General features: G+C 43.6%; 1 protein-coding gene across 4 annotated transcripts; it reads right to left on the reverse strand.

Moving 5' to 3' along the window:
- Window positions 1–1,846: 1,846 nt before the first annotated feature.
- MTR (5-methyltetrahydrofolate-homocysteine methyltransferase) lies at window positions 1,847–112,039 on the reverse strand. Of its 4 annotated transcripts, none has more exons than XM_059397370.1 (34): window positions 111,530–112,039; window positions 107,888–108,099; window positions 103,382–103,471; window positions 101,027–101,096; window positions 99,195–99,287; window positions 97,708–97,814; window positions 96,203–96,262; window positions 95,383–95,477; window positions 85,916–86,016; window positions 84,746–84,807; window positions 82,634–82,701; window positions 80,347–80,426; window positions 76,987–77,099; window positions 67,385–67,525; window positions 64,771–64,956; window positions 52,763–52,942; window positions 50,680–50,796; window positions 50,252–50,392; window positions 44,663–44,752; window positions 43,240–43,392; window positions 41,344–41,451; window positions 40,112–40,212; window positions 33,520–33,587; window positions 32,812–32,932; window positions 25,794–25,875; window positions 22,779–22,877; window positions 21,613–21,688; window positions 18,500–18,655; window positions 17,061–17,257; window positions 14,161–14,361; window positions 12,964–13,156; window positions 11,794–11,906; window positions 11,256–11,338; window positions 1,847–4,296 (listed from the first exon to the last, which is right to left on the reverse strand). In XM_059397370.1, exons 1-34 carry the CDS (start codon window positions 111,561–111,563, stop codon window positions 4,290–4,292), a joined length of 3,798 nt encoding a protein of 1,265 aa, XP_059253353.1. In that variant the 5' UTR covers window positions 111,564–112,039; the 3' UTR covers window positions 1,847–4,289. The 4 variants fall into 4 exon arrangements, with proteins under 4 accessions (XP_059253353.1, XP_059253351.1, XP_059253354.1 ...); XM_059397368.1 differs by having other exon boundaries at window positions 107,888–108,102; XM_059397371.1 differs by lacking the exon at window positions 18,500–18,655 and having other exon boundaries at window positions 107,888–108,102.
- Window positions 112,040–132,299: the final 20,260 nt, after the last annotated feature.

Raw genomic sequence — 132,299 nt, forward strand, 5'->3', positions numbered from 1 at the left:
GTACCAACCAAATCTACAAAATAATAGAAGTTTTTCAGATTTTTATCTGAAAGGAGTAAGAGAAATTACTATATTCATAATACCAAAACAACTGGCAACAACACACCCACCTACATTTTTTCCCTAAGAAAGGCAGGCTTTATCCCTCGAATGCTGGAAGGAAAATATTTGGGTAAATTCCCTTCTGCCCCCTCCCAATGACGCCCACAAGTATTTGCTACTTTTATTCCCAGACCCTTTGAAAAATTTACCCTCACTCCCCACCTTCTAGAAATCTCAACTTTCCACATCCCCTTGGACCTCACACAGTTTGTGCGTAAAAATTTAAAGGCGGCATCCAAACCCTATAAATTCCTTATGAAACAAAATCCAATAATTAGTCTGCTTTCTAAAGTCAGATACTGCTGCTAATCAGATAGGACCATCCAAAATTAGCATCTTCCTTCCCCCTCAGTGCTAACGGCTCTCAATGACTCACCCCCTCCCCCAAGGGTATGCGCTGACATCCTTATCGGGACACACTCCTTCATTCTCTAACTGCATTTTTTCTGCATCTTTACCCTGATGGACCCCCTGCCCTTCGGCACCCCTCTGTCTGGTTTACACACCGTCTGTAAGGCTGGGCTCTTTGGCCACAAGTGATAACGGCAGAAGATACTCTGGTATCTGTCATCATGGTGGAAGGAAGAATTCTTCTTAGTCTCTGTTCTGGTTAAGGGAGAGGGATCACGCTTCTCGTACTTGGGTGGCCAACCTTCAAATATAGTAATTCGCACAGGAAAATGTACTTCATGCTGGAGTTATACTAAATTTTAACATCTTTGATGATTCAGAAGGCACTGCGGGAATACTACAATACTTGTGACTCAACCTTCTGAATATCAGTGATCACGGAGTAGTAGGATTCGGAAAGGCCACTGACAGATGCATCAGACTTGTTTTGGCTCAATTATTTCTTTGCATTGAACAGATGCAGCAAATCTCCAAATGTGCCTGGAAACGCTCTAGGGAGTCCTAGCTGTTTTTGTTATTATTATGGAAATATAACTGACATGTAACACTGTATAAGCTTAAGACCCACAATGTGTTGTTTGATACATTTATATATTACAATGTGATTATTAAGCTGAGCTTGCACCTTTACCCAGTCACATATCATTTCTTTTTTACTTTGAGAACAGTTACAAGATAGTCTCTTACCAACTTAGAAGTTTCTAATACAGTGTTATTGACTATAATCACTATGCCGTGTTTTCAATCTCTGAAACTTGTCTACTAGCTGTAAACTTATATCCTAAACAGCATCTCCCCAGTACACCCCAACCCCGAGCCCCAGTTCATTCTACTGTTTTTACAAGTTCAGGCTTTTTTAGATTCTACATACAAGTGAGATCATACAGTATTTGTCTTTCTCTGACTTATCTCCCTTCCTAGCTGGTTTCTTGGTGCTCAAGCCTCTGGTATGAGCTCATCCATCGAACAAATAAAGTTCCCCCTATGCACCGGACATGATTTCTAAACTTTTGGTTCTGGTGTTAACTACTGCAAATGTTCTCCTTCCTTGAGTACTTCATCAAGTAGGAGAGGTATCTCCAGCTTTCTGGTGAAGGCAGGTTTGCTTTTGCCCATTTTCTTCATGATGGTCAATTATGGGAGACAGAGAAGTTTTGTAAGGCTCTTCTCTTGGCTACTCCGGTCTGACTAGTAAACAGGTGCAGAGCATGAAACATGAACAGGTTTTTAAATTATTTTCAGTTTATTGACCATTTTTCTTTTCTTTTCTTTTTTTTAAGAAAGATTATTTATTTATTTATTTGAGAGAGAGAGAGAGAGAGAGAGAGCATGAGCAGGGCGAGGGGCAGAGAGGGAGGGAGAAGCAGGCTCCCCGCTGGGTGGGGAGCCCGATGTGGACTCGATCCCAGGACGCTGGGATCTTGACCTGAGCTGAAGGCAGATGCTTAACCAATGGAGCCACCCACGTGTCCCCATTTTTCTAATCATAAAAGAGAACTGTACCCAAACTCATCCCTATGTCAAGATGAGATGTGCTCAAACACTTATTAACTTTATCAATCTCCTTCCTTTTATTATAACTCACCAGTTTTGGGTGGGGAGTGGTGAGGAATATATTCACTCACTGGTATTTGATGCCTAGCTTTATTCAAAATTTAATTAATTTGAAGGCACACTGGAGGGAAACAGGATTCTGCAATCCAGGATTCAATACTGGTTCTGCTAATGCTGAAGCTCTCACTAGGCTTTTCTGTATTTCAACTTCCTGAACAGTGTTAAAGCAGGTACATTATAACCTGCCCGGAGCAATTCAAGGAGCAAGCAGACAGCTGAACAGAAGGCTTTCTATACAACAAGCCACTGAAAAAGGGCTCGGAGTTGACTGCTGCCTTTTCTCAAAAGAGTTGCTGTATTTAAAAAATAACCAAGCCACTTGTGACACTCAGATGCTTTTCACTGAAATTCTTCACATTTTATTGATGTGCTCATTTTAACAGAATTAAAAAGCAATCTATCATATCAGGTAAGAATATTTTTAATTAGTGACATTAAGCACTATCCACCAGGACGGCTAGATTTCACCTGTTTTTACTGAAGACATGCATGAAATAAATGGATCCTCTTTCCTATAATAGGATAAACAATGCTGCATGACTGAACACAGGTAAGCACTGAAATCCGTCAGATAATTTGGGAGGAAATGTCACTTTTCTCTCTGAGTTTCTGTCTGGGTAAAAGAACAAACAGGATTGTAGAAAGTTCAAAGCTCCTTTCTCAGAGGCCATGAGCTTCACACACTCAGGCTGCCGTACGTGTCCCATTATAGAAGGCAGAGACTGTGATAAACATCATTCCTCAGTCTGTCTGGTTTTTGTTTCTTCCATTCCACACGATATCTAATCTTAAGGTTCTCAAAAATCATTTAACTCAATCCTTTTCTAGGCAACAATTACCGAAATCACTTGTTTTGTCTCGCCAAAAGGCTGTAATAATACTTAAAAGCAAAGGACAAGGCAAAAAATAGCCTTGAAAATCACATTCGAAGAAGAGAGAATGTAAGTGAAATTAGATATTCCATGTGTTGAGAAATGGGACCAAGTTTGGGGCTTAATTGATTTAAATCCTAACTTTTCACTCAGATTATTCAAAATAGCATCTATTTCAAGCTGAGTTTGTTGCCAAGCTAATCTATTTTTTTTTTTTTTTAAAGTACAGCAATAGATTGTTGTAGAACTCTGAAGCAGTGCAGAATGAGCCATGTCCCCACCACAAGTCCCTCGCCTCTGGGACCCAGTCCCATTGCCCAGCAGTAACCGCTTAAGAATTTCCTGTGTACCCTTCCAGACATTTTTACTGCATATACTAGTGTTTTTCACATACACATATGGAATTAACATATACTCTGTGTCCTCGGGACATCTGGGTGGTTCAGTCAGTTAAGCGCCTGCCTTCAGCTCAGGTCATGATCCCAGGGTCCTGGGATCAAGTCCCTCACTGGGCTCCCTGCTCAGTGGGGAGCCTGCTTCTCCCCCTGCCCCCACTCCAGCTCATGCTCTCTCTCTCATAAATAAATAAAATCTTAAAAAAAAATACTCTGTGTCCTGTAATCTCACCATCCATCCAGCTGATCTGTATCAAGGAAGCTATGAAGTGAGGCTTTTCTGCAGGGCTGTCAATATGCTGTCTTCACGGGGCAGTATAGAAAGTAGGGACGGGGTTGTTCCTTCCAATATGAAATCCTGAAGATGGATGTTCAGGGTGCTAGGGCTTATTCAAGTCCCAGTCTTCTGAGCAAGAAAAAATCATCATGGCTCTGTCCCCACTCACTTAGAAAATACTTTATGCAGTGAACTACATGGCAGGTACCGACCTAGGCTCTGGGGGTTCTGAGCCCCATCAGCGAGACTGTGCCCTGCCCTCGTAGAGCTTCACAGAATGTTCTCCCTACAAACCACTGTCCCATGAGAGAATCTGCTCATCAACTCAAGCCAACATTTACTGAGCAGGTATCAGGAACCGAGTTCTTATTTTAAACATGTCAATACAAAGATGAACAAGGTTTCAAACCTGTCCTGAAGAATCACAGTCTGATGGGGAAATAGCTTCTTCTTCCACCATGACAGCAGTGGGAGATCTGCATGGTTCTAACGCCTAGCAGGAAGAGGGATCACATAGCTTTTCAGGGACTGGAGGGTTGGAAAGGTTTCCTGAGGCCTGGGTGGAGCTGGGGGCCAGGTTACATCAGGCGGCGGAGACAAGGTGAGCAGAAACCTCCTTCAGGGCCTGCAGAGAGAGAAGGTGGAAGGATAGCTTTGCAAGTGTGTAAGCACTTTGGACAAATCCTAGGCAAGCTGGGTATTACTGGTCTGGAGAGCAGGGTAGGGGCGAGTGCGAAGGTTCAGAGAGCTCTCTGGTTACAGCTACAGCAGCCAGGAAACCCACCCCGGGGACCGAGACCAGAGAAGAAATGAGACTCTAAGCCTGGGCAGGGTAGAAGACAGGAACTGAAGAGGTATTTAGTGCATAAAACAGTCACAGTATGGCCACCAACTGGACATGACATTCCAGAAAGAGGGAGGGTAGGGACAACTCTCAGGTTTAAAATGTGGGGGACTGGTAGATGGAAGTCCAGTCTCTCTGGACTTAGGTGAAAACATATGTTTTTTGTTTTGTTTTGTTTTGTTTTGTTTACTTTTGCACTATCTGTAACCCTCTTAATTATATTTCTTCCTGGCATAAAAATCCTTTTCTATCTTAAAATACTCTCTCCTTTCTACCTACCACTCCAACGTTTTGTTTCAATTTTTTATTTAGATTCTAGTTAACATATAGTGCAGTATTAATTTCAGGAGCAAAACATAGTAATTCACCACTTAAATTCAATACCCAGTGATCATTGCAAGTGCCCTCCTGAATATCCATCACCCGTTTAACCCATCCCCCCACCCATCTCTCCTCCAGCAACCTTCAGTTTGTTCTCTATAATGAAGTCTGTTTCTTGGTTTGCCTCTCCTCCCCCATACATGTTTACCTGTTTCTTCTTAAATTCCACACGAGTGAAATCATGTTATTCATCTTTCTTTGGCTTATTTTGCTTAGTGTACAACACTCTAGCTCTATCCACATCATTGCAAATGGTTAAGATTTCATTCTTTTTGATGGCTGAGTAATATTCCGGTGTCTCTGTGTGTGTGTACGTACACACACATACATTTTCTTCACTCACCTGTCAATAGACATCTGGATTCTTTCTGTAGTTTGGCTCTTGTTAACAATGCTGCTACAAACATTGGTGTACAAGTGCCCCTTTAAATAAGTATTTTTGTAACCTTTGGGTAAATACCCAGTAGTGTAATTGCTGGGTTGTAGGGTAGTTCTACTTTTAACTTTCTGAGGAACCTCCATACTGTTTTCCAGAGTGGCTGCACCAGCTTACATTCCCACCAACTGTGTAAAAGGGTTCCCTTTCTGTGCATCCTCACCAACATCTGCTGTTTCCTGTGTTAATTTTAGCCATTGTGACAGGTGTGAGGTGGTATCTCACTGTGGTTTTGATTTACATTTCCCTGAGGATGAGTGATGTTGAACATCTTTTCACGTGTCTGTTGGCCATCTGGATGTCTTCTTTGGAAAAACATCTACTCATATCTTCTTCCCATTTCTTGATTGGATTATTTGTTTTTTGGGTGTTGAGTTTCAACAAATGGTGTTGGAAAACTGGAGAGCAACATGCAAAAGAATGAAACTGGATGACTTTATCACACCACATGCAAAGATAAATTAAAAATGGGTGAAAGACCTAAATGTGAGACAGGAATCCATCAAAATCCTAGAGAAGAACACACGCAGTAACCTCTTTGACATCTGTCATTGCAACTTCTTACTAAGGATTCTCTCTCCTGAGGTAAGGAAAACAAAAGCAAAAACAAACTTTTGGGACTACAGCAAAATAAAAAGCTTCCACAGAGCCAAGTAAACAATCAACAAAACTAAAAGGCAATCTTCGGAATGGGAGAAGATACTTGCAAATAACATATCTGATAAAGGTTTAGTATCCAAAATCTGTAACAGACTAATCAAACTCAACACCCAATGTTCTTTAAGTAACAGACAATTTCTTCACCACCCATTCAACCTTCAACCCACCACTGTCCGCCAATGGTCCCCACATCCCCCAACGATGCTGCAGCAACGCCCCCTCTCCTGGACCTCCGGATGTGGACTCTCCCAGAGAGCTGCCCACCCCACCCCATTCCTGGAATCCAGCTCTGTCCTGGGCTCCCTCCTCCTCACACTCTCTACAAGCTGTCCTGTCCACCCTTGTAACCTGACCTCCATCTGACCTCCCTGATCCTAAGGCCAGTCTTCTAAAATTCCAAAGTCACTTTTCTGACTGTCCATATTCAGTCTCATCAAACCTGTCCCAAAGTCATCTATTCTTCCCTCCTACATCCTGTGCCATAGCAAGCAGTACTGCGTGCACTCATTCACCAAAGCCTGACAGGCAGGAACCACGCTGGCCCTCAGCCCGGGGCACCATGGCCCCCGCCCATAGCACCCTTCTGCCCCCACCTCTGCACTGTTCACTCTGGTAGACATGGCCTTCCTTTCCAAAAAACATCTACTTAATGCATATACAACATTATATACAAAGTCATCAACTCAGATTTCCCACTTATTATTCTGTCTTTATTTAAAATACACTTAATACATGCATCAAATACATTTAACACATAAAACTCTGTTACAAGGCATACATAAACCTATCACTCAACCCAAGAACTGAGTATTACTAATAACTGCATCCACCCACGTATCCCTCTACAATCCGCTCCGCTTCCCCCCTCAGGGTCAATTATGCTGCTAAATTTTGGTTTATTGTTTTTACTTTTTTTTTTTTTAAACACAACACAGTTTTACTGTTTACATATGGTTAGACAGTATATTCTTTGGTTTTGCTTGTTTGGGGGCTCCATAAAAATAGCATCATAACATGTGGTCTTCTGGAATCTGCTTTGGTTGCTTATTTTCTGAGATTCACTCTTATTGTCCCATACAGCTGCGGTTCATTCATTCCCACCACTGAATTTAATACCCCTCAGCGTGAATATACCTCGCTTATGTATCCACCTCCCTAGAGACAGATGGACATTTTGGGTTTTTCAGTTCTTGATTCTTATGAAGATGTTACCATGAACGTTCTCGCCCACACCTCCGGGTGCAGGTGTGCAAATCTGTTAGATCCCCAAGAGGGAGTCTGAGTTGGAAGCCAGATCCTAAGGCACTGCACGAGTTCCACTCTGGCGGGGGAGCGTAGTTTTCTAAGGCACAGGTGCCTGGTCACTGGCCGCAACTGTTTCGGCATCCCAGATCATCAGGCTCCTGAACTTCCTCAAACCTCATGGGTGTAAAATGAGATCTCATTGTTGTGTTCATTCGTATTTCTGATCTCCGATGCTGTGCAACATGTTTTTGTAAGCCACGTGTATTTCCTCTTCTGGGAAATGCCTTTTCTGGTCTAATTCTGCCCAGTTTCTTTTTTTCTTAAATAGGAACCCTCTATCTATTCTGCTTACTAATCCTTTGTCAGTTTAAGTGTAATACAAACATCTCAAGTCATGGCTTGTCTTTTTGCTCCTTTCCATTGTTTATTACCTTAACATCAGTCTTTAAAAAAAAAAAAAAGGTTGATGTAACCATCTTTTCCTTTTGTGGTTAGTGCTTTATGTCTCGAGGGATTCTTTCCTGCCCTAAGGCTTGTTCATGCAAACACTGAAACATACATATTTTTTTATTTAAGACCTTAATATATTTGGAATTGATGGCTGGATAACTTGTGTGGCATAAACCAGATCTCATCTTTTTCCTTCAGATAAGCATCATCACAGCACCCTGTGTGGTCACCCTGCCTGTCCTCCCGGATGTGCCAAGCCACCTCCGCCATGTCATAAAGGTCAAGACGCACATGGTTATCCTGTGGCTCCCCATTTCACAGCCCTGCTTGGAATGCCCACCTCTGCACCACACACAAAACTACTGACTCATAACCCTGTCTTCATATCTGGAAGCACTCAGCTATTCTTAATCCTTTCCTTTTCTGTAAAATTTAAGTATCTGCTTGTCACCCTGAACATAGCCTCTATTATAATTTCTGTTGGAAATGGCACTGAACCTACTGATCAATTTGGGGAGACCGGATACCTTTACAATCCTTCATATCCCTGCTCGTGAACAGAGACAGCTCTTCTTTTGTTCCTACCTTGCTTTATCTTTATTCTTCAAGTCCCAAGTCGGCCTTCATCTAAGCATTGCCTTCCCAAAGTGCCTCAACTGCTGTCCCGACTAAAGTAGGCTAAGTGTGTGTTTCCCATGCTCACTTTCCAAATCCCTGGAACAGTCCAAGCCAAAGGTGATACAGGCTGTGAGGTTTGGTCCTGGAGTGGTAGCACCATTCTTCACGACTGAATTTTATAATTGCAGAGGAATGAGACAAGACACATGGGGTTTGAGGTGTCCATCTGTCCGGGGCTGTTGGATATATGCTGTGCTCTTCAGGATGGAGCTCAGATGGGAATACTGAGTCCATGAGATCGCCCAGTGAAACTACACGTGCTAAGGAGGTCACCAATGACAGGCCCTAGAGCACACCAGGATTTAAATGGGCAGAGGAAGAAAAAAAAGTATAAAAATGGCTGAGAAATGACCAAAACACAGAAGGATAACCAGAGAGTGATGCCAAGGGGAAAAGTAGGGAAAGGTGAGTTTTGAAAAAGTGGGTCAGTATTGTCCAAGCCCAAGCAGATGACAATCACTGGGAAGGCCACTGGGTCTAACCTCTGAGGGGTCACTGATGCCAGAAGAGGCAGGTAAAAACCCAACTTCACTGGGTTCAGGAGAGAAAGAGGGAGCAGTAGATACTTAGTATCTGTTGAGGGTGTGCCAAAAAGAAACAAAAAGAGGGTGGACTGTTTTCTGCGTGAGTTTGGCTGTGAGTGCAGGGAGGACAGAGGAGAACATCTCCAAAGAGAAATGGGTTGTCCTACACCCAATCTCTCCACTACCCCACAAACCAGGCTCCTCAGTGCGGACAGCACAGCAAGCAGCAGAGAGAGGAAGATCCTGAACAAGCACCTCTTTAGAGGGAAAAATAATGTGGCATCTTTGGTGAAATGGTGACAGCAAGTGGGTTCACGGGACAGCCATTGACGGTGATGACCTGAAGAGGTTCTGAGTGGATAGGCTCCGAAACAGAAGGGACCCTGCATTCAGCACAGCCACCTACCTGCCTTCCTAGGGTGTGACATGTACAAGGGAGGGGTTTTCAATTTGCATTTTACATTCTTTCATGAATATGCTGGCGCTCAAACTTCTTGGCTGTTTTTGTCTTTGGAGAAAAAAAAAAGGCATCCCTCGTGGGATCAGATGAATGATACATTTAAGCAAGCCTTTCTGTCACATCACCAGCTGAGGGAAGAGATGGTAAATACTCAGTGCCATCAGGAGACTCTAAGCAACTCTAATTCTGACGAAATACACTCAAAATATTCGGAGGAGATCACTCTTTCTCATGGAGGAAGGTACCAAGAATAACACACCTGTTATGGACCAGAAGGTAAGTCTTCCAACTAAGTGTCCCGGGAAGCTGAGTCCCGTTCTCAGTCAGGCACAGACTAACGGTACCCACAGAAGCACACAGCTGTGTTTGCTTCAAGAGCCAGTGACGGCTGAAGGCCCGTCACACGCTAAGTCCACATGGATACAACGCAGATGCGGAGGCTTCTCCTTCTCCTAAGACATTCTCCCTTTGCCTCCAATGCACTTGAACGTACACTTGCTAGAACTGCTCTGGGAAGCAAGGCCAGCTACGAGAGCCAAGGGAGAGTGCTGTCACACCAAACTTGAGTACTCCCGGTTCACAGGACACAGAGGCAGCTGCCCTGACCCAGTCACAGTGTAAACAGGGATCTAATCTCAGGAAAGGGCACCAAGGGCAGTCAGACCGGTCATTATCAACCGCATCCCCTGGTAACGTCTTGCCTGTTAGTCTATTCCCTTGCCAGGAAGACTAACCATGTGCTTGGAGGCGCTACCCACTGAGCCCCACAGGAGCCACCATGAGTCAGAGCCCCTGCCACGTGCCCTCTGCGCATCACCTCATCTACCCGCCCCTCAGGCCCCTGACGGAGGAACTGGAATCGCTGCTCCTGCTTTAACAGATGAGAAGACAGTGCTGGAGAGTGGAGGCAATTTGCCTGCGTCGCATAGGCAGTGGCGAGGATGGAATGTGAATCCAGGTAGGTCTCCCTTCAAAGTTCATGTTCTTCGCCGTTTCCCCCGAAACAACTGATAACACTTCACTGTGCTGTTCCTACACTGCGGGAACCCGCAGCTGGGTTGGTGCAGAAACGGGGGGATTGAGTGGAGTCACGCTGCTCATCCGTCCAACTCCGCACGGGACACCCCAGCTCAGCGGAGGGCCTCTCAATTCCCGAAAACAGCCAAAAGACGCTAACCACGCCGAGCAGCCACCTCGCCCCACCTCCTTCTCCCCCGTCAGGGCAGGGAGCATGAAATCCTATGAGAACACCAGTGTTTGGCCACACTGGGGTAAACAGCCTGAGCATTTCTGAGCAGTCAACGGTGAGAGCGGGCCTTCTGTCCCATGTAATCGGGACTTCAGAAAATGAAAATGAGGTCTTCCAGAGGGAGAGCAAACTTACACCTTCTTCCCTGTCAGAGTCTACTATTGCAATCATTCAGATTAAAATGCCCCACTGCACACACAGTGATTTTGCCAGGGGTCACATTTTTTCCCTATATTTCTCTATTCAGCTAAGTCTCGGGCCTTTTTCTTCTTAAGAGCAAGAGAAAGGGGAAAAAAAAAAGATAACAAGTGGCCTCCTAGATGCAAAGTAAAAATGAAAAAAGCAAGCTGACTTGCTTTGAAATGCAAAAGACCTCTATCTCTAGCCTGTCCCGTCCAGAGGGACCAGGAAAACCCCCAGAGCTGTGCGTGCTGCTCTTGGTTCAAGGTCCCCTAGAAAGGAACCACTTGCTTTCCAAGGACACAGGGAGGTTCCATCCACCAAACAGTCTTCCAAAGCCTGAAGCAGAACGAATGTCGCCCAGGGGCAGCTGGGCTGCTGGGTCTGCTGTTGCCGTTCATTTTAAAGGCACTCTACACTACGCTTCCTTGAGGATCCTCAAGCAGAGAAAAGAATTAAAAAAAAAAAAAAAGTTACTCTGTGTCGTATCCCAAAATGGGTCCCAGCCATTTCTCAACCTCAGCCACAGACATGTTCTTCCGCAGAGCATAATCCTCAATCTGCAAAAGATTAAAAGCAGCACACTGAACCCAAATGGTTAAGGCTTTCTGAAGTGAAGCTGACACAGGACTTGCTAGAAAACGTGGAAGCCTTCCATGTCTTGTCTTATAGCAATCTACTAAGCTAGATGGAGACGGATATTTGTCTAGTCACCAAGTCTCCTTGTTCTCTGGGCACGAAACAACACACAGTAAGTCTTTGGTGCTGAGATGAGGCTGGAGTGCGTGAGCGTTGGGGGCGTTGGGGGCGTTGGGGGCGCAGGTGCGTAGATGGGAGGGGAAGGATCGGGGTCATGAGCTGATACCAAATGAAGACATTAGCTGGGGGTGAATTTTGTCACACTTTCCCTTCCTTTTTATTCTCATTCACATGTAAAATAAAATAGGTTCTTCGGTTCCATGTAAGACAAGACAGGTATCTAGGGAAGCCACACACAATGAAACAGCTAACTTACCTGATCCTTGGAAATTTTCCCCACTGAGAAGTATTTGGACTTCAAATTAGAGAAGTAAAGGCCGGATACTGCTGAAGCAGGTGCCATCGCTAGGGATTCCGTTAACTTAATGCCTGGAGAAAGCAACACAGAGGGGAAATGCTGATTTCTCCAGTGCCTAGCACAGGGCCTGGTGGTTGGCAGCACCCAATTAACCCTCGTTGAGGAAGAAGAGGTGAAGGAAAGTGAGCTCATGCCATCGAGGCGGACACATGACACAGCACGAAATTCAGGCCAGTCTCCTCTAACTCAAGGGGACAGGCCTGGAAAAGACTGTCTGTACCCTCCCACCGCCAGTCCTCCACTATCAGAGACAGAGGCCTCTTGCCCCTAAGCCTGGGCCTCTCAAAGAAGGAGCGCCAACCCTGGGAAGAAGGCACCATGTGGACCTCTTGGGATGACCAAGAGTCGGGCCCCGAGAACGAGCCCACAGCAGTACTCAGAGGGAGTCCCAGGCTGTCCCATCTAAGCCACTCATCTTACGGACGAGGAACAGAGCAGCATGAAACCTAAACACTGCCGGAGAGCACCGGGTAGCTTACAGCAGGGAAGGACTCGAATCGGTATCTTATGGCTCCAGGAGTCCACGCTATTCCTGCCAGTGTATACCCAAATGCCTCAGTCCCTCACCAGAACCCAAGTCCCCCTCACCTGATCGACACTGATGGCTTCTGATTCATTCACTGACACTGTTAACTGTGTCAATAAAGGGTAAAAGCCAGGAGAGGGAAGAGGTGAGGACAGGAGTTGTGTCCAGACACACAGTCTGTGAGAGATGTGAACTACTGACGGCTATGAAGGTCACTAATGGAGAGGTGAGAAGCAGTGACAAGCCCTGTAGCGGGGAATCACGACGGGAGATGGGTGGGCAGTATGATAAGCTCAATTCTCATCTGTTACACGTTAAGAGAAAGTAACGGAAGTCGATCAATCTGAAAGTGGGATGACTATTCAATAATGTAGACATAAAATAGTGTGATGAGCACCCAGACGTGGAAAGGGTGGGATTTCATTGTAAGCCCTTCCACGTGTTGACACGTGTGGCCCCATGTGTGCTGCTGTGACAGGAGCACACCCGTGACCCGCACAGAGCGGGAGGGCGCCCCCCCCCCCCCCGGTCCCCGCGCGCACCCGTGCACCGCTCCACGTCGGCCAGCTTCCACATGGTGAGCTTCTCACTGTGGTCAGGCTGGCTGGGGTAGCCGGGGGCTGGCCGGATGCCCTCGTAGCGCAGCCGCCGCAGGTCGGCCACGTCCAGCTGCTCACAGCGGCAGTAGGCCCACAGCTCCCTGCGGACCCGCTCATGCAGCTCCTCCGCGAAGGCCTGCAGCAGGGAACAAGGCATGCGCGGGTGAGGCAGGAGCTCCCGTCCCCCCGGCCCACCTGCCCTCAAAGCCCACCAGGGTACCCCCCTCGCCTGCACTGCAAGCGGGAGGAAGCGGGCGAGAGGGGCGGGACAGGATTCCCAGCTCGCCTGTCGCTGCCTTAGCGGCTCTCTGCCTGGGCTCTGACGTCCCCTCTTCAAGGACCTGGGGGATTCGAGGTCCCTGAACTAAAACATTTCCCTGACAGTGGCCAGGAGGAGACACAAGGACAATTCCAGCTGCCAGTACCTCCCCTGCCAGCCTTGGGAAAAAAGAGAGGGGACCCTGGGCACGCACAGAAAGATGAGGAATCTACAGTGCATCACAACAGGAGAACGAGGAGGCCTGGCACAGAAATCTGTCCTGCATTTCTCAGGCACCTCACAAGGATGTTACAACAAGCAAAGGGAGACATCACAACTGCAGGGAAGACACCGTTGTTTTAAGGACAGCTAGGAACTATGGTACTGCTGGAGGTGTCCCTTTGCCCAAAACATTATGTGTGAGAACAATTCAAGAAAAGCGGATTTAAAGTTGCATGTGACTGGGTGTGGTGCATAAACAATGAATCTTGGAACACTGAAAAAATAAAATAAATTTAAAAAACAATAATAAGGGGCACCTGAGTGGCTCAGTGGGTTAAAGCCTCTGCCTTCAGCTCAGGTCATGATTTCAGAGTCCTGGGATCAAGTCCCACATCGGGCTGTCTGCTCAGCGGGGAGCCTGCTTCCTCCTCTCTCTCTGCCTGCCTCTGCCTACTTGTGATCTCTGTCTGTCAAATAAATAAATAAAATCTTAAAAAAATAATAATAATAATAATTAAAATAAAATAAAATTGCATGGGATGCTAACGCCAGCCTCACCTGACTCAGTAAAAATGAAACAGCAGGATAAGGATGCCAAGGGCTGCCCAGCACCTGGCCCCATGGCGCTCCCCATCCCATGCCCAGTGCCACCGCTCTACCTCTGCCAGTCGGTCTCCCAGAGCCTTGACCATGATGCTGCTGTAGTCATCACACTCCTGCTCATAGGCCCTGCTCAGCTCCTCCACACCGAAGCAGGCGACGGCAAACAGGCCCAGGTAGTCGCGGACACCGGAATGCAGTGGAGCGATGAAGTCTGAGAGGCAGTGGTACGCATCCGTGCTGGCAGAGTCCTTCTCGGCCTTCAAACCCAACAGACAGACGGACTGAGCGTCAGCGCAGACGTGGGAACAATGTGCAACAGACGGCAATCTAATCTCAGCAGACAGATCTAAGCTTCACACAGGGAGGTCTGTTTTGTTCACCGTTATATCCCCAGCACTTAGAAGAGAGCCTGATGGGCGCCTGGGTGGCTCAGTGGGTTAAGCCGCTGCCTTCGGCTCAGGTCATGATCTCAGGGTCCTGGGATCGAGTCCCGCATCGGGCTCTCTGCTCCGCAGGGAGCCTGCTTCCCTCTCTCTCTCTCTGTCTGCCTCTCCATCTACTTGTAATTTCTCTGTCAAAAAAAAAAAAAAAATCTTTAAAAAAAAAAAAAAAAAAAAAAAAAAAAAAAAAAAAGAAGAGAGCCTGATATGTAGCAAGTATTCAACAAATATTTGTTGAATCAACAAGAGAGATAAGATTCTAAAAAAATACATGACATGATGTGACATGACATGTCAGTCAAGAAACCCCCGAGTTTGCTCCTTCCCACGTTTACCGTATATCTCCAGGCACTGTGCTAGCAACCGGAACCCTAAGCATTCATCTCAAATAAATTTTCCCCAAAGGTGTTTTCAATTCAAAATCAACATTAAATCTGAAAGTTACATCCAAAGGGGATCTGCTAAATGCAGAGGCCTCTAGTTCGCATCAGCAGACACAGTTCAGCAGACGTCCGGTCAGCAGCCCAGGACCCTGTGCCGCCAGCCATGGTGGTGGCTCGGGAGACCCAGAATTCAGCAGCCTCGCTTCGGGAGCCTCTCCTCCAGGCCGGGTGCCCATCTTTGCCTGTTTCTCATGCCCAAATGGTGACAGACTGCCCCCTGCCACCAAGAGGGCAGATAAAGTCATATACATATTTCACAACCAAGAAATACCTGCTGGGAAGATGAATAGTCAGTAACTAGTATGGACTGAGTGCTTATGGGAAGATGAACAGCCAGTAACTAGTGCATACTGAGTGCTTACTGTACGTCAGTACTGCAGTGAATTCGCTAATTTCATGCTGCCAACTACCATGTGAAGTAAGGAAGTGATACCATCAGGCCCATTTCAGACAGGAAACCAGAGATAGAGCTTGCCGGTGGTAGGTCAGGGGTTTGATAGCACAACCCACGCTCCTGACTACTGTATGGCATGTAAGACTGATCAATTAATCAATGAGCGGCACACCAGAGGCTCTAGAGCTATCATTTGCTTGCCGACTCTGGAAGCAAGCACAGACAAACCAACACTGGGCAGAAATGGTTACGCGGCCAGAAGGTGTTTGATCACAGCCCCCAGAAATGTCACAGAGCACAGAGACCGCTATGCAGGGAGGAGCGGCTTTCCAGCTGCACTCTGTCCATCAACCATTCTTCGCTAACAGAAGCCCAAGGGAGACAGAGCTTCCCGGCACCAAAAGGAGAGACAGGTCACAAAGCACCACAGCACTGAAGAGACAGTCACTACAGTCACAGAGACAGAAGCCTCTCAAGGCAGTAAGAAGCTGCAGCCAGAATCTTCCAGAATGCTGGGAGAAAGGTCAGTGACTTATCCGAATGTATAACATATGCACATGGAGAAGTCATTCCATTAACTGCCGTCACACGGCCTGCCACAGCTTGCCTGGTCATGACTGGTGCTGGACGTAAAAAACCTGGCCAGGGCAGAGGTTTGTGACCTGAGTTACACCTGCAGGAGCAAAGTCACCAGCTGACTAGTGAGGAGGGGCGGGAACAGAACACTACAGCCAGCGGCCTGTGTTCTGTGGTGTCGGAGCCTGGGCATAGGCAGGAGGGATGGAGCTGCCCTCCCCGACCTTATTATGGTAGCAACATCCCAAACTACAGAATCCCGTCAGATGCTGTTATAGTGAAGCCACCCGTCACTATGAATTACATGGTGCTTATGATTAAAAGCAATACTATCACTTCTGAATGACCGAAAACAGCAGTGGAACTCTGCAGGATGATTTACTGCAACCCTTTGTTAATGGCTCTGGTGAGTTCCGGCTCCAACTCTGGAGGACAACTATTTCTCCTGGCGGCCACAGGGACACGCGCACAGTATTTGCACTCTCCCGGGTGGGGAGACAGCAGAGCCAGCCGCGTTCAGAAATGCCGGTTCGCACTGAGGGAGGCCAGTGCGATGAAGGAACAGCTGCTGGGTGCAACGAGCCATGCTCCCCTCTTTGAGGCCGTGGACGTAGCACCATCTCCGCGAGCCTTCCTCCCCCACCCCTGTGGAATGGAGACGTAAAGTGTCTATGGCAAGGCGGCATGGAAGTGAAGGATGACAGTCTGGCCAGCACCCAGCTAAGCACCTGGCCCCTCACAGACATTCAGCAAACGTGTGTCCCCGCCTGTCTTCCCCTTGAGATAGGGAGCCACTGGCCTATTTTAATGATATGCATGCACGCAAACCGATGTTTTTGATTAAGGCAATGTCCATCTGTGTGTGAGCACCAAGGCAGCAACAGCGTGTCCAATCGGCCTGTCCAACACCACCTCGAACACCCCCTCCTCCTGGTGCAAGGAGCTGGCCTCTCAACCTACACTGGCTCCTTCTCACCACCATCCTCACAAATGCCTTTGAGTGGTCCTCCGGGGTGAGGCAGTACAGACCTATCATGCAGACACAGCGCAGGCTTATGTAATTGCTACTGATGGTTTTTTCAGGAGCGCATGGCTCCCCGTACCTGCTGCCTTAGCCCGTGGAAGATGGCTATGGGCTCTGCAGCCTGCGGCGTGGCGTCCTCTGCATACAGGTGGATGTCATCTTCCACGCTCTGCGCCGGCCAGAACCCCACCACGCCCCTGGCTTGGAGCTTCTTCTGATCGATCAGCACTTCCAGCATGTTCTGGGCGTCATCATAGACTTTTTTGGCCTCTTCGCCTATTAGGAGAACATGGTAAGAACTCACTTAAAAATGCCAAGGAGAGCCAGCAGAAAAGCACTTCTTTTTAAAGCCACTCCTCCTCCTCAGACATCTTCTCCCACTCTCCCTATTCCCCCCAAATATTTCACTGCTGCTTGTCCGTGGCTGGGGTTAGTGGTTCAGGCTGACTGCAGCACCCCCAATTGCCTCAGTTCAACAAAGGGCAGAGAGCCCAAACTGGAGCCCCCCAGCAAGTGAAGCCAGCCAGATCCTTCCATCACCGACCTTCCTTGCGCACCCATCACTCCAGAGACTTCGAAGTGGCCTCTGGGGCCGTGGAACAGGTGGAGGAGGGAACTGTGGGCCCAGCCCCTCAGCAGTGCTTCCAGGGCTGCACTTGGGTGCCTGTCCCATGCCAGGCCCCTCTTGGCCCTAACCTCAACCTCCTAGCAGGACACCCCTCCACCTTGCTCTCCTCTGGCTCTCTCCTAATCCTCTGAGCAGCTTGGCATGGTGACCCCATGCCTCTGGGGCTAGATTCTGGGGGTGGGGCTGGGCCAGAGAAACGGGGCCAGTGGTTTACCAGCTCACCCACGTCTCTAGCCTCTCACCCCCTCCCTCCACCTGTGCTCCAGGCACAATGGACTCCTGGCACTTCCCCCAATGGACACATGTGACTGTGCTTTCCCATCCTCTGTCTCCTCTGCCCAGGACACCCTTTTCTCCAGGGACATCTCGCATCCCTAGTCACAGTCCCTCCCACTTCATTTTCAAAAAGCACTTCACATACCACTTCCCCCAGGAAGCCTCCCCTGACCTCCCAGTCTGAGGCCTCGTTGCCTTGTGTTCACAAATGCCCTGGACTCGGCCCCTTGGCAGGAGCGTGGCAGGCCGTGCAGGAACTGCCCATTGCTGGTGGTCATACCAGCTCTAAGCCATGCACTGGAGAGCAAGGGTACTCCCATTACCTTCTATTAATTGCCAGGGCCCGACACTGCTTCGAAACTGGTATCAATAAGCATTTATCAAAGAACAGATCAACAAAATGCCCAATTATCCCATAAGCGTGGACCAAACTAGCAGTTTAAAACCACGGAAGAGCTGAACAGGGAAACAACAGCCTACATTATACGTTAGATTATAACCATAAACTATATCCGACAGAATCCAAACCCTCTGCTTGCCTCCCCTTCTCATCCTCAAAGTCCCAACACTACATCTGAACAGCAGAGCAGTAAAGGAGGGCTTCCTGAACTAACCTACAGTTTTGTCCTTAAATATCTTGGGGAAGCTTCGATTCGGGTACTTGCCCCGGAGCTGCCAGACATCAAAGAAGGGTTTCCAGTCAATGTAGGCCACCAGCTTCCGCAGGTCATAGTCTTCGAAGACCCGCGTCCCAAGAAACGTGGGCTTCACTGTAAAGAGAGGTCCTGATATCAAGGACGATGCTGGAACCTGCTGAGCGCCCAGCACACATGGCCGCCGCCTGCACGCACACCTCCCCAGCTGGCTCTTCCCTGCTCTGGGACTTCCCCATCCCCCTCCCTCCTGTCACCTGCCACCTATAGGACTTGTTTTACACACAGCGGAACTTTCAGAGATCACGGAGAAGGAGTAACTGCACAGTGAATCTTAAATCAGACCACTCTTCCTGGGGAGCTGTCTACACTGCCCTTGGAAATTCTTCCCTCAGTCCCTCAGTCCAAGAGAAGAAACCTGAGTTTCTACTTCGCTTGCACAAATGAAGACAATACTACAATGAATGCCACTGTAGAAAGTCACACGCAGTAACCCACTTAGAAAAATGTTAGAAATGTGAATCAATCCTCTCTACTGCCCACTGCTACATACGTATGCAGGCAAAATATAAGGAAACGCATGGAAACAAGGCATCAAATTCAGGATCCTGCAGGGGAGGGAGGAGCACAAGGGTGACTCCCACTACGTATGTGCTGCTTTGTTTTTGTTTTTTTTTCTTCTTTTCAATGGGTACCAGGTTATTATTTTTTTTAAGACTTTATTTATTTGACAGAGAGAGAGATCACAAGCAGGCAGAGAGGTTGGTGGGGGGGCGGGGAGCAGGCTCCCTGCTGAGCAGAGAGCCCGATGTGGGGCTCGATTCCAGGACCCTGAGATTATGACCCAAGCTGAAGGCAGAGGCTCAACCCACTGAGCCACCAAGGTGCCCCTATTTTTTTTTCTTAAAGATTTTGTCTGAGAGAGAAAGCACAAGCAGGGGGAGTGGCCCGCAGAGGGAGAAACAGACTCCCCGCTGAGCAGAAAGCCCTATGTGGGACTTGATCCCAGAACCCTGGGATCATGACCTGAGCCAAAGGCAGATGCTTAACCGACTAAGTCACCCAGGCGCCCCTACACCAGGTTATTTCTTAGGTGGCTAGTGGGTATACATGAATCTTCAACATATTGTTCTTTACGGCTCCCTGCGAGTCTAAAATAGACTGTAAGTGAATTGATGACAAAGAATTCAGAGACAGACGGCGGCATTCCTGCACCCCACCCCCCAACCCTGCAGGGGCTCGGGCCACAGTCAGATGTCACCACCACACCACCAGCTTCCTGGCCCCTGTGTCCTCAGTTCCCTGCTCTGTCAACAGGGATCGGAGAACTCCCAGTCTCCTACTCATCTCAGGTGCTCCGGGCTAACACCAGAGCCTCAAAAGAGTATTTTTGTGTCATCACATAGTCAGAGGTAGACGTGAGAGGGAGAAAAGTACAGGGAAAGTAGAGCTGCTTCTTACTTCTGCCTGGAAATCTCTATCTTCCCATACATGCTCACGGGAGCTCTTTCTCATTTGTTGCTGGTCATCTTTTTCCCATTCAGAATAATCTCTTCTTCGTAATATTCTACTGTGTTGATGTGTGGGACCATTAAGAAGAAACTACAGGTTTCCTCTGGATGAATGCTCACTCTTGCCTTGTAGTCACTGCAGGATGCTCTTCTGGAATTTTACCACCAAGGACCTTGAGAGAAGAGCCCTTCTTTCTCCCTTTATAAAGTGACTTCCTGCAACTACTAGAAGACTTGGTTGTCCTCAGAAACATTTCTGCGGGCTGTACCTCAGGGCCTCGGCCCTTCTGAAGCCGTAAGTACAGGCCCCCATAGCAGCCCGACCCTGGGACAGATGGACATTCAAAAAGTATCACCACCACTGCCTTCACAGGACTGTCTCCGTTGAATCGTGCTGGATGTTTGGGTCAAAGTGGGACTTTCCCTTGTTATGTTTTTCTAACTTCAAAGTGAAAGGTAAAGGGAAAATAACAGCTGGACTATACAGTGATTTACATTTTTCAAAAGTTGAACTTTTTTTATCCTCACAACCTTCCACAGGGAAACTCCTTTCTACATGTTAGAAACTGTGAACCACAGACATGAGACGCTCAAGGTCATTCAGTGATTCGGAGCCAGGAGCCAAACTGGGAGTGGAACCCAGACCTCCTGACTCCCGATGCAGCATTCCTCCTACTCAACCACACTAAGCTCAGCAGGACTGAAATCAGATCCAGTCTCACGTACATTTCCAATTTAACGATCTCCACTCTGCTGAGCATATGCGCAACACAGATGTTGTGAACAAGTAGACCAGGTTTGAGGTATTACCTTGGAAATACGGATTCAAGTAATACAACCCCTATTTACCGGTCTCAGTTCTGCATTTGTACCTCATGCCTCTCTGAGCGTGTCAAAACATCTTCCATCTTTTATTCCCTCATAAACACCCCCATAAGGCAAGAGACGTGGCTGGAAATAAGAAAGGGGGAAAAAAACCCCACAAAAGACATAGAAGGAAGCATTCAGAGCGAGAACAGGAGAGGGTGAACAAGAGATAGGAGCTCTTGTTTTGCTGAGATGTTCTAAAAGTCTCCTCAGAGTGAGGGAATCTTCAATCTCAGACACCCCATGTCTACACTTGGGCCTGCCCTGCAACCCAGGCCACTCAGCGACAGCACCACCCAGGCAGGTCTCTAGAACTTACATCAAGCTGTGGAGGGGCCCGCTGAGTCCCACACAGAAGAAAGAGTGTGGGTCAGAAGACAGACCAGAGAGAGAACTCCAGAAACCTTTTGGGCTCTTGACCCGAAACTCAGGGTCTTCACATGCGAGTGGGGACAACAGCACGTTCACCACAGAGTTTTGTCAAGCACCCAGAGCTGCCCAGTCTCAGGACACGGTTTGATCCACCATAAATGGTACCTATTTACTTATTTTTTCAATCATCATTGTCTTTGTCACTATTATTAGACACAATTAAGAGTCTCTAGCTGCCCATTGGATTCTGTAGCCAAGTAAATAGAAACACCTCTCCAGCTCTCATTATCACACAGCCTTTCTCTAACTGACAGCCAGACAGACCTGGAGGGGGCTCTGACAGCCAGTCAATATGGAAACCGTTTTTTCTAGCTTGACTTAAGGTTAAGTATCTTCTTTCCTATGAAAAAGAGAAAAGTTATTTTAGTCAGAGACTCTTAGCTTTTCAACTGATACTACTAAAGTGCGTCCCAAAAGCTAGTCTGGGACTTCTGTTAAAAAAAAAAAAGAAAGAAAGAAACAAAACCCACAACTTCTTTTTATTACTGAAAATTCATATCCTAAAAAGCTCTTCCTTTTACACCCAATATGGCTTCCCATTAGCACCAGAACAAGAGAGTAAAGAGTCAGTAAATATCCGTTAAATATTGATATTAGATCCCTTAACCATGCAGTAACCATACAGCAACAGAGTGGTGTCCTGCCTGTCCTTTTAGAACACCCGAGGCCAAGGCTAGAACGAACACCTGAGGCCAGGGCTAACCAGCCTGCCATTGGCCAGCCCTCGGACCAGAAGGCAGAGCCAAGAAACAGTCAACTGCAGGCAGACCTAAGGAGAGACAGAAAACCAAGCACAGTATCTTGGGCTAGTCAACACCTCAGAAACACCTGTTTTCACACGGTTTGTTGTCTCCTTCCATTCGCCTAGCCACCCCCAAAGGGCGCCCCACCACAAACAAGGTCCAACAGGCAGATAAACTGGGAAGAAATATCCTAGCCACTTCTAACAAGTGATTATGTCTGCTTTCCAATGATTCCCTGAAGCTTATCTAGAGAGGGACAGTTCTTGTAACACTGCTCTGCACAGTCTGCACTAGGCAGGAGGGAGAGAGGTGACAATGGTCCTATCTGATGTCTTCATTTTCTTTTGCTATTTCAAGAACAGGGATCCAGGAGGATCATTTCTATATAATGTTTCAGTTCCTGTTTTCCTGCTGGGTATGTTTTATTCATTCTCATAACTCTGCTATCTGGCCCAGCACCTAACAGCTACTGTGTACCCAATAAATGTTTGATGGAATGAATGAAATTACTTTTAGGATAGCCCCCAAATTACTGGGACCTTAGACACTAGAGAATTCCAATTTGAACTAGGAAACGGGGCATCTCTAAAATGATCCTAAATCTTTGCCCTCCTTAAAACAATAAAGTCACATTAAAAAATGCAGGATCATTTTAATGGCCAAACTAGCAGTGTTTTTGTCACTTACCTTGAGAGACTCGTAATGGTCCTGTCTAATATCTTCATATTCCTCCATGATCTCCTCAAAATATTCATCCTTCAGATTCTCATCTAATAGTTGTGAGCACTGAACACGCAAGATCGACGTTCAAGAACGTCGGAGCAAAAGGAGACAAAACAGGAGCAACACTGGTCAGTTCTGATGATGCCTCCTCCAGGAAGCCTTTCCTCATTCTTGTCGTTCCCTCTCCCTTTGCCAGCTTTGTTAATTCCTGCCAGGGGGTGCGCAGTTGAAGACTAGCTCAGTGGACCGAGGATGTCCAACGGTCGGTCACACATTCCAGAGAAACAGGTGGCTCTTGGTGGCTCCCGAGAGATCAGCTCGAAGCCCTGGCTATATCCTGCCTAAGACTGTTCATCCACCTGGAGCCTGGACCACATGATTTTGGGGGAGACTTGGCTCATGTTGTATCTGTCTGAATCTGGAGTAATTAACAGTCAGGTGCTTAGCATTCCATTCCTATGGGATTGACTCCCAGAAGAAGCTGCAGACACCAGGGCTTGGCTGAGCTTTCCTAGTCAGCAATGTGCTGCCTGTGGAATCCCACGTCACTTGTGGAAGGATTAAGCACTGTCCGTAGGATTCCACAAGAGCGGGGGATGGGGGGGAACACCTAGAAGCTGGTGCCTGGCCTTTCCTGGATGCTACCCTTTGTATCTTTTGCCTCTGCTGATTTTAATCTGTATCCCTTGGCAGCAATACAGTGTGACTGTGAGTAGAACGGTGTTTCTGAGTTCGGGGAGTCCTTCAAGCACATCACTGAAACTGAGGGTCTCCTGGGGACCCACACAACACCCTAGTTAGGTTCGGCTCTTCTGTGTTTCAAAGGTACTTGGTGCATCTCTCCCTCACTGCACTTCCCACAGGCTGTTAGTGTCTGTCTGCATATCCACTTGGAGGCAAGTGGACAAGCTCTTAGAGGGCAGGACTGCACCTTAACTGCCTTCGTGTCCCCAGTTTCTAGCTCTGTGCCTGGCATAGATGAGGTATCTCCTCATTAAAGGTCTGCTGAAGGAATGAGATTCATGTCCATGGTCAACCATGAGCTTCTGCTAGGAAAAGAAAGGAAACCCATCATCTGAGAAATGGGAGGCAACTCAGTCAGTTATAAAATTAGGATGAGCTAAATCCTGTCTATGACTGGGATTATCAAGGTGATGAGAGAACAGCCCCCAGCAAAGCTCAAAATACCATTGTCAAGAAAGAAGAAAAAGCTACTGGCGACCATCAGCTCAAAACCCTGCACGGCCTCATCATCTCTCAGCCTCTAGCTGGATTCTCCAACTCAAGGGCCTGGAAGGTCAGTAACATTATGTGAAACTGACCAAATTAGACTGGACGATGGCTGAGGAGCCCATTGGCTTGAAATGTCTACAATTCTACGTGAATCTTCCAAGTATCTCTCATAGCAATCCAATCCCCGAAGAGTTAGTGTAAAGCCAAAACACTTCAAGGAACCTAATCAGAGAGAAGCACTGCGACAAGCCTAACAAAAGGCTCCTGCACGGTATTCACTATTCACCCCACAAAGTACTTCCCGGGCTTCCATCCACCTTTGCTAAATGGAGTCTTCACTTAGGAAAGCCAGCAGGGCTTAATGAAGACAGGAAGGGGATGCCTACTCTTGAGCTCCCCAAAGTACACGGAACTGGTGTTTTTAAATATTATTTAAAATACTGCATTCCACTAGATTTTAGACTCTGAGAAAGCAAATCCTGATTTTCTAAACACTTGAAGGACTTTTAACAGGACTCTGACATGGCTCCCACTGGGTAGACAGAGTACACCAGTCTGCAGGCACCGTCCACACCCCCGGGGGCCCCAGCACCCAGAGCCATTGGGACAAGACCCTCCCTGCCCAGTCTGACTTGCTTGGTGGAAACAAGCTCATGCCCATTATATGGGCTGATCTTTGTGAACTTTCCACCACAAAATCAGAGCTTGTCGTGGGTTTCCAGGCTAACCATTCAGACATGTTTTATGCTTTTATTCTTTATTTTTCGTAACAATAACAACACAATGAGAGGGAAAAAGTTGAAGATATAGTTTATAATTTAGAAATAACTAAGAATTGGCACCTTGGCTTTTATTTAGAAAGAAAGAAAGCAAGGGCATCCTGAAGTCTTAAAGCTCTACATAGTTGCCATATTTCACAATCCTCCAAGTGTTCGATTCCAGACCACAGGCCTGGGCCATGCCCACTGCGGCTGGATCAAAAGACTGAGTCTGAATAATTTCAGAAGGTGGCCATCTCTCTGTATTTGAGAAGAGCTTCCCACTGTTAGCCATCCAGCTGGCCTGACCAAAGGGAGTACCGGTGCCCACACCTCATCTGGCTTCTGGTTCGGCCCTTGCTGCATTAGCAGTCTTTATAGCTGAACATAGGACTTTTTTTTTTTTTTTTTTTTAAATGCACATTGTTTTTAGCTCTGGCTTAAAGTTAAGACGGTATATATTCATGTTTGTAAGAGCATGTAAATGGCTGAAACCCCTCTCCCTCCAGGCTGGTGTCAAGGCCACAAGAGTCTTGGTTCCACATTACCCAGACCAGCATTCTGTAGTCAGCTCAGGACTCCTCGCCTGGCTGCCCCCTTCTAGCAATACAGACCCCCACAATGATATTATGACAAGCCATAGGCTTTCTTCCACATTTTTTTTAGTAGAATTGCACAAAAATAAAAGAAGATCTTGGGGGGCACCTGGGTGGCTCAGTGGGTTAAGCCTCTGCCTTCAGCTCAGGTCATGATCCCAGGTTCCTGGGATTGAGCCCCACATCGGGCTCTCTACCCAGCAGGGAGCCTGCTTCCTCCTCTCTCTTTGCCTCTCTGCCTACTTGAGATCTCTGTCAAATAAATAAATAAAATCTTTAAAAAAGAAGAAGAAGAAGAAGAAGATCATCATCATCTTGGGAAATGCCCTGAACTCTGTATCTTCTCCTCTCCTTATGAAATATCTAAAGTGGAAGCAAGGCCCTACACTTACCACCACTACGCTCTTGGACGCATCCAGGACATGGATTACAGGCGCACTGTATCTTGGAGCTATTTTAACTGCCGTGTGGGTTCTAGAAAGAGGGATTGGGAAAAAAAACACATCCATTAGGGCTGAAAGTTCCTCCACGACACTTGTTTGGAACCATTAGAGATAACGCTTTCCCAGGAAAGGCTATAAGGTACTTCAAATATTGAACTTCCCATTTCCCTTGCAAGACAAGAGGACTTCCTTCCCCACCCCGCCAAGATGGGGAGACCGAGGGAAAAGACATTACTTTGTCAGCTTGTAATACAAAAACAGTCTGTCACAAAATGTGGAAGACTGTCTTTAGCTCTCTGTGAACATGGCCGTGACTGTGACCTCGTACTCATTAGCAGCCTGTCTGAACCAAGTTGCTAACCAGCTCCGGCAATTGCACTTGGCTGCCATAAAGCTCAGGCTGCATTTCCCCCTTCAAATGGGCTGGGACAGCCTCCGGGCCCCCGGAGAAACAGACACCAGGCAGGGGATGCGTGCGCTAGGGGCTGCTCCCCATTCCCGAGGGATACCCCAAGCCCACCTTGGACTGCAGGAAGGAACCTCAGACCCTAAATAAATCTAACACGAAGTAACACAGAGAGGCCATAGTGGCAACAACGTTCAGCCCCGAACGCCTACTGCCAGACTGGGAAATGTGGGCAGCCAGGATGAAATACTCTTTAACCCTGAGGTGACTTAACTGACCAAAGTGCGCCGCCAGCTGCCCTCTGATTACTGGATCTCCTAGCACAGGCTCCCTAGCTGCTCCTTCCTTATAGAACATGGCACCCTAGTGTAAGAGGTGAAGATCCACTTGCACACCCTCCCCGACAGTGGTTACACCAGGGCCTTGAAGGTGGGACATGAATGAGCACTTTGCCACGGGTGCATTTAAAGGGCAGCCACTGGGGCTTCCTCAGGACAGCCCGTCCTTCCCAGTCTTTTCCCAGCCCATCCTCTCCCTGAAGGCCCCAGCACTCTTCCCAGGGTCAGATGCTTTCCTAGTCTTCCCCCTCCACTAACACCCACTTTCCTTTGGGAAGATGTCCAGAATATGCTACTAAGTAGAGGGGAGAAACCAAAGTAACAGAAGTCTGTTTTACAATTCTGATTTTTAAATAAACAAGTACTACCACTCTTCACCTGCCCTACCCTGCCAACCTGGTATGTAAGTTTCTGTATATTCAGAACAAAACCCGAGAGATCCACATCAGATGTGAATACTGGTTAGACGAAGGGTGGAGGCAGAATCGAAGGCAGGAAGGGAGAGATTAAATTTTACTTTCCATTCCTCTGAAGTGATTGACATGTTCTAATAACAAGCATAGATTACTGAGGTAATTTTTAAAAACCAAGGGAACACTAAAGGCACAATATATGTGTCAGTGTGTTTTTAACAGGCTCCTCAGGGATGACTAAAAGTTCATTCCCCAAGACAGACAAGACCCTGACATTTCACCTGTCCCTGCTCTACAGGTGCCTCCACACACTGACAGAAAGCAGAAGCCTACAGCCCAGAGTCACAGAACCGAGAGATACAAGAGATACACAGGCCTAAGTACTTGGCGCCAGACACTCTCCGGGCCTGGGGGGGGGGGGGGGTGAGGAGCAGCAGGGTGGGGGAGTCAGACCATGGCCCCGAAGCAGCCAACCAACTCCACTGCCTTCCAAGGATGTGCTGTTTGGTGCCCACTGTGGGCACAAAGATTTGACAGTATCTTCGGTATTCTACAAGGCGGAAGATTTTCAAACAGTGGGAATAGTTTTAAAGAAGAAACTGCTTCTGGCTTCTCAGCAGAACAAAAGTGAGACCATGCTTTCGTTCTCTTCCTCGGGTGGTCAGCTCTTCCAACACACAAATATCCCTCAATGTACATTCTGCCTGAAGTCTCTCCGGGGAACATTAAGCCTGACATGACTTGGCTGACGTTTCTCTTAAAGGGAACAAGTGCAGTTTTAAATCTTAAGTCAACACAATCAATATTTATTAAGCATCTAAAGATTCCCAGTGCAATTCTGGTCATTCTCTCATTGATGATCTTCTGGACAAGGGCACCAAGAAGAAATGGATGAATTCCACTATTTAAAAACAAAAACAACAAATAAAAGCAAAGTGCTGCTTTCGAGCGCGCAAACGTGCGCGCATGCAAACACATGCAAACACACACACACACACACACACACTGACAAAGCTAAATGAGCGCAGCCACAAATCTGAGCTGGGTCGGCCAACAAGGACACTTCTGGTTTCCTTATAAAACAATGACATTGACTCTACTTTCTTCTAAGCTTCCATTATGCAACCATCTCCAGTGGGAAGCAGACTTCTCTCTGAAGCCTGAAACGATAAAAAACACTGGACTCTCTCCTTCCCTCTGACAGACCAACAGCACAGGGCTGGGCCCTGAGGCTGAATCTCAGCTCTTTGTCTGCTGTTTCCCTCACCAGTGCCGGCCCCCCCACGGTTGCCCAACGGGCAGGACAGTGTTAACTTTAGAAGGTCTTTTTAAAAACTCTGAAAAAGAACAAGTAATCCAAGCATTTTTTTCATGCCTTATCCTTCCAGAATTAAAATGGTTTATATAAATGCAGCATGACCAAAAAAACCCCTCAGAATTTGATGAGAAAAATGAGAGTCTGGGGAAACAAAGACGGGAGGCAGTCAGCAGTGGGGTCAGACGCAGAAGTCGGGTCTGTGAAATCCTCCCCCCCCCCCCCCCACCCCGGCCCAAGTTCCAAGGTTCCCGGGAGCCAATGCAATGAGGAAAACAACGCCAGTTACGTGGTTCAGCATCTTGCCTCCTAACGATTCATTAAAAAACAGAAACAAAAACTTGGGAAATGACCTCTCTCTTCAAGGAATGGGACTTCCTTTTGAATTCTCTACTATTCACAAAAAATAACTGAAAAAGACACTCTGTTGTTACTGGCTTTGAACCATTTAAAAATTGAGTGCTAACTGCCAGACTTGTGCCTGTGAGAAGCTGTATAGATAACAGGACCAGATTTCCATGCAAGTCCTTTCTCACTTGTGATACAAAACAATATGCGTTACAGACAGGAGAACATTCAGTTCTCTATCCTCTCAGAGCTACAGGTTAAAAACAGAACTCCAGGCATGCTTCCACGCGCACACGACCCCACGGCTGTAGAGCCCTTTCAACTCGTCCCAGGATCCATCAGTCAGCCGTCAGGCTCATCGCAAGTGTCCTGGGAGTACCGTTCTAATTCCATCACGCCACCACAGGCCACTGAGATCTGGAAAAGCCATGGACATGTTACAGCCCCTCATCTTCCTTCATGACAACCTGGGAGTCTTGAGCCGTCCTCTGCTCAAATAACAGTTCACAAAGGCAAAAAAATGGAACACGCTGTTTTCTCCACAGCTCTGTGGGAGGTTAGAGCAAGAGCTCTCAGAGGGCTTCTGAGACACCCCAACTATTCCTTGCCTTCCAGCAAAACGGACTCTCCCAGAAGTAGAGGGCATTCTTAGAGAGATGCAAAAAGCACTAATCGTAAAGGAAGAGACAGATAAATCAGACTTCCTGAAAATTAAAAACTGTGATCCAAAAATACAACTAAAACAGCAGAAGGCAAGCCATAATGGAAGAATCTATTTGCCATCTAATAAAGAGCCTGCATCCAATATAAATATGAACGCATATAAATCAGCAAGAAAAAAGGCAGAATAACCAATTAAAAAAAGAAAAAAGGACTTAGAAAGCCTAACCAAATGGTCAACCTACACATGAAAAGGTAGCCAATGTCATTAGTCAGCAGAGAAACACAAATGAAAACCATTCCAAGATACTACTATATCCATACGAAAATAGATAAAATTGAAAAAGGTGTGGAGTAACTGGAACTCCCTTAATTGCTGGCGGGAGTGTAAATTAATACAATTGCTTTGGAAAACCACCCAGCAATGCTGAATGCTGATGATCGTATACACAGGACCCAGCAAGTTTGCTTTCAGGGCAGAAATACAAGCACAGCAGCATTCTGCCAAACAGCCCCAAACTGGGAAAAAGCCAGTGTCCACTAACAGCAGCCTGGATAATAAGCCACAGTGTATTATACAACAGATAGTACACATACCACAGTGGAAAAACCACCATGATAACAACCAGTTTGGGCCTCCCAGGCATAGCGGTGCACAAGACAAGCTGGACACAAAAGAACACACACAGCAGGACTCCATGTCTATGAAGCTGAAACGAAGGCAACAACAAGCTGCAGTGATGGGAGACGGCAGAGTGGCCATCTTGTCATGGATGACTCCGTGGAGGACCCAGCCCAGCGCCCTGAGCACCATAACCGTCATGTCTTTATATAGATGTACTTACGTCGGAGGTACAGTTTTATAAAAATTAATCGAGTTGTAGATTTCTGACTTGTGTACTTTTCTTTTTGACTTAGGTTTTAGGGAAAGAGTTTCCTTAAAGAAGAGGGCTTGAGGAAGATGAAATAAGGCCTCGCCCACCGTCGCTGCTTTAGAATGGAGTCAGCATGGGGGAGTTTCGAGCTGAGGTTCTTAGAGATGGCACAGGAATCTATCCTGCCAGGGCTGTTCTAGCATCACGTTGGAGAAGGGAACACATATCTGGTGACTGGCTTTTATTTTCCAATTATTTTCCCAGAAACTGCAAGAGGCATGAAGAGAACAGCAAGAGAAAAGGCGGAGCTCATACATTAACAGAGCACTGGCGAGCTGAAGGAACTTCCCGAGGTCATGGGACCCAGATTTCCACCTTCAGGGAGGATCATGTCGCCATTCCCAGACGAAGAGGACCGAAGTTTTGCAGGAGCATGGAGAGACAGTAGGTGACTTCTGACCCACTTAATTCTAACTTGCCAGTTTCTCATTATTGGGAGGCATTTGTGGCTAATTTTATGTATGGTGTATCTTAGAGGAGCTCGTTATGTTGCTTCCCAATGTTTTTTAAAATCCTCTTTAATCTCTTACTTGGTAAGAAATATGACAGAACGGACCATTTGTAATATTCCAACTTGCGTAAGAGCTATGCATGGTTTCCTGAAGTCGAATTCCTCAGTATGGTGTCCTGCCTTCTAAAACAGTTTATTTGGAAACCAGTGTCACAGGTATTCGGTTTCACAATCATGATCTTAAAACGTACTTCATCCTTACAACAGTCTGTAAATTCTCTGGTCACTCTCTGCTAGGCTGATGAATATTCACATTAAAATCATCAACTATCAAACACCCAAGACCCTGCTCACTGAAACCCCAGTTCTCAATGGGTAGTCAAACCCCTGAAGAATAATCTGCCCCATATTCTAGTGGGTAAGTCCTGGGCGGAAAAACAAACCCAGTTTTGTAAGGTGAGCAACAATGGACATATTATAGAGTCCTTCAAGGATGAAAAGCAGTTAGTGAATAAATGACCCACAACACTGTTACTACTTGTGAAAATGATCCACTCAGGTTATACATGGGATGATGGTTCATTTTATGCGTCAATTTGGCCACACCATGGGAGCTAGGTCAATATCATTCTAGATGTTTCTGTGAAGGTTATTCCTTAGATGTGATGAGCATTTGAATCAGTAGACTCTGGGTGAAGCAGACTACTCCTCCTTGGCTGGGCCTTATCCAATCAGTTGAAGATTAAGATAAAAGAAGAGGTGCGCCAATGAGGAAGGAATCCTGCCTCCAGATGGCCTTTGGAAGGAAGACTGCAACATCAACTCCTGCCTGGTCTCCAGCCTGTGGACTTTCCCTACAGATTTCAGTCTTACCAGACCCCAAAATGACATGGCCAACTCCTTAAAATAAACCTCTCTGTATATATAATATACAGTATACATTAATAATACAATACAGAGTAAACATATACAATGTACATAAAGTAAATGTATATATATCCACCCCACTGATTCTGTTTCTCTGGAAAACCCAATTAAGATGAATGGCTTATAGTGTGAAAGGAACTTTGGAATATCTTCGACTGGACTCCATTGCATTTTTGCATCAGAAAAACAATAAGCAGGCGCCTGGGTGGCTCAGTGGGTTAAGCTGCTGCCTTCGGCTCAGGTCAGGATCTCAGGGTCCTGGGATCGAGTCCCGCATGGGGCTCTCTGCTCGGCAGGGAGCCTGCTTCCCTCTCTCTCTCTCTGCCTGCCTCTCTACTTGTGATCTCTGTCTGTCAAATAAACAAATAAAAAAAAAAAAAAAGAAAAGAAAAGAAAAACAATAAGCTGCATTCTAGCAGGTGACCAAGCTCAATGTCCCACCTGGGCATTATTCCCTGCCAAAGTAAATGACATAGAGCATAAGGAACATGTCAGAAGAAGCCCAACGGTACCCATAATTAACATATTTCTCACCAAATATCACGACCCCAGGAAAAATGTGACAAACTGATTAACAGTCACGCGACCAACTTAAAACTCTCTCTTGCTTAACGGAAAGTTTCTCCAAATGTTCCCCCTTTCAAAAACAACTTCCCAAGGTGATCTTCTGGTTCACTCTTGATAGCTTGGCCTCCTGCCTCAACTATTATAAAGCTGGAGTTTTTTCAAGGGAACCTGTAATTACTCAATCAGACACCTGCCTCCAGACAGAGAGTAGGCTGCAGTTCAAGCAATGTCTTTGTGCCAAAAGACACACTTTTCTCCAGTTGGTTTGATTTCAAGAGGAGTATTTATCAGAAATCTCAGGAACAGAATGGGAGATGAGAGGATTAAGGAAAGGACAATGACAAGCCAAAGAAATAAAAAAAAAAGGCAAGGGTTGGGGAGATCACAAAGGCGTTTCTTAGACCATGCTCCAAAAGTACAGTCACTCTTGTCCAGGGGGAGACTAAACGTTCATGGGCTTATACAGAAGGAGCCAATGTGCTAAGCATAATATAAAAAACAAAACAACAACAAAACACAGGGTTTATCACTGTTTTTATCACTGTTTTTAAACACTGGCATTTAAATGAATTTAAAGGAAAGCAAAAAGTTCATTAGCATGACTTACCTTGATGTGGTTGCTCCTCCAATCAACAGTGGAATCTTTATAGCCAACCTCTCCATTTCCTTGGCAACAAAAATCATTTCATCCAGGGAAGGAGTAATGAGTCCTGATAGGCCAATTATATCTATTATTTCAAAAAAGAAAAAAGGACAGCAAGAAGGAGAATGAGAAAAAAATGTAGAAAAGTATGCAAGATTCACTTTAAAGCCTTTGTAATAAAGACCATAAGACCTCATCTGAATTCCCAATTTCTAATTGTATGACCTCTTTTCTGGGGAGTTTCCATTTATTTGTTTGGCTTTCGGTAGGAAATACGATTTGTAGTTTCAAGTTGTAATAATGGGCTTGCCACGGTTTGCAGAAGTCACACAAATAAAATATATTGTTTATGATTTCCCAGACTTGAACATGTCACAGTGTCTGAAGAAACACAGAAATGACGATACCCAGAGAAAAATCTAATGTGACCCTGTAATAAGAATCCTGTTCCCTTTTCCCATCTTCAGAGCTAGGAGGAGTTTCATGGGTACCTATTCACCAATTCAACCCCCACTACAAACGACAGTGGAAGCCCCCCACCCAGGAGCTGGCCCCTGACAGTCCAAATGCTCCAGCGGTCCCACGTGGACTGGGGCATCCTCATACGCTGACAGACACACCCCGGGGTTGAGGACATCCAGTGGAAAGCCCAGAAGCACAGGTGGACAGTACCTGCTTTGTGATCAAGAGCAGCTTTCAGGATCTTGTCACAGGGAGTCATGACTCCTAAATCAATAACTCTGAGAGACAGAAAAGAGACGTGAAGAAATTAATGAGAACCCATCAGAGACAGAGCAGAAAGGAACGTTTACTTAGCTGCCAAACACTCATCTAATGGCAACCGGAATCCCCAGGACATGCTCACGAAGCAGTGACAACCATCACAACCATAATGACCACATATGAAGTCCTTACCACATGCCAGGTGCTATGCTAAGACTTTTAAAGCAGCTTTATTGATACAGAATTCACATGGCATAAAATTCACTCATTCTAAGTATACAATTCAGTCATTTTTGGCATATGACATTTTTTTTTTAAGCTCTGGTAAAACATATAAAACTTCATCTGCCCGTTAACTGGTAAGTTAAGACTGTTCCCCTGTCATCAAGACCGAGAAAGCCCCCACCATGCCAGTCATTTTTAAAATTTAAGTTTATCATGAGTATGCACTTCATAGCATGCACTTTCACTTCTTTCACAATGTCATTAAAATAGGCAAAACAACTTTTTTTAAGGTTTTATTTATTTATTTGACAGAGATAGAGAGATCACAAGTAGGCAGAGAGGAGGCAGAGAGGCAGACAGAGAGAGGGAGAAGCAGGCTCCCTGCTGAAGAGAGAGCCCGATGTGGGGCTCGATCCCAGGACCCCAAGATCGTGACCTAAGCAAAGGCAGATGCTTTAACCCACTAAGCCACCCAGGTGCACCAAATAATTTTTAATAAAAAAAAATTAATGCTTAACAATTACTATTTGACATGGTATCATCTGGTAACAGTAGCTGCTGGGCAGGAAGGAGCTTTGCTTCTTGCTATATACGTCTTATACTGACTTGTTTGCTCCCGTATCACTTAAATTTTTTTTTTGACAAATAAATCAGCACATGCAGACTCCTCAGTAAAAACCAAGACAATTTTAGATCAAACGGTAACTACCTTCAGTATGTGACTAGTGACCTGTTAGAGGAAATGCTGCAGGTTTTAATGCTGTGGCACCAGAGGTTATAAGAAGAATCAGAACACACCATTTTCTTTTTTTTTGCACACTGAAAAACTCTGGTAATTGGATCTTTTGTGAAGCTATGACTAAGTATAGACTGTTGCATATAAAACTAAGCAAAACAGTATATTACATTTTTAAATTTAAATTCAATTAGTGTATTGCCTTTAAATCAAGACGAAAAGGCATACCTTTCAAAGCCCACTGTATTCAACATTGTATATATACTTTTAAAAATTCCATTAAAAATCATCAGTATGATAGTAAGAATCAACTTGCTCTCATTTTCTTGTTTTAAGCAATGTCTCTTTCAGGAACATCTCATGCATGCTTGCTTGGTTTGAGGACAGTGAGGAGAGCTTGTTGCTGGACAGAATGGGGGAAAGAAGGAAACGGTAGGCAGAGAGGTCAGAGGGGGAGGAGTCAGCATCTTAATGGCCACTACTAGTTCAATTTTCAGAATATTAAGTTTAAGATTTCTTTCTTTCTTTCATTCTCTCTAAGAGAGAGAGAGTAATTGGGGATGGGGAACGGGAAAGGGAGAGAGAGAATGTTAACCAAGCTCTGCGCCCAGTGTGGAGCCCAACATGGGGCTTGATCTCATGACCCTGAGATCATGACCTGAGCTGAAGTCAGGAGTCAGCCACTTAGCCAACTGAGACACCCATGGGCCCCCTATTCTTAAGCTATCCAAATGGAGCTTGAAGCACCCCAGGACGGTGATACTTGAGCTGAATTTTGAAAGAATAAGTAGGTATCAGCTAGATGAAGGAAGAAAGAAGGCAGGCCAGGAAGAGACTAGCACTAAGGGTCCAGAATGAGGACCCAGCTGGCCCTGAGGAACTCTGGCCATCCCTGCCTTCCGTGGCTGTGGCCCTGCTTCCCATTGTCCCTTGCCATTGTCCCTCACCTTCCCTGCCACGTCCTGATTCCACCACAGCTCCATTTTCTGTTCCCCTGGGCTTTCCCTTGTCTCCCTTCTTCACCTAGAGCCTGATGCCCCATGTCCACAGGCCACGTCTTACATACATCCTTATATTATGCCACATGAGAAATTAAAGAGAATAAAAATAAATGTTATGAGAAAATGCTGGTTTTAAAATCATCTTTCTAGAATGCTTATAACAGCTCTGGACACAAGCATTTAATTTGGGCTTTTATTTTTTATTTTTAAAGATTTTATTTATTTGACAGAGAGAGTTCACAAGTAGGCAGAGAGGCAGGCAGAGAGAGTGAGAGGGAAGCAGGCTCCCCGCAGAGCAGAGAGCCCGATGTGGGACTCGATCCCAGGACCCTGAGATCATGACCTAGCCGAAGGCAGCGGTTTAACCCACTGAGCCACCAAGAAGCCCCTAATTTGGGCTTTTAATTCAGAAAAAAATGTAAGCTGCCCTCGCTGTTTTAGCAAAGGCATCCAATACGATCTAAGAATATATACAATTTTAAAAATACTGTAATAAATAAAGTCCCTTTTCCTCTCTGGAAGAATTAAAAGGGAAAATCAGAGCCATGTATCCACATCCATTCCGGGTGCCTCCTGTCTGCGGTCCCTGGAAATGAACTGAACAAAGAATTTCGTTTCTGACCCTGCAATTCACAGGTGCTACCCCCAGATGGCAGTACCCTACCACTCTGCAGTCCCCATGGACCTTTTCCAATCAGCTTAAGCGGAACTAACAGTCTGTTTCCATTTCTCCTTAAAGGGCACCTGGGTGGCTCAGTGGGTTAAGCCTCTGCCTCCAGCTCAGGTCATGATCTCAGGGTCCTGGGATCGAGCCCCACATCGGGCACTCTCTTCAGCAGGGAGCCTGCTTCTCCCTCTCTTTCTGCCTACTTGTGATCTCTCTGTCATATAAGTAAATAAAATCTTTTAATTAATTAATTAATTCTGGAAAGTCTCCCTTTGAAAAGTAGTAAGTTGGGCAGAGAAACTGGATAGCTATTTTTTCCAAAGGAGACATAAGAGACCAACCTGTATATGAGAAGATGCTCAGCATCACTAAGGAGCAGGGAAATGCCAATCAAACTCATAATGGGGTATCACCTTAAATCTGTTTGAAGGGCTCTTATCAAAAAGATAAGCAGTAGGGATGCCTGGGTGGCTCAGTTGGTTAAGCGGCTGCCTTCGGCTCAGGTCATGATCCCGGCATCCTGGGATCAAGTCCCACATCGGGTTCCTGGCACAGCAGGAAGCCTGCTTCTCCCTCTGCCTCTGCCTACCACTCTGTCTGCCTGTGTTCACTCTCTCTCTGACAAATAAATAAAATCTTAAAAAAAAAAAAAAAAGGTAAGTGGTAACATGGGTTAGCCAAGAGGTGGAGAAAACGTTCTCACCACAAGAAAGAATTAATTATGTGAAGCTGGTGGTCATCATATGGTGGTCATCATCATCATATGGTGGTCATCAAATTGCAACATGGTATAGCAAGTCAGTATCTTACACTTACACAGTGTTACAGGTCAGTTACATCTCAGTAAAGCTGAAAAACCAGAAAACACACAGGCCCATACACACCTCCCACCCCCACAGACCCCAGGATGAAAGCCTATGAATAATCATCAAGTGAGCATGTGTGGTGGACAGGAGACTGGATTAGTGTGCCCCTGACTTAGTACAGCTAAATGTGCTAACGTGATTCCATTCACTCACAGCTATACGCTGCTTAATTTTCACTCATACTCTACATGTACATTAACAACCACTTATTAAAATATAAACAGGCCTCTGTTATTGTTTCACCAGATCCATATTTTTAAAGTACTAGATACAGGATATCCAATTTTAAAATTACTTTCGACATATCCCAGTTTTTCGTGGGGAAAAAAAAATCCACATTTTCTATGTAATAATTAGTGAGGAGTATATTTAAAATCCATTCTCATGTACGATTTGATCAGAAAGCATTTTTGAATATTTTAAATTATGTAAGAGGAATGTTAACTGGAATATCAACATTAAACAGTACAGTTAAAGTTGTTGAACTTTTGAACTAGAATCAATACCTTAAGATAAACGGACAGAGCAGAGTCCTGACTTTTGGAGTCAGAAGCCCTGAGCACATTATGGTCTGCCCCTTGTTGGCTGTGTGACCATGAAGCAAACACTTAACTTCTCGACACCTCAGTTTCCTCGTCTGTAAAGTGAGAAAGACAGTAACTGAAGCAAGCAGAGCAGGATTAAGACCATAAAATGGAAGGAAGGATGAAAGAAAAGAAAGGAAAAGAAAAACACCAGGAAAAGAAGACAGAAAAAAAAAAACCAAAACAATGCTATGAAAGCACTGTCTAATTTGTGCAGTGGTAAACAAATGTTAGGTGTTGCTAGACTCTCAGTGGATCCGTCCCTGAGGTCTATTCAAATTCTCAAATTTATACACGCTACTGTAACACAGAATCTAATGCGTCATCTCCACAAAAACGTCCTCTGTCTAGACAGAACGATCATCTTGAGTTCTCTTTACTCTTTTTTCCTTCACAAAGAAGAAAGTTCTTACATTTTATGAAATTTAGTGCATCAATGGCAAAGAGCCAGGAACTAGAAAGTTGCACGAGGATTTGATACTGGATCGTTTGCTAGACTCACTCACTAGCTGGGTAGTTCATCCCAGATCCAGAACCACACACTCCACCCCAGATCCATCTAGAACCCTGATGCTCAGCAAAAGCATACAATTAACTACATAAGGGAGATTATCCGGGCACTTTTCTGCTAGCTGACGCCATAAAATTAAACTGACCAGGAGGCCACATGTTAGGAGACACAAGACCCCAAAGGTGTCTGACAGGATAGAAAACAACTGCACATTCACTTGTGTTTTTATATGAGGAATAACTACAGTTTCACCAGAAGATACTTCTCCAGTTGGACTTATGAGCGAAGATAAGCAGACTTCCAATGCACAAGACAGAGGACTGGATGTGCTGGAGGAAAGCCTCGGGTTTAATAAGCAGGCTTTCACGAATGCTGACATTCTATACTCAGAGCACCCTGGAGAAACGCCACAGTTTTCCCTGGCCTCTTATGATGTCTCTACTGGAGGAAAACACATTCCTAGTGTGACTCTCCTAGCTACTTACCCATTTTTCAAAATAAAAAATTACAAATACAAAAAAAAATTTATAAATTGCTTTAGAAGGTTTACCTACAAACTACTTTTTTGAACAGCTGCTGTCCCATGATCACAGCTGACTATGTACTTGGCTATTTAGCCTTATAAACAGCAAATTCCTTGAATTCTTGAGAAAAGTCAACTAAACCATTTTGGTGTCACTAGTACAATGTGTGGTGTGTAGGAGACGATCTACAGACGTTCGCGAGCTGAATTCAATTTTAACTAACTGCAATGAATGCAAACCAAAGCCAACGACATGGGATTTGAAACCGTGAGACAAGAGTGGAGGTGTCTTGTAGATTTCAGGAAGCAAACACCTTATCCAAATGCCTGTTTTATGGGTGAAATCTCATTACAACCACCTCCCTGGTATCTCCAATACATTTATCATTGAAAAAATAATACATTCCAAGAACAATATTCCTAGAATAGGAATAGAGAAGATAGTGCTAAGTGTTCTGACAGCGGGCAGGCAGCTAAGGGAAACACCTGTGAAGACAGAGGCCAAAAGGTGTGATCCTGACCCAGCGCCTCCAACCCCAGCCTTCCAGAGTGCCTGGATGCATTCAATTGGCCTGGAAAGCAGAGGTGGTTAACCAAGTTGAGAGGAGGGAAGGGCCCAATGGGGACTTGTTACAAGACAGCAGGGGACGCCTATGAAGGGCACAGATGCCCTGCAGTCACGGCTCCCTGCTTCAGAGATAAAATAGCACATCGGAAAGAAGTCCATTGGATTCAAAGGAACTGGTGGCCGGACATGGACCAGAGAAGGTGTTAGTTCTATTAGGTTTCTGTTCACAAAGAATATGCTAAAATCTGGGCAAAACATACACTTATAATAGGTCATCAGCTCTCACACAGAAGTAACTGAGGGCTGACTATTCACTACAATGAGATATATCACCCAGAGGCTTTTCTTCTATACAACATTTCAAAATCTAGCTTCATCATTTCCAAGAGGGATGCATGGTCCTGCTCTAAGCAGAGGGAAGAGAGAATTGTACAGTCAAAGCCTTCTTATAAACCCCACCGAGCCGAAGTCTTGTAGGATCTCGGCTCTAAAACATGGCAGTTTATTGAGAAGAAAAACAGAATATGCTCCATGCCACTGGCTATGGGCAGGAGCCCGATGTTCATTAGAGTCTTAGCCCAAGGTCAATCCTCAAGAAGCTCTTGGTTGTTCTGACCCTGCTGGAATAGCTTTTACTGTCCTTTTTGTACTTACCACACAGATCACAGATTAATTACTACCTTCTTTCATCTGAAAAGGCGGTTCAACACAGAAAATGTAAAAAACAGGAAACAGAAATTAAAAATCACCTACAATATCCACGGCCATACCCTACCCTTTCTGACCAACAAAGAATCAGCCTGTTAATGCTTTTATTTTTAAATATGAAAGGGGTTTGAAAGAGGTCAGTGTTAACTCACCTGAAGTTATTGCAGCCAAGGACCACACCGACTATGTTCTTGCCTATGTCATGCACATCGCCTTTCACGGTAGCCAACACGATGGTGCCCTGATAAGGGTCCTAGGGAGAAAGCCACACAGCTGAGCATCGCCACGCTCACCTTATAGCAGATCCCCTAATTTCCTGCAGCCAGACAGGTGTTGGCACGAAAAGCCCTGTCGTACAAGCGAGACAACCTCAAAAACAGACCTAGAACCTAGGTCATGTGCTCTGTCAGTAGAAAGCTGCTGGCCCTAGCTGTTTGAAGGAGGCCTGCCTCGCTGGTTAGCCCAGGGAGCGTCAACCGGGGCTTCCATCACCTCAAGGAACAGGTTATGTCAACTACAAAACAGTCCTATAGCTGAAGAACATAATCCTTAACTGCAAAAACGCTGTCTGACAAGTATTTAGGTGAGCAGTAAGGGGAGACGGAGGGAACAGAGGGAGAAGCTGGTGAGTACACAGGTCCCATCAGAACCCAAACCACCATCTCAACAGCCCAGGGCAGGGGCATTTTATCATAGTTTATTTTTTCAATACCATTGTGCTATGCACTGTGGGCATCCCTTCCCTCAAATAAATAAATGAATGAAAGAATAAATCATTTTTTTCAAAAGAAAAAAAAAGAAAAGAAAAAGCACACAAGGCAAGTGGGATTCCATGTTGGAGCCATTCACAAGCTCACATCAATATGAGAATTCAGAATCCTACAGGCCAAAGCTGGCTGAGCCTCACAGGCAGCTAAACAAGGTCAAAGCTTAATGATTTACTTTGGTGGTACAGCCAACAGGAATTAAGTTGGATCCAGAGGCAGTGCCAAGGACATTACCAGTATGCAGAGACAAATCAGGGAAGAGGTTTTCCAAAGCCAAATATCACTCAATTACCTCAAGGGTAGGGGCCTGGCTCTGTAGCTATAGTATGGAGCACAGTGCCCAGCACATAGCAGGAGTTCTGTAAATGGTGAGGAGAGGAATGAACGAACTTGATTTGAAATCATGGGCTCTGTCTGAAAAACTATGTTCATATTAAAAACTCATAAAGCCACACTCAAAGGAAAATCCCAGGATATTCTGATTCTTGGTCAAACAGATCATTGCTCGATTTCACCTTCAATGACAAGCATAGCCAAGACCGTGGTCCCTATCTCACCCCCTAAGTCTCTGAGATCAATTTCTCACAGGGCCCAGCAGCCTGGACAAAATGACTTGCCTCTTCTTCTTCTGTGCCAGCATGCATTCTATTTTCTTCTCTTTCTTTTTCCATGAAGGGAATAAGGTGGCCAACAGCCTTCTTCATGACTCGAGCTGACTTTATAACCTAGGAAAAACACATGGAGTCAGGCATCTTTACCTGACCCTGAATGGTTGTTAATGCCCGCTTGTGAATTTCAGCATCAATCAAGAATGCAAGTTTTGACCACTGAAGTCCACTTTTGACAGCAGATGAGATAAGGAACAAGTTCCTTGTGGAGAAAGACAATGAACAGGGTATAGCAGAAGGAAAATAAGACTAGGAACTGCACACTGTGATTTCTGTCTTCTTAATTTTGTCTTTCTGTCTTTCTTACTTATTTTTTCTCAGCCTTGAAGGCTGTCTATCATTTCTCCAAGTTCTAGGTATTCTTGTCTACCATGAGTCCTTTTTCAGCCTTCTCTTCTCGATCCCTAGTATTATAATCCACTTATAATTAAGGTTCCTGCTTAAGCAAGAATAGGGCCTTTTACAAAATTCATCAATGTATGCTAAAATTCACAGGTGGAAGTATGATGGGAAACAGGATATTTGCACAGTCTCCCAAGTTTCTCTCTACAAGTAAATTCAGAGCGCAGGAAACCTAGCAGACACTGTTAACCAAATGAGCAGAGTTCATATAACCAGTAATGAGACACAGCAACATTCTGGAACTCCTGATATGATCCATGGAGAAGGGCACAGGATCACTTTTATTCTTGCCAAAAAATGAGCAAACATCAGACAAACTCAATCTCAGGGACAGTGTCCATAATAACTGTACTGTACTGAGGAAGGCAGGATAAAAAAGCATCATGGGATCTTGGAATACAAAGAAAACAGTAGTGGGAAAACCGGTGAAGTCCAAATGAAGTCCTTCTCTAACAGCATTACATCCATGTCAACTTCCAAGGGCTGCTAACTACACGAGGCTCCAGTAAAAATGCTCAGGTGAGGGGTAGAGGTTGGGGGAGGGATTCAAGACATTTTTCAAACCACATTTGCAAACTGTCTCTATGCCTGATGTTAACTCAAAAACACCAAGTGAAAAATAAGTCAACACCATCAAGAACTAAGACTGAGGAATTGCCATGGGCTGGAGGAAATTACGAGGGCGTGACAACGAAACGTTCCTATCTCGAGTGTGGGGAGGATTTCACTGGTGCATGCATGTTAAAACTCATCAAGCTGTATCCTCTACATATGTGAACTTTGTCATATGCTTATTATAAAACAATAAAGCTGTTTTAAAAAGGGGGTGAATGTTATGAAGGAAACAGGCAATTAACTAAGTATAGAATGAGTAATTAAAACAAACAGAAACCAAACTAGGGCCTTCACGTTTTGTGTTTGCCTCACAGTCCTAACCCTGACGACTCAAGAGAAGCTTGTTCACCGATATGGCCAGTTGCTCCTATAAATCAAAATGAGAGTTCTGGCTTTCTCGAAAGATAAGACGTAATGTATATCACTATTTCAAATGGTGATGATTTGTTCAAAATACGTATCCTTAAAGATGATACTAGCTGGTGAATCAAAAGTGAATGCTATGAACTTCACACACATCTTGGGTTTTACTGTAACTTGAGGGAAGAGCAGATGGGTGTTGGGACTTAGGAGATGGGACACAGATCTATCATGCAGATCAGAATGCTAACAGTTTCTAGATGACCTAGAGCCAGCACTCACCCTCAAGACGGACCTTCCAGACACTCCTCCTGACACATTTAGAGAAAGAATGACCTGATCTCAAATGTCCACGAGCTCTTATCAAAATCAAAACTTGAGAAATACACCCGAACTTACTATTAAAAGACAAAGTCTTCTTTTTTAGGTTGTAAAAACTACCCCTCCCCTTCCCCATCTTTTGCCAACCTGAGGTAGAAACATTTTTCCAGCTCCAAAAAGGTCACCAACAACTTTCATGCCATTCATCAGAGGCCCTTCGATTATATTCAGAGGCCGGGGATATTTTTCCTGGTTTAATCTGGCTTCCTCAGTGTCTTCAATAATGTGTTTTTCGATACCCTATTAAAAAAAAAAAGTTAGAAAAAAAATCACATTAAAAATCGGCTTACATCCAAATAGCCAATCAAGAATGAATCATGGAAATGTTTAAGAGTACAGGTTTTGGAATCAGACTGCATGGGTTCAAATCCTGGTTCCTATCAGTAATCTAAGCAATTAATCAAGCCTCAGTTTCCTAAATTAAAATGTCACATATTTCCTGCCTCAGGTGGTTATTTTGAGGATTAAATGAAATGCCCTATGTAAAATGCTTAGCCAGGGGAACGATAAAACGTTAAGTACTCAGTAAAAATGAGTTATCTGAGAGAGAAGGAATACCAGTAAGTAAAGTTCAAATTCATCATAAAATACACTTTTTGCATCTTAGTGGTTTAGCAGAGTATACGTTATTAAAGATCTCCGGTGACATCAGCACGTTTTGTCACTATGAAGCTCCAAGGCGGCAGTGGGGGTGGGGGCGGGTGGGAGGATGACAATGGCCAGGACTCTGACATGAAGTTCAAACCCATGAAGCCTCTGCGGACTTCTCCAGCCTTTAGTGATCAAGCCCTAATCCCCCGTGTCCCCAGTTCAAGGACCCCTGGATGTGGCTGACATTGCACAACTTCAAATATGTGAATCTCAAAAGTTTCAAGAAGTTAAAAGTTAAATTTGAGAGCCAAAAAAAGAGAAGTCTGAAATTTTCCAGACCACAAATAAGGACACTGAAGCTAAGAGATTATGTTGTCTAAAATCCCAATTATCAGGGTGCCTGGGTGGCTAAGTCAGTGAAGCACCTGTGGCTCAGGTCATGATCTCAGGTTCCTGGGATCGAGTTCCGTGTCCGGCTCCCTGCTCAGTGGGAAGTGTGCTTCTCCCTCTCCTTCTTCCCCTCCCCCACTTGTGCTTGCTCTCTCACTCTGACAAATAAATAAAATCTTAAAAAAAAAAAATCCCAATTATCAGCAGAAGAGCCAGGACTTGCCTGTTGATCAAAAGACAGCAACTTGGTCCAGGAGAGCGTTTTTCAACTTCGGCACTAAGGACATTGTGAGCTGAACAACTGTCATGTGGGGCCTCTCCCATACGCTATGGGATGCCACAGCATCCCCAGCCACTGGATGCCAGGAACACCTCCCACCCCTTACTGTGACAACCAAAAATATCTCCAGACTTGGCCCACGGTGCCTTGGGGCTGCTCGAGTGACTGCCCCCTCCAGCCACCACACGAGGCAAGCACGAGGTGCCTCCAGCCGTCACTTCACACTCCCTCAGCGCTCCCACAACTCACCTTTACAAGGGCATACTCCAGGCGTTCTTCGATGGGGCCATTCCTCCACTCATCAGTCTGGACAACTTTCTTCCCTCCTTTGCCATGTGTCTGAGTTGAAATTAGGACAGACGGGTATTAACAGGCCCTCATTGAACTATGTAGCAGCAAAATCCTATGCCTCATTCTTCTCCTATACGGCCAGCGCATAGCTGAGCATCCAGCATGAATTAAGGTCTCAATAAATGTTTGCGGGAAGCAGAGACAAGGAGAGGTATTTCAGGATTTGACCTTGTAGTAGAAGGACACAGCAAGACCCTGTTCTTCTTTCCCATAAGTTAACAACATCAAACAAAGGATTTCAAGGGCAGTAAGAGAAGCTCTTCCCCCCATGAGAAGGACCTCGAGGGCCCACCACACACGGCATCATCACCCAGAAATACACACAGAGAGCTGGTGGCCGGAGTCAGACGGCATGGGAGGGTGGGCATCCAAGAGTTGCAGGACACGCCTACGCCCTCAAGTACTTGGCACTTCCTGGGGGAGGTGGAGGGGCTAGACACCAGAGAAGGCACATGCCAGGGGCCGAATGAGCAGACACCACAGACTATACTGCGTGATCCAAACTGGACCCGGAACCTTGAGCACGAGTCATCATCACAAACCAGGGTGGAGAGACGTGGAAGAAGTTGATGGACTCAGCAAAGGGACAGAAAGTGCCATGACCACGGCCTACCAAGTGAACCACATGACCTCATCTGTTCTCTCCACGTCAACTGGTGGCATCACTCGCCCCAACTGAAAATCTACAGAGCATTCTTTAATACCCCGTCATTCCTCTCGTACAGCCACTCACCGAGTCCTAACCGACTACATCTCCTCTAAACTCCTCCCTGCCCTGTTTCCACGTTTACATGGTCCAAGCCACTAGCTGCTCTCAGTCCCATCCACTCCTCAACGGCAGTGTATCTTCTGTACTATAAACTAAACTAGAAACCAGAGGGGCAAATCTCATCACTCGACCCCCATGTGACAAGAGTCACTGGAAGGGTCCTGTTTCTCCTAGGATAGGTAACTTTTCCATGCCATAGACTCCTTTCCAAGGCTGCTCTCTGCCATGCGATGCCCCAACCTGGCTTTCTCTGATTGCTTCATCTTCTGCTATACCCAGCAAACTCAGCCACCACGAACACTTCCATTCCCCACACTGTCACCCCTTTCACCTCTGGGCTTCCACCTTCATTCATGTGACACATGTTTAATACAGCACCTCCTTCCATGCTGTCCCTGGCTAGATGCAAATGCCCCTGGCCCGGCAGGACCACCAGCTCTGCACTCCGACATCAGAGCCCAGCCTGGCTAAGTCCCACCTAGCTTTCACATCTCCCCTGACCCGCACCCCTCCTGGGAAGGCTGCCCCCAACCAACTCTACCTTTGTGTTCAGTGGCCCTCCTATGTCTTCTCACAGCATCGTGCACTCGCCCTACCCCAGTACCAACCACACTGGGTTACAACTGCCTCTAGCATTTTCATACACCTCACTCAACTGTAGACCCTGGAGGGGCCCATCTCTCTTACTGGTTCAATCCTCTATGCTTGGTGAAGTGAACAACACAGAACAAGACTTCAGGAAATACTAGCTGAGTGGTTTAATGCTGAACAAAACGATTTTCTAGAGCCATGTTGATGCAGGATAGTGGAGGCCAAGTCACAGAGCACCAGAAATCCATGCTATCGAATTTGGATTTAACCTTCCAGGCATTTGGGGGGGCAGAGCATGGAGTGCAGGACCAAATGCAAAATTCTGAAGCTGCAGAATGACAAAGCAGTATTTTTAAGAGCACCCCAAAAAGGGAGGAGATTTTAGTAATTGGTGATCAAGGCCTGGGCCACAGCGGTGGTGACAGGAAGGAAAGAAGACGACAAGCATAAGGACATTAAGTAATGGACAATGTGTTAGAACAGAAAGGAGGATGGATCCGGGGAGAGCCTCCAGAACCGCAGGGCTGGGGTGCTACCAGCAAGACTGATGGCACAAGGGTTCCTCCCCTACCAGCAAAACTAAAGCTGGTGACCTTAGAAGAATGAGTGGCGGCATTACTGCCCACAGCCGGGCAAAGGAAGCAACCTGAACATGCATGGGCGACGAGCAGATTCAGGAAATGCAGTAGCGACACATACAAGGTAATGCTATCTGGCCATAAAGAAGGACAAAGTCCAATCAGAGCCACATGGCATTGCGAAAAGAAAACCAAGAAGAGAGGAGGAAAAAAAGCCCTTCTAGCCCTTCCGAAGCTCATGATGCTCTGACTCCACATGTGCGACGAGCCGTGTGCCCTATTAGCCCACGCGCCCAGTAGCTCCTGCGGGCCCGATGGGGTCTGAGGATGAAAACATTGGACAGGCTTCCAAACACTCTTGGAGGAAGGATCTGGCGAGTTCATGGGAAGCTCCCCAGCCCACCCTGGGGTGGGGAGTGGTCAGGACCTACGTGAGGACGAACAGTGGTCACTGGGGATCTGGGGAAGGCCACCAAAGGTTTCGCCCAAATGTTGGTGGCTGCTACCAATGCAAACTTCCCCACCTGATGAGCGTGCTTCAGAAAATCAAGACTTAAAAGGCACATTTGAAAGCTGCTATTTCAGGAGTACCCTGCTTTCCAACTAGTTATCTGCGAGAAGGCTCTCCACGATTGAACTGCAAACTCTGCCCAGGGTGGGGGGTGGGGACCCTGGGTGCTCGTCAGACCCAAGGCTACGGAGCAAACCCACCAACAGTCATGTCCATCTGGCTGTCCTTGTCTCTGTCACGACTGCTTGAGACCAGATTCCTTGTCAGAGAGTCCCCGTGGGGCTCTGTGCTTTGTTTCTGACACACAGAAAAGCTGGACAGGCACCAAGGGGAGTAAACTACTCGAGAGAAAGACAAAGAAGAACATGAGGAAGATGAAGGCCAAAAAGGATCCAATAACTTTTCTCCCACAGAAGTATCAAGAATAGTCTCACAACTCAAGGTCATTCAGGAGTCACTGTATTCGGAGCAGAGATCCTTCCAGGCCAAAAGGGTCATGACCTCTATTAGGGTAATGCTTAATAAAGGAACTCCATGAGGAGAAAAAGAAAAAGAAAAAAAGTTCCATTTCCATGGAACTCCATGGAAATTATACAGTACCATAACACCTGGAACTTTTTATTACCAAAAATAATCTACTTATCACAGGTCAGCCTGCGCCAAATTTAAAATAATTATTTTTTAATAAAGCCATTAACTCCCCCAAAGTGGGATTAGAGAGTTTAGTAAGATCAGAGACAAGATTCTTTCTACCTTTCAAGATTTTATTTATTTGAGAGAGAGCAAGGGAAGCAACAGAGGGAGAGGGAGAAGCAGATTCCCCGTGGAGCAGGGAGCCCGATGCAGGACTCAATCCCACCACAGTGGGATCATGACCTGAGCTAAAGGCAGATACTTGACTGACGGAGCCAGGTGCGCCTCCACTTTTTCAATATGGATCACACAGGAAACTTGGGTGCAGACTTCAGCATTTACTAACAAAAAGAGATAATCATTCTCTTACAAAGAAAAAAAAAATCCTCACCCCGTATTTGTCTCTTAATTTCACTTCTTTTTATGTTCCATTTGCCCTTGGAATATCCTGAGAAACTGCTACTGAGGTGACCCCTCCTGGGGCTTACGGAAGTATGCCTGTTTGGGTTACTAATTCCCTAAATGGTGACAGAAGTCACTATGAATGTGGATAGCCTACTGATGGAGGGGTCAATGGTTTGTAATAAGTCCTTGTGGTTACATTAAGAGGGAGGAACCTCCCATATGATGGATTATTAAGCTCTCGATATCACTATTAAGATTTCCCTCAGTTTGGCTGTGTCCATCCTGGGGGCAAAATCTTTTGACAGCTCAGCAAGACAAAAACAAAAACTTGTAAAAAAAAATGCTAACAGCGAAAAGACCCAAGAGAATGACTAACATAAAATACAAAGTCAGCAACACCTTAAATGAGAACAGTCTTCCAATGAAGGAGTCCAATTTTTTCCTACGTGAGGGAGTGGAGAGAAAACTGAAACCATGCTCTGCTGTGCGGGTTAAGAACTCTCTAGTAAGACTTCATGTTTATAAAAGCTGTGATGCCCTTCAGGCCTTCAAGAGAACCCCGCCTGAGTTATTATTCCACTGGGTGGAAGACAGGCGAAGAAGAAAATGGGGTAGTGTTCCACACTCAGGGGCTAAGTACTTTGTCATGAGCAGAAACAGCCCTGGAAAGAGGGGGAAAAATTCTAGAGACAGCTCTTATGCAATGAGCCAAGAAGCAGAATGTGATTATATCTGCAATAATCAAGGCCTGAGACATTCTGTCCTGGGTCCATGAGAGAAGTCAGGAAAGTTTTTAAGGAACTGGGAGGAGGGTCCTGTGCTCACACGCATGGTCTGATCCCCATCAGCCTTGCTGAGCCTATGGCAATTTCAGAAATTTAGATCTGGTCACCCATAAAGCTGATAAATCATTGATGTGGTTAATCGTAAACTGTCCTAGCCTTCTTCCAGAACACTCTAGCACTCACTCTGCGATGGAAGAGGACAAGTGAACATCTCTGCCAGTTATATTCAGATTTTAGCATGGAAAACATTAACAAAGGGGACAACATCCATGAAAGTGCTCTACCATTTTTCCCATGTGCTTCGGAAGACAAATGTCTTCATTTGCCATCGCTTTCTGAAATAAATTAAGAAGTTCTTTTCAGGTATAAATTTCATCTCTCCTGAAAGAGAATTCCAGGAAGCAGTCCCATGACAGGTGCTTGATGCACCTGTAACTACGGACACACAGTAAAGGGGGAGACAAGAAACCGATTTTTTGAATTAACTATCATATTCTGGTTTCTATAGATCAAATGTGCATAGACCCCAAGCCTTGACCTACAGAACCCTGCCATGGATGGACCAGATCCCGACATAAACAAATGCAAGCACACTGCAATGGGTACCAGGAAATAACACAGCCACACAAGGAAATGCAAAACAATTCTTTTAAATTATGAGGTAGAAAAATATCTCATGAAATGAAAAGATGTTCCAGTACAGAGTTACCAAAAAGCATCTAGAATAGAGGTCTGTTTTTGTAAATGTGTATCTGAGCATGAGTGTGTATGTAAGCATGGGTACAAACAGCTGTGAGGACACAATCATTCTGAAAATAAACCAAAACCATGACTAGAAGGTCATAACAAAATCTCAACAGTGGTTAACTTTTGGTGGCAGGATTCTGAGTGACTTTTATTTCCTTTTTTAACTTACCTATATTTTGTAAATTTTCTAGAATTACTATGTGTTACTTCAGTATGGGACAAAATTAATTTTACAATTTCAGATACATTAAAAAAAATTGACATTAGGATCCTGAGGCAGGCTCGTATGCCTCTGCTTCTGCTCCCTCACCCTTAACTAAAATGCCTTCTCTGGGCTCTCTTCAGAAATCTTCAGGGACCCGACAACAGAACTGGATGCCTGCTCCTGCTCTACAACAGAGGTCGGGTAACTACCGGGGTAAAGTTCAAAGGCAGGTCAAGCACTCTTCAGAACACTTTCCTCTCTACCTGAGCATAGCGCAGGAGCTTCTCCGTGGCCTCAGGGTCTTTATTCCAGATGAGGTCTTCACAGAGTTGGAGAAGCTCCTTGTGGATATCATCATACACAGGCAGGTTTCCAGCATTCACTATCCCCATGTCCATACCAAACTAAGGGCAAGAAAGAGGGAAAAAATGAGAATTTCCAGGTATATGCTACATCAGAGGTCAGCAAACATTTTCTGTAGAAAATATTTTGGGCCATGGTCTCTGTCCCAGCTACTCGGCTCTCCAGCTGTCCCAGAAAAGCCACGAAGAACAACATACAAAGCATGAATAAGATGTTACCCACAGAGACTGGCAGCAGGCCAGACTTAGTTTGCAGGACAAAGTGAGCAAACCCCTCCCTGCCTTAAGTGAAAGTTGCTTTCAAAGGGCACACAGGTGTTCTACTGTACCTTGATTGCGTGGTAAAGGAAAACCCCATGCATTGCCTCTCGGATGGCTTCCATGCCGCGGAAGGAGAAGGACAAGTTGGAAAGACCTCCACTTACTCGGGCTCCAGGCAGGGTTTCCTAGCAAAAATTTTAAAATGTGAAAAGACTTCCCTGTTTTGCCAAAGCAACAATCCCATCCCTCAAGCTTTATATATCAGGGGATAAGTAAAAAACATGCAGTCTGACATAATTCTGAGCTTCTTGTAGCCAGAGAGAGACCAAAAACTTGCCATATTATCGCATCACAAAAACACTGCCTTGCAGATAGTTTTTCCTACTAGACTCTGATCTCCCTGAGGGAAAATAAAAAAATTCTGTCTTATCTCTGTTGATCTCTACAATGGGCCTGATGAGGCCATGGTACCTAGGGAGTGTGCCAGAAAGTATCTGCTGAATATATAACAGAGAAAGAACAACGCAGAGACAGAGAGTAGTCTGTCATTCAGTCAAAGGCTTCTCTGTAGCCTAAATTAACCAACTCGCTAATTCACCATAAACTTGACTAATTCTGAGAGGAAAGAATGAAACTGAGGTTCCCAGAACACCTCACGACAATGTCCAGCATTAGCACGCACGTGGGAACAAAAGGAACTTCCTGTCAGCTAAGATACAAAGCAGCTCAAGCTTTAGGGATACAGCTTGCCACACCTACTGCTGTGACCTGACCATCCCACGTCCCGGGTATATGCTATCAAGAAACCTGGGCATGTGCACCCAAGTTACACATACCAGAATGATCTCGGCAGCATTGCTCATACTGTCCCGAATGGGAAACAAACCAAATGTCTATCAACAGTAGAACAGTTAATTGTGGAAGAGTTACATGATGAAATGTTGTATGTTCATAAAAATTAACAAAATTCAGGCTACAACAGAGCTGAATTTTTTAAGTAAGTTTGGGTAAGCCAAAAAGGCCTGAGAATCTTGAGACTCTAATTTATATGAAGCTCAAAACTGGCCAAACTAAGCCGTACTGTTCATACAGCCGCATCTCAGTATTTGGTAGTTATATCGTATAAAGTCACCATGAACAATGAACTTGCGAATACTGAGAACCACCATTCCTCAGGGGAAAAACAGTTATGCTTCTGTGAACCCCTGGTCACACAATTTTCATCTACTCATCAATACAGAAACTTGTTTTATGTGTTCTTCTGTGTAAAGACATCTTGTTTAACAAATACTACTAACTCACTAGTACTAAGCTCATGGCCAACTGGCTCTCAACCACTAAGGTCTAAACAAAGCTTTTATAACCGCAAACATTTTATCTGTAAGGCTCGTCCAGGCCTTCCTGCAATCAGGAACCTCAGAAGGCACTTGAGCACTATACTTGGGGGCCATTAAGACAGAAAATAAACTACCAAGGAAAAGCTCAAAACTGAAAAACATGGCACTACACAGGCCATTCACTGGACACTCGTTCAAAGACTGAGAACTAAAACAAGCTGCGGAGTCTGTTGACCTCTCCTGGGAACACGGTGGTTAGGTCATTCGAATTTTCATCTGTCTGCTTGTGGGTATGTACACAAATGATTGCAAAAGCACCAAGAGTATTGATTTCGGGGGTCACAAACTTTAGCAAATAGGTGAATTTACAAATACAAAATCCATGGATAATCCAGAGTGTATGTAAGCGATAAAATGATAAAGAAAAGAAACAAAGCATTATCATAAAACAGGCTGATGATTCCAACACAAAATTCAGAGTTGAGGGTGTAATCTGACAGGGAGAGTCACAGGGGCGCTAGGCATGTTCTGTTTCATGACCCAAGAAAGCTATTATGTGTTTCATAATTATTTATTATACCTATATTTTTAATATTTTTTCTCCAGTATCTACGTTCTACTTCATAGCATAAAACATCACATCAAAGAAAAATAATAATGGGCCCTAAATTTCAGAAAACCAATTTTCTACCTAAGAGTAAACTGTCAACATTCCCAGGCAATAAACAGGTATGTCAGTTCAAACTATTCACTGGAGCCATGAGATAAATTTGAGTGGTGTCCTGAGTAGAAGAGAGAAAATATCCACACTTACTTTAATGATTTTTGTTGCGTGGATAAAATTAACAGCATACAAGTTGTGCTCTTCCATCCCAGTACCAATGGTGAGGATGTTAGGGTCAAAGATGATGTCATTTGGATTAAAGCCCAGTTTTTTCACGAGTAGGTGGTATGCCCGCATGCACACTCTGATTTTGGTGTCTGTTTCTGTCGCCTGGGGAAGGAGCAAAGGATGTAATTTGAAATAGAAAAATGAAGTGTTATTTATGAAAACAGAAGCACATTTCACTTTTCGAAGGCACTTAACTATCAATGCTTGGATTTCATAGAAATCCAAATGCCAAGCAGCCTCTCAGCATTTATCAAATTATCTCAGAGGAGACGGTTTAAAGTCACTTCGTGTTTTCATCCGCACAACAGCTACACTGCTTGTGCGAAAATCACACCTTACACACACAGATGGGTAGATGAATACACAGGCTTCATAAAAAATACACACATGTTAAGGAACAATTAATAAATGAGCACCCTTCCTGTCCTGATCTGCCCGCAGTATGTCACACCTCACTCAGGCAACACTACCACAGGCTTCTTGAGCTTCCTGCTCTGATATCCCACAAGGATTCCAGGATATGCCCCCAGCTTCTTCCCAGCCCTCCCCAAAACAAACTAATTAACGTGGACCTCAAGCCATCAATGGAAATTAGTACTGCTCTTCAAAATAATGACACTGCAAGGCAAGGAACTGACTCCAGCAAAGACTGAAACTCCCAGTCCCTCCCCCTCATCCTTGGAATCAGGGCCCACATCTGCAGTTTGATTTCCTCCTATTTGCCCCTCCTCTACTCTACTCTCCCCCATGCTCCTCTGACTTTCCTGAAACCTGCCAAGCCCCTCCTACCTTAGAGCCTTTCCATTTACTGCTGCCACTGCTCGGGACACGCCAGGACGTGGCTGCATGGCACACATCACTCATGTCTCTGCCCAGATGGCTCTTCCCAGTAAGGCCTTCCTCACTCACCGGCTCCAACCAGCCCCTCTGCCATTTTGCTTGCTTCCTCTGTCTTCTTTAGGGTACCTCTCTTTCTAGAACTTGCATTTATTTGGCAACTTATTTTTTATCTGTTTTATTATTTATTATTACCTTGTTGAGCCAGAATGCCCATCTTGCTCCATCCCCTAAGCCTACAGTCTCGTGCCTGCCTAGGGTGGCACCCAATTCCATTCACTGAATGAAAGAACGCATGCTGCTTTTACTCACTTTCTGAACTTTGTCAAGGAGACTTTCAGATCAAATTTACAATCTCAACCCAGGGCTTCCATAACAAATTACATTCTGAGTGATTTCTTGTATAAATATCAAATCTGGGGCACCTGGGTAGCTCAGTCAATTAAGCATCTGCCTTCAACACAGGTCATGATCCCTGGGTGCTGGGATCGAGTCCCGCATCTGGCTCCCTGCTCAGCCGGGAATCTGCTTCTCCCTCTCCCTCTGCCCCTCCCCCACCTCATGTTCTCCCTTCTCTGTTCTCTCTCAAATAAGTAAATAAATAAATACTCTTTAAAAAAACCAAATCTGAAGAAAAACTCTGAAGAAAAACTGAACACTTGCTAGCACTAGAGTGGCTCCAAAAAACTAAGTCACATACAATTCTGAACAGACGTGCAAAATGTTCCGGAAAAGTGGCCAAGACCACTGAATTGCGTGTTCAGTTTCCAAACTGACTACTCTGAAGGAGGGAGCCCGTGGCTGGAAGTGGATAGAGTGCATGGGGAAGACTCAGGTCCTGTTTGCACACACTGACCTCCCAGAGACAGTTCTCCAGGCAAGTGTACAGATAGGGAGACACTGCTGTAGCTCCGGGTTTATAGGGAGGCCCCACCTTCCAGAAAAAGACACAGTAGTCAAATTACACGAAAAGCTCACTCTTACACCTAGGCTTCCAACAAGCTCACCTACTCTGGTATCCGTTCAACTGTTCCCTTCATTCTCCAATGTCTCCCTGCTTCCTGCAGCTGGTGGGGTTAGATTCTGCCTGGCGGGGTCAGTGCCCCTGGGGCATAGCAAACCAAAGGGCCAAGGGAGAGGGTGACAGGAGTGGGCTCTGGGGCCCTAATGCTCCAGGCTTTAGGCAAGGTGGAAAGCTCTCTCATCTTCCTTAACTAAATTTCTTTAACAACCTACTTACTCCTTCAGTGAGAGTAACAAGGTTAAGTAAGAGCAAGATGTGGGCCCACAAGAAAGCAGTCACCCAGGGATGCCTTTAGTCTTCAACTTCGGTTCACCCTTCACCAGTGAGCCATGTGAGGATTCAAGGTTCCAGGTTCAGTGGCCTGGCTGAGATCCCTAAGAGAGAAGGTACAGGGGTTTGGGCCTACAGCAGCTACTAGAGCTTCCTAGAGCCTAGTTTGGTTGGTAGGTCAAGAAATCAAGGTCCTGCTCATTTCTCCAAGTCATAAAGGACACCTGGTCTCGTTTGGCAGGCCACGTATGCTCTGTATAGGCAAGCAGGAGAGTCCAGCCACCACACAAGCCACAAGGAGGAGGGTCCTCCCAGGACAGGAATCCTTTCATAGGGCCAGAACAGAATCACCAACTATCAGGCCCAGAATGATGGGGCCTTGTCAGATTGTTCCTGTAGCACCTAACAGAGTGCCTATCACGTTAACAGACACACAAATCCTGCTGCCGGATGAACAAAAGAATCTCAGAATGAACAGAGTTTCAGGGGACAGGCCTCTGCCAGGAGCAGGTCATATCACATTAGATTTGCCAACTTTTTCTTTGTTGGGCTCCTCGGCTAGGGTTAGGAGATACACCCATCGGTGAGGCTTAGTCATGCCTGAGGATCCCACAGACCCGAAGAGAGGTCCACGAAAGCACAGAATGGGAGCCTTCCTCTACTCGCAAGGGCTCTCAACATGGGTGCACGTTATCACTGGAGGGCTTCTTGCTTGTGTACTAACACCTGGACCGCACCCTAGACCCAGACAGACCAGGATCTTGAGAAGAGATGTAAGCAACAGCATTTTTAGGAGTCCCTAGTGCTTCTAACATACAGACGGGATGGAGGCCAGGTCAGTGAGGCGCCACCTTCTCAGGTGAAGCTGTAAGAAAACCTGAGAGACGACACCACAAATCTGGGGATCACGACGGAATAAATACCTTTTATGATTCTACGATTTACCCAGTTTACTCTTGAGCTTCAGAAAGTTAGACAGCCACCAGCAAGTAGAAGCTTTAGTTAAGAAATCCAACCGCCAGGCTTTGCCAGAATACCACACTCCGGGAAAAAGAAGATAGACTTAAGACAATTTCTGATTGACTCATCAAGGTGGATACTGGGAGGAAAAGAAAGAAAAGGGGGAAGATACTGAGATCCTGCAGGAACACAGCCTGACAAGGAACAGGGAAAGCACCAGACCAATTACGAGGTAGATTAAAGGTTCCAATGAGCTTCACATGGGAATGTGCTTCACATGGGCCAGGGAACGCCGTAGGAGGCCCATTCTGCTGCCACCAGGTCCCCAACAGCAGTGACGGAAAGGGACGTCTGTGCCACCATCAGGAGGGCACCGACAAGTCAGAAGGAAAAACGCTGAATATTTATCTAATATAATTAGATAAATAGATTTAGAGCAGAGTAGGAGAGTGAGCTGGGGTCACCGGAAAGCAAGGCCAACCTGGAATGCCCGTTGGTTCGCTCTCCACCTGAAAGAGGGAAGTAGTGCCCCTGGCACAGTTCACATTCCAGCAGGGACTCTGGGAAGCAGGCAGGAACAGACATGATGCTGGACAGGGAAAAGAGCCTGAGATGTGCTCTCCACACTGTGCTCACAGCAGGGAGGAGAAAAGGGTCTCAGTTGTAACCACTGGTGACACAGCAAATGAGGAAATCAGAAACCAGGCTTATTTGCATGGTCACCATCGTGATCCTACCCATGTTTTTTTTCCCCTAGAAACCTCAGGCAGAGGCTGCTTGCTGCAAAACCCTACTCAGAAGTGCCCAGGTGAAGAAGCACCATACCCTAACGGAGGTACATGACTCCATTAAAATCTTCTCTTTCATGAAGAGGAATGCCAGGCATGTTCTGGGAAGTCAGGAGCCTGAGCTGAGGAGAGACGCCAACTGTAGGCTGAGCTGTTATTCTTGTGAGGTCAGTGACCATCCCAGGCTCCGTGGGGGTCTTGGGACTGAGTGCCTGCAGGTCCCCTATCCCTCACATATCTCACAGACCTCCTCCAAAGGTAATCTAGAGAAGTCTCTTTCTTACAAAGAATATAAGATCGGGGTGCCCAGCTGGCTCAGTCAGAGGACCATGCAGCTCTTGATCTCGGGGTTCTGAGCTGGAGGCCCATGCTGGGTTTAGAGATTACTTAAGTAAATAAATAAACTTTAAAAAATAATATATGATCTGTAGTCCATCTCATAAGGCAAGGCCCAAGAACAGAAATAATCATGTAAGCTTAGCCAGGGAATGGGGACCTCTCTAGAGCCACTAAAAAAGAGGCACCTGAAATGTAGAAATATAGGTCGGATTTTCAGAAGGTCAGAGAAGAACATATGAGAATCAGCTCCTGGGTGTGGGCCAACTGCCTTTAACAGGGTAAAAATAAAGGGAATGTTAAAAACTATTACTTCCATTTCCTAGAACTATTTATGATACCATGGTGCATATTTTCCTGGAATTCCCTGGAATTCAACTGAAAAACACTATCAATTTATCTAAATTCAAAAAAGAGGCCATTAGCAAATAAAAATCTAAAAAAATCACTACCAAAGGAAAAATATTTACGAAAGGAAAAATCATCCAACCACCATCACAACAACAAAGCAACACAAAATACCTGGGAACGTTCTTGAGATTTCCTATTTAAGAACAACTATAAAACCTGATGAATAGTAAATGGAAAGACATACCATGCTCCTGTATGACGACCCTGAATATTGCCAAGATAGCATTATTTTTAGGCTAGGGTTAATGAAATTTTAATCAGTATCTCAATGGGGCTTTATTTCTCCATAAATTGGAAAACTACTTCTCAAATCATTTTAACATAAGAAAATGTGTTGAATATTATGGATGCATTTACAGAATACTGATTGTTCTTTTATACAGTCTGCACAGGCACAAACAAAAATGATACATCCCATTCTATCATGTGATAATTATACCAAGAAATCTTACATTAACAAAAATTATCATACAAAATAATAATTTCAATTAGAAAAGGAAAATTAAATGAGTAGGAATAAAGTTACTTTCCCATAGAAATCTCAATGATAAAGGTGTTGAGTATTTTGTTAGAGTTAAAACAACAGGCGGAGGCTGGGGGAGGCCCCTGGGCGGCTCAGTCAGTTAAGCATCCAGTTCTTGACTTCCGCTCAGGTCATGATCTCAGGGTTGGGAGAGAGAGCCCTGCACCGGACTCCACACTCAGCAGAGAATCTGTTTAGAATTCTCCCTCTCCCTCTGCCCTTCCTCCCGCTTGTGTTCTCTCTCTCTCGAAATAAATAAATAAAATCTTAAAAAAGAAAATAATAGGTGATCAAAACCACTAACATCAAGAGAAGACAGAGAAATGCTTCCTTGTTCGCCCTTTATTGCAGAAGTTCCAGGGCCAGTCCCTTCTGCCACCGATGGCTGAGCTGGCAGTTTTCATTGCAACACAAATCAAAAACGTAAACTGAAATCAGCGACCAGGTAGTGCAACAAAAGCAGGCATGAGTTCCTCGGCTCTGCTCAGGTGCAGCAGTGGTTTCCATCTGAGAGAGCTGCATTCTCCTAAGAAGCAACCGTGTCATGCACGCAAAGCGAATTCTGGTTCTTAACTGACTGTTACACCCAAAAGCATGACAAGAGCTCATCGACAGAAAACATGCCTTTATAAACCAAAATATCTGGGTTGTTGGTTTCTGAGCTTTTTTGCAAATACGTGAATTTTTTTGTTTTGCTCTTTGTAATTTGGCTCTTTATAACTGCTCACCACAATCCTTCAGTGAACGTTTAGGTCTACAGTCATACAGAAAAATTATTTTATAATAGAAAAAGCAGCGTTTAAAAGGGATCTTCAGGGGCGCCGGGGTGGCTCAGTGGGTTAAAGCCTCTGCCTTTGGCTCAGGTCATGATCTCAGGGTCCTGGGATGGAACCCCGCATCAGCCTCTCTGCTCAGCAGGGAGCCTGCTTCCCCCCAACCCCCCGCGGGCCTCCCTTACTTGTGATCTGTCAAATAAATAAAATATTTTTAAAAATTAAAATAAAATAAAAGGGATCTTCAGTTTTACCACCTTACTCTAGCAATTCCTTCCCTTTACAGCATTTTCTGCCTGTCTTTATCAAGTGTAGTTTTTACATAGTCATATACACAGTGTATATATAATTTTGGTTTTATATTTTTATTTACATTTTATAACCACTGTCATCCTGCTCCATAATCTTCAAAATTAAATCTGAATACTCTGAATAATATTCTAACAGAATGATGTAATCTAAGTCAGCATTTCTCTCCAGTTGGGCATTTAGGTTGGTTTTCATTTCAGTAAAGCTGATGAAAAATCTTTGCATATATAGCATTCTTACGCTGTTGAATTCTTTTATTGGGATAATTTCCCAGAAATGAGATCATTAGCACAAAGGGTAGGAACATTTTTATGTCTCTTGGCAGGTATTATAGTGTCTTTCAAAAGGACCGTCTATGCTCTAGAATGAATAAGCTTTCTATTTACTACTGCTGGACCAGCACAGATCTTGATCATTTTTAAGTTTGCTTCTACTAACTTAGTATGGATAAAACACTACCTTAATATTGCTCTAATGTGCACTCTTTCATAACTAGCAAGTTAAAATTTTTTTCCCTACACTTGCTTTTTCTTCATAATCACATTCCAATCTAAATTGGGAAGGCCTGTTCTCAGACAGGATCAAACACTATGCGGTGCTAACAGATAAAGCATGGGGATTATACAGAACTTGGAAACATGCAAAAGTCTGCACACTGGCAGAGCAGGTATCCAAACTTGGCTCTGGCATGTCCTAGCCATTTGACCTTGGCTCACTGTAAAATGGGATGACAGCTACCCCAGCTGGCCGCTAAGAGGACTGAGATCCCCCCTGCAGGTGGTTTTCAATTAGAGTATACATCCCCTCCATGGCTTTAAAATTCCTGAAGCTAGATTTAAGAAACGAAACAAATGAGCAAAGGAAAAGAGAGGCAAACCAAGAAACAGACCCTTAATTACAGAGAATTAACTGATGGTCACCAGAGGGGCGGGGCTGGGGAGATGAGTGACACAGTGATGGGTTGGGAGGAGCAGCAGGTGAAGGAGAGGACTGGTGGATCGCCACACTGCACACCTGAAATTAATGTCCCACTGTGTGCTAACTATAGTGGAATTTAAAATTTGAAAAAAAAATTAATGAAGACAGGTCTCACCATCAACACCCCGCAGGAGTGTTCCTGCCTCACACTCCTAGTGAAGCAGCACAGACAGGCAAAGCTCACAACACTGCATTCTCTTTCTCAGAGCTGACCTTGCTTGCTAACTTCACTGAGAAAACAGAAGCAATTATGGACTCCCACCAGCACACCGCCCGGGGTGCCTCTTTCACTCCGCCTTCTCTCCCGACGTGGGAGCGAACTGCATCCCGCTCCGCTACCATGCTCACTGCTGGCCCCCTCCAACTACAAGGTCACGGACCTAGCAAACGCCCCCTTTCTCTGGTGCATCAGTTCCCCCTCTCTCTCTACCAGATCATTCTCATCATCAGCTTCTGGACACAGACTATCACATCACTCATCCTCCCTCTCTCTCTCTTTCTCTCTCTCTTACACACACACACACACACACACATTCCCTTCCTTAACTTCTTAGCCATCTCTAGTTTCCACACTATTTCTCTGTTCCCTTCTACATCAAAACGCCTCAGAAAAGGCTGTTTACACCTGCTGCCTCCAGTTCTCCTAGTCCCTCTTGAACCCACTCCAATCGGGCTTTCATCTCCTTGGAGACTGTACAGCAAGATCATAAACTACCCCATTTCTAAATACTGATAAATTCTTTGTCTCATCCAACTTGATCTACCACAGCTCTTTAAAATACCTCCTCATGCCTTTCTCGAAGCTTGTTCTTCTCTTGGCGTCCAAGTGAACCCTGTCTTCTGGTTCCTCTCCTGCCAAAGAGGCTGCTCTTCCTCAAATTCTTCTTCTGATGATGGTGTCTCCTTTTCTCCCCAGCCCCAAGCACTGCAGCTCCAAGATGCCATGGTCCCAGGACCTCTGCTCTACAGTCACCTCCCTGCTTTAAATCCCATCCAGGTACAAAGTTATTCCCAAGTTATTCCCAAGTTTATCCACATATATCTATATGGGTCAGATGATGTGTGTGATCTGTGTTTTCTGTTTCTTACTCCCTTTGCCCTTGTTTATCAACTAAACAAGGACAGAGACTATGTTTTTCCCTGCTATCTCCCCAGGACCTGGCATGCACCAGGTGCTCAAGATATATTTTAAAGAATTAAGGCTGGCATCTGCTTCCATCAAACAATAACAGATTTCCATATCAATTTTTAAAAGAACACTTGGATAACAGCAACAACAACAACAACAAAAAAGAGCTCCTGGCAAAAGAAGAAAGACTCAGCAGAGGATTTGGAGAATAAATGTAGGTGCAGAAATCTCACACTGAGCAAAGCAAAATGCTAGAGCCGAAAAAACAGGAAGGAAAAGCAAATTGGGCAAGCTTTCCAAAACATCTAGTATCTGAATGCCGCACATGTCAAAAGAGAAGAAAAAAACCACTCCAGAAGACTTGCCACACTGTGGTCACAAGTTTCCCCAATGAAAGGGCTCATCATCAAGTGATTTCAGAACACCGTGGACACAGAAGGTCCAAAAAGCATCCAGAAAATGGGAAACTAAATAGGTCTTGCAAAAAAGAACCACAGGTTTGAAGAGCACCATGGAAACTAGAAAACAATTCAAAATGATTTCAAGCTTGTACCTCTAAGACCCATACAATTATCTAGTAAGTGTCCAAGTAGAATACAGCCACTTTCAGACATGTAAGATTTCAAAAATATTTACTGTCATGTTTTCTTTCCTGGACAGCTGACAGAGGACACACTTGACCAAATAAGAGATTAAGCCTAGAATGAGGACCTTATGAGATCTAAAAACCCAAGACAGGGGCGAGAAGAATCCCTGGGATGATGGCTGAGGGGCCAGCTGGGCAGCTGGCCTACAACCTTCCAGACTGTGTCAGAAGAGAAGGAGGGAGATTCTTCAAGAAATCAAAATGGCCGTCTACTGAGCGCGCCAGGATAGGCTGGATACTGGAAAGGTACACAAGCATGGGGTATTCTGAACTAACAATCTGTTAAGAAACAAGGCCGACAGACAGTCCTGCTCTCAGGGTGCAGGAAAGGACAAGGAGCTGGCACACTCTGTCTCAGCCTGTACGCTGCTCAGTGATACGGGCACTGAAAATAGTTACAACGAAAATGAACTATATTGGGAGGGTGGGGGAGTAAAGGAAAGATGTGTGAAGTGGGGGGAGCCGAGAGTAAAAACGCCAAATCCGTCGCCACTACAGAGGCAATGAGTAACAGCCGACACTGGGATTTGGAGATAAGGAGGTAAATGCTACACGGAGAGGATCACAAAGTTGATGGCAGGTGCATCTGGGAGTCTAGAGGGCTGCGGGCTTCTGTTTTCCATTAAGAGCCACACAGAACTATTTGTCTCTGTAACTCCCCACAGGGACATCCGAGAGAAAAATAAAAATTGTATCAAGAGGTCCCACCACACTGAACTACCAGAGGAGGAGGGCTGGGTACCAACTTTGCAGAAGCACGATTTAACAGCGTGGGCCCCCAGTGTTCCACGTGCACACCCTTTGACCTAGCAGCCCCGCTTCCAAGAACAGATGAGGACAGCCACGGCACAGGGGTAAAGGGCTGAATGAATCAGCATATTTGCTGATCGCATTTATTCTACTAAAAAACCAGAAACAACTGTCACTTCACTGTGCTGAAGAAGAGCAGATCTCGGCTCAAACCCTAGCAACTACTGCTTGCTACCCGTGTGACAACAGGGACTCAAGTGCATGCAATACAAAAATAATAATCATACACACCCAACGTTTATACGTTGGGAGGAAAAGCTGATTTAATATGTGAACTGTGCCTGCTTGGTATGAGTAAAAAGGTGCAATACCTGTTCATTATCAAAAGTCTCTTTTCTGCACATTTCTGGATTATCTGAATTTCTCTTCTGATGAAAATACATCTTTTGTACAAATACAATAACCCTTTAGTTAAAAACAGTTTTATTGTAAAAATACAAAAAGCAGAGAAAGAAAAAGGACATATAATCCCACCGCTTGTCAATTATATAAAAGAAGTATATACGTCCCCATCTGAAACCATCCCTACACTCCAGTTAACTAGCAATTTTTTTTTCTGCTTATGCAGACACACATACACACATAAAATTCTTTCCTTATTAAATAAAACCAGAATCATGTCACCTTTTTTCCCATTTTTTAATACATTGTATTAATGGTTCCATAACCTCACTCTTTTTACAGGGTATACAGTATTCTGTGTGGCATGTAGTAAAAATTTAAGCCTTCCCCTATTAAAGAACTTCTAGACTACTTTCCATTTTTTGCTACTGCAGGACTACAGTAAGTGTGAACACATGCCCTTACGTAACAACTTATTATGAGATTCCCAGAGGGGGCTGATTCACAAGGAATGGAGTTTCTTCATTGTTTTTTAAAAAATATTGAACAGATACAAAAATAGTTATAAAAGTCATATAAGGTAGATAGTACTAACAGCGGTGCCTGGGGGGCTCAGTCAGTTGAGCATTTGATTCTTGGTTTCAGCTCAGATCATGGTCTCAGGGTCATAAGATCACCCAGGGTCAGGCTCTGTACTCAATGGGGAGTCTGCCATGAGGATTCTGCCCCTCTGCCCCTCCCCTATTCACATTTTCTCTCTCTAAAATTAATAAATCTTTTTAAAAAAACACTATAATTACTGCACGCCCATCCCTTTCGTGAACTATCATTATGTCTGAAGTTTCCCATCGCCCCTCCCTGACTCCGAGGGCAGAGATCTTGTGAGAGGTGCCCCACGTCAATCTTTATTTTTTTTTTTAAAGATTTTATTTATTTATTTGACAGAGATCACAATTAATCAGAGAGGCAGACACAGAGAGAGAGAGGAAGCAGGCTCCCCGCTGAGCAGAGAGGCTGATCCCAGGACCCTGAGACCATGACCTGAGCCAAAGGAGGCTTTAACCCACTGAGCCACCCAGGCACCCCTGGGTCAATCTTTTACTTTTTCTTCTCTTTGCTGAAAGAAGCAAACATGTCATTAATGCTTCCTTTTTCCTATCTTTAGTCATTACAACATATAGTATCTTCTCATAGGGTTTTTTCCCCCTTCTTCTCATGGGTTTATTGGCTATTTGTATTTCTTTTTCCAAAAGGTGCTTCTTCATTTCCTTTACCTTCTTTTGGGTTGATCTGGCTGCTTTGTTTTCTGATTTACAGAACTGCTGCACATGAGGGATATTAACTCGCTGCAACTCTCATGTTGCAGATAATACCGTGCCCTTCACCAGAGAAAGTATTACATTGCCATGTGGAGAGCTCTGTTAATTTTCCCTCTGGCTTCCCCAGTTTAGATATTTGTCGATATACTCTTCAGAATTTTGTTTCACACGTTTAGATTGTTCATTGACGTAGACTCAACTTTAGTAGATGGTGAGGGAATAGGGCTTTGCTTTATTTTCTCTCAAATGCACAGCCAGTCATTCTAATAGCATTTACCGACTAACTCCTTTCTCCATCGATCTAATGATTTTACTACACATCCAGTTTTCACATACATACATGGGCACAAGTGTCTGTACGTGTATGTATACACATATGACGTTTATGTTTACACAGTTTTCAGACTCTGTTCTCCTCCAATGCTCTGTCTCACCCGGGGAATGCCACAGAGCCAGGTCCAAAGAAATCACTCACCTGCCCTTCTTCATCAAAAGCCATGACCACCACAGCGGCTCCAAACTTCTTAATTTTCCTAGCCTTCGCCAAGAAGTCATCCTCTCCCTCCTTCAGGCTAATGCTGTTGACAATGCATTTTCCCTGGCAGCATTTCAAGCCAGCTTCAATCACGGCGAAATTGGAAGAATCAATGCACAAGGGCACCTACATCAGAGGGGCAGGAAGAATCATAGGAAAATTGCAAGTCACCATGGATTCCCTTCCACGAGCTGGCACCCAAACAGTCCCTATTTCATATGCAGGGAATAACAGTAGCATGACAGAAAAAAGGATCTGCATGTACTTGTTCTTTTAAAGCCCAGAACACTTGGAGTGATTCCAGTCCTACAAGGGACCCCACGCAGGAGCCCGGGATTCGAAAATCAAAGATCACAGATGAACACCGGGATGAAATCACTGAGCTCTGTCCACTGGCTTCTTCGTCAGTTTACATCTTCCACTGCCTACACCTCAAACAGGATTCTGGTATCCCAGATCTGACTCCGGGATTAACGTTTGGCCTCACAGTCTCGGGAATAGCCCTCCGGCCTATTCAAATCCAATCTTCCCCTTAAAGAATCAAGTTCCTGACCAGATAAAATAAAATTTTACTCTTAGGAAAAGACATAATATTTAATAAAAGAATATAACTACAACAAAGGACAAAGTTGAAATGCACAGATGAGAACAGGTTCATTTTAAATAGTCTCCATGCATTCACGCCTCTGCTCCAGGGAGGGTAGAAATAAGGGTTTCGAAGCAGGACTAGAGTCAAGCACAGAAATGAAACACGGCAGCCGATCTAAGCTCCGCTGCTTAAGTCACTCAATAAATACATATTTAGTGACAACTACCTCAAGCCCCACGCTAGACTTGGGGGCAATGACAGAGCAGGGGGCTCCCTGGCTTCCCTGAGCTTTATAAAGATAAACAATTGAACAAATAATGGCCTAAAGTGTGGGAGACAGGAGGGCAGGAGAGGAGCACAGGTGCCATGAAAGAAGCCTGCTTCAGGGGCACCAGACCCCACCTGTGGCACAGGGAGGGCGGGCCAGGAGAATTCTCTGAAAGGCTCTGCTCTTCCTCAGGCCACATCTCCAAAGGTGAGAGCACAATGGGACCAGGGGTCCATCAATTCTACCCTTTCCTACTGCACTGGTCACAACAGGTTTGCAAGGAAAGGGATCAAGTACCAGTGCCAATCCCAGGCCAATGTTTTAAAGCTCTGGGTGAGTCTTGTGTCCCAGCTCTGCTGGTGAAACGGTGCTAGTCACACCTTTTTATGCTCGACTCCAGCTCTTCATAATTTGGTCTCTAAGAAATTTTGGTAGGAGGTCCAATCCAGGAAAGATAAGGAAAAAAAATTACTGGAGCAATCAGAAGAGTAATTAATAATGTCTTAAGTTACACACAGTTGTTCATAGTGGAGGCACTTTCATCTGCAGGGTTCCGGAGTTAGGCAGAGCAAGAATGACTGCTCCCACTTCGGGCTGGAGAAAGGAAACTATGGTCAACAGTCAGTTGACCATAGGATACGTCCGACTCCCGGCAGAGCCCCTTTCCCACCACTCGGCTGATGAACAGCTTCTACCCCTCTGATTCTGACAGACTCGGAACAAGTCATTTGGCTTCTCCGCATCTTAAATTCTCAAAGTATTTACTCCCAGGGGAGTGATGAGGCTTTTTACTGAGAAGTTTTCAAGACACAAATGAAAGACGGGTTAATGCACTGCTTATCACGGGACATCTAACTTAAGCATTTGCTGAAGGCCTAATGAAACACTGACAGCCCCATCTCTCAAAGCACTAGGAAGTTTCTTTAAAAAAGAACTTCACAGGTATGCTTGGGTGGCTCAGTGGGTTAAGCCTCTGCCTTGCACTCAGGTCATGATCCTGGGGTCCTGGGATCGAGCCCTGCATCAGGCTCTCTGCCCAGCAAAGAGCCTGCTTCCCCCTCTCTCTGCCTCCCTTTCTGCCTACTTGTGATCTCTCTGTGTCAAATAAATAAATAAAATCTTAAAAAAAAAAAAACAAAAAACTTCACAAATCACTTCTCATCACAAATTCAATAGTAAAGAAATGAAGTAAAAATTTTAAGGATTTTAGAATCCACCCAAAAATTTTTTTTAAAATTGGACATACAAGTTAACTTTCATCTTTTAAAGAATAAATGTAAAAGCTGACACATACTATTTACATTTAATCTAATTTTATAGTTCTGTTAACTCTGATAAACCCCAGAAGGTTTCTTCCTCCCACAATAAGGAAGAACTGCCTGAGGGTCCCTGTGCCTGGAATGGAGCTAACATCCTGGTAGCAATAGGCAAGTGTATCCTTCAGACGTGGGAAGCAGGTTCTTAGTCCATCCAGACATCAGAGGAAACTCAATCCAGAAACCTTGGAAACAGCTGAGCTGAGGTCACAGCTCTGGTTTACACTGAAAGGCTGCCATCAGGGAACAAAGTGACAAACAGAAACCACTGGGCTTTCACTGTGGGAAAACAGAACACCAGGGTGTGAGATGACAGATCCCTGGGGCAAGTGACAAAGTTAGAGTGACAGATGAGGGCACATAAATCTCATTTTGTACAACCTTGGCAATGTCGGGCTCGGAAGCAATGAAGTTGCAAAATCTGGTCATGGCACTCGAACCATCCAGCATGCCATCATCCATGTTGATATCCAACACCTGCGCTCCCATTTCCACCTGCACTTTGGCAATGGTCAGTGCTTCCTGAGGGAACACCAGATGAGGCACCATTAGGAGAAGGTGACTCAAGAGAAAGCTACCCAATTTATTCCCACCCGCCCCCCTCCTGCAGTCCGTTCAAATAAGACTGGGCGAACCAGCCTCCTCGAGTCTGCGCCAGCTCTCCTCCCATCCATCATCATAGTCTGATGACTGGCCTTCCTTGCACATCTCCTCCCTCATGTCAGTCAGGACTCAGAATCCACCAAGGCTCTGTCTTCCTGCCGTAAATAAAGAAGCTCAACTCCCCAGCCTGGCGTTCAAGGCCTTCTGTGACCGGACCCTGTCGCCTCACCTAACTGAATGCCCCAATCCTCCCCTCCCGGTTCCCCTCACCAAGCCATGTGTGTTTCCACTTCAGGGCCACAGATCACGTCATCCCCGCTGCTTGGGATACAATCCCCTTCCCTTCTATACTGTTCAGGACCCAGCTCAAGCCCTAGCTCCTCCCAAAAAAGCCCTCAGAGAAACTATCCAAAATTTCTGTGACTCTTGTGTTTGCCAAGACATGCAAAGTGTGTTGTAGGCCATTGGTAAGAGTTATGTGAACTACGAGGTAAATAAAATCCAGCAGGTTTTTATACTGGAAGGCTTTTCAAATCCATTAATACACTGTTTCACACTGTGAATATCCAAGAAGAGAATATGTAGCATTTCTCACTGGTGATCACTGAAGGAATAATCTTGTTGGCTCAGGGTTCCAGAGAGCATACTTTGGGAGGGAAACAGTTTCTTCCACAACGCCCTGCTGCTTCTATAACTTCTGTAACAACTGTGATCATTACATCATCTTGGTTTATGAGAATATCATTTCCTCAGGATTTCATATCAGCTTATTCCTCAAAATAGAGTGTAAGTGTTTGGAACTCTGAAAGGTCTTAGGTTTCTCCTGATCTCCTCTGAACAAGACTGGGCAAAATATACATGTTCCATTATGCTTTCTAACTGATAAAACAGGGTTCATTTTAGGTCTGCACTGTATGTTTTGTCATGTAATAAAATAAATAAGGGAGGGAGGAGTCAAGTTGGCAGAGAAGTAGCAGGCTGAGACGACATCAGGTAGCGGGAGATCAGCTAGATAGCTTATCTAACCATTGCAAACACCTACAAATCCAACGGGAACTCGAAGAGAAGAAGAGCAACAATTCTAGAAACAGAAAATCGATCACTCACTTTCTGAAAGGTAGGACCTGTGGAGAAGTGAATCCAAAGCAACAGGAAGATAGACCACAGCGGGAGGGGTCGGCTCCGGACAAGCAGCAGAGCAACAGAACAACAGAGCACAAAATCAGAACTTTTAAAAGTCTGCTCCACTGAGGGACATCACTTCAGAGGCTAAACCAGGGGGAAGCCCAGGCGGGGTCAGTGTAACCCCAGGTCCCGCGGGGTCACAGAAGAACTGGGGGGTGTCTGAGTGTTGCAGAGCTCGTAGGTATTAGAGCGGGGAAGCCGGCTACATCAACAAAGCTGAGGAGTGAGCTCTCAGCTCGGGGTTACCTTGAACCAGGCACAGGCTAGGTGAGCTCAGAGCGTGGCCAGAGGCCAGGAAGACTGAGTGAGTGACTGAACACTATTCCCCAAGCGCGTGGCTGAAGGCCAGGGAGACCGAAGTAACAGAGCACTTTTCTCCAAGCGTGACCAGAGGCCAAGGAGGCAGAAGTGACCAAGCGCTTTTCTACAAGCCCAAGTGATTGAGCGCTTTTCTCCAAGCGCTTTTCTCCAGAGGCCAGGGAGACGGGAGCGATTGGGCACTTTTCTGTGAGGGCGCACTGAGGCGCGGGACCCCGAACTCGGCTCCTCTGGGCCAGAGATTGGGAGGCCGCTATTATTATTCCCGTCCTCCGGAGCGCTACTAAAGTGCTCAGGGAACAAAAGCTCCTGAAAGCGAACCAGAGCGGATTACTTAGCCTGGCCCTGGTAAGGGCGGGGCAATTCCACCTCCGGTAAAGACACTTGAGAATCACTACAACAGGCGCCTCCCCCAGAAGATCAACAAGAAACCCAGCCAAGACCAACTTCACTCACCAAGGAGAACAGCTGAATTCCAGAGGAGGAGAAAGCAAATCCTATCTGGACAAAATGACAAGGTGGAAAAACTCACCACAAAAAAAAGAGTAAGAGGCAGTACCAAAGGCTGGACACCTAATCAATACGGACATTGGTAAAATGACAGATCTAGAGTTCAGAATGATGATTCTCAAGGTTCTAGCCAGGCTCGAAAAAGGCATGGAAGATAGAGAAACCCTCTCGGGAGATATAAAAGCCCTTTCTGAAAAAATAAAAGAACTAAAATCTAACCAAGTTGAAATCAAAAAAGCTATTAATGAGGTGCAATAAAAAAATGGAGGCTCTCACTACTAGGATAAATGAGGCAGAAGAAAGAATTAGAGATATAGAAGACCAAATGACAGCGAATAAAGTAGCTGAGCAAAAAAGGGAAAACAGCTACTGGACCATGAGGGGAGAATTCAAGAGATAAGTGACACCATAAGAAGACACAACATTAGAATAATTGGGATTCCAGAAGAAGAAGAAAGAGAGAGGGGAGCAGAAGGTAAATTGGACAGAATTACTGTAGAGAATTTCCCTAATATGGCAAAGGGAACAAACATCAAAATCCAGGATTTGCAAAGAACGCCCCTCAAAATCAATAAAAATAGGTCCACACCCCGTCACCTGATAGTAAGATTTACAAGTCTTAGTGACAAAGAGAAAATCCTGAAAGCAGTCCGGGAAAAAAGTCTATAACATACAAGGGTAAAAACATTAGGTTGGCAGCGGACTTATCCACAGAGACCTGGCAGGCCAGAAAGAACTGGCATGATATATTCATGATACATTCTTGATATATTCATAAACGAGAAAAACATGCAGCCAAGAATACTATATCCAGCTAGGCTATCATTGAAAATAGAAGAAGAGATAAAAAGCTTCCAGGACAAACAAAAACTGAAAGAATTTGCAAACACCAAACCAGCTTTACAGAAAATATTGAAAGGGGTCCTCTAAGCAAAGAGAGACCCTAAAAGTAGTATATCAGAAAGAAACAGACACAATATACAGTAACAGTCACCTTACAGGCAATACAATGGCACTAAATTCATACCTCTCAATAGTTATCCTGAATGTTAATGGGCTAAATGCCCCAATCAAAAGACAGAGGGTATCAGAATGGATAAAAAAACAAAACCTATCAATATGCTGCCAAAAGAAACTCATTTTAGACCCGAAGATACCTCCCCAGATTTAAAGTGAGGGGGTGGAAAACAATGTACCATGCTAATGGACATCAGAGGAAAGCTGGGGTGGCAATCCTTATATCAGATCAATTAGATTTTAAGCCAAAGACTATAATTAAGAGATGAGGAAGGACACTGTATCATACTCAAAGGGTCTGTCCAACAAGAAGACCTAACAATTTTAAAAATCTATGCCCCTAACATGGAAACAGCCTACTATATAAACCAATTAATAACAAAATCAAAGAAATACATAGACAATAATAAAATAATAGTAGGGGACTTTAACACTCCCCTCACTGAAATGGACAGATCATCTAAACAAAAGATCACCAAGGAAATAAAGGCCTTAAATGGCACACTAGACCAGATGGAAATCACAGATATATTCAGAACATTCCATCCCAAAATGACAGAATACACATTCTTCTCTAGTGCACATGAAACATTCTCCAAAATAGACCACATCCTGGGTCATAAATCAGGTCTCAACCGGTATTAAAAGATTGGGATCATTCCCTGCGTATTTTCAGACCACAGTGCGCTGAAGCCAGAACTCAATCACAAGAGGAAATTTGGAAAGAAACCAAATACATGGAGACTAAACAGCATCCTTCTAAAAAATGAATGGGTCAACCAGGAAATTGAAGAAGAATTGAAAAAATTCATGGAAACAAATGATAATGAAAACACAACGGTTCAAAATCTGTGGGACACAACAAAGGCAGTCCTGAGAGGAAAATACATAGCGGTACAAGCCTTTCTCAAGAAACAAGAAAGGTCTCAGGTACACAACCTAACCCTACACCTAAAGGAGCTGGAGAAAGAACAAGAAAGAAACCCTAAGCCCAGCAGGAGATGAGAAATCATAAAGGTCAGAGCAGAAATCAATGAAATAGAAACCAAAAAAAACACAATAGAACAAATCAACAAAACTAGGAGCTGGTTCTTTGAAAGAATTAATAAGATTGACAAACCCCTGGCCAGACTTATCAAAAAGAAAAAAGAAAGGACCCAAATAAATAAAATCATGAATGAAAGAGGAGAGATCACAACTAACACCAAAGAAATACAAACAATTATAAGAACATACTATGAGCAACTCTATGCCAACAAATTCGACAATCTGGAAGAAATGGATACATTTCTAGAGACATATAAACTACCACAACTAAACCAGGAAGAACCAGAAAACCTGAACAGACCCATAACCAGTAAGGAGATTGAAACAGTCATCAAAAATCTCCAAACCAACAAAAGTCCAGGGCTAGACGGCGTCCCGGGGGAATTCTACCAAACATTTAAAGAAGAACTAATTCCTATTCTCCTGAAACTGTTCCAAAACATAAAAATGGAAGGAAAACTTCCAAACTCATTTTATGAGGCCAGCATCACCTTGATCCCAAAACCAGATGAGGATCCCATCAAAAAAGAGAACTACAGACCAATATCCTTGATGAACACAGATGCGAAAATTCTCACCAAAATACTGGCCAATAGGATCCAACAGTACATTAAAAGGATTATTCACCACGACCAAGTGGGATTTATCCCAGGGCTGCAAGGTTGGTTCAACATCTGCAAATCAGTCAATGTGATATAATACATTAATAAAAGAAAGAACAAGAACCATATGATACTCTCAATAGTTGCTGAAAAAGCATTTGAAAAAGTGCAGCATCCCTTCCTGATCAAAACTCTTCAAAGTGTAGGGATAGAGGGCACATACCTCAATATTATCAAAGCCATCTATGAAAAACCCACTGTAAATATCATTCTCAATGGAGAAAAATGAAAGCTTTTCCGTTAAGGTCAGGAACACGGCACAGGTGTCTGTTATCACCACTGCTATTCAACATAGTACTAGAAGTCCTAGCCTCAGCAATCAGACAACAAAAGGAAATTAAAGGCATCCAAATCGGCAAAGAAGAGGTCAAACTATTACTCTTTGCAGATGATATGCTACTGTATGTGGAAAACCCAAAAGGCTCCAGTCCAAAACTGCTAGAACTTGTACAGGAATTCAGTAAAGTGTCAGGATATAAAGTCAATGCAGAGAAATCAGTTGCATTTCTTTACACTAACAACAAGAGAGAAGAAAGAGATTAAGGAGTCAATCCCATTTACAATTGCACCCAACACCATAAGATACCGAGGAATAAACTGAACCAAAGAGGCAAAGAATCTATACTCAGAAAACGGTAAAGTACTCATGAAAGAAATTGAGGAAGATACAAAGAAATGGAAAAATGTTCCATGCTCATGGACTGGAAGAACAAATATTGTGAAAATGTCTATTCTATCTAAAGCAATCTACACATTTAATGCAATCCCTATCAAAATCCCATCCATTTTTTTTTTTTTATCAAAGAAATAGAACAAATAATCCTAAAATTTATTTGGAACCAGAAAAGACCTCGAACAGCCAATGGAATATTGAAAAAGAAAGCCAAAGTTGGTGGCATCACAATTCCGGACTTCAAGCTCTATTACAAAGCTGTCATCATCAAGACAGTATGGTACTGGCACAAAAACTGGAACAGAATAGAGAGCCCAGAAATAGACCCTCAACTCTATGGTCAACTAATCTTTGACAAAGCAAGAAGGAATGTCGAATGGAAAAAAGACAGCCTCTTCAACAAATGGTGCTGGAAAAATTGGACAGCCACATGAAAAAAAATGAAATTGGACTATTTCCTTACACCATACACGAAAATAGACTCAAAATGGATAAAGGACCTCAATGTGAGAAAGGAATCCATCAAAATCCTCGAGGAGAACACAGGCAGCAACCTCTTTGACCTCACAACTTCTTCCTAGGAACATCGCCAAAGACAAGACAAGCACGGGCAAAAATGAACTATTGGGATTTCATCAAGATCAAAGCTTTTGCACAGCAAAGGAAACAGTTAACAAAACCAAAAGACAACTGACAGAATGGGAGAAGATATTTGCAAACGACATATCAGATAAAGGGCTAGTATTGAAAATCTATAAAGAGCTTAGCAAACTCAACACCCAAAGAACAAAATAATCCAATCAAGAAATGGGCAGAGGACATGAACAGACATTTCTGCAAAGAAGACATCTAGATGGCCAACAGACACATGAAAAAAATGCTCCACATCACTCGGCATCAGGGAAATACAAATCAAAACCACAATGAGACACCACCTCACACCATTCAGAATGGCTAAAATTAACAAGTCAGGAAATGACAGATGCTGGCAAGGATGCGGAGAGAGGGGAACCCTCCTACACTGTTAGTGGGAATGCAAGCTGGTGCAAGCACTTTGGAAAATGTGTGGAGGTTCCTCAAAAAACTGAAAACAGAGCTACCCTATGACCCAGCGACTGCACTACTGGGTACATATCCTAAAGATACAAATGTGGTGCTTCGAAGGGGCAAGTGCACCCGAATGTTTATGGCAGCAATGTCCATAATAGCCAAACTATGGAAAGAACCTAGATGTCCATCAACAGATGAATGGATAAAGAGGTGGTATATATATATATATATATATATATATATATACAATGTAATACTATGCAACCATCAAAAGAAATGAAATCTTGCCATTTGCAATGATGTGGATGGAACTAGAGGGTATCATGCTTAGCGAACTAAGTCAATCGGAGAAAGACAGCTATCATATGATCTCCCTGATATGAGGACGTGGAGATGCAATGTGGGGGGTTTGAGGGGTAGGAAAAGAAAAAATGTGGGGTAGGAAAAGAAAAAATGAAAGAAGATGGGATCGGGAAGGAGACAAACCATGAAAGAATCAATCTCAAAAAACAGACTGAGGGTTGCTGGGGGGAGTGGGGGATGGGAGAGGGTGGTGGGGTTATAGACATTGGGGAGGGCAGGTGCTATGATGACTGCTGTGAAATGTGTAACCCTGGCGATTCACAGACTTGTACCCCTGGGGATAAAAATACATATGTTTATTTAAAAATAAATAAATAAATAAATCATAATAAATAAACAAATAAATAAGGATAAAAATAACTTCTAAGGTTGTCTTTTTTTCTTTAGCTTAAGAAGATCACATCAAAATTTTAAGCAACTGTTGTGACAGAGCAGGCCTATCCCTTTGGCATATGCCATAAGGATGACCATTTGTAATGACCAAAAGTTACATGAGAAAAGGGAGCACAATAAAATTCAGCACATCAAAAAATGTTTTTCAGTAGCAGCAATGTGTTAAGTACGCTAAAGAATCGAGAGCATGTGGCCCAGTCCCTGTTCCTGAAGGGCTTGTGTCTGGTTGGGGGCCTATGACGTAGTCACAAACAGTCCGCAGCACTGTGGTGGGAGTAAACTGCGAGATGGCCTACACAGCAGGGGAGGGCCGGTGTCTGTGGCCTGAGATGGAGGAAACCACCCTCTAGAGGACAGACTGGAAAAAGCAGAGCAGAGACAGCCAACAACCTGATGAGACCAGAGACAGAAAGAGCTGGAAAGCAGAGATGCCAATACCCCACCTTTCTGTTCCAGAAAAGTCACCAAGTAAAAGCTTGGAGGTCCAACCATCCCAAATGGGCAGGCTAAAATGCTCATCATTTGTACAAGATGAGCAAAAATCAGCCCTGGAGCTTCTTTGAAGGCCAGTGCTCCTTTGGTTAAACCACAAAGCCCTGAGGGATCACTCTCTCAAGGAAAACTAGAATCCAGTGAGTCGCCCTAGCAGTCCACTGCCAGATCCCACTGTCGCCTCCTCCTGTGTCTTCTAGGCAGAGACAGTGTAGATGCTGGGTCTATCATTCACTTGCTGTGAAACAACAAGTGAGTAGTTCACCTTTCCCCAGAGGCACATGGGTAAAACAGGGTCGGAACAGGTCTGTGAGGATTCGGTGAGTAATGACATGATGTGCCTTGCACCATGACTGTCACATAGTAAGACCTTACTAAAGGCTACATATTATTACTCCCATCTGTGCTCATCTTCCTAAAATGCCCTCTGTCCACAGTATCAAATCTATCAAATCTGACAGCCCAAAAGGAAACCACAGAATCATAAGAAAACACAAATAGAAACATGGCCAACTGAAGAATGTTACGGAACTACATATGGTCATGGGGATTTCGGAGGAGAGCAAATATGAAGAAAAAAAGAAGGCATGGCTGCAGAAGCAAGCTTTCTGGAATGTTCGGTGACAGATCAGCATGGGAGGGCAGTCTGGTGTCTAAGTGGAGTGAAATGAATAGTGGTCTGAAGAGTTTGGATTTTCTCCAATCTGCACAAAATGTGATCCTGGGGAAGCTTCTCATCTGGGGGAAGGCTGCGACAGGAGCATGTGGGGGCAGCAAGCAGCAGCAGCAATGTAGGGCAGAGGATGGGCAGGACCCGTCAGGAACCAGCAAAGTAGCTAAGCAAGCCTTGCCAGAGTGCCACAGAGGGGCGCCACCAAGGGCTACCGTGAAGGGGTAACTAATAAGCCCGTGAAGGATGATAAATGGGTCCTTTCTTTGTGATTAAAATTCAGTCTGCTTTGATACTGGTTTCTGGAAAATCTATTTCCTAAAGCCTGCGAAAACTCCAAGTGACAGTTGATGAGAAAATAAATCATCATGAAAGCCCAGACTAAATCCCTCCAATGTTTAACATCCTATTTTAATAAGGGAAAAAGAAAATCTACCCGGCTGTATAGGTTGGGCTCTTTGGGGATCAGTTTGCTGACCCACAGAGTGACCAAGCTGAGAAATGACTAACCCATCCTGCAGACTCTCCAAGGCGGGAGCCTATTCGTTCTTTTCCGTGGGCTTGTTTACTTTAGTCTAGGGCTAGGACCATCAAGACCACCACCCTAGTCAGCTGTTGGATATGGTCATGAGGAAGTGACCAGGAATGCTCTTGGCTTCCTCTTTCCCTGAAAAGATTTGTGAGAAGCCAACATGAAGAGTATACTCAAATTCTTAACCTTATTTCACAGTTAATAAAAATAGCCAGAACCTGGATCCCTCCCACCTCACCCCACTTCAGATCCCAGAGGCAGTTCTTTTTGACAAATATTAACATTAGCTTCGGTCTTCCTTAGTCACAGCCTCCCACCCGCCCAGCCTGCTGCAGACACACATGACCGCTCTCCTCACGGTCCGCAGAAGCTCTGCTAATAAAACTCTCAAAGGCAGAGCTGTCTCATTTACACGCTGTCTAGCCAAAAACATGGCAGATGCCTCAAGGGTCTTAATGAGATGCTCACTTCATAGTTTCCTGCCATGATGAGTTTAGCAAACTTCCTGGATCCTGCCACGTTACAGCGCTCTCCAATGTTAACAAAGTTGGTGTACGGTCCGATCCTGAAGGGCTCTAGACCTTAAAAGGAGAAGTATTTTGAAAATTTTCTGAAAATTCATATGATGACATGAGACAGACAGAAAACAAATGTTTTCATTGAGAAAGAAGTTTCCGCGGCGCAGCCCATGCATGGGGCTAGACAGGATCTCTGATGTGCAATTAGGTCTGTGGCCTTTCCCCCAGGAATATTTAAACACAACAAAGGCTACATGGATAGCCAGAACTCCCAAAAGAAGTATTTTAGGAGTTTAGATGTAAATTTTTCCAAAGAACTGCTTCATACCAGCTCTGAGAAATAAGGAAACATTATTGTCATATCGCTATTTCACCAAGAGTGGGGGCCGAAGCCATGAAGTTAGAATCGGCAGGATTGCTCCACAGCTATCCACTCCGACATCAGTCTGAAGCCGGATGGAGCAAGCTTTCCTAATCCCCCCAGCAGTGAGCGGAGGGGTTTACCTTATGTCTTTGATCCAGAGGCCAAGAACCGACAACCAGCAAGGATGAATGGGATCACAAGGAAAGACCCAGGTTGGACCAGGGAGAGAGTTGCCGCGCTCACCCCCCATTCATGAGCTGACGCTGGGAAAAGCGGGGCTCTCTGTACCTCTTTCCCCTGTTACAGGCCAACAGAGGGGCAAGTACCAACTTTATAATTATGAACACATTTGGGGACGTAAAAAGCAAGATGCAGCGTCAAGCATCACTACAGCCCTTAACTGTCTTTGTCTACTCGCTCTATACAAACAGTGGAGCAAGGGGTCTTCCTGGGTGGTTACAGGTCGGGTGGAGGGACAGAGCCGCAGGTTCAAAGCCCCATCCAGCTGTCTCAGTTCCCAGTTCCCAGCCCAGGGACACTTCTTTCATAGCCTCTGCTCATAAAAAAAGAGAGACTTAAAAAGGACGGTTTTTCGCACTTGTTTCATACATTTCATAGCACTATTATAAAAAGGAGACTAGAGATCGCTGGATAAGCATAAAATTAGCACCAGCCAAAAGAAAATGGCTTTTGTGTCCTTTGTCAAAGCACTGGTTGAGAAAGAACAAAGTATCAGGGAGAGGAAAATAACGAATATGAGATGAGTAATCACAGAAGTATTCCAGACTGTTTAAGGGATGGGGGCAGCTATGCTGTCCCAGTTTTGTCCTGTGGTTTCTTCCCACTGGTAGTGACCCTCCACATGAGCCTCAGGATGTCTCCCAGTCCTTAGTCAGATCCCGGGCTCTCAGAGCAGGCAAACAGGGTACTATTTGTACTGTAGCCCAAATGCTGCTGTGGTCCTGCGTCACCGCCCTATGAGCACCACACATGGAGTGCTTCTCATCAGTTAAGCATGTGAAGTATCTGACATAAAAAATACCTTTTTCTTAAGTTTGCAATCCATGAAAGAGTATGTTTGATGTCATTCTTTTAAAACCTGAATCAACATGATTTTTTAAAGAATTTTATTTATTTATTTGACAGAGAGAGAGATCACAAGTAGACAGAGAGGCAGGCAGAGAGAGAACAGGAAGCAGGCTCCCTGATGAGCAGAGAGCCCGATGTGGGGCTCGATCCCAGAACCCTGGGATCAGGACCTGAGCCAAAGGCAGACACTTAACTGACTGAACCACCCAGGTACTCCGTGAAGGTGATTTTTAAGCAATTTAGAAATAGCACATGAAATTCAAATCAGAAGAAGAGGATTCTTTTACTCTTACATCTAAATTTGTTTAAAAAATCATATCTAGGGGCACCTGGGATCAGTGGAGAGCCTGCTTCTCCCTCTGCCCCTCCCCCTTCTTGTGCTCTCTCAAATAAATAAAATCTTAATAAAAAAATAAATTAAATAATAATCACATCTAAGTGGTTCTCTTGTTTCAACTTACTATTTAAATGGCTAGCACTTGGCTGAAGCAAACAATAATTTTAAGATCTAAGGATATAGTAAACTATCATAACATACCTCTCTCTGTTTTCTGGAGAATAAAAAGAAAACATGGAAGACTGAAGAGGGTTTTTAACCCAACTTCACACTCACTGGGATGAATTCAATGAAACTATGTTCTGAGAAAGTAGGTGTGTTCCTTTTGCTGTTCCTTGTATTTTATTTCAATTTTCTTTGAGGAACGTTAAGGAACAAATATTTCAATTCAGAGAGATGCTAAATTCAAAATTATTAGGGTGCATAATTTCCCATGTACAGTTAAGAATCTGTTTATATACAAACATATATTTTACTGTTTTTCTTAGGGATTCTACCTAAGAATACACCATTGAAGTATTATGGTGAAAACATAACATTTAAAGTTAATCTTATTCTATTTGTTTGTACTTGGTTAAGACCTGAATGCGACAAACGTGTAAAGCATGGTCTTCTGTTGGAATCTGAATTCCTTCATTGATATGTGAAAGGTTTTCCAATTTTACTGTCACTGGCATCTGAGCATGTTGTTTTATAAAGGACAAGATTCCAGGGTGGGAATTGAGTGGTTTCATTTTTTTCCTTTTAATTTTTGCTTTTCTTAAGTTATGTCGATTAAAAAAAACTCCAGTATTGTGGAGTAAACTTAGTATCTTGAACCATGTTTGGGTAAGGTCAGACATGATTTCTAAATGCTGTTTTTACTTGTATTTTACTTTTGGTATGGCCAAATATTTAGCTTATTTTTCATAGTTCCTGATACTGTCAGAAATATCAAAATAAATCTGTTCCCTAAAAATAAAAAAGTTGGCATGATAAACTCTTTTATTAATGTTCCTTATTTGAACATCAAAACTCATCCTCAAAAAGGGAGGGTGCCCACCTTATGGGACTGCTGAGCAGCACCAAACAGAATTTTCAATACACAACCCTTTTTGGTGACTCTGGGATCGTGACAATAAAGCTGCTGAAACTACCACAATTTTCTATGAAGAGGCTGCTATCATGACACACCATAGGCCCTGACAGTTTAGAATTTTCAATAACTAATAGCAAGTCTGACAATTAAAATACTTAGCCCATGGCTAAGAGTTTGTTTTCAAAGCCGTGCCTCACAGAGCCAGGGCCGCGTTCAAAACCTATGCAAGGGCCCCACCTTGGGCAAACCACCTGTGCCTTCTGCCTATTTCCCACCCCTGCTCTTCACCAGAATTCATTTAAATGCAAGAAAAAATATGTACACTTCTTCGACCTAAGAAACAAGTTGCTTGGCACACGCATCACTACCACTTAGAATAAACATGTGAAATTAACCCAAAAATGGTTTCTGAAATGATAAAAATCATGTCTTTACCACTTACCAGATAGTAACATATGCTCTTCAAAAACAGTGGCAGGTGGAACTCTAGGCTTACAGTTCTTCACAGCTTTAGCAATCTCCCTGAGTTAAAAGAGAAAACACTAAATCCATTAATTCAGAATAAAATAAATTTAATTAAACTAATTCCCAGCTATGAAATTAAGTCTATTTAACATAATTATGCACATAATTATATACCTAATTCCAAATGTGCAGCAACAGTTACGCCTTTTAGTTTTCTCAGCAATGCAGAAAATGAATGTGTCAACTTTAACTTTTCTGTATTCTCCCAGTCTGCTGTGGACTGACTGCACCAGTTTCTGCCCTCAGGGATGGAAACCGAGATGTGCTATGGTTTATGCAAATGCAAATGGCAAATCTCATTTCTTTCCCAAGCCCACAGAAGCCCTCTACTCCATGAAATATGTGCCTGCTTCTTAGTGGTTTAAAAGAAAAAAAGCTTCATCGTTGAGAATGAGGGACGTACAGGAGGAGAAGCCAGGAGTGGAGGCCTGTGTTTTAGGTCAGTTTTCCCCACTGAGCACAGAAAGCACAGAGGAGAGAGGGTCCATAGGAATAAATCACTAAAATGCCAAGACAATGACTCTTAAAAATTTGCTTTGATTATGCATCTACTTTTCAACTTTATTGGCTCTAGTAAATTATGTCTTTGATCAACCTGGAAAAATCTGGCTATTCCACTAAATTTATCAGGGCTAGTATGAACTCCTCTCCTTGCTTTGCTGCCCCTAGATGGGCAAGCAGACACCAAAGTAAGATAACACACGTGCGCGCACGCGCACACACACAGAGACACACACAGAGAAACACAGACACACACACACACAGACAAGACAGACAGCCAGAGACACACACAGACATATACATATATCTGATGTCGATACACAGAAACACACACACAGTTATTTTTAACACAACATTTTAAAAAGGAGGAGATAACCTTAAAAACAAAAAAAGATCCAAAGATTTAAAAACAAAAAGAGATCCACCTTCAACTACTGATTACTTAAAAGAGATTTTTAAAATTCCACAGGCTCTGGGGCGCCTGGGTGGCTCAGTGGGTTAAAGCCTCTGCCTTCGGCTCAGGTCATGGTCTCAGGGTCCTGGGATGGAGCCTCCCATTGGGCTCTCTGCTCAGCAGGGAACCTGATTCCTCCTCTCTCTCTGCCTGCCTCTCTGCCTACTTGTGATCTCTCTCTGTCAAATAAATAAATAAAATCTTAAAAAAAAAAAAATTCCACAGGTTCTTCACAGAGTCTATCACAGAAGCTAACAACAGCAGTGGAATGTTAGGAAATTCAGGATGGTGGACACACCGTGCAAACGGAAGCAGACTCAGAACAGTGAGATGACTGGCTCAAAATAGGATCATCAGTCACAGTAGAGACAAAACAAATTATAAATAGCAAAAACTATATTCTATGCCACTGGACTGCAACCCTCTTATAAGCCACAAAATGGCAAGGACACACTTGGCCAGGCTCTTCTTCCACACCCCCGTGCTTCAACACTCACATCATGGGATAAGCAATGACGGTGTGACATCTCGACCTCAAGGTCCTGTTGTCTTACCGTCTTCTCCTTCCATGAGACAACTAATGGAGGCATGTATCTGTCCACAAGAAACACGAACCATCCCTTCCTAATTTTCTGAATATTAGTTAGGTATTTAAGGAGAAAATATCATGACACCTGGAATTTGCTTTACAGTATTCAAAGAGGAAAAAGTTGGATAATAGACAAGAATACCAAAATCTTTAAAATTATGGAAACTCTGTGATAAGCATATGGAGAGTCATTTTATTATCTAATTTTGTTTTTTGGAATTTTTCACAATATAACGATCTCAGTTTGCCAGGGCTGTCAAAATAAAATACCCCTGGCTGAGCAGCTTAAACAGCAGCCATTTCTCAAGTTTCTGAAAGCCAGAAGTCTGAGACACAGTGAGGCCAAGGCTGGTCTCCCCTCAAGCATTTCCTGCTGGAGACAGCCCTCTCCACCCTGCACCTTCAGTCTGTCCCCACTGGGTCCCTTCCTCTGTGTGTCTGTGTCCTCATCTCACCTCACAAAGACACCACTTGTATGGGATTTGGATCCACCCAATATGATCTACCTAACCTTGATTATCTCTTTAGAGATCCTATCTCCAAATAAAGTCACATTTCAAAGGAACTGGGCAGCAGGAAATTCAACACACGAATGGTGAGTGGGTGGAGGACACAATTCATCCCATAACAAAAGACCCAGTGTTTAGAAGCCATCCTTACCTGATATGATCTGGGGTCGTACCACAGCAACCACCCACTATATTGACCAAGCCGTCCGCAGCAAAGTCCTGCATTTCAGAAAAGAGTAAGTTTCACGGAATCCGTCTGAATTCTAAACTGGAGATGACAATTCCTCAATAACAAATTTTTTGTTATAAAGAGAGAGTTAAACATACTTAATACAAAATATAAAGCTTTCACGTGCCCCAGATATCAGTTTAAAAGCAGAAAATAGTTCAAATGCTATGAAATCCTTCACACCATTTAGAAGTACAATTACATAATCATTTGCCTATTTGCTCATAATAAAGTTTTTCTTTTACCCGTATGCTGAGCTGAATGAATGTGAGCTGGAAAACGTATCAAGTAACAAAGTGAACATCATTTTTTACATTTAAATTAAATTTTAAAGAACTAAAGAAAAAAATATTCAGGGTCGCCTGGGTGGGTCGTCAGTTAAAAGTGTCTGCCTTTGGCTCAGGTTATGATCCCAGGGTCCTGGGATCAAGTCTCACATCATCATCAAGCACCCTGGCAGGGAGTCTGCGGCTCCCTCTCCTTCCTCCTCTGCTTCTGACCCTTCCCCATCCCCACCTGTGCTCTGATCTCTCTCTCTCAAATAAAGATATGAAATCTTTTTAAAAAAATAAAGAACTAAAAATTCGTTTCCTCAGTCACATTCCAAGTTCTCCAATAACCGCATGGTAGTGGCTAAATACGGGCCACTGGGGATCTAGAGTTTAACCTTATGCTAGCTAGCAAAAGATAGTAACTGAGGCAGGAAGTTAAGAAACTGGGAATTAGGAGTACTGGAAATATCATCTACTAGATAAGGAAGTGAAACCACAAGAGAGGAGTCAGAAATCATTTAGGAGAGAATGTTACTGAGTTAGAAGCTCAAAGTCCAAGGAATGAGGAAAAGACCCAGGGGTTGTGGGCACTATGGTACCGCAACCTGGGGCAAAAGATGCAGGGATTAGTGGGTACTATGGTCCCGCAACCTGGGATTCAAAGATGGGAGGTGTGTGGGTGACCACAGGGAGTAAGGAGGACATCTCATCCACCCAGCAGTTTGGTTGTGGTAGAGTGGGGGAGGGGGCCCCTGTGGAGGCCAAGAAAAACAAGGCTGTACCCATCTCGAGTCTAGCCCTGACTAAGTGCAGCCATCTTGATGTTCCAGATTATCACAAAATATTTCCTGGGTTCTGATCTACTCAGGTTATCACTTTAAACAGTCCCTCTCTCCTTTAATGATTGATTTAAACCCCTAGACTCAGCTGCCTGTCTTTCATAACTCCCCTATACATTCCCCAACTGATCAATGTTGGCCCCAGTTGGTAGGGACAACTCTATACCCCTACTCAGCAGGAAGAAGTTACAGAAGATGAGACCTTCCAACTTCAACCACCTTAAAAATTTAAGGGTCAAAATTGTTCAGGGGGAAACGTGGAGGCCTAGAAAATTAAGGCCATCCCACCTCAGGTTTAGCTTTAGCATAAGTACAGCCATCTTAGCTCCGCAGCCATCTCAGACCCCTGTGCCCAAGGGCTGAACTTTCCCCTACTTTGCTTTAGTAAGCCCCACCCTGCTTTAGTTCAGAGACCCCCCACCCTGCTTTAGTAAGCCCACCCTGCTTTAGTTCCAGAGACCCCCACCCTGCTTCAGTAACAGGAAGCCATAAATACCCCTGCCTTAACTAAGCTCGGGGTCCAAGACCCTACTCCACTGTGCTGGGTATACTTGGGCCCAAGCTTAAGCTTGTCAAATAAACCCTCGTGTGATTGCATCGGTGCTTGGCTCCTTGGTGGTCTCTCAGACACAAAAACTTGGGCATAACAGCCTCACTTGAGAGGACTGCAGAAGATATCCAAATTTCTGTTAGTGTGGGTCCGGCCTCACTGGGATTTTCCAACAGCCACCAGGGCCAGATGGGGAGAAAGATGTGGATAGCGAGCCCCTCCCTCTGCCTCTACCACAGTAATTAGGAGTGGTTAAGCTTTTGTTATATATACACAGGGATTTCTTTAGGAGAAAATTCTACTTCTAAATATTCTAAATCTAAGATTCCATTTCTCTATCTCTTAAAAAACCAAATGAAAGACCATCCTTAACCTTTAGTTGTGTGGCCATCATATCCGGAGTTTCGTCGTAGTCACCAAACGTGTTGGGAAGACCTAAGAAAGCATGATTTCAAGCATTACTGAAAACCATCTTAACAAACAAGCTAGTGATCATTGAGGCTGTAGGTGTAAAAGTTAGGAAACTTTTTATTTATAATTAAATGGTAATTATTTGCAAAAACAAGTCTTAATACTGAACATAGTAAATGCAGAGATAGCACACCCCCTCCCCCCCCAAAAAAATCACAAAGGAGCAAATAAACATAGACTGTTTCTCTTCCATTTGAAAGAAAAGAGTTACTACTATATGGGACAGGATTTCTTCAACTCCATCCCCTTCCCATGTAGGAAACTCAACCTTGTCAGCTATCTGCTTGCAGGTAGAGGTTGGGGGACTACTACATATCCTTTGAACTAATGAGCACCTGGTGATATGAATAAAAAACACAGAACACAAGTTCTCAAATTTTCCCAAGTTCCAATTTTCAAATAAATATTCCCAAGTAAAATGTTAATGTTGAATTAACCAATTTCCTATTTTATTTATTAACTCCTTCCAGTTATCTTACGCCTTCTGGGAAATAAAATTTGGTGAGCATTAAGAGACACTGATTTGGAGAAAGAAAGCTGGAAAAGGACTATCCGCCCTAAGTAGCTTAAGCAAATGCTCAAAAACATTTACCAGGAAATCTGGTTAATCCAGAATGGGTTACTAGTTTCTAACTGGGTAGTTTGAGAACTGTCCATAAATACCTGCATCTATATCAGTATATAGTAAGCTAGAAGTGCTAACTTCCAGGAAGGAAAAAGCTGACACACTGGTTGTTAACAACATGGCAGAACAGAGAGGAGGGTCCCCCCTCCCCTTCTTGGCACTCAACCCTTTGGCTCTGTTCACAGGGCCAACACTGTCACCCAAAGCAAGGCTCTGTAACTGCGCTTCATCCCCCAAAGTTCTATCCAATCCTGCAGCTTTCAGGGTGAGTCACATTGTTCCTTCAAGTCTAGAGGCAAGCACTCTTCATTTAAAAAATGGCCACTGAATTTCAACTATGTACCAAGACCTGCAAAGTCAACTCTTTCAGCCAAACTCTTTTAACCCTCCCCACCCCTGTCCGGTGTATTTGGATATCCCCACGTGCAATCCCCTAGAAATACACACCTGCATTGGGATAACAGAGGACATAGGCTGTTGTACATTTCCCAATTGTTTCAATAAAAGGTCTCATTTCAGCTGCACCCAGAGCACAGTTTAATCCAATGCTGTAAAAACAATAAGAAGGTATCAGGAATACCATCTTGTATACAAGGTATTTATGTATATCAAACATTACAATAAAGAAATGGCTATATTTAAAACAAAGCAGATAATACATCTACTTTAGCTTTAGCACCTTTATTCGGATACAGTCAAAGCCATTTCACTGAAGTTCCCTGAAGCTCTGAATGTTTCTGTCCATGTCTGCAATGTCAGATGATCTTACAGCTAAGGACCATGCCTTTCTCCTTGAAGAAGATCACAGTCGATTACCGGTATACTGGTAAACAGAAATGTCAGCCAACTACCAATGCTAACAGACATCTGATCTGAAAGTAATACTTAAAGAGAAGGAAAAAGGAAAATCAGGGATGTAGAAGAGAAGACACAGTGAGGATACCTGGAAGCCACTCTGGGAGCCCAGAAGACCCAAGACTGAGTAGTCCTTGCTCTGTAGCTGACTTGCAAGGTGACGTTGGACTTAAAATTTATCCTCTTATAAATTAAGCTGGTATATCTACAAAACCAAGTTTCGCTTTGCAAATGAAACTTATTATGGGCTCAAATCAAACGGATCCAAGCAGAGCTGCTCTAATAGAAGTTTGTAGAGCGGAGGGCCTGAAACCCCTCCAATACCACTCTCAGTGGGGGCCCTGTAAGAATTCAGAAAATTAACTAGGAAGCTACTAGACTATGTGATTTTTTAGTTTTTTATATTTTAATCTTTCTCTTTTACTATGATTCCTAAGTGCAATGTGGTATGCTATATTAGATCCTGAGGCAGAAAAAACAGCAATTGTGGAAATATTTGAAATCTGAATAAAGTCTGGCATTTAGTTAATAATATTACTATTCTTATTTTTGACAAAAGAACCATAGTTACATAAGTGCTAACATTAGGGAAAACTAGATGAAGAGTATATGGAAATTCTCTCTACTATTTTTGCAACTTTTCTATAAATCTGAAATTATCCCAAAATAAAGTTTATTTAACAAATACACACAACACCCATTTATGATTAAAAACTCTCAGCAAAATAGGAATAGAGGAGAACTTCCTCAACTTGATAAAGAATATCTACAGGGAGCCTGCTTCCTCCTCTCTCTTTGTCTGCTTCTGTGTGATCTCCGTCTGTCAAATAAATAAATAAAATCTTTTAAAAAAAATAATAATATCCAAGAATATCCAAAAAGAATATCCAGAAAACCAAGAGCTGACATGATAACTTAATGATGTAAAACTAGATGCTCTCCCCATAAGACAGGGAACAAAACACAGGATGTCTCTTTTCAACTCTAATGGACATAATACTAAAAGTCCTGGCTAATTCAAGAAGAGAAGGAAAATACAAGGTACACAGACTGAAAAGGAAGATATAAAACCATCTTTGTTCATAGGTAAGATATAGAAAATCCCAAAGAATCAACCAAAAAATTCTTGGAACTAATAAAGCACTGAAAGCAAGGTTGCAAAAGACAAAGTTAATATACAAAAGTCAATTGTTTACCTCTATCCCAAACATTAGCTACTGAAATTAGAAATTAAAAACATGATACCATTTACACTGGCATCAAAACAAATGAAATAGTGGGGTATAATTCTAACAAAATATGTACATGATCTACCTGAAGAATACTATAAAACAACAAAACTCTGAAGAAAGAAATCAAAGCAAATTTAAATAGGTAAATAGATAATCCATAGCCATGAATAGGAAGACTCAGTTTTTTTTTTTAAAGGAAAAAAAATTTTTTTTTAACATTTTATTTGACAGAGATCACAAGTAGGCAGAGAGAGAGAGAGAGGGGAGGAAGCAGGCTCCCCAATGAGCAGAGAGCCCAGTGCAGGGCTCAATCCCAGGACCCAGGGATCATGACCTGAGCCCAAGGCAGAGGCTTAACCCACTGAGCCACCCAGGCACCCCAAGACTCAGTATTATTAAGATGCCAGCTTAATAATACTGAGTCTTCCTATTCATGGAATATATACATTCCATGAATTCATCAATATATATTCCATGAAAATATGTGTGTGGGGGGGGTATGTATGAATATACATACACACACACATATATATATATTCATTCACACATACCCAATGAAATTTCTAGCCAGTTATTTTGTAGCTATCAACAAACAGATTCTAGTGTGTATATGAACAGGCAAACAACCCAGAGTACCTAATCCAATATTGAAGGAAAAGAACAAAGTTGAAGGACTGACACTAAAAGCTAAAGTAATCAATGGTATCAGTGTAAGAAGAGACAAACAGATCAATGGAATGAAGCAGAGAGTCTAGAAAAAGAAACACACAAATACAGTCAACTGATCTTTGACAAAGGAGCAAAGGGAAGCCAACACAGGACCTTCTTCTCTGCAAACAGTGCTGCAAGAAATGGACATTCACATTTTAAAAAATTCAATAAGACACAGACCTTACACCTTTCACAAAAATTAACTCAAAATGGATCCCAGACCTAAATATAAGCTGCAAAACTATTAAAGATACAAGATAAATAAAACGATAACATAGCCTGAAACATTTAATATTATACTTACTATACTAACTGGAATTTAAAGAAAAACTTGGAAGAAAAAAAGATAACACAGGAGAAGACTTAGGAGGCCCAAGAGTTTTGCAATGAATTTATAGATAAAACATTGAAAGCAGGATCAATGAAAGAAAAAACTGATGAGCTGGACTTCACTAAAATCAACTACTTCGGCTCAATGAAAGACACATACTGTTAAAAGCTTGGGAAGACAAGCCACAGATTGGGAGAAACTATTTGCAAAACACATATTTGATAAAGAAATGATAGCCAAACCATAAAAATTTCTTAAAATTCAACAATAAATCTATATGCACCTAATGTGGAGCAAAATAACATATAAAACAATTATTAACAGACCTAAAGGGAGAAATTGACAGCAACAGGACAACAGGGGACTTTAGCACACCACTTTCGTCAATGGTGATCATCCAGACAGAAAATCAATAAGGAAACACTGGCCTTAATATGACACATTAGACCAATGGACTTAACTGATAGATACAGAACTTTCCAACCAAAAGCAGCAGAACACATGTTCTTCTCAAGTGTACACAAACATTCCCTTTAACACATTAGGCCACAAAAGAAGTCTCAAAAATTAAAATTAAAGATGACTGAAATCAAACCAAGCATCTTTTCCAACCATAATAGTATAAAACTAGAAATTAATTATAGAAAAAAAAAACTAGTAAAACTAGAAATTAATTATAGGGGAAAAAAACTAGTAAAATTACAAATATGTAGAGATGAAACCGATTACTGAACAACTGCTGAGTCACAGAAGAAATCAAAAGAGAAATTTAAAAAAATACCTAGAGACATGTGAAAACTTTTAATACGACACACCAAAATCTGTGGGAGACCGCCCAAGTGACACTCTGAAAGTTCAGAGTAACAGAGGTCAACCTCAAGAAACAAGAGAAATAAATGAACATTTAACTTTACACCAGAGGAACTAGAGTAAGAATAAATGAAGCCCAAAGATAGCAGAAGGAAGGGAATAATAAAGTTCGGAGTAATAATAAATGAAATAGACAGGGTACCTGGGTGGCTCAGTGGGTTAAGAAGCCAACTCTTCTTGCTTTCGGCTCAAGTCAGGATCTCAGAGTGCTGAGATCAAGCCCCACATCACCAGGCTCTGCATTCAGCAGGGAGTCCAAGTCGGCTTGAGATTCTCTTCCTCTCCCTCTGCCCCTCCCCCTGCTTGTGTGCACTCTCTCTCTCTCTAAAACAAATAAATCTTTTAAAAAATAAAATAAAATAATGAAAATAGAGACTAAAAAGACAAATAGAAAAGGTCAATGAAACTAAGAGCTGGTTCTTTGAAAAGATAAATGAAACTGACAAACCTTCAGCTAAACTCATTAAGAAAAAAGGAGAAGGCTCAAATAAATAAAATGAGAAATGAAAGCAGAGAAGTTACAACTGATACCACAGAAATACAAAAATCGTAAGAGACTATTACGAATAATTGTATGCCAACAAACTGAATCTACAAGAAATGGAGAAATTCCCAGAAACTTACAACCTTCCAAGACTAAATCACCAAGAAACAGAAAATCTCAATAGATCAATTACTAATAAGGAGACTGAAACAGTAATCAAAAACCTCACCAAAAACAAAAGTCCAGGACAGAAGCCTTCACTCATGAATTCTACCAAAACATTCAAAGAAAATGTTAATATCTACCCTTCTCAAACCCTTTCAAAATACTGATGAGGAAGAAACGCTTCCAAACCTCCTTAAGAGGTCAATACTAGCCTGATACCAAAACCAGACAAGGATAGCCCCAAAAAAGAAAATTACAGGCCAATATCCCTGAACACAGATGCAAAAATCCTCAACAAAATATTAGCAAACCAAACTCGACAACACTAAAAGAATCATACATTATGATCAAGCGGGATTTATTCCAGGGATGCAAGGATGGTCCAACATCTGCAAGTCAGCCAGTGTAATACACTGTGTGAGCAGAATGAAACGTGGAACTCATACAATCATCTCAAAAAGATGTAGAAAAAGCATCTGCCAGAATTCAACATCTACTTATGTTAACTCTCAACAGAGAGGGTATAGAGGGAACATACCTCAAGATTATAAAAACCATTATGTGGCAAACCTACAGCTAATATCACAGTCAATGGTGAAAGACTAAAGCTTTCCTTCTAAGACCAGGAAAGACAAGGATGCCCACTCCCCCACTTTAATTCAACATGGTATCTGAAGTTCTAGCTGAGGAAACTAGGCAAAAAGAAATAAAAGGCATTCTAATTGGAAAGAAGTAAAACACACTATTTGTAGATGGTATCATACAATATACAGAAAACCCTGAAGGCTTCCACTAAAAAAAAAAATTGCTAGAACTAATAAATGAATTCAGTAAAGTTGTAGGACACAAAAATCACATACAAAAAAAAAAAAAATCCATTGCATTTCTATACACTAATAGCAAACCATCAGAAAGAAAAATTAAGAAAACAATCCCATACTATTGCATCAAAAAGAATAAAATACCTAGGAATAAATTTAACCAAGAGGTGAAAACCCTGTACACTGAAACTGGAAGACACTAAGAAAACTGAAGATGACACAAAGAAACAGAAGATATCCATGCTCATGGAATAAAAGAATACTGTGAAAATGTCCACGGTACCCAAAGCAATGTATAGATTCCACAGCAATCTACAGGGCAATCTGTATCAAAATTCCAATATCCACTTTTCATAGAACTAGAAAAAATAATTCTAAAATTTATATGGAACCACAAAAGATACTTAAAGTCAAAACAATCTTGAGGGGAAAAAAAGAAACCTGGAGATATAACATGCCTGGATTTCCGATCATACTACATACTCTAAGTCATCAAAATAGTATGTTATTGGCCTAAAAACAAGACACTCAGATCAAGAGAAGAAAAGAGAGCCCAGAAATCAACCCACACATATGCAATCAATTAATTTACAACAAGAGAGGCAAGAATATACACTGGGGAAAGGAGAGTCTCTTCAATAAATGGTGTTGGGAAAACTGGAAAGCTACATGCAAAAAGAGTGAAACTGGATCCCTCTCTTACACCAGACCAAAAACAAACTCAAAATGGATTAAAGACTTAAATGTAAAAACAGAAACCACAGAACTCCCGAGAGAAAACATAAGCGGCAAGCTCCCTGATATCCATCTTAGTAATGTTTTTTGGGGGATCTGATTCCAAAGACAAAGGAAACAAAAATGAAAAACAACTGAGACCACATCAAGCTGAAAAGCTTCTGCACACTAAAGGAAACAATCAGCAAAACTAAAACACAGCCTGCGGAATGGGAGAAGGTATCTGGAAATCATGCACCAGGGGCTTGCTTCAGCGAGAGTGGTACAGAGAAGATCAGCAGGGCCCTGGCGCACAGATGACATGCAAATCATCTATCTGGTAAGAGGCGGATATCCCAAATATATTAAGAACTCATGCAACCCAGTAAAAACAAGAAAATCCAATTAAGAAATGGACAGAACATCAGAATGCATATTTTTCCAAAGAAGATACGCAGATAACCAACAAGCCCATGAAAAGAAGCTCAACACTGCTCCTCATCAGGGAAATCGAAATCAGACCCACGATGAGAGATCACCTGACACCTTGTCAGATCTGCCAGCAGCAAAAGGACAAGAAACAACAAGTGTTGGTGAGGATGTGGAGAAAAGGCAGCCCTTGTGCACTGTTGGTAGGAATGCAAACTGATGCAGTTGCTACAGGAAATAGTAGGAAGGTTCCAAAAAAATTCAAGACAGAAATACCATATGTTCCAGCAGTCCCACTACTCAGCATCTACCCAAAGGGAAAAAAAAAAAAAATACATGTATCCCTATGTTCCCTGCAGCATTACTTACAACAGCCAATGAGGGTATGATGCTAAGTGAAATAAGAAAGAGAAAGATCACATGATTCGACTTACACAAAGAATTTAAAAAAAACAAAAAAGGAAACCCACACTCACAGGCATAAAGAACAGACAACAGTTGCCACGGGGAGGGGTGTACGGTGGAAATGACATGTGTGCAAATCAAGAAGCAGGAACTTCCAGTTACAAAACACTGGGACATCCCTGGGACGTCACATACAGCTTGGGGAACACAGTGAGTAATACTGTGTTAACTTCGTATGGTGATAGGCGATAACTAGATTTACCGTGGCAATCATTTTGCAATGTACACAAGTGTCAAACCACTATGCTATACACTTGAAACTCATATAGTAGTTTAAGTCAGTTATACCTCCATTAAAAAAAAAAAAAAACAAAAAAAAGATTCCCAGGTCCTGTGCAGAACTAAGTTACAGACCTTGAATAGACCTGTTCGGTTGCACCAGTCTCCATTCAGAATGCTTTAACTCTTTTTTTTTTTTTTTTTAAATCTTGCACTGTCATCCACACGCAACACCAGGTAATAAGCTAAAAATTTTTTTAAATCATGACATTCTCATTAGAAAGGATCCTAGACTTTTTCTAAACTTCGTTCCAATCCTAACTCATCTGGTCCAATAGTGAGGTGGGCTTCGGGTCCTCACCTGCGGCATGAGAAAACAATGCCCAGTCAGCAGTGAGGGTCAAGTGGGAGTGACATCAGATATATGAAAATGTTTCAGAAAAATGCAGCCCTGCCCCTGCTGCTGCTCATTCTGAGACATCCATCTGCCTCTGCCTAATGGACTCTGACTCATGCTTCACAAACCAGTTCAAGTGTCACCTTCTCGACAAAGCCAGCCTTGAATATCACAAGGACACCATTACTCCGTCTGTCTGGCCAGATTTGTGTTCACACCTCTGCAGAGCAGTTGATATTTTATATTTTAATTTAATTACGTATTTCTCCTAGTGTGGACTGTTTCCCATTTGCCCATATTCCAGGGCACAGAGTAGGATTTCAATTAAAGCTCAATGAATTAATACTACTACTACTACTACTACAAAGGTTCTATATTTTGTGAACATATGTACAGTTTGCAAGAATCACAATCAGTAAACAACAGTTTCTTACACACTCACTTTGCTACACACTACCTGTTTATATACACACATATATGTGCATAGACACATATTTTAATTATCATATATTTGTTAACACGACTCCTCTATACTGAGTTCGACTCTTAGTACTAAACTAGAAAGAAAACAGTAGGCACTCCTCAGAGTTCTGAACCTGGAAAACTATAATTAGGACCTGATACAATTCTCGAGTTCTTGGGCTGCCTTGCATCTGCCTATTTGCCCCTTTGGTCTGTAAGATTCCTAACAAATAGGAGACCAGATATATCTCTCTGTGAATGGGCACAGATGAATGTTGAAGAACAGAATAAAATATAGGATAACAATAAAAAGAAAAAATGAACCACTGTGTGGGTCAAAAGTTAGAATTCACTGCAAGTTTGCTTAAAGAACAGAAGTTTCAATTTTTAAAACTCCACAAAAATCATCCTTGGATCCCAAAGGTGAGGCAGGGGCTGGGAGAACATCCTCTAAGGACGTCCTCTGGAACAGTCAGTGAACTGAAGAGCCACAAGACATTTGGGGAGATGCAGGGGTTTCATCTGCACATCTAGGGGCCCCAATCAGATCACAAATTAAGACTCAGTAAAGGGGGTGGGAGGAGAGTAGTAGAATGAAAGGAGGAATGGTCTAAATATCTGAGGAAAGACAAAAAAATCTGAAAGTAAACTAGAGACCCCTACATTTTCCTATCTTCAGTTTTCCTGTTAAACATTTACTGCAGCCACCTGACAAGCCAAGGACTCGATAAAGCACTAGAGACATAGAGATGATGAAGAGATGGCTCTGGGAAAGCTCACTACATGTGTGGAAAAGGCACAGTACATACTGTAAAAGCAGTATATACTCTTGGAGGTTCCATTTCACTCACGGTATGTAATTTAAAACATTTTTGTTAAGAGGGCCACCTGGGTGGCTCAGTCAGTTAAGTGTCTGACTTCAGCTCAGATCATGGTCCCACAGTTGTGGGATCAAGTCCCACATCGGGCTCCTTGCTCAGCGGGAAGCCTGCGTGTACTCTTGCTCTCTCTAGCAAATAAATAAACAAATAAAATCTTAGCTAGGGGGGGGCGGGGAACACAAAACATTTCTGATAAGAAAAATGGGGAGATATTTTAAAGTAGAAAATAAAAGCCAGGTTAATTTATTTTTAAAGATTTACCTTTTTTTTTTTTTATTGTGAGAGAGAAAGAGAGAGCATGTAAGCATGAGCAGGAGAGGCAGAAGGAAAGGGAGGGAAAGAATCTCAAGCAGACTCTGTGCTGAGCATGGAGCCCGACTCAGGGCTCAATCCCAGTACCTTGAGACCATGACTTGAGCCAAAACTAGGAGTAAGACGCTTAACTGAGTCATCCAGGCGTCCCAAAGCCAGGTTAATTTTAAAAGATGAGAATCTGAGCTTTAGAATGCCTACATTATTCCAAGCTGGACTGCTACTGTTTGTTTCATAAGCAGTGACTGAAAACACTTTGCAGAGCCCTGCCCTAGGAAGAGAAACACTGTCTGTGCAGAGCTGCTGCTGAGCCAAGCACTTCCTTAAACTATGAGAGGCACATTTACAGAGAAAGAGCCAACCACATGCCTGATCCAAGGGGTAGGAGCACTTGCCCAGCCCCTCAAACTGACCTTCTGATGCCCTGAAGGGAATTCAGAATGTACTTTCTAGAAATCCAACATCCCATGCGGATGGCTCAGCAGAAATATGCAGGAGTGATTTTTGAAGCCATGAGAAAAGGTCGCTCTAGAAGGAATGGGGTCAAGGAAAGAATGATCACTTACCAGAGTGGGTCTGCATGAGACACGCTGATGACAAATGCTTCTCCCGTCTGTCCAGAAAGAGTTCGCCCACTTTTATCAATAATTGTCCCTGAAATCTGAATTAACAAAGTGAACTCGGTCAAAGGAGGCTCAAATTAAGAACACGGTTCATGAGAGTGAAATAAAATGAGTGCACTGTTCCTTTATGAGGAAGGGGAGTGTGGAGCTCTCACACAGGAAGCACTTTTCATCATGGTCAGAAAGGACAGGGGCAAGGGGATTGCGGGGATGAGTCATGAAGCCATCACATAAAAAACAGGGGAAGTCACTGAGGCAAAAGAATGACCAACACAGCTTTGGAATTGACACATCCAGTCCCACCCAGAAGGCTTTCCCAGAGACCTCAGGCTGTCCTAGTTATGATCCCTGGTTCATCTAAGACCCCCTGATTTGATTCTAGTCTTTTCTCACCAAGCAATCTTGGGACTCCCCCAGGGGTCTGCCTACTTGTAGGCTGGTGCCATCCGATCTGGAAACTTGGGTCAGCATGCAAGCCCACCTCTCCCAGGGCCCCTCTCAGAGGGAGTCCCAAAGCCTTTGACTTTGGGGGACCAACTCAGCCAGGCTTCAATTCCAGTGGCCTGCCTTCTGGGTTCACCTTCTTCCCATCTCCTGAGCTGAGACTGCACTGGTAGGAGGAAGGTGAACAGAGGAAGCCGAAGTGGGTGGTTCCTTAAAGATACTAAAGATAGTTCTCCTATGCCAGGAAAATAAAAACCCTACCCTCAAAATGACAGTATTAATAAAAGACAAAAATCATCATGCAAATTTGAGAACTTACAAAGATAGGTCGAGGGGGATACTCCTCTTCAAAAAGTGTCTGGAGTGCGAACAAGGCTGCCTGTCAGGGATTAAAAGAACATCTTTGTTCCTGAGAGACTGTGTCCCCAGAATGTTCCCTTTTCCAAAGCCTCTCTAGATGAGAGCAACGTCGCATTCCCTGGGGAGGAAGCACATCCTCCCTATAAGGTACAATCCCCGATCCCAACACCCCATCTCAAGTCGCACATGGTACCTATGGAAACGAAACATGCTGCCTCAGAGTTTACCTATGAACTAGTATTTCCTCCAAAGAAGAGCTCAAGAGCTCTGCTCTTTCTTCCTTCTCCCAGTCAAAACTAAAAAGAGATAAATACGAATGCCTGCGCCGTCCCCATCCTCGTAGATACAGCGGGGTACAGAAATGAAGGGCACGCAGTGAGCTCAGAGTGAACTGTGCAGGCACTAATGCCAAGTAACTCAGCGCACGCCCAAGCTGCATTAGGTTCTAGGGAACATCTCCTTCTTTTGATCACTGTATTTCCTGATTCCAAGATGTGCACATTTTCATAATTTGCTGTAGTTGGAATGCAACTTGCCCTTAATGTATACCTTCTTGGGGATGGGGGGGGTTCTTTTGCATTGAAAGTTACTAACTCAACAATATGAGAATTTTATTTTATTTTATTTTTAGAACTAGCCCAGTTGATCCCAAAGATCTGACGGAAAAATAAATGAGGAAGAATAGCCAGGTAAATTCTGGGGGAAAAACAGTGTGGCGGGGAGAGGCTCATGAAAGCCTACCAGTTATTCAGGATGTATTTTAATCATAACGCTACAGAAAATAGCAGGATGGGAGTGTGACATCAGACAGATGACTGGAATAAATTCTACCCAGACGCACTTCCGAATTTAGGGTGGTATACAATTCCTGTCACTGGAAAATGGCAGGATATTTAATAGATGATGTTAAGACAACTAGGTAAACCTTAGAGCAAAAGAGTACCTAGTTAGAACTCTACCACATTCCTTACTCCAAAATAAATTACAGACACATCATGGGGACAACCTGTCCCTCAATAATCAAAACAATGCTATGTTGCACTTTTTTATACCTGTGTAGCATCTCTCTCAGGAACCCCCCACACTGTAACAGGTGTCCCAGGAAAGACCTGGACGCCCAGGGAATAGGAGAAGAAACGATATTTACTTTTCACTCCCTACATTTATGTACCTTCTAAATTTAGAACCATCTATATGTATTTACTATATCTGCATACGTGCACCTAACAGCTATATGTGTATTTACTTTCATAATTTTAAAAAAAAGTGTTTTTGAAAGCTAAAAAGATAATCTTTTGAGTTTTTTTCTCATCCCACTGGCCTTAACTAGAAATGCTCAAAAACAGAATGGAACAGAAGACTTTCATGTAACTTTGACAATGGCTGCGATGGTCTGTCTTCTTGCCCCACTGGGGATCCTCACAGCCCCCACCCTGGCTGTCCCTCTCATCTCCCTCAACTCACCTTGGCATTGGCAGTATCAAAAATAGTCTCAATGAGTAAGACATCAACTCCACCATCCAGAAGCCCTTTGGCCTGCTCTCTGTATGCTTCAACGAGCTCATCAAATGCTGTAAAAAATAAAGCACATCCAAGGCGTCAGTCACCAAAATCCTCTCAATGGCCAGGACATGCTGTCTTCAGGCCTAGCACCTGTCAACTACTGCTGGTTTCTAATGCTTGATTTAAGGATATCACCTTTTGTGAGAAACCAAATAAAGAAATGGGGCAGCGATGTTAATTAAACCTGTAGACTGAACACTCCTGAACACTTGCCACACAACCTCCATTTGCCCTGTACGAGTCAAGAAGTAAGTGAGGAGGCAGGAAGGTGCGTGGTTTCATGAGCCCCATACCTTACTGTCAACACCTTTAAAGTAGATCATTCTTCCCAGGGATGGTCTTAATCAGTCAGTTAAGGGATGAGTGTGAGAAACAAGGAGAGAACCATGTCACCCGGACTTAGAAACACGGTGGGTCTAGTCACATCCTCTCACACTTGCAGTGATAAAGGGCTTCAGTCCTGTGGACTTCACTCCTGCTAGAGAGAAAACCTGCCTTATAGGGCAATTTCAGTCTGAATCTAAAGTGTTCAATCATTCCAGGGTACAATTTTTACTAGAAACATCTTGAGTTGTCCATTTCCATTTGAGAGGTCAGCCCTCTCGCCATTTACCTCCCAATGAAAAAAGAAAAAAGCTTGGATATTCAACAGAAAAACCCAATACTACCTTCACGCTTGCTGTATAAAGCACAAGAAAAAGGAAAACTTATCCCCTCCCAGTCAAGCCTCGACCAAGCATAAGCACAGTATGAGCAACCTCTGGTGAAGAACTATGACATCACCACATGGAAAGTTCTATAACCAAAAACCTACAAACCATACTTGCCTGAACTTGCCACCTACACAATATTCTTCACTATACAAAGTATCAGTACTACTCAGCTAAGTTTAATTCTTTTTGTATTTCATTGTCTCCATGCTTAAGAAATTGACTTAGATGCTTAGGTTTTTCATAAAATCTCAATGTGAGTATGTTTATGTACGCTAGTTTATAACGTCAACAATGCCAGTACATTTATATAGTTTGGAGCACTTTCTGACATAAAACGGGGACCTAGTGGGCTGCTCTATAATAGACCAAGGCCTGGTGTCCATATTTGCTCAACTTCTCAGTTTAAAGCTTTCTCTTGATTAGTTTTATTTTCTCAGCTGATAAAGAAGCATGATCACAGTACCATGTACATTTGAAATAAGAATAGTAGTAATAATAACAAGATTTGACTTTTTATTTAGATGTTTACTACATTTCAGGCACTGTTACAAGCCCTTTATGTCCATTAAGCCACAATAACCCTGAGGAAGTGCCTGTTATCCCATTGTACAGATTTTAAGATCATTGAAACACAGACATACTTAGAGGGGCTCAAAGACTATTTACAATACTTACTAATGTTTCTGTAATCTGGTCTCTCCACAGACGGGGACACCGACAGTGTCTTATTAGTTGGACCCAGAGCTCCTGCCACAAATCTCTTAATTCCTTTGGGAAAAGAAAAAGAAGTGTAAAAATCTCTGAACAGCTTGACCTTTTTGTTGTGACTCTACAGGCTAAAAGATTTTCCCCTAGATCACAAGTCTCTAATTCTTTATCCACAACTCTTAAATACAAAAGTTCAAGTTATTTTCTTAATTCGTTTGACAACAAACTTGACCTCTCCTGGACCAACAAGAAGCTCTTCATAATCTTGATTACACTCGGTGAGACAATGCACAGATTTGACTATAAATGAGTATCTGAGGATGGGAGCTATCCCCGACCTCACTGGGAAAATTCTGAAATAGAGGGATGTGTACAGGTGATTGCCAAGCTGATCCGAAAGACTCCAAATTCTCACCTATCTGGCTTCAAAGCGTTTCAGTAACTAACCCTTTTCTATCTCCACAGTCATGTTTGGATCAATTACCTCCCCTTCCTCTTAAGGTATCTCCAAGAACCTGAACTCAACACAGATTCTAGAAAAGCTCCTCACGGTAGCATTCAACTTGAAATGTTCCCCAGTATCATGCTGCAGGCCCTTCCCTGGGGGGGGCGGGAGGGACTATTAAATCAGGATTAGCAATTATAAAGCCTAAAATTCAAGTATGAAACAGATCAAATCTTACTGTAAGCACTCTTTGAATAATTCTTTGATAACCTTTCCTCTGGGCTGGAGTCCAGGTGCTTCCAAAAGAGCCTCCAAGGTTGGGTTCATCCACACAGCATAACCAAAGCTGGGGGTACACTGATGACGGTAACTACTCAGTAACCTGGGTCACGATTTACAGTTTAACAGAAGACTACCAATGAGTTGATAACCCAGCCTTCGAACAGGTTACCTTTCCCAGAGCTGAACAATAATATGCGTGTAAGAAAAATGTCCTTCTCTTTCCCTGCTTTCGCTGGTTTCATATTCTCTGACCTGTGACTCTGTTGGGGTAATGGTCTCTGCATGTCCATGGATTTAAAGACTACCTCCCAGAAGCAGAGTTCCCACAAACCGCTTCAGTCTTCATTAATATGCTGTATCTCATTTCCTAGCAATTCCCCTTTATATTTTCTCCCGCTGGCAATAATTTTACATTTCCAAATCTTAAGGGGCTCCACATATTTCTTCTATTCCATTCCCTCCCTCAGAGCCTCCCCACCCGCTGGCACCGAAGTCACGCTATGGCAGCCAGCCAGGGGGTTAGTTATTTCAAGAGGCCGCTTTTCACATCCCAGCAAGCCTGAATCGCATGCCACAGTCCTGGGCAGGCTGCACAGAGCCTTCAAGGACATTAGGGATAGGATGTGGATTATACTGTTCACCTGCATGAGCCAATCACAAGGATGAGGCTAGCTTTATTGGGTAAGATCAAATATCTTAATGTTTATCAAAATAACCAGAACACGTGAACTACCTAGTAATGTGCTTCCAAAAGGAGAATGATCAGCTTGGCTGTAAATACCCAAAGAAGCTAAAACCATAAATATACAAAGTAGCTAGAGCTACAAAGTGAAGCTAGAGCCCGCACTAAACACAGAGTAAACCCTGAGCCCAAGGCCCACAGGGATAGAATCAAATCATAGAGGCTCTGGAGGGCTTGATTATGAAACTGCAAAGAAGTCACCTACCCACAAGTACAAAACAGTATCTGCAGGCTGCTGGGGGCCACTTGTCACAGAAGGGAAAAGCACAATAAAGACAGCACGTGACACCTGCGAATCTCAAAGGAGTCATCCTTGCAGACATTCCTTACCTGTCTGGAGGGACACCTCCTCGGCTGCCTTTCTGGCCACCCCCGCGGAGCATCTGTTCATCTGGTAGGCCTACACATGAATGCAAACATTAGCGGGGGCTTATTCCCCTCCGTCCCATAAACCAGGGACTCGTGACCTTATAAAAGCCAGTTTTACTCAGTAAGGAAATGTAGACAGAATTAACAGGAGGTCTGAGAAGGCCTCTCAGCTGGCCCAGCCATGAAGGCAGCAGGAGAGCTAAGAGTCCTTGAGAACTGCTCTGAGCTTCCTCTCATAGCCATGAGCTAACCAATAACAAAGGGTGATCTCTTGGCCATCTGGGACATCAAAGAATAAGCTGATGCAGTTAAATGCTCTGCAAATTTGAGAAAGCATAAGAACAGACGAAGCGCAGGTTTCAGAGATAGGAGCCAGGATTCGAGGCCCAGCTCTCTCAGTGCCTGCCTGGGCCATTCCCTTAGCAGCTTCTCCGAGCTCTGACTCCCTTTGCTGTAGGGGTGTTGTACTCAGGGCCTCTGAGCTTTTTGCAGATTACTAACCTCTTTAGAACTTGGTAAAGGGCCATGAACCCCCCCAGTAGGAAATAAAAAGTATGCACGAACACACAAAGTAATGCTACAATATAAAGAGGTTCATGGGCCTTCCAAAATCTTTCCCAGACCAGGTTAGAAGGTCCCAGATTTGTGGCCTTCATGAGCCCTTCTCAGATCTTACGTGCTGTGGATCTTCATTATTTAGTAATTAAGAAACCAGAGTATTCTAAAATAGGGGTTGGCAAACTCTATACGTCCTAGGGCAAATCTAGCCTGGGCCAGTTTTATAAATCAAGTTTTACTGGGATATAATCAACATCATTCATTTACATACTGTTTACTGCTGCTCTTGTACTATAATAACAGAATCAAGTAGTTGCTGTTTACGGCCCACAGAGCCTAAAATATTTACTTACCCGGCCCTTTATAGAAAAAGTTTGTCAACTCCTGCCCTAAGTCACACAAAACTAATGATTTGCTCTTGATAACCCAAAAGACACAAGATCTCACAAAGTCCCAACAGCAGGAGAGCAATCAGTGCTACATGAAAACAGAGGCATGCGTCTGGAAAAATCCCACACAGACGTGGGTACGGCAGCATCTACTATGTACCCCCATCATTCCACATTTTACAAAATCTGAAAAAGGAGCATCATCTTGATTAAAAAGAAACCAGATCCTTCACCACACACCCATTAGGGTGGCTACTATCAACAAAACAAAACAAAACCCCCCATAAACAGAAGACACCAAGTGTCGAGAAAGCCGTAGAAAACTTGGGATGCTTGCACACTGTTGGTGGGAATATAAAATGGTGCGGCCACTGTGGAAAACAGTATGGCGGTTTCTCAGAAAATGAAACAAAATCACCACTTCTGAGTATATAATCAGCAATTCCACTTCTGAGCATGTAATCAAAGGAAATGAGAGCAGGGATACAAACAGATTAGCTGTACATGCATGTTCACAGCAGCACTGTTCGCAATAACAAAAAGGTGGAATCAACCCAAGTGTCCCTAATGAATGAATGAATGGATAAACAAAATGTAATATATATATGTATATATATGTGTATATATACATATATATATACATACACATATATATACACACATATACGTACGTACAGGGGAACATTATTCAACTTTAAAAAGAAAATTCTGACACTTGCTACGACATGAGTGAACCTTGAAAACATTAAGCTAAGAGTCATAAAAGGACAAAAACTGTATGATTCCACTTACATGGAATACCTAGAGGAGACAAATTCATAGAGAAAGTACAATGGTGGTTTTCGGGGTCCAGAGAGGTTAGGGAAGAACAGGGAGTTACTACTGAATGTAATGGGTACAGACCTTCACTTCTACAAGATGACAAGAGTTCTGGAGATGGACGGTGGCAATGGTTGCCCAGTAAGATGAATGTATCTAATCCCACTGAACCGTACATAAAAATGGCTAAGATGGTCAATTTTACATTACATGTGTTTTGCCATGATTTAAAAAAAAGAACCAAATCTGCCATGCAGGGCAGAAAAAGGGTGCCCACACAGCCAATCACTGTGCCTTTATCAGCAACCACTGCATAATAAGTATCATTTTTACTTGATTACTGGCCCATAAAAGACACCAGTTAGGAAATGAATAGTCTGCTGTGTTCAGAAGCAGAAAAGATTCAAAGCGTCTTCCCAGTCTGACCACAAGCGACAGACAGCGAGGCATCAGCTGTACTCTGCAGCTTCGGCTGGTTTTCTCACTAGCAACTGTCAAGGCAGAAAGCATTCAGGAAGATCTTAGTTACGAGGAACAATGGCATTCTTACCAAGTGTTCGAGGCCATAGTCAGCTTGGGCAATGCTAGTGCTGCTGAAAGTGTTTGTTTCAATGATATCTGCCCCAGCCAGCAAGTAATCCTGCAATAAGAGATAGCAACATCAGTGCTCGGGGTTTCAGAGGCCCTGTCCCCCCGCAATAAACACTTCTGCTCGTCACCACCACCCCAAACACCATGTGACCACCCACTAAGCACAGGCACTGCCCTGGAGCCCAGAGACGCAAAAAGATACAAGGATTTGACAGAGGTGTAAACAAACACAGAGCTCGATTTGGACACAGTTCACATGCTAAGCTGGGTGAATGGAATGAAGTTCCTTAAACCCCAAGTTTTAGTTTCCTCACGGAAAGTACCAGAACGCAACCCCACAGGGTGGCTGTGTGATGACACAAGTTCTGGCCCAGGAGGGCGATCTCCAGCCTCAGCACAGTTTGATTCCCACCGGCGATGGCTGTATCTCTGAGAGCCCAGTTCTGCCCATGATTGTTTCAGTCCCTCTCTGCAGGTCCCTCTGAGCCAGATGGGCATTCCTTCTAGAACCCGGAGGCTCTCGGTGCCTTCCTGTCCACCTGGTTTGAAACTCACCTTCCCCATTTCACTCTTCAGGGACAACACTTCCTCAGCTTCAATCTGAGGAACACTCTGGAATCTCTCAACTCCCTTGATTTTTCCCAACAGTGAACAAACCCACCCCCTCCCTAACTGATACACACTCTTGACAAAGAGCTGGGAAGTGAATTTCTCAGTTGTAGTAAGTCACAAACATCCTAAATATCCACCAGTTGGAAAAAAAAACAAATAAGCTAGAATGTATCCATTTGATAACATGCTTTGTGAAGGCTAAAAACACTGTGTATAGCGACTGATATTGACATGGAAAGATCTCCAAAAATAGGCTTGAGTAGAAAGCAAAACTGACTGATATGTAAAACACGACACATTAGGTTTAAAGCATACATGTACACAACAGTACACGTTTTCGCATATACATAATTCATATATACATAAATGCGTAGCAAATTGATGTGGAAAGACATATATAAGTAAGTTGTTATCTTAGGAGAGAAAAAACAGAAATTTGGAATAGTGGTCAAAAATGAATTTATTCTCGGGGCGCCTGGATGGCTCAGTGGGTTAAGCTTCTGCCTTCGGCTCAGGTCATGATCTCAGGGTCCTGGGATGGAGCCCTGCACTGGGCTTCCTGCTGAGCAGGGAGCCTGCTTCTCCTCTCTCTGCCTGCTGCTCTGCCTACTTGTGATTTCTCTCTCTGTCAAATAAATAAAGTCTTTAAAAAAAAAAAAAAGTGAATTTATTCTCAATCTATGGGTCTTATCTTATGAGAGCAAATTAAATTTTTCAAAAAAGAGCAAGAAAAATTGGAAACAACATTAATGCCTAGGAATAAGTAAATTAGTTAAGTAATATATGTAGGTTATATCATGTAGTTATTAAACCATGTTTGAGAATATTTAATGCTCCTATATACAGATAAAAATGCAAATCATACAACAGTATGAATACAATTAAAATTTAATTTTTAAAATCCCAGTATAAAAACTAGTTTAAAATATAAATTAAAATATGTGATTAATAGTTAGTCTTGGATTCATATCTCCTGATTTTGATTTTCTCCTTTATGGTTTTCTATATTATCTTTTTTATTTAAACAATAAACATGTACTGTCTTTACAGTTAGCAAAAAAATTTCTCAGTTCATAGTTTTTTCCAATTTGGTGTAGATTTGAAAATTTCCATAATATACAGTTTAGAAGGTGTTTCTTCTAGCTCTTCACCCTCTCCCTATGCCTCTTCTCCTAGCTCAATATCCCACTCCTGGACTCCAGGCAGGACATCCCTCAATTCCAATCCTATTCCTGCCAATTTAAAAAACATGTGATCTGGGGCACCTGGGTGTCTCAGTGGGTTAGGCCTCTGCCCTAGGCTCAGGTCGAACACAGGGTCCTGGGATCGAGCCCCACATCAGGCTCTCCGCTCATGGGGAGCCTGTTTCCCCCTCTCTGCCTACTTGTGATCTCTGTCAAATAAATAAATAAAATCTTTAAAAAAAACAAAAAGCAAAAAAACCCAAAAACGTTATGACCTGAGTCAAGCTACTGAATTTCTCCACTCCTCACAGAGCAAGCTGTCAGGAGGAAAGTAGGCCAGGAAGGACAGCATTTTTAGAGGCTAACAGAGGTTCTGAATTGTGTTTCGTGGGGCGATGCTGTGGGCAAGGACTGCCTGTGGCGTTCACCGGTATCCTGGTGGCAAGCTCCCACAAACATTTTCCTGGGTGAAGCCCAAGGTGTGGGGGCACCAGCCCTCATGGCATCTCAGCTAAAACCATAGGGAACATCAGGGAGAAAACTGTGTTACTCACAAGTCCTGGAGGGTACAGACATGCCCAGGGCCACACTTCAAGGGGCGGGGGGCATATGGGCAGGGGAGTAAGCACAGACATAGGGTTCTGCCTTTCTGGGGGTATAGGGATGGGGCACCTAGGGTTTCACAGTTTCACTCTTTATTGCCAAATTTAAAACATAAGAATGGGAACCAGGGTATGGAAAGGGAAAAATGGGGCCAGGCAGTTGTTGGGCTCGTCCAGAGCTCCCCAAGAGCATAACTCATGGGTGAGGGCCATCAGGTATCCAGTTCAGCGAGTAGCAGCACCATGTTTAATTGAGACGGGTGTCCCCTGAAATGGGGATCTTGGCAACCAAAAGCTCAATGTCAGGCATTCACGCTACAACCAAAGCAGCTCACCGCCAGGCACCTACGTTACAAATACAACTTGGACATTCCGTTAAAATTATACACCAGAGGATCTGATCTATGGTCACTGGCTCCACTAGAAATAGCCACATGTGAAAAAAAGCCTGGTCTGTTTCCCCTCTTCATCCATGAACACAACATGCTCTCCACATGTCTGGCTAGTAAATGCACCCCCATAAATGGGACACCCTGGCACACTTTGTTGTACTTATAGCCATTTCCACTCCACAGACCTCTCATGGGAACCTCGTTCTCCCATCTAGATGCCTACCTAACATCTAGGGCAAGGAATCTTTCCTCTAACAAATATTTATTGAGCACTTCCTATGTGGGAGATAACGTTCTAGGCAGTAGGGCTTCAGTAGTGAAAAAAGAGGCATAATTATAAGCTGCTTGCCCTGCAGCATCTTATAATCTAGCGGTAATCCATAGGAACAATAATGATGAAGCTACAGGCATGACAGTGCATGTGATTTCAACAGCTGCATTTTAAGAAGTCTATTTATGGGACACCTCGGTGGCTCAGTCGAGTAAGCAACTGCCTTCCACTCCGGTCATGATTGCTGTGTCCTAGGATCGAGCCCAATAACAGACTCCTTGATCAGCGAGGAGCCTACTTCTCCCTCTCCCTCCGCCTGCTGCTTCCCGTTTATGCTCTCTCTAATAAATAAATAAATAAATAAAATTTTTGAAAAGTGTATTTGTAACCATACGAGGCCATTCATATCCATGATGATATTCCCAATCTACAACAGACTAGATTTTATAATAGGATTTAACTACTCTCAAGGCCTCGCAGAAAAATTTAGTTACCATTCTTCTTGCAGAACCATACTTTTTTAAGGATCAATTTTAAATCTTCTGGTACCTGGAATTCCCACTATGAGCAAAGGAAAGGCATTCTTAGCTTTCCTCACATGAACGCCATTCTGCAATTAACCTAGAACAAGTCTTGACCACACAACAGAATGATCCCTTCCATTCTCGTTGGGACCCTTAATCACAAAATGATTTGTTTAGATGACTTTTTTCCCCTTAAGAGACTGAAACATCTGTAACAATGCCCTTCTCCAGAAAATAAAACTTTCTCACTTCACTGGCAAATATGTCTTATCCTTCCAGTTGAATCCAGACCAGGAAAATAGATTCAATCACCTCAGTATCTCTTCTGGTTGTAATTTTATGAAATTCTGGCGATGACCTACCAAACAATTTCACTCTATGTTTCTTTCTAAATTTTAAAAATCTACTGCCCCCAGTTACTTGTTCCTGATTCATGCTGGCTAACCATTTTTATTGGAGGCAGAAAAATGGAATGAAAGAGCATGGGATTTCATGTCAGGAAGCTCCCAAACGTCAGACAAGTTCTTTACCCTCTGTGAGCCACAACTTCTAAATCCACAAAATAAGAATAACGACCACCTTTTTGGTTTTACTTTATCGGGGCTGCTGTGGTGACTCAGGTGAAGCAGTGTATGTGAAAAGCCCAATTTGTCCAGGATTTCTATGGCCTTTCATTTAACTGCCGCAAAGGCAGGAAAACTACCTTTCTCACCTCCTTATCCTGAATGCTCATCGCAGTGCGAGGCCTTTCCTTTCTTCAGTGCCCAAAGTCGTCTTGGTGAATGAATCACCTCTTTCTTCTGTACCCTCCAGAGCCCTCGATATACGAAGAGGCTTACAGAATAATGGCATGAGAACAGGAGGCATGGCAGTACTGTACCTTATGGATCTGGTAAATGACATTGGGTTGAGTTATACTTAAAATGTCATTGTTGCCTTTTAGGGACCTGGCATGATCTTGAAATTCGTGACCTCGGAAGTCTTCTTCACTTAGCTTATGCCGCTGGATCATGGTCCCCATCCCTCCATCCAGCACCATGATCCTCTCCCGCAGAATGGCTTCAATCTCATCCTGCAGGCTTTTCTTCACACCTGCTTTAAAGAAAGTGAAAAATCCGACTTTCAAAACCCCAGGGAAAAGTTGCATGCGGGTTTATAAGAACTACTAAAAGCCTCAAGGACACTGACTGGTTCAGCTTTTCTTGGCTATCCTCACCACAGCCCACGTATGCCGTCCCAAACCTGCTCTCTTTTAGCTCCAAATCCTTCTCCTTCTGTAGGAAATTCGACCTAACCCAGTCAGTATAAGTCTTCTACCCAAAGCTCCAAAACTCATCCCGCCCTCCACCTCATAATCCTCTTACAGCTTGGCTCAAGCTCTTTCTCTCTCTGTCCTTAGGGAAGAGCACTTCTGTACCCTCAGCAGCTCTGACAGTGGCACATGCCTCCATTCCTCCTCCCATTTTCATAAAAAGTCTAAGCATTTTTTCCAGAGGGTCTCTACTGTATTCACTTTTCAGTCCAGAAACAGAAACTATTTTCAGTCTTTAATACAGTTGTTACTGTGAAACAACCTAGCTCCCACATATACAAATTTTGAGATCTTGTGAAAGGAGTCATCATATATGCAAGAGATCAAAGCTGTTTTTAGAGACCCTAAATAAAACATCTGACTTTTTATTAGAAATCTGACAAACATATTCTATACTCTGCATGGAAGACTGAAGTCCCAGAAAATGCTAAATTAACTTTGGCCCACTAAATATCAAAATATACCATAAAACTATATTCCATAAAAAAGGAAGAGTAAAATATAGAGTATCTCCATTGCTTGGAATAGGGAAAGACTTAAGACTCAAAAAGCCCAACTACAACGTAATATTAAAAAAAAAAAAAAAAAAGAACGAACGTGATTCCATAAAAACTAAGAATTCCTATGAAATCAAAGTTACCATAGACAAAATTAACAAACAGATTATGGATTGGAGGCGGATTCTGCAATGTCTCAAACTGAAAGGGACTAACACCTATAATGTACAAGGAACTCCTAAAAAGATACAAATAGTCAAGTCAAGGAAGAAGAAAATAATACTCAGCACCTATATAAAGAGATGCTCAAGCTCATTAGCGACTGGATGTGAATTAAAACAAGATGATACCCATTTGCACCCAATAGATGGCCAATAATTAGAAAACGGGATAATGCCAAAGAAATCTGCACCCTCCAGTATGCCTGCTGGACAGAGCCATTCTGGAGAGCAGCCTAGCAGAACTTGGTAAAAAGTAAGCATGCAGAAAACCCAGCAACCTCAATCCTGGGTATATTTCCCAAACAAAATCTCAGGTTGATCCACCGGGAACACAGAAGGGGATGTTAGTAGGAGTGGCACGTTGGAGACAATGTTGGGAAATGTCCAAGTAAAATGTGGTAGACATGATCTCCCTGATATGAGGAAGCAGTGATGGGGGCTTAAGTGGGTAGGAGAAGAATAAATGAAACAAGATGGGATCCGGAGGGAGACAAACCATAAGTGACTCTTAATCTCACAAAACAAACTGAGGGTTGCTGGGGGGAGGGGGGTTGGGAGAAGGGGGTGGGATTATGGACATTGGGGAGGGTATGTGCTTTGGTGAGTGCTGTGAAGTGTGTAAACCTGGCTATTCACAGACCTGTACCCCTGGGGATAAAAATACATGTTTATAAAAAATAAAAAATTAAAAATTAAAAAAAAATGTGGTAGGCATTTGTGGGGAACACCACACTGCTATATGATAATGGTGGGATACTGAGTGAAAAGTTCAGCAATCATCAACTACCAAGATACTACTTACATAAATTAAAAGTAAGTACACACACTAGAGTACAAGGAAACATACAAATACATGGCAATATGGAAACCAGGCCACCTGTGAGACCATGAGAACTGTGAACAGAAAATGAGATAAAAGGGGACATAATAAAATGGGAATTGCATGCATTGAAGACAAAACTCCCCCCAACTGAGGCCCTTAAAAATTCCCTGCTTCTACATCATCCACATGCTTATTGACCCTGTAGGGGATAAGATTTCCCTTTTAGAGGTCCTCCTTTGTTCGTTTAAGTGTTCACTGTTCTAATCCTGATGTATTCCCCAAGCTTTTCCAACAGGGGGTTATCTTTCACTGGCTTCTAATCACCGTTGCCCCTCCAGAAGCTTCTCCTAAGAGCAAGTCACCTTAACAATTCTTTCACTTGGTAAGATGAGCAGTCACTGAGATCTTCCGTGAAGAACAATGATAACCAAAACAACCTCCTATTTATCTATATTCAGTTCATTGCATACAGAACATTCTGTACAGTTTACTCCTGACTAACCACGTTCTTAACAGGGCAGATTCTACCCAACAACTCTCACAGAGGAAACAAAAATATATAGCTCTACATTGCCCCCATTTAGCTGATGCATTCTGCTGTTGATATATTTAGATGAAGGCAAACAACGTTGCTTCCCTTCTTAATTAAATAGGAAAGCAAGCAGTCATGAGGCAGAGATATTATTCAAAGAATGGTATGATCTGCCTCTCTACCTCTTCTTTTATACCAAGAGTGATAAAATGTTTCTCAGTCACATTTCCACTGGTTTCAAGAACAATTTTACCAGTCCCATATCAGAACCCTAGAATCAATAGGGTCACCAGCTCACCTCTGATAAATTTCCTTCTGAGTTACGAATTCAGTATTCAGCTCCTGCCATGCTGAACACCCTCATTCCCCCACACCCAGGTACTGCTCCGTCCTTAGGACTGGTTCTCTTCTTTCTACATTTCCTACCTCATACCTCCTGTGTTTTTATGGGTATGTTCGACCAAAAATTTTAATCAAGGATGACCTTAGAGACCGATCTCATTATAAAACTGAAACTACTGTCAGCTCTTGAGCTAACCTAGTTTTTTCTCAACATTAATGTCAGAGCCATCATTAGAATGGCTTGAGATTACTACTCCCCATCACGACGTACGATCTGCTCATTTTACAAAGTGGTTCTATGCAATCTGGAGTGTGCAGAACGACTGCTCTAACCCTGATGTGGTAAAAGAAACGTTTCCTTAAGTTTTAATCGTTCTCTGGGTTTCCTTATCCGCCTTGCAACACAGAAACTTTCTTTGGGTGAACACAGCAAGTGCTCAATAAATATTGAACTGAGAACGTTAACTCTGGCCAAATTTCCACTGCGCCCCGCTGAAGTATGTTGTACCCAACAGCGAAGTTACTTGGACATTAAGAGGGGTCTCGGGCGCGCGCAGAGAGAGGGTGCCTCGTAGCTGCTGAGAGTCCGCTTGCCTGGGGAGGAAGAGGTGCAGGCGCGGAAGGAACCCAGCAGAAGCACGTGGAACCTCCGCCAGCTCAAAGCCGCCGCCCTCCCGCCCGCGGGGAAACCTGGCGGCGCGCCTCCAGGAGGCGAGGAGAATTATCCCAGGGATTAGGAGCCCGTAACAGGGCTCAGTACACAACCCAACCGCGGAGAGCTAGAGGCAGCGTTACCGGAAGGCGTCAGCTCTGGCAGCGCGGGCGACATGCCGCCGAGTCTCCTCCTCCGCAGGCCAGGGGCGAAGCCGGGGAGTCGCACGCTGCACAGGAGAACACGGCCAAGAGCGACGCCAGCCAGCGCCCGAGAGCCGCCCTCAGGGGCCGAGGTCGCCGGAGGCGCCGAGGAGCCCGGAGCCCGCGGCCCGGGGCCCGCGACACCCGGGGCCTTCCGCGCACCACACGCCGCGCGGGGGACCTCCCGCACGACCTGGGCGCGGCGTGGCGATAACAGACGAGCCCTCGGCCGCTACAACGCTCCAGCACGTGCTTTCTTCCCGGTCACCCGGCCTGTCCTCGGCGCGGGGCTAGCGGGTCGCGGGAAAGGCGCGGACTGGACCCGAAAAGGAGGACGCCGTGGCGCCCGAGGCGCGAGACCGAGGATCTCAGGCCCCTTGGGCTTTGGGACATCTAACAACGTTGCTAGCGTCTCCGCTCAATCTAGCCTCTGCGTGGGAGGCCCTGCCCCTTCCGGCCTATGATTGGTCTGTACGAGCACGTCGCGCCGTATTGGCGGATCCATTTCAACCAGTCACCTGAGGGTTTGCCCCGGGGCTCTCTGGGAGATGTAGTCCAAGGTCCCACGCACTCAATGAGCCCCAAACTGTTATGCCCTGCGGAAACTGGGCGCGTCTCCAAGCCCGATATCCGGAAATGCGGCCGGCGAGGCCTCTCAAGTTTAAGTCGTAGCGCGGAGTTGGCGCTAGCTTCAACCTGTGGTGGTGTCAAGAGCGGGGAATTTGGAGTCGGGGGACCAAGTTCTAGCCACGTTTTGCTACTGGCTGGCTCTGGGCAAGATAAATAACCTCTGAGTCTCTTGGCTTCACAAGCAGGAAATGATAAGGTGGTCGTAATTGCTGTTTTATAAGCCTGTTGTAGGGGGAAAATGAGATCGTGCCAACGCGCTGTGAAAACTCTGAGGTACATACCTGCGTGTTAACTGTCAACTAATTGACAGTGTAATTTATTGAACACTTAACTATGTATCATGCGTTGGGCTAAACACGGGGCAAATGCAAGGAAAGACAAGCTACATCACACCCCCGCCTCTGTCTTGGAGAAAGAACTCACAACTAGCTAAAACTAATAATTGAACAGGGGAAAATGAGAACCACATACACTGTGCCAAAAGAGAAGCATTGCTCCAAGGGTGTTGGAGCAAAGCTTCCAGGAAGTAACTGAGACTTGACGTAGGAGCTCTCCAGTGCGGAGAGACTTCCTGAGCAGAACACAGCACTCGAGAGACTTAGAAATTAAAGAAAAGCTCTGTAAGGGTGAGCATGGTAGACAGGAGGAAAGCAAATGAATCTAGGAAAATAAAGTTGAGACCAAATTATGAAGTTTACTAATTTTTTTATTTTAAAGTACACATTTGTATGCCATTCTCATTTTATTATGTAATTATACCTCAATTTTTTATATCTAAAAAATTATGATAATCAGGTATATTGCATCTTTACCAAAAATGGTCATACTTGGAGATGAAAAACCTCAAGGGGGGGGGGGGGGAACAGAACAAATAAGAATGTGGGAGGGAGAGGATGGCCCTGAAGAGTTGAAGATCTTGTTCGGATTGCAAGGTTTCTGTTTTGTTAGATTTATATTTGACAGAGAGAGAGAGAGAGAGAGAGAGAGAGAGAGCAAGAGCACAAGTAGGCAGAGAAGCAGGCAGAGGGAGATAGAGAAGCAGACTCCCGGCTGAGCAGGGAGCGGGACATGGGGCTCGATCCCAGAACCCTGGGATTATGACCTGAGCCTGAAGGCAGATCCTTAGCCAACTGAGCCACCCAGGCACCCCTAGATTGTAAAGTTTTAAATTATCACCAATCTCACATTTTGTTGAGGTGGTCCTTGAAAAAAAAAAAAAATCTTCTGGGTGCCTAGTTACTTAGTATCCTCTATCTTAGCAGAAATTGCAGGAATTGTAGATCAGCCTCTGTGTTTAATGAATCATCAGATATTTGCTTTGTCATCTAAAAATGACCGGACCCAGTGTTTCCTTAGTCTTAAAAGAGTAACAAATATGACTAAAAGGTCAGTGAATTCCTAGTACAAAAACTCACACAACTTAAAGAAGAGTTCCAAGAATACCATTATGGGTTGAAATGTGGCCCACAACAGTCCTAAATCCTAGCACTTCAGAACGGAATGTCCTCGGAAATAGAGTTGGTGCACAGGTAACTAGTTAAGATAAGGTCCAAGGAGAATGGACTCTTAGTCCAACATGAGCGGTGTCTTTGCTGGAAGAGGACAGAGATACACAAGGATAAAACAGCCACATTGACAAAAGAAGCAGAGGCCCACATGGACCTGCTGACAGGTTGGTTTTGGACTAGCAGTTTCCAGGACTGTGACACAGTACCTTTCTGATGTTTTAGACCACCCGTCTTTTGATACTTTATTACATTAGGCCTAGGAAACTAAATACAGTGGACATAAATACCCAACTCTTACTGTATGCCAGTAAATAAATTGTATTTCAGCTTTATCCAGTATTCTATGGGTCTTGGCTGGCTCAGTCAGTTAAGCATCTGCGTTTTGTTTGGATCATGATATCAGGATCCTGGGATAGAGCCCTGCATCATCGGGCTCCGTGATCAGTGGGGAGCCTGCTTCTCCATCTCCTTCTGACCCTGCTCCCTGCTTGTGCACCCTCATTCTCTCTTCCTCTATGTCTCAAATAAATAAATAAAATATTAAAAAAAACACATTATTCTATGGCTTGATTGTGTGTGCTAAGCCCATTGGGTTGTTTTGGTGTCCTGCTAGTCAGAGTCCTAAGAATGTCAACTGAGAACCAGTTCTCATACAAGGGATTGCTACCCCTGGGGGGTATGAGGTAACCATTAGCTTTCCCCAAAAGATCCCTGACTTTTCCTTCTTCCCTCAACTCCCTTCATAATCTCAAGGTTATGACCCATCCCTAGAGTCACATAGGTCAACAAGCACTTTGATAACCCACATGGATTGTAGTAATTGAGCTGAATTTATTGAGTCTGTGATACACAATCTTGTTGCCAAGTACAAGGTAGTAAAAGAATACACAGAAAATTGGAGGTTATTTTATTGTCACCAATAGCCCTGGAGAGGCCTTGCTCCCTCTTTTCTCCTGCATGGAGAGAATTACCATCTCTCTCTCTAGGACGTTGTCTCCTGGGCAAGTCAGGTTCAATCTATGCCGTCTGCTCCACTGATTCTAAAAGCATTCTTTAAAAAAAAAAAAAAAAAAAAAGATTTTATTTATTTATTTGAGAGAGAGAGAATGAGCAAGCATGAGCAGGTAGGAAGGCCAGAGAGAGAGGGAGAAGTAGGCTGCCCTTTGAGCAGGGAGCCCAACATGGGACTGGATCCAAGGACCCTGGGATCATGACCTGAGATGACTGAGCCATCTAGGCACCCCCAGCTGGGTCTTTAAATGCCAGTACACCATGACTCTTATCTTTTAATAACTGAATCATGTCCCAAATACCACAGAAATTCTAGGTTTCAACTTGACTATCTTAATTGAAACTTGCCTCCCTGCTTCCCATGCAGGACCAGAAAATAATGTTTTAAGTCACCTCTATTTTAAAATTTGCCCTTTAAAGGAAAACAAAAACAAAATATTAACTTGGCTATAATTGCTGAACTTTTTAAGCACTAAACCCTAACCAATTTCTTTTTGTAGTTATGAGAAAAGAATTTGTTCTCAATGAACTCTTTCCAATTTAAAAATTATTTCTGATTTCCCTCCAGGTCTATTCTATAAATTTCCAGACTTCAAAGAAAAGACTTTAAAAAGGGTTTGTCAGGTCACTTTGCCTCCTTATATTGCATTTATAAAAATAAAAGTTTAGCAGTTAGCTAAAAGTTTAGCGCTCAGTTCATCATCTTAAACTGATTAAATCCCACATTCCTGTCTATTAAACAAAAATGTTTGTACTCCTAGACAAAACCAAGCCAAACCAAACCAAACCAATCATCCACCCAAAACCCAAAACCAAAATCTAATCCAAAGGAAATTTTAAAAACCAAAAACCTGGGGTTTCTTGGTGGCTCAGTGAGTTGAGCATCTGCCTTTGGTTCAGGTCATGATCTCAGGGTCCTGGGATCAAGCCCTGCATCAGGCTTCCTGCTTAGCAGGGAGTCAGTTTCTCCCTCTCCCTAAGCCCCTCCCCTTGCTCATGCTCTCTCTCTTTCTCTCAAATAAATAAATATTAAAATATATATATATATGAATTTTTTTAAAAGATCCAATTGTTGAAATCCTATAACATGTTGGCATTATTATTCATTTGTTTAACAAATATTTGTAACCACTGGCCAGGCACTGGAGCTAAAATAATGAGACAGACCCAGGTCCTGTAGCCTAGAGCGTAGGAAAAATGATAATCACATATATCATTACAAAGCAAGGTTAGGCCCATGGAGGAGGATATCCGTAAGCTAGGTGCTCTTATTACCCTTGTCTCACAATGAAAAAGAAAAAGGAGAATGTGGTTGGTCATAACTGATCACAGTCAGTTACAGATGTCTTTGTTCCTTCTCCACCTGCCTGACTTTACTGATTAATCTAAAAGAAAAAGAAGAGAGAGAACTTAAATAACTTGCCCAAGGTAGCAAAACTGGTCCTCATACCTGGAAAAACTGGTTTCAGTGTTTGTGTTCCTTTTTTTTTAAAAAAAAAAAAAAAAAAAAAAAAGGTTTTATTTATTTGACACAGAGAGAGAGAGAGAAAGATCACAGGCAGGCAGAGAGGCAGGCAGGGGGTGGGGAGGCAGGCTCCCCGCCGAGCAGAGAGCCTGATGTGGGGCTCAATCCCAGGACCTGGAGATCATGATCTGAGCCAAAGGCACAGGCTTAACCCACTGAGGCACCCAGGTGCCCTGTTTGTGCTCTTTGTCTCTAAACCAATGCTTCCCTGTGGGCAGCCCTCTCCCCAGAAAACTGGAAGTCCCAAACTGCTTGTAATGTCAGCTGTAACTCAGATGCCCCTGCTCTCATTGTAACATAGGTTTATAAAAACGTTACTGCTGGGACACCTGGGTGGCTCAGTTGGTTAAGCAGCTACCTTCAGTTCAGGTCATGATCCCAACGTCCTGGGGTCGAGTCCCACGTCAGGCTCCTTGCTCAGCGGGGAGCCTGTTTCTCCCTCTGCCTCTGCCTGCCATTCTGTCTGCCTGTGCTCGCTCGCTCTCCCTCTCTCTCTCTCTGATAAATAAATGAAATCTTAAAAAAAAGTTACTGTTTTTTTAGTAGTTAAATAAATGTCATCCTTATTCCCCAAATGCTGAAATTTTAAGTATGCTATATTTTCAATTTTCAATGAGAGATACTCATGTGGCCTTGGGGGGCCAGATAAGAATTTAAAGTTCAAAGGAAGATCACAAACACCATCCCCAGTGTGTTAGTATATGACCTTCCAGAGCTCTGGTAGGTCAGGCACCTTGCCCTCTACCCTGTCTGCCCTTTTGCCTTGCGTACTTTAAGCCTTTAATTCAGTTTAAAGAAGTTTTTTGTTTTGTTTTGTTTTGTTTTTTTAAGATTTTATCTATTTGAGAGACAGAGAGCACAAGTGGGGGAGAGAGTTCAAAGGAGAGAGGGAAGCAGGCTTCCTGCTGAGCTGGGACCCTTAGTGGGGAACTCAATCCTGGGACCCTGGGATCATGACCTGAGCTGAAGGCAGATGCTTAACCAGCTGAGCCACCCAGGCGCCCCAAGAAAGTCTTATTTAAGTACAGACTTTTTCTGGCTCAGTCGTAACTACATCTACAGCAACATCTAGTACCTGGACACACAGTGGCAAGTGAATAAATGTTCGCAAGAATAAATTACTGGGGGTGCGCCTGGGTGGCTCAGTGGGTTAAGTCTCTGCCTTCGGCTCAGGTCATGATCCCAGGGTCCCAGGACTGAGCCCCCCGTAGGGCTCCCAGATCAGCAGGGAGCCTGCTTCCCCCCCCCCCTCTCTCTCTGCCTGCCTCTCTGCCTACTTGTGATCTTTGTCTGTCAAATAAATAAATAAAATCTTCAAGAAAAAAAAAAAGAATAAATTACTGGGGAGCACCTGGCTGGTTCAGTTGGTAGAGTGTGAAACTCTCGACCTCGGAGTTGTAAGTTTGAGCCCCATGCTGAGTATAGCAATTACTTAAAAATAAAATCTTAGGGGCACCTGGGTGGCTCAGTGGGTTAAAGCCTCTGACTTCGCTCAGGTCATGATCCCAGGACCCTGGGATGGAGCCCTGCAACTGGCCTTCTGCTCAGCAGGGAGCCTGCTTCCTCCTCTCTCTGCCTGCCTCTCTGCCTACTTGTGATCTCTGTCAAATAAATAAATAAAATTAAAAAAAAAAAGAAATATGTTTTTAAAAAATAAAATAAAATCTTAAAAAAAGAAGAAGAAGAAGAAGAAATTACTGGAGAAACATGGCAGTGGTCATTTTTCAGAGCTTAATCAAATGAACACTGCTAGCTCAAATTTCACAGCAGACTCTGTGAAAGGCACAGAGAGGATGTTGTGTGCTTATTTTTGTCTTTACCAGGATATCGCTTAAAAGCTTTAATCATTCTCTGAAGTTGGAGATAGTATTCTTTTATTTTCCAACGGTAAGATAAATCTCACAGGCTTAACATTAAATAAAGCAAAAGAATCCCTGGATGAAGCTGAGTCTAACTTAAGGAAAGGTATTAATCCCGGGAAAGAAACACCGTGTTCCTCAGAAAACGGGGGGCGGGAGGGTGGCGAGTAAGGGTGAGGAATGGAGGCACAGAGAAGGGACTCAGGAATGTCCGCCTCGCTAGTAGGCTCTTTGCCCTTGTTTCTGGTGCCGTGAGTGCATCCTAGAGAACACACCTCGGGCTGTCATGGTTCGACCACGCTAAACTTCAGTCATCCAAGGATTCCCTGGGTGAACAACTAGTCCTTCTCCGCAAGCAGACAACCATGCTGGGATAGGTCTCTCCATTGAAAGCAGAACAACAGTGTACCTGGTACATGATTGAGACTACCACATGTGTAAATACCATGTACTTCTAATAATATTTGGGGTAGCTTTCCACTGGGATGACCAGTTGGTAGTAAGGACCTTGATATAAAAGTCCTTATAAGAACCATTTATTTGGGTACCTCTCAAAAATGAAATATGGCCTTTAAACATTATGTAATCTATGTTTTTCTTCAAGTAAATATTTAATCAACAGTCACTTATTCATTCTATGTGTCAAACACTATTAGTTTATATTGAAGGGCTAATTCTGGAGTGTGTTAAATCATGGCATATTTTTACCTGGGAGCTAATTTAGTTTGAAAGAAATTGAAACCTATGGCATTATTCAGACTATCAAAATGTGTAATTAATATTGACAGCAGAGCCTTAGAAAATTCAATAAAACAGGTACTAATTAAGTGCTGGAAGTAGATAAGTACTACATCAGGCGTTTTGGGGGGAATACAGAGATGTTCAAAATGGGATTTCTAGGGGTGCCTGGATGGCTCAGCTGATTGGGTGCCTGTCTTCAGCTCAGGTCATGATTCCAGGTCTTGGGATCGAGCCCTGTGTCGGTCTCACTGCTCAGTGGGGAATCTGCTTCTTCCTTTCCCTCTGCCAGCACTTTCTCTCTCTCTCTCTTTCTCTCAAATAAATAAATAAAAGCTTCAAAATAGGATTTCTATTCAAAGATCCTGTAGTATAGATGAAGACAGAGTACAAATGAGTAAGACAAAGTGGAAATGGGATAAGGGTAATACAAATAAAAAGCTACTGACTAGAGGAAAGGAAGACGTTCATTCAAAATACAAAGAACTAATGCCGGTGTGATGGAATTGGAAGGCGAGGCGTTTGGACGGTTATGAGAGTAGAGCCTTCCTGAATGGGATAGATTTCTGAGAAAAGAAGCCCAAGACAGCTTCTTTGGAAAAGGGTATTCCGTAATTGAAAAAGGGCACAGAGATGTTCTAAGCTCTGCCATATGTAACGTGTCCTTCTACTGCTGACGTGCTTGAACGGCTGGCTGATTACCTATGAAATTCTTGAATCACAGCCTTTTCCCCTCAAAACTGATTGCTGTGATATCTCTTCTTTCTTTCTTTCTTTCTTTCTTTTTTAAACAGCTCTACTGAGATATATTACTCACATACCATGCAATCCCTTTATTTAAAGCATACAATTCAATGGTTTGGGGTGTATTATATTATTAATTTTTAAAATCACATTATAACATATAACATAAAATGTGCCATTTCAATCTTTTTTAAGTATACAATTTCATGGCATTAACAACAGTCACAGTATTGGGCAACCGTCACCATTTTACACTTCCAAAACTTTTTTGCCATCCTGAACAGAAGCCTTGTAACAATTAAGCAATAACTCCCCATTCCTCCTCACCCCAGTTCCTGGTAACCCATAATCAGATTTCTGTCTCTATGAATTTGACAACTCTAGGTTCCTCATGTAAATGGAATTATATTTGTCCTTTATGTACCTGAGTTATTTCATGTAGCATAATGTTTTTTTTTTTTTTAAAGATTTTATTTATTTATTTGACAGAGAGAAATCACAAGTAGATAGAGAGGCAGGCAGAGAGAGAGAGAGAGGGAAGCAGGCTCCCTGCCGAGCAGAGAGCCCGATGCGGGACTCGATCCCAGGACCCTGAGATCATGACCTGAGCCGAAGGCAGCGGCTTAACCCACTGAGCCACCCAGGCGCCCATGTAGCATAATGTTTTTAAGGTTCCCTCACACTGAAGCATATATCCTAGCTTTGTTCCCTTTTAAGGCAGCACAGTATTCCATTGTACGAACACATCACCTATTGTTTATCCGGTCATTTGTTCATGAACATATGGATAGTTTCCACCGTGTAGCTGTGGTGAGTAATGTTACAATGAACATCGGTAGATGAGTATATGCTCCAGGCCCTGCTTTCAACATTTTGGGTATAGACCTGGGACCCGGACTTGCTGGATTTTGTCATCATTCTATGTTTAGTTTTTTGAGGAACTTCCCAACTGTTTACCAACCAGCAATGTCGAAAGGTCCTAATTTCCCTGCATCCTTTCCAACACTTGTCATTTTTTTATCTCATTGATAATAGCCATCTTAATAAGAATAACATGATATCTCACTGTGGTTTGGGTTTGCATTTCTCTAATGATTAGTAATGCTGAACAACCTTCACGTACTTATTGGCCATTTTTCTATCTTCTTTGGAGAAATGTCTGCTTAACTCCTTTGCCCATTTTGGATTGCCCCTTTTTTGTTGTCCTATTATTTAAATTTATAGATTCTGGATATTAATCCCTTATCAGATTCATGACTTATGAATATTCTCTCACATTCTGTGGGTCTTCTTCTCACTCTCTTGATAGTGCCCCTTGAGGCACAAAAGTTTTTAGCGTTGTTTAAGTCCAATCTACTATATATTTTTTTCATTTAAGACCTGTGCTCTTGGTTCCATAGCCATAAAATCATTGCTAAATCCAATGGCATGAACATTTCCCCCTATGTTCCCTATGTTTTCTTCTAAGATTTTTGTAGTTTTAGCTGTTCAGATTAGGCCTCTCATTCATTTTGAGTTGATTTTTGCATATGGTACAACATAAGGGTCCAAATTTATTTTTTGCATGTGAAATCCAAATCTTCCCACCACAATTTTTTGACATTTTCTTCCACCATTGCATGGTCTTGGCATCCTTGTCAAAAATCAATTAACCATACATGTCAGGGTTTGTTCTTGGGCTCTGTAGTTTATTCTGTTGGCCTGTATGTTTATCCTTATGCCAGTACCACACCATTTGGCTTTGTAGTACATTTTGAAATCAGTAAGTGCGAGTCCTTCAACTTTGTTCTTTTTTCTCAAGCTAGTTTGTCTATTTAAGGTTCCTTGAGACTTCATTTGAATTTCAGGGTGAGTTTTTCTATTTCTATAAAAATGCCATTGGGATTTTAATACAGATTGCATTGAATCTGTACATTGTTTTTTGGCAGTATTGACATTTAACAATATTTCATTTCATGTATCTGTGATAGCTTTTCATTTATTTAGGTCTTCTTCAATTTTTTTTTTAAAGATTTTATTTATTTATTTGACAGACAGAGATCACAAGTAGGCAGAGAGGCAGGCAGAGAGAGAGAGAGAGAGAGAGAAGCAGGCTCCCTGCAGAGCAGAGAGCCCGATGCGGGGCTCGATCCCAGGACCCTGAGATCATGACCCAAGCCGAAGGCAGCAGCCCAACCCACTGAGCCACCCAGGCGCCCCTTCTTCAATTTCTTTTTAAAAAATATTTTATTTATTTATTTGACACAGAGAGAGATCACAAGTAGGCAGAGAGACAGGCAGAGAGAGAGAGTGGGAAGCAGGAAGTCTGATGTGGGGCTCGATCCCAGGATCCTGAGACCATGACCTGAGCTGAAGACAAAGGCTTAACCCACTGAGCCACCCAGGCACCCTGGTCTTCCTCAATTTCTTACAGCAGTGTCTTGTATTTTCAGAGTGTAAGCCTTTTGCCTCCTTGATTTAATAGATTCCTAAGTATTTTATTCTGCTAAATGCTATGGCAAATGGAATCATTTCATTAAGTTCCTTTTTTAGATTGTTCACCGCAAATGTCTAGAAATACAACTAATTTGGGGGTGTTGATTTTGTATTTGAATCTTTACTGAATTCATTTATTGGCTCTAACAATTTTTGTGTGTGTGAGTTCTTTAGGGCTTTCCACATAGAAGATTGTGTCATCTGTGACCAGAGATCATCTTACTTTCTTTCCAGATTTGATGTATTTTATTTGTTTTCCTTGCCTAATTACTCTGGATAGAATTTTCAGTACTATGTTGAATAGCAGTGATGAAAGCAGACATCCTTGCCTTGTTCCTGATCTTGGAGGAAAAGCTTCCAGCCTTCCACCACCACATATGATGCTAGCTGTGAGTTTTTTTTTTTTTTTTTTTTTGTGGTCTTTATCATCTTGGGGAAGCACCAAGATGCTTCTTTTTTTTTTTTAAGATTTTATTTATTTATTTGACAGAGATCACAAGTAGGCAGAGAGGCAGGCAGAGAGAGAGAAGGAAGCAGGCTCCCCGCTGAGCAGAGAGCCCGATGCGGGACTCGATCCCAGGACCCTGAGATCATGACCTGAGCCGAAGGCAGCGGCTTAACCCACTGAGCCACTGAGGCGCCCCAAGATGCTTCTATCTTAATGAGTGTTTTTATCATGTAAGGGTGTAAATATTATATTCTTTTTCTGTATCGATTCAGAGGATCATGGGTATCCCCCCCCCCTTCTTTGTGCTTCATTATGTCACATTAGACAAAAAAGATAAAAGTAGGTAGGGATCCTAAACGGAGTGGTTTCAAGTTAGGATTGGATCACCCCGCTGATGTGTCTGCTCTTCTGCCTCTGCCTTCGGCCAGGCCTTTATCTCACACTTGGACTCTTAACAACAGCCTTCTCAAAAATATGTCTCCATTTTAATGTCAGTGGATCTTGGAATGATTGTTATTAGCATAATGAAAGAATTTTCTGTCTTAAAACTGCCTAGCACTCTATGGGGGTGGAAGGTGGGCACTGCTGGCCTTTCTCTCTCCCGGTCGCTCCATCTTCACACTGCTCACTGCCTGACCGACCCTCCTGACACCCCCTCCTTCAAGCCCCTCCTTCATTTACCAGTCAGCCCTCCTCACTTCTGGCCACAAGCAGCCTTGAGGAAGTTGGCTGTGAGCAGTGAGCTCCAGAGTATGCCTCCTAACTGTTTCACCAAGGAGCTGCCCTGGAGACAGCCATCAGCCGGGAGCCGTGGTCTTTGGGAAGTACCTGGTGGTTCATGCCCTGGAACAGAGGGAGGTAGCTGAGCCTTGAATAATGGTGGGCATTGGCATAAAGCAGATGCAAGCCCTGACTGAGGCCATGTGTCCTGTGCCAAAGAAAACATACTTAGAAGAAGCTTAGACATGATTCATTCAAAGATATATTGAAGGCTTATTTTATGAAAGCGTTGTGATAAGCAGAAGGGATTAAAAGAAACAAGGCATGGTCCCTGTCTTTAGAGAACTTGTGGTGGGTCTGCTGGGGATTAAGAACTTCCAATTCAGTGATCTTATTGGATACTGGACTTTTAATGAATAACTACCAGACTGCATCGTCTGAGAGGCCTGGTTGTCCCTGATCTCCAGGCTCTAAGTAACCTGTTTCATTTTTAACCTCATAATAATATTGAATGTGTACATATGTTAGGACATAAATATAAATATTAAATTAAGTTTAGTGTTTAAATCTAGAGTGTTAGGGGCTTTCATACATCTGAAGCAAACAAAGAGTTTGCTTCTTCTATGTTTATTGCTTAAATGAATACTCCAGCAGCTTGGGTATTCATTTCACATTGCGAATTTTATACATATTCCCATTTAATATTTTATCTATTTATTTTTCCCTGAACTGTTCAGTATAGAACATCTCATGCATCGTGCGAAATTGGGTAATTCAGACATCCGGCCCAGTGGGAAGAATGTGTGGATTTTTGATATATTGAAGAATGGCTCTTACAGTCTACACCCCGGCAGGAAATGGAATGTGGTCCTATGTGTGGCATTAGAATCAGACTCAGAATTTCCTAACTTCAAAATTCATCCTGGGGTAATGAATAAGAACAGTTCTGGAAGTCCCAACTCTGCTAGCTGGGCAATCAGAGTCACTTAACTATCATGGTCTCAATTTTCTCTAGAATGAGGATAATAGTTGATTCCAGCAGAGCGCCGGAAGGAGCAGCTGTGATAATGGGTGTCGCCTTTCTTCTCTGAGACTCACTTCTAGCAAATGAAGGGGTTCGGATGAGATTATCTCTGGGCCATAATTTCCTGAAATTTTGTTTATATCTCTAAATCAGTATTTCCCAAAGCACGTCTCACACGAGGGTTTTAGGTACATGACAGAACATTCCTTATTTTAATAGTTATGGCGGCAGACAAGGAAGAGTTGACCAGAAGGCCAGCTCTGTTCAGGGCAAATGCCTGAGGCCTGCTGTCAGATTTGCTGGGCCTCACCAAACCTCAGCTTCCAGTCAAGACTCTACCCACAGCCTTCCATGATTATCAAAAGTAAGTGGGGCAATGAATGGTTAGTTTTATGATAACCATTGGGGGTCCATCAGATACAGGAAGAAGAGACAATAAAAGTTGAATTTCATAGCAACAAGTTGGTGCCTGCAGAGCTCCCCACTGGGATTTGGATGTGTAGATTCCTTCAGCACATGAGCTTCTGGAGGAATCCTAAAGTAGACCCCTCAGCTGGAGAGGGGAGAGAGCTGGGGCTCGTACTGCCGTGTAGACCCCACACCCCTGAGGCCCACTGCAGTGTAAGGAGGGAACAGGCAGTAGCCTTAACACTTGTGGGTGAGGTCTTGGGCTCAGAAACACTGCAGTAGCAAGAGTACGACAGGAGTATCAGGCCGAGGTGTATGTGGTATGATGTACCAATATAACCAGCATCCCAAACACACTGGGTGATCAGGGACCAAAAAAACAAAATGGCGAGGATTGAGGCAAGGTTGACCAGCCCCCTTTCCCCATGGATGCCACCTGTCAATCTTCTCATAAGAAAGTGACATCATAACGGAAGATCCTAGCTAATGATAAGACATTTGGCAAGCTTATCATTCAAGATCCATATCACGTAGTCTCTTTTGATAAAACAAACAATGTTCTCAAAAGAGAACAGAGATCATTATTTGAAAGAGAACAAATGGATGGGTAGGGACAGGAGGAAGACAAAGACCCTTAGCCCCAGAGATAGAAGTATTCCGTGTCAGCAAAACTGCTTGCATTCACTCTGATGCAAAAGAGTCAGAACAGCATTGATGGAAAACCACATAGAAAAAGAGGAAAAAAGCATGTGAAAACAAAGAAGATCTGAAAATTGCACTTAAAATGATATGTGGTGGTTGTAAAATGAACAAATACATGGATGGATTGGATGTGTTGAATTTGGTACAAAAAGTTACTATCTTCCATTATTAAATATATATAAAGACGAGTTGACAGAAAAAAATGTGAAAACATTTAGCACAATCTGAAATACCATAACTAGGGCACCTGGGTGGCTCAGTTGCTTAAGTGTCTGTCTGCCTTTGGCTCAGGTCATGATTTCAGGGTCCTGGGATGGAGCCCCAATTCAGGCTTCCAGCCCAGTGGGGAGTCTGTCCCTCTCCCTCTGCACCGCTCCCCCCATGCTCATGGATGTACACTCTCTCTCAGATAAATAAAATAAAATACTATAAATATAGCTGTGCAACCAGGTCAGGAAACTGTCAACATTTCTATTATATTCTTTGGGGTAAAGCTAAGCTGCTAAAACAGAGACCCTAAATGCAATGGTTTAAAGCTTATACAGTTGACCCCTGAACAATGTGGCGGTTAAAGGCGCCAACCCTCCACCCCATGCAGTTGAAAACATGCTCACAACTTTTGACTCCCCCCAAGTCTCACAACTGATAGTCTACTATTGTCTAGTGGAAGCCTTACTGATAAAAGTCAATTAACATGTATTTGTATGTTGTATGCATTATGTACTGTATTTTAGAACAAAGTAAGCCAGAGAAAAGAAAATGTTATTAAGAAAATCATAAGGAAAACACATTTATAGTACTGTACTGTATATATATATATACATATGTATATACATATGTGTATATATATATATATTTAAACCCTGCGTATAAATGGATACATGCAGTTCAAGCTGATATGTTTAAGGGTCAAATATACAAATGAGTTTCTTTCCTTACGGCTGAATTGAGGTGAGCAGCCCATGTCACTGGGGCAAACCTGTCACTCAGGAACCCAGATATTTTCTTGGTGATAGTGTTCTATCCCTCAGACTTAACAGCCGACTGTTGGTGACACCTGCTGTCTTTCTCTTACAGACTTCTTGTTTAGTCCATTTGACCCAGGAAGGGTTGGGGCAATCACTCATTTCAACACTCTTTTGCCAATATCTCTGAAAATAAAATGTTTTTATATTATCATGTGCTTTAATCATATTTTCACCAAAACATTGGAGCTGCAGCTTTAGATAATTGAAAAAATGGGAAATGTCTCCATAGAACCTAATTACAAAATTTAGGCTAAACGATTAATTCCATTGGTCTCACTTCCTGTCATTACAAAAAGTAATAATCAGACTTTATTCTTCAATTCAAATAAACTGTTAACACATTTTGAGCAATAGAATAAAAAACACTGAGAGATAAAAGAGGCAACAAATCCTATAAAAGCAGTTAAGTCAAGATTAAAAGACTGTGGTGCTAATAGAAATTGTTCATTATGTAAATTTTTCTCATTTACTCATGCAATATAATATGTAGCTACAATTTTAAGTTATTCCTGAAGCAAAGGGGAAGCTAAAAGGAATGATACTCCTTTGGTACATGTCTATGCATCCGTATCCTGAACTTTGGTGTTTGGAAACAAATACAAATCATATATAAAATGAAGAAGTAATTCCATTAATTTTCTTAAACATACTGATCAAACTGTTTCCAAGTATTTAGCAAAAGAGTAAGGATAGACTGAACGTTAATTGGTCTGGTAGCTAGGATACATTTTATTTTTTTGCTAACAAGAAATAGTACATACTAAATATTTTCTAAGATGAAGTAAGTTCAAGACTGCCACTGGAATATTTTAAATACCTGGATAATTATGTTTTTAAATGCCTTTTTGTGTAATACATACCACCAATAAGAGAAGTCGTGTGAACAATGACCACAGGCTTTGTCTGGTGACATTTGCAAACTGTGGTTGCCTCAGAAAACCTCCCTTGGCTGGTCTATGCTGCTGCAGTGCAGTGGTGTTTTTTCCAACCAGCTGATTCCTTCTAAGAATTATTCTTGAGCGTAGCTGGAAAATATTGCTTGTACTTAAATACAGGACCAAAAAAGCAAATGGGTCCTGTATTTGCTTTGCTCCCCATGAGTGTATCTATTTATGTCTTTTTACATTTTTGCCAGTAACTTTTTGTAGTACAAAATTTAGTTCTGAATGTTTAATGGTTAAATGGTTAAAATTACAAAAATTCTAGGGGTGCCTGGGTGGCTCTGTTGGTTAAGTGTCTGCCTTCAGCTCAGGTCATGATCCCAGGGTCTTGGGATGGAGCCCTGTATCAGGACTCCCTGCTCAGCAGGGGGTCTGCTTATCCATTTCACCCTGCCTCTCCCCCTCTCCTTGCTCATGCTCTCTCTCTCTCTCTAATAAATAAAATGTTTTAAGAAACTACAAAATTTCTAGAAGAATACAGAAAAATTCTTAGTAACCCTATATTTAGCCAAGACTTAACAGGACACATGGAAAAAAATCCCAAATTATAAGATAAAACAATAAACTGGATGTCATCAAAATTACAATTTTGTTCACTAAAGACACTACTCCAAAAAGCCTCAGACTGGGGGCAAACATTCAGATGCTCTGATTTTCCATCACCAGTCTCCCCCATGAGTCATTCATTCTTCTTCTTTTTTTTTTTTTTAAAGATTTTATTTATTTATTTGACAGAGATCACAAGTAGGCAGAGAGGCAGGCAGAGAGAGAGAGTAGGAAGCAGGCTCCCTGCTGAGCAGATAGCCCGATGTGGGACTCGATCCCAGGACCCTGAGATCATGACCCGAGCCGAAGGCAGCAGCTCAACCCACTGAGCCACCCAGGCGCCCTGAGTCATTCATTCTTTTGACAATAATTGAGGAGTGGAAAAGGTGAAGTTAGTAAGTGAAAACAGGCATTACTGCCGCCTCCAACAGTTTATAATACAAGCATCTGATTTCAGAATGTCCCCACAAGGGCCCTTGTGTTCCATTCCTAATGCCACAGTTCATCTTCAGCAGAACAATGAATAAGACCAGAAAAGGTAGAAAGTTTCAGGATTGGAAGTGTGGTGACTTGATCAAGGACCCCACTAAGGGATTCAAGTAATAGTTCTAATAATCCCTTTGTTTGGAGCCGTGGAGATTTTTTCCTTTTAAGATTTTATTTATTTATTTGACAGAGAGAGAGAGAGAGATCACAAGTAGGCAGAGAGGCAGGCAGAGAGAGAGGGGGAAGCAGGCTCCCTGCTGAGCAGACCAGATGCTGGTCTCAGTCCCAGGACGCCGAGATCATGACCTGAGCTGAAGGCAGATGATTAACCCACTGAGCCACCCAGGTGCCCCAGAGCCCTGGACATTTTTTTTTTTTAAAGATTTTATTTATTTATTTATTTGACAGAGAGAAATCACAAGTAGATGGAGAGGCAGGCAGAGAGAGACAGAGGGAAGCGGGCTCCCCACGGAGCAGAGAGCCCGATGCAGGACTCGATCCCAGCACCCTGAGATCATGACCTGAGCCGAAGGCAGCGGCGCAACCCACTGAGCCACCCAGGCGCCCCAGCCCTGGACATTTTTATAGCCTAGGTCAGTGCACCTTAGATTTAGAATGGGTGAAGGGTGTGCTCTTCTTGTGAGAAGTGGGGAAAAGGTGGTCCTACAAGCAAAAGTGATAATGGAGATCCTGTGGTGTTAGGAGGGAGTGCATCTGGGAAGCTGAAGATTGAGAAATGTGTTAAAAGCGCCCATTTCCATGAAGCGCTTGGACATCTCCACGTGCATGGGTCCGCTTGCTGGAAGTCCACTGCTCTCACTTATCAGTTCGAATTCTTTCTGACCATCTCCAGCCCAGCCATGGGCCTAATGATTTCCACCTGTTCTCCTTCCTGTGCGTGCCAGTCAATCACCCTCAAATTCCCACAAACACGCAAACCTGTTCATTCAATGCTCACTACCCGCCCCAGGCTGGGTCCTGTGCTCACGGGTGCCGGGGTAAGACACGTCCTTGCCCTGGCCGTCTCAGCACAGCACTACCCCAAGATAGTGCATGAGACCCTCGAAGCAGGAGCAAGAACAAGGTCTGGAAGTAGAGGAGATGGATGCTGTGAAGATTGGACTAGTCTAGGGAAGGCCTCCCAAAGGAGGAGACAGGCCTGGAGGGATGACGGATTTGCCCCCACCGGAGAAGAGCAAAGAACCTTGTCCAACATCTGAAACACTCAACTGAGTCAGTTGTTAGAAAGGAAGACATTTGGGAAATAACAATGCTTGGGGATATCTGGGTGCGTCTGAGGTGTATGTGGGAACCGTTGCCACAGAGAAGGCTGGTTCCCTACGGGCACTCACTGTTATTCATGATGGATTTCCTCGTATATGTCTGCAGATCCCATTGGCAACAGTCCCAGAGCAGACCGCGGAGTCCGAGGCTCAAGAAAAGCCAGGACACTCAGCCTCAACTGTACACTAGATTGATCGACGGGAACGACTAGCTTCTCCCACCTCCATCCTGATCTAACTGATCTCCGGTGGGATCCAGGCCTCCAGAAGGCAATTTTGACGAGGGAGGTGCTTTTGATGAGGGCTACCAATCTTGGCTTTGCGTATTGGTCACCTAGGTAATTTTGAAACTATACACTTAAATGCTGACCATAACACCATCCCATTGTTCACACTGAGTATTCAAAAACTCCTTTTTCTCTTTACAGGTAGTTTATACAGCTCATCTTTCTCCATCTCTGGTAGCTTGTCCCGTAGAGACGCATCGTGCCTTGAGTAGAGGTTTCCACTGACAACTTACAACCCTCTCCAAGCTCCCAGTTTCAGAACAATGACGGTCTGTCAGTTTCTCAAGTATGGAGTTATTAATGAATGCGTAAGGGAAACAAAACCTGTCTCCTTCTCTGCTAGTTCCATCGGAGACATGAAAATGTCCCAGACAGGACAGGTTAACCACTGCCCAGGCTGCAGGGTATTTACGAAAGCTCAAGGACACAGTTGGACATGCTCAATACCTTCTTGTCTAATAATCCATTGAAAAAGGGGGTGAATTTTTGTCAGCTTCTGGTAACCATTACCAGCTTCACCTCCAAGTCCAAGTTTTTAACTCTGTATCATGTAGATTTGTGTCCTCTTGCTCAAGAGCCAGAGGAAGCTCATTTCCAGCTTCTTCATTCAACAACATACACTGAGTCACATACACGGCAAGAGAGACTACTAAGCCAAATGTACCTATCTCAAACTAAGTCCTTGCCTGACACTTCTAGGTCACTGACCGGGCGGTGCCAGAGTTTGGTCATTCATATTTGTCCTGCTTACCTTCCCAGTAAGAGCCTCTCTAATTCTTTTAGCTTTTTTATTCTGCTGATCCTTTCCTTTTCCTCTAATCCAGTGGCTTTCATCATTCTTTCTCTTTTTAAAGAAGCTTTCATTTTTTTTTAAAGATTTTATTTATTTATTTGACAGAGAGAAATCACAAGTAGATGGAGAGACAGGCAGAGAGAGAGAGAGGGAAGCAGGCTCCCTGCTGAGCAGAGAGCCCGATGCGGGACTCGATCCCAGGACCCTGAGATCATGACCTGAGCCGAAGGCAGCGGCTTAACCCACTGAGCCACCCAGGCGCCCCAAGAAGCTTTCATTTTTAAGTAACCTCTACACCCAACATGGGGCTCGAACTCATGACCGCAACGAACTTCCAGAGTTGCTGACTAAGCCAGCCAGGAGCCCCTAATCCAGCAGTTTTCAATTAAGTGCTATCAGACTCCTCTGTGGAGCTTTTTAAAAAATTCAGATGTCCAGGTCTTAACCCAGACCTTCTTAACACTGTCAAGAACAACAAGAACTGTGCTTTCTGAGACGAGCTCCTCAGTAAAAATTCCTTCCTACTCCGCTTAGTTTCCCCGTGCATTCATCACTCACCTCGAACTGGGTCAAATCACCCTCCACACCACAAGCCCATCTCTGAATCTTCAAAGCGGACAAATACTAACCCCTTTGAGAGCTTTAAAATATGATGGAAATTTTAAGTAATGAAGACTGTGGTTAACCAAAGAAACTGGTAATTGTTTGGAATAATAAAAAACAGGAATTCTTTTCTTTTTCTTTTACAAATGAAGTTTAATTGATAATTCAGCTTCAGGAATAAAAATAACTTTCTAAAATGAGAGTATAAACATGTTTATTAAGTGTTTTTCAGAGTTTACTTCTTTTCTTCATTTATTTGCATAGAGAGCTGATCCATTCTCTTGCCTGAATGTTGTAAAGAAATTTAGAGCTTAGGTAGATGAGCTAATTACTCCCATCCTAAAACACCACATATCTCCCTAGTTGCCTCAAAGGCAGAAGGACTTTCTACTTTTCCCGTAATGTTTATGGCTGGAATATAGCACCTGCTTGAAATAAAATAGGGAGTCAGAGTTCACCCTAACCATGACCCCAAAAGTGTCTGGCATTAAACTCATGGACTCGGTTATTTCAGGAATTCGCCAACTACCATCTCCTTCATAAAATGAAGCACATTAAATTAAACTATTACAAAGGTTGAGAGTTCTAAAGGGGCCAATGTAATCAAAGCCATTATGAATGGAAAATACCACATTTCTGTTGCTGGAAGTCTATAACAATCTGAGGAAACAGACCGTAGGTAAGAAGCACATTACTGCCTTTTCTAGTAACACTAACTGTTTTTTTTTTTTTTTTTTTTTTTTTGTTTCGAATTCCTGTCCTGATCCCTGAGGGCGAAGATAGAAAAACAATTCCTGCTTTATTCTCTACAAGCTGTCAACAAGATGGAAGAACGGTGGGAGAAGAAAAATGGATGAGCATTGGCAAGACTGAGAGGATGCTGGGAGCACACGGGATGTCCTCCGCGATGAGGATTCAGATGCGGACAGAGCCAGACTCAGATGTGTCGGG

This window comes from Mustela nigripes, chromosome 4 (genome assembly GCF_022355385.1).
Source record: "Mustela nigripes isolate SB6536 chromosome 4, MUSNIG.SB6536, whole genome shotgun sequence".
Taxonomy (NCBI): domain Eukaryota; kingdom Metazoa; phylum Chordata; class Mammalia; order Carnivora; family Mustelidae; genus Mustela; species Mustela nigripes.

Bases quoted from the DNA above. Each gene is read 5' to 3' on its own strand.
- MTR (XM_059397368.1), bottom strand. From the start codon at position 111,563: ATGTCGCCCGCGCTGCCAGAGCTGACGCCTTCCG. The intron at 40,213-41,343 runs GCAAGTCATTTT...CTTTCTCCCTAG, and splicing joins CTGGCACAGAAGAAGAAGAG to GACCCTTATCAGGGCACCAT. The intron at 17,258-18,499 runs GTTAGTTCAGGA...TTCTCCTAATAG, and splicing joins ATTTAAGGACAAAACTGTAG to GCGAAGAGGCCAAAAAAGTC.